This window comes from Notolabrus celidotus, chromosome 23 (genome assembly GCF_009762535.1).
Source record: "Notolabrus celidotus isolate fNotCel1 chromosome 23, fNotCel1.pri, whole genome shotgun sequence".
Classification (NCBI taxonomy): domain Eukaryota; kingdom Metazoa; phylum Chordata; class Actinopteri; order Labriformes; family Labridae; genus Notolabrus; species Notolabrus celidotus.
Window position 1 is genome coordinate 3564208 of NC_048294.1, and position 109386 is coordinate 3673593.

Sequence of the window (109386 nt, forward strand, 5' to 3'; positions counted from 1 at the left end):
AAAGACATGTACGATGTACCAAGCTTTTGTAATCGGTAAGAGGCCAAGAGAGAGAGAGAGAGAGAGAGAGAGAGAGGGAAAAAAAGGGCGGAGGAGGTTTAGGGGAGGTCTAGCTGAGGTTGTTACCTGGCTGCCTGGATTAGCCGGCTGGCACAGAGAGGGATGAGTGTGAGACAAAGAGGTGGAAAAACAGCAGAGGTATTCTTAATTACAGGGACAGGTAGGGACATAGTGAGTCGGTAATAGTACACAATAACTGACACATCTGATGTGCCAATGATAGTGTTCCCTATCGCACCGAGACATCAGTAGTATGCAACCGCAGAGTTAATCTCAACACTGGCTCAGTAACCTCAGGAGTACGGACATCCGAGGATGTCAGACGTACAAAAATGTTGGAAATAAAAAAGTCTGATCAAAAAGACTTTGTAGTTTGTCCAAGAGACATCAGAGTTGATTTCTTAGCCAGTGGAATTTTGGAGATATACGGCTCTCAAGGGACAGCAATGGTGATTTATTTAGTTTCACTGCTGAAGTGAACTAAGAGCTGAGAATCTAATTCTCTGGTTGTGAAGAAATGCCATGTTGTGTCTTCCTGCTGTTTATCACAAGTGGACACATCTGTCTTCACACTGGACTTTTTTGCACCCTTGCTTGTGGCTTTTATTTGGTTTCTGAAGTGGCTGCTTGAAAACTGTAACATAAGTGGTTTAATTTTTTTTTTTCAAAGCAAATTCCAGACCTACCTTTTTAGTCTTGCTTTTAACTGAGGTTTATTTTTATTCTTATTAGTTTTATTTATTTATTTATTTATTATCTATTTCAAATTTAAGTCAAGTTTATTCTACTTTATTTATTTATGTACTTATTTATTTATTTATTTTAAGTATAGCATCTTAAGTTCTTTTAATGGTTTAATATTTCAGGTTTTCATTATCTTATTAATTTATTCAATTTCATTTATTTATTTATCTATTTATTATTTTTTTAAGTACAGTATTTTAATTTCTTTACAATGGTTTAATATTTAAGTGTTTTATTATTTTATTGTTTTTTTATTTATTTATTTTCATTTATTTATCTATTTATTATTTTTTAAGTACAGCGTTTTATTTTCTTTACAATGGTTTGATATGTAAGTGTTTCATTATCTTATTGATTTGTTTTATTTTATTTATTTGTCTATTTATTATTTTTTTAAGTACAGCATTTCAATATTTAAGAGTGTTATCTTAGAAATGTATTTTATTTTGGTGATTTTATCTTCCTGTGTTGAGTTTTAACATCTTATTTTACCTCCAGTGTTTCCTCATTAAGATATCATGAGAGTGTTTCCACAGTTCGTTCAGCAACTTCTTTTTTTTTTTAATTTATTTATTTTATTTGTATTGTTTTTATTATTATGTTGTATATATTGTGTTCTTAACCTTAGGATTGTGGGGTGGAATCTTTTTCTTAATTTATTCTATTTGAAGTTGTTTTTATGTACAGCACTTTGTGTTACAATGTCATTGTATGAAAAGCACTTTATAAATAAAGTCTGATTGATTGAATTGTTCTTTCCAAAATGGGAACATGCTAACTGAGGACAACAGTAGTCTAAGGCGTGTTCACACTTTGCAAAGTTGATTAAAAAACCTTATATGCATTGACTCCAGGGTCTGCAGAACTAGAGGAAGACCTTCCACTGCGTTTTTTCCACAAACAGTTCAAGCTAGCGCCGCCATGCTAAAGGTAAAGTTAAACAGGATATTAGCCCTGTGCACACATTTGTTTTCCTTTGGTTTACACTAGCTGCCGGCCACATGTTTTAGACTCCTCCACAATGAGCAGACAATTGCACCTCCATCTTTATTACCAACCACAATGGCATTAATGTGGATTGAAGTGTGTAATTAATGCCATAATTAAAGAGCACTTATGTTGATTAGACAGTCACTCAAACTGACGGTCACATACACACACCTTGTCCTCACAGGAGGGTCGCTACAGACCACCACCACCACCACCACAGTGAACCGACAAACAAAAGGAGATGTGTTCCCCCTTGCACAGGCATGCATACATGATAATTGCAGTGAAGGGAAAAATGTTTCACTTAAAGGGCTGATGTTGGTTTCTAATGCCAAAGTAATGATGTTGCAGGGGGGAAAGCGGCGCATCAAAGCAGAGCGGGAATTGAACCTGTCAGACTTCCTGACTTCAAAACACAGCGAGAATTCCCCATGGCGGTTTAGTTTCCATGGTTTGTGTTTAAATTAAACATCAGGAATAAAAAGATGTCTGGAGTATCTGGTTTGATCATTTGATGCTTATTTAAACAACAAGAAGAGAAGGAGAAAAAAAGAGAAGTGTTTCCGTCCAAATGACACATTTTAATCGCTTTCTTTAAGCTCTGTTTTTGGTCTCCTCCACCCTTCTTGCAAAACATCTGTCAAACTGAAACGCCTTAAACTGAGGGACAGGTTCATACTCTCTTGTATCGCTCTCAAACTACTGGAATCTGGGATCAAACTTTTAATGCAACCAACAAAAATGACATTTTTTCTACCTTGAACCGTTTCCTGTAAGTCACGCGACGTCAAATTTAGGTACCTAAGAATCTGGTGTTTAACCCTCCTGTTATGTTGCGGGGCAAATTCACCAATTTTCAAGTTAAAAAATCAAAGAGAAAAAAATATGTTAAAAGCATTTTTTCACTATGAAACTTCTTCTGCTTGGCTTAATTGGCATGAACAACATATAAAATCCAAAAGACACATTTTAATCTCTTTCTTTAAGCTCTGTTTTTGGTCTCCTCCACCACCTTCTTGCAAAACATCTTTAAAACTAAAACGCCTTGTTGAAATGAGGGACAGGTTCATACTCTCTTGTACCGCTCTCAAACTACTGGAATCTGGGACAAAACTCTTAATGCAACCAACAAAATGAATTTTTTTCTACCTTGATGGAAGAAAAAAAAAATGTTAATAGTATTTTTTCACAATGAAACTTCTTCTGCTTGGCTTAATTAGCGTGAACAACATAGAAAATGAAAATGGTTCATTTCACACATTTGCAACCCCCCCTGCATGTTTATATGACATAGATACTGTCTGTGGGTCAATTTGACCCTGCAGTCAAAGTGGAGGCTAAAAGTGGTCAGAAGTGTTAAATATTAAATGTTTCTTTGCAACTGTGTGACATATTTCACCGAAATCACTTTCAAATGTACATAAAAAAAGATTTAACATGAATTTCCATTAAAAAAAAAAGTGAGTTATCCTCATTGAACTATGATCTGAGAATTAAAGAACACCAATGCACTACATATTGATTTAAATGGTTAGTAATGGAGTTAAAAATGAGATTAATTAATGTAAATTGGGATTTTTTTTTTCATTAAATATGTCCTGGATCAAGTTGACCCAGGAAGATTATTGCTGTGCAAAAGAAACGAACATAACAGGAGGGTTAAGGACAGATAGAAAGTTATCTTTGGGTAACAGTCCTGCAACAGAGGCTGTTCAAATGTGTACAATCCTCAACCATGCATATTGCACAAACATTGAATCTATTGTTGCAGCTGCAGGTTGCAAAATCTTCCATTCTTACTCTCTGATAAGAGGCCTTTTTTGGGAAATGGGATCAGCTTTGAGGCCTGACATGAAAAGTAAAGAAAGGAAATGTGAATAGGAGGTTACAAAAGTACAAGTTAAACAAAACCAAGCGAGATAAGGAAGAGTGAAAGACAGACAGAAGAAAAACCCAACAAATGGGGAGAAGTAGATTGGAGGTCTAATCCGTCTGAAGTGCAAACAGCCCCGAGGGGAGAAATGGCATTAAGGAGAAGGGACCGGGCACGTCGAACAAGCTAAGACAGCACTCCCACCGAGCACACAGCCAGCCTAACACTGCCCCACCTCAGCTCCTTCTCTGACAAGCCTAAAGACCTTCACAAACACAACCCTGGGGCCTGAACACAGATGGAATAAACCCCCCTTTCTTCTTCTTCTTCTCTCCTCCGCGCTCTATCTGTGCTGTTTTAGCCGTCTTCCTTTCATGAGAGGCAGAAAACCAAAAGACAAAGTGCGATAAACAAATCTGGAGAGCGGGTGATTGGAATGTTAAGCCATCACCACGGCTGCGAGCCCCTGCTGGCTTTGTGCTCGGTCGACCTCTGACCTCGGGAGTTCACCGCGACCAATCTGGGGACAAACGGACAGCGTGTGCTTCGTAGGAGGGGAAGAGAGGGGGGAGATGTGAAAGTGGCCATGCCAAGGCTTGGCAAGACAGAGTGATGATGCGGTGACATGTTGCTGTTTCCTGTCGTTTGTTGGCGTTGTTGCCACAACCTTCGAACTGGCGCTTCATATCCCAACACAAAATGACGAATTTAATGGTTTGGCAAAAACACAAGCCGGCGTCAGGGGCCAAAACTCACAAAAACCCCAATCCCAGACTTGATAACGCCGTATCATCACACAAATAAAGTCTGATTGAAACACAGATAGAGGGCGCCCATGGCGAGTCCATCATATTCAAAGTCAGACTGATTACAGTAAATCAAAAAAATTCCATCATCCTTATCAATCGTTCAAAACAAGCCGCAGCACATCTGCACCGAACACAGCAGACGCTACGTGCCGCTTAACCATACCTGGAATTACTAGAAAGACTTCCACGCAATGTTTGTCAGGAGGAACGAACTGAAAGATGGATGAATGCAAAGGAATGATGAAGGGGGGATTTTGAGTTGGATTCAAACTGCAGTTCCTGAGTCAAAGACAAACACAAGGAGAAGGTAACCAGAGGGCACGAAGACACATCTGTCAGCGGTAACACCAACACACCTTCTTCACTCTTGTTGTCTTTGGATGTTTTAACAAACTCTTATTAGGACTTTACACAGATTGCGTATTAAGTCTTGGAGTTATAGACTTGAATGAATTCCACAAAGGTCATTGTCAGTCATCGTTTGAATTCATGGGTGGCTCTTTGGAAACATTTGTAACTCCAAAGAGAGAAAGTCCAGAGAAAGAGAGGATGGTGTTCAACAAAAGCTTGATACAAAGTTCTTCTCCACAACTTCTAAATACTTTGAATAAAAGTAAGCATGCACTAAAACAAGGCATAACAAGTCAAGGAAGAACTTGCAGAATTAAGAGTTGTGCTTCCATCTGATTGTCCATGTAGTCTTGTCCAATAAGGAACATTTCTATCATCTGGTTTGGCTTGAATGTATCAGGCAGACTGCAAAGCATGGTTTCTGTAGCCCTCAAAGACCTAAACACCCGCTGGCGGCTACTTCTTCTTTAATGTTTGATAACTTTGGAACCGCTATCGGGGCGCTGGTTGCCTAGCGGTCTAAGCGCCCCACATACAGAGGCTACAGTCCTCGTCGTAGGGGTTGCCGGTTCAATTCCAGGCCAGTCGACCATTTCCTGCATGTCTTCCCCCTCTCTCTACTCCCCACATTTCCTGTCTGTCTTCAGCTGTCCTATCAAATAAAGGCAAAAAGGCCAAAAATATAACTTAAAAAACAACAACTTTGGAACCGCTATCAACAAGCTTTAAATACTCAGTTACAGCGTACATTCTCAGCATTCCATTGATACCACATTTGCCTCATTCAACATATTCAAAATGAATTCAGGAGAGTCTGGCGCCCCCAAAGATGGTCTAGGTCTTTAAAGGGTTAAGGTAGAAGAAGTAGAGGTTGCACAAAGAGTTGGAACAAGTCACCTTTCCCATCCAAAAATGGTGCAGTTGGGGAAGTAACTGTTCGTCCTTGTTTTGGCCAAATATGCATTTTTCAAGCTGTCCACCTTTATTATTGGAGCATGCATGAAAACAGTCAGCTTCAAACGATGGCAATATGGGCTTTAAGAGAAGGTGTTTCAAAATCCCACCCAGTGCATCCACCTTACTTCAATTATGAACAAGATCCCCTCCTAAAGCTTAAAGGGTTTTGTGAGCCTAGCTAATACAGCTGCCAAGAAATGCATTGCATCTAAGTGGAATCATGTAGACCCTCCAAACATTATTCAATGGATTAACGAGGAAAAATAACCTATTCCATCAGAGGTAGCCCACAGCTGTTTCACAAGACCTGGGACCCCTGGATGGCCTATCTAGAGTCCAGTCAATACAATATTTAACTTATACTCGTACTTCATCTGGATTTAAATGTCAGCCACCTGTAGATGTGTGAGTAAGGTGTAAGGGGAAGATGTGCATGTTACATTGAAGATGGTTCAGTTTGTACGCTTTTTCTATCCAGCTCTTCCAATGTGCACCAAAGTAAGTTAATGGAAACACAACCATTGACTCATCCTCATGAATATATTCAGAAAGCATCAAAAAGTTCTGCAATGTCTTCAAATACTTAAAGATCCTGACATGACATTTCACCCGAACATGTCTGTCTACGAAGATGACATTCAGTTCTTATACATTCACTGAGGGTATTTCCCAGTGAATGAAAGACCTTGATCCCACCTGCATCGGCAAACACATATACATATGATTTACAAGGATTGGGAAACATGCGTGAATGCATGGAGGAACCACACAGGTTGCAGAGTCTTTACTGTGGGCGTGAGCAGAATAACAGCAGGGGCTTTTCAGCAGTACGTTAAACCTGCTGTACGCGGTTTATTGGTTTCCTAATGCACTTACTCTGAAAGTATTTGAGCATTCCTCAGGAGAGAGAAGTATGGTGAAAGTGGTGGGCGGTAAAAGGAGCACAGCTTTTCAGAAACATGAAAATAAATGAGGGGGGGAGAGAAAAGGCTGAGTGTGCAAAGTGACAAAAAAGCTGAATGAAGAAAGAGAATCTGTATCCAGCCTGACCCCGGTCACATCACTCTTTTCTCTCTCTCTCCGGATCTACCTGTCGCCTCTTTACCTTATCACGTTTCAGAACAGCCTCAGACGTCTTCATAAACTTAACTCTAATCCCATCCTGACCCAAATCATCAGGGTCTAAAGCCTTCGGGGAATGTAAACCACAGCAGAGACTCTTCTTATCATACAGAAACTTACTTAATGTATATCCTGAAATATGTTTAACCCTGACAGTGAAGCCATAAATCACCCTTGATGAGGTCTGATGGGTCTCTTCACTCTGCAATTATGTGGTTCAGATGCTTGTCACCTTCTTCTTAAATTGGAGAAGGGAGGCTTGAGGGTTCGGATAACTTAGATTGCTTTCATTGAATCTAATCAAGGAAGAAAGACTTTGGCTGTGATGCTGCAGGGTTGGTGAGAAGATGGGGAACCACCGCTCGCAAATCACACCACAAATCAACCGGTAATGTGGTGCCTGACTTGGGGGAAGCAACGAGGGCAAAAAGTGATAGGAAAGAGGGGTGTGAGGGGTAATAATGATCGGGTGATGGAGGGAGGAGGGAGGGCAGAAAGAAGGGAAAGGAAGGAGGAGGAGGTGGAAAGGGGGCAGAGAGTTGGGGAGGGTCTAGAAACCACAAATCAAGCAGTGATCAGTCGCCTCACTTAGTGTTTCTGGAATGTTCCAGCCTATAGCACCTGCAGGGAGCGGGAGACAGCCTGACAAGTCCTGCCAAGCTCTGGCGGAATTCAACAGAGAGGGGGGGAGAGAGGGAGGGAGGGAAGGAGGGAGGGAGGGACAGGAGAGGGGGAGCGGATGGTTGTCCCTACACCATTTGTCAGATTGCTTCTCAGCAGCTTTATCACATCAATTTATCTGCAGAGTTACAGACTGTAAAGCAAGGTGACAACGGGTCACGGGTGTTCAAATTTATTTGGGAAGGTCTCTCCGTCTGCTCAGAAATCTCTGAACAGATTTGTGATAGTATTCCTCACATGCACTGGTGTTATTTTATATGACTAAAGCAGTGCTTTTGCATGTTTTAAGCCCACATTTCAAAACCCTGCAAAGACAATCTAATATGGATGCATGTCAGTGTCAGATTGCCCCGAATGTGCATTCAAGGATGATGTACCAGCAGGGGGCTACACCGATGTGACTTAAGGATTGAATTTGCTATAAAGTGCATAAAACTCAACATATAGAAGAAGCCAGGGTCGTCAGATGGTCAAATACAACAAACTGGACCTTCAACAAGCAGACCATGATATAAGTCTGACGTTAAACCGACTGTAGGCGAGTCACGTAACATGTAACGTGACTTTAAGGCGGGATAAGAGTCATAAGGTTAATATATATATATATAATAATATGTTACAAGCTTTGGGTATTATCAATCAATTGAAGTTGGGTGGCTTTGACTCATTCAAAATGACATTACCAATAAGAGGTATCTTAAATATGTAACTTTATTAAAAAAAATCTATATTACAGAAAAATATGTTTTTTGAAAATGTATAAAAAAGGAGATAGTGCCTAACCTTAGCTATTCTACGTTTATGCTTTTTTTAAGTGTGTACATTGAGATGGGTCCATTACAAGCTTTGGTGCAAATCCATGTAGGCTTGTAGAGGCTTTATCAAATAGAGCTTGTAACAACAACACCAAGTAAACCTCTTGATTTTCCCCAAACCATGTTTTTCTGCCAAACATGATTCAGTGGATTTGTGCCTAAACCGAACCATTCCTAAATCTCAGTTCCTCTTGTTTGTAGCTGGCACTGGAGAGCGAACAACTTTTGTTCCAAATTGTGACTCAAGCTAACTCCTGTCTTTGAGATCTGTGATGTGGAGAAATTACATTTCCATGCAAAAAGGTTAAAATTGCACAATTGCACAACCCATCGACAGTCGTCTAACAACCGTTAAACTGGAAGTAATGTCTTTAAAAAGATGTATGCAGGGGCGTTGGTGGCCTAGTGGTCTAAGCGCCCCATGTACAGAGGCTACAGTCCTTTGTCGCAGGGGTCGCCGGTTCGATTCCTGGCCGGTTGTCCATTTCCTGCATGTCCTCCCCCACTCTCTACTCCCCACATTTCCTGTCTCTCTTCAGCTGTCCTATCAAATAAAGGCAAAAAGGCCAAAAATATAACTTCAAAAAAAGGAGATGTATGCATTCAAGTGCAGCTAACAATCCCTTTGGACTGCAAAAGTCTTGGTAAGGCATCCTTCTCACTACACCGGTGTCCCTACAAGTGTGCCGTCTCTTCCAGATGCAATGCCGATGATTCAAAGTTTGTAAAATAATGTGCAACCATTTGGTTCAACACTTGTTTGTAAGACTTGTAAAAATCAGGAGTCATCTCCTGAGCAGAGAGTGTCAAATATTTCACAGCGCCCCTCTTTTCTGACTCTGTATGCATGATTTGTACAAGAGGGAGGGATTAAAGTGGAGGATAAAACTTACAGAAACACTGGTGTAATCCTTTAAGTCTAAAAAAAGGTTGTATATACCCGCCGCAAGAGATTCATCAAGACTTCATTTACAAAAATATCAACTTCCGCCATGAAATACGCCCGTACGACATATCTAACGGTGCCAAACTTGTTCCTAAAACCCTCATTTGTCATCACAGATTACACAGTTTGAACAAATGTGTACAAGCCATCCATCATGCATTCCAGCTAGGTCAGTGCAAACACAAAGAGTTCATTTCTGTCCAGGTAGAACAGAAACACTGACTACAAACGTCCACTCCCTCCTCTCCTTCCCGTCATGCCTCGACCCCTTCTCCTGCCTCGCCATTCTTCCTCACACCCGTGTGTGATGTTTTCCCTGTGCCAACAGCTGTGTGAGCGCTAACAGGCACTTTGGAGAGGATCCTAAAAGGTTTCCCTCTCTCTCCCTGCATGTTCCCTGACACATCATTTTAAAAAACACCATCATGGGCGTTGTTTGGCGAGTGCTTGACTAATCTATTAATAAAACAGCCAAGATAGAAAGGAGAGAGGGTTGCCTTTGAAAGATGTCAAACAGGTTTGTGTTTGGTTGGAATAATGGAAAAAATAAGCTTCCTATTCCAATTGTCCAAATTTCCTTAAAGCACACAACATAGTCAAGACAAGAGCGACTTAAGCTAGCTTCAACAACTGCTGGATCTAGCTAGCAAACTGGCCAAGCAGTCCTTCTGTGTTATGCAAAGCCTCTGCTAAAGCTAGCTTCTTCAAGACATGCTAACTACTCAAAGAGATAGCCTATACATTCTTTAGCCATGTCCCAATTCAGGAGTAGGATCCTTTGAAGGATCTAGCCTTCATAGCTGGCATAGTCGTAGTCTCATTTAAGGATGGGCTGAAATGTGACAGTCTGGTCTGCAGAAGACTTCCTGTACCCTCACCCTTACACTTGTGTCACATAGAACAGCCCCTATAGCTTAGTGACAGGTAGCTAACATAGTCAAGGTCACATAACTTAACCACAAAAGGTGATTTCAAGTTTCAAGGTGTCTGTTTTTTCAACATTCGTAGCTGTCTTGCTGTTCCACTGAGTTAAAACCAAGTACTGATATTTAACGGTGTATTACTGGGCCGGTCTGGGGTATACTAGGGTGCAATGCTAATGCTGTGCAGTCCTGCTAACTATCAAATTCTCACTAAGAAATAAGAATGTTTTTGATCTAGTCTAAAGACACTGACACCTGATGTATGTCCTTTCTTTTACTGGTGGTGTACAGTAGAACAAAAGGTCAGTGAACCCCACTCTCTGCTGGATGCAAACTACCAAACTTAAGACCACCCAATGAAGTCACATCTGTCAGTCACTAAAACCCACACCCACACACACATGTATGCATCCACTCAGTCTTCCAGTCACCCACACACACACACATATACAACACAATACAACAGGGAGGTGGGAAGTGGGCGGAGGAGTCAATTCAAAGTCAATGCGGCTCCATCAGCTGAGTCCTTTTCAGACGCAGGAAGCTTAAGGCGCTGATTCGCTTTAATGTTCCTACGTCAGCGTCAGCATCTCTTTGCACTGAGCAGCTACAGCAAGGTAGTAACGCTGACAGGGTCCACGGTTTGATTCTCCATGTCAGACAATGATAAAGAGTGAAAGTTGATTTTGCATTGTAGTGAGGCTCACTTTCCAGCTCCCTGTACTTCAAAATAAACCTCAAGTCCTGCAGAACTGAAAAGAAGGAGTCACGTTGGCTTCTGTCAGTGTGAATGACACCATCAAACAGCCCTGCTGCTCTTTCTTAATCTAATTTTGGGGAAGGTGGATGTGCTGCATTGACCCTTCACCTCACAACCTAACCTGACCCTTGTCTTGTCGTCACAGATGTCCTGTCCTGTGTCTCAATAAAGTTTAATTTTAACTTCTTTGTGTTCTCGCCTCTGGACGCCATCCTTTCACCAACTACACTAAACAAACAGAGAACATAGCAGAACCAAGCAGCAACCTCTGGTCTTAAAATAGGAAGCCAATGCGGAAGTGTTAAAAACTGCAGTTCATCGAGTGTCCACTTGAGGCTTGCTGCAGAAACACAGGAAACCACATACACACCCATTCAAAAGAAGACGATCTTTACAGCAGAAATAAACATGTTTACTGCCTGGTTCAAAAAGTGAATGTAGTCTGAATAGCTAATTTCTCTATCGGCACACACTGTACAGGGTAAGACATTTTCATAACTGTATTTTTTAAGGTATTCAACTTACGACTTTTGCCCATATAAGGGCATAGCTTGACTTGGCGGTAACACTGTAGCTGTTAGCAACAAGTCTAAAGACCCGCCTCTTTACCTCACACTAGCTAAACAGAAGTTAAGTTGAGTTCAGCATTTTCAATATGCCACCCACTGACAAAGATACTATGTCCATTTATTATACAGTCTATGAGCGGGACACCAAACTGCTGATATGACTAGCATAGATATCGTACTGCCAGCTAGTGTTTGGGTGGGGTATTGCAGACCCCAATTGCCAAGTATTCACTACAGTGTAGATATAGTCAACCTAGGAGTCTAAACCAGGCTTCAGAGTGAACAGCCATGCTAGCAGCTCTATTCGGTTGAACTGAATGCTAGCATAAGCATGCTAAATGCTAAGACGCTGATGTTAAGCTGGTTACTTTTACCTTGTTCATCACTTTAGCTCACTTAAGTTATGGTTACAAGTATTTTGGTGTTACAGAATGAACTGGGCTTTATGCTACATCACCTCACTTTGACGGTGCACCAAAATGTTAAACAAGGAGACAGCAGTTCTTACTATTTAGGAAGGGTAGTACATCGTAAGAGTTTGGAGTAGGGCCCAGAAAAAGCTAAGGATGAATGAAGGGTAAGAGTTAAGTGTTCACAGAATTTGAGTTTCACTGCAACAAATTGTTTCTGATTTCAGAAGCTTGCACATTGGAGTGTTTCTGGAGGTTCAGATGTAGACGTATTGAAAATATATATTTTTTAAAAGGCTAAAAAATGTTAAATAAAGAGGAATAAAATTAAATATGAAGATATAAGTCATAACAATAAGAAAATAAGTTGAAATAAAAATGAGATATTCACAGAACTTTAAAAAAAAAAAAAAGGCAGAAACCAAACTGTGACGTCATCAAGGCTGAAATCTAATAAGCAGTCACTTGCAGAAAGTCTTGCAGGCCCAAAGGTGTGGCGTCTGAAAAAGCATATCTCCCTAATGTTCTCCTTAACCTACATATTCATCAGTGGGCGGTGCTTCACTTGCAAATGTCTGTGAGCGGGTCCACTCAAAATTGAGCAGCTCTTCTCTTCTCTGTCCCTCAGGCTACATTTAAATACAAACTTCAGAGTCGAAGCTGTGGAGCATTACTCCTGAGTCTGTCATGGATTTAAATCCACCAAGAAGTTTAATTTTAACTCAATGTATGAAACATAATCACATAAAAGAGTGACGGATGTGTGCGTAAATTCTGCACTGTTGTAAAAAAAGATATTCAGAAATGTGAGGCAGGCTGCTGCAGACACCCACAGAGTGACGCGTGGAGGAATCACTGCATGTAGGAGAGCTGCAGGTATTCTGCACGAGCATGAAAAAAAGTCTTCTTAAATGTGCAACTAATGCATCAAACTGCACCTGCTGCGTTAAATACGCAGCTTGGAGCATATTCAGTCACCTCTGCGGTGCAGCTGTTTGCAGCAGAGTCTCCAGCTCCAGCAAATACTCAGTCCCAATTGCAAAAACACACAAACCCAGATTGAGCTTCATTCAGTTTTGTCTCGACCCCTCTAAATAAACCCAGAGGAGCCCACTTCACCTGAAGAGGAGTGTAATAGTAAACAAACAGGACTTACTCCGTGCGCAGATCTCACCACCACGGCGACTGTTATCACATAAATCCTGCAGGAGGAACAAACATTTTGGTTAGGGTGTTTGTTTCCAGAGGTATAAAGTGCGCCTGAGCCGGACTACAGCAGCTCCTCACAGCCTGCTCCTGCTGCCTGCTGCTGCAGTGCCCCAAAAACCCGACCCTGAAAAACATTCTGAGCGAGATTTGAAAAGGAGAAGAAGCTTACAGGAATTTCATTTTGATCCGACTGGCTGAGAGGGAACCACACTTCGACTCTCGACTCCCCTTGTCTTCACCAGCAAGCCTCTTCAAACGCGCTCATCGACGGCTCCAAAAAACCCTGTCATCTACCCGGAGACACACAAGAAGAGAGAGATAAAGTAGTCCCACCGCACCGGCACACACACACACACACACACAACCCACCCCTTGTTCACACACACTCACACTGTAAAGCGTTCAAACTCACTCAGGACAGAAAAGCCTCATTGTGTTTGATTTCTGTCATAAAATAATCAGAGCTTCTCCAACTCACCAAAGTTGCAGCGGTGAAGTCGCTGCTGCGCTCTCCGGGCTGTTGCGCTTCAACTCAGCAGCGCACCACAGCAGCAGGAGAGGAGGGGCCAACAACACATGTCATTCATGCCTCCATACCTTTGGCTACAACAGATTTTTTACCCACGCAGACTGAGCAGGGAGCTCTTCAAACAGTCCGGGGCTGCGAAGGGGGACTCATGTGTCTCCAGAGAGTCTGGATTTAAGTTTCAATCATTTTAAAAAACACACAAAGAATAAAATATATCAAAGTTTGTGTCATAATGAACAAGTTTGTCAGTTTTATTCTCTGAATCACTTATCACATCTTTAAAATACCCATAAAAGTTAGTTTGCAACACTAACTTCATTTTAAAGTCATCTTACAACACTTTATTTGACTTTATCTCACTTTTTTTGCATATTTATGTCAAAGTAAGTCCTTTTATATATATTACCAAAGAATAGGTCTCATGTTTATATCATCTTAAACACTTTTCATGATTCTTTCATTCATAATTTAGCAAAAAAAATGACACATATTTTGTTTCTAACCTCAAAATATGTCCCTAAATATTAAAAATGACAGTATAACCTCATATCTGAGTTTTGTATCTATCTCAACTTTAGGATGAAGTTAAGAGCAGAAACTTTGTCTGAGCCTCTTCTGCTCCAAAAGTGGTGCTCATACCAAGCTTCTCAGGTGGAAAAATGTCCTCTTTTAGAGTTTAACAGATCTATAAGTTTGAGTTTGACTTATTGAACCTTTAAAAACAACATGTTTGTGTATCTCATGTATCTATGGGCAGATTTTGTTGTGAGTGAGCTCATTTTCCTGGTCATGATTTCTCTGAATTAAATAATCTTTGCGCCCTTTGCAGTGTGTCTTTAGTGGTGATGTACCGCAGGGATCTTTACTGGGTCCTGTTTGATAATATTTCATTGCAAAATATGTCCCTAAATATTATAAATGACAAAATTATCTCATATCTGACATGTGAGGCATGGATCTATGCCAATTTTTTGGACCAAGTTAAGAGCAGAAACTTTGTCTGAACCTCTTCTGTACAGATCTCTGCTCCAAAAGTGGAGCTCATACCCAGCTGCTCGGGTTGAAAAATGTCCTCTTTTAGAATTTACAGGTTCTATAAGTTTGAGTTTGACTTATTGAACCTTTAAAAGCAACATGTTCCTGTATCTATGGACAGATTTTTCCACGAGTGAGCTAATTTTCCTGGTCGCTTTATATGATTTCTCTGAATTAAAGTAATCTTTGCCTCCTTACCAGAGTGTCTTTAGCGGTGGTGTGTACCCCAGGGATCTTTACTGAGTCCTGTTTGATTTATACTTTTCATGATATTTTCGTTCAAAATTTTTTGTTTCTACCCTCAAAATAAGTCCCTAAATATAAGAAATGACATAATAACCTCATATCTGAGATGTGAGGCGTGTATCTATCCCAACTTTGGGATGAAGTTAAGAGCAGAAAATTTGTGAGAACCTCTTCTGTACAGATCTCTGCTCCAAAAGTGGAGCTCATACCGAGCTGCTCGGGTTGAAAAATGTCCTCTTTTAGAATTTAACAGATCTATAAGTTTTAGTTTGACTTATTGAAACTTTAAAAACAGTAATATATGTTCATGTATCTCATATATCTAGAGACAGATTTTGCCATGAGTTTGTTCATTTTCCTGGTTGATTTTTATGATTTCTCTGAATTAAAGTAATCTTTGAGCCCTTTGCAATGCGTCTTTAGCAGTGGTGTACCGCAGGGATCTTTACTGGGTCCTGTTTGATTTATACTTTTCACGATATTTTCGTTCCAAATTTTTAGTTTCTACCCTCAAAGTATGGCCCTAAATATTAAAAATGACATAATAACCTCATATCTGAGTTGTAAGGCGTGTATCTATCTCAACTTTGGGATGAAGTTAAGAGAAGAAACTTTGTCTGAACCTCTTCTGTACAGATCTCTGCTCCAAAAGTGGAGCTCATACCGAGCTGCTCGGATTGAATAAATGTCCTCTTTTAGAATTTAACAGATCTATAAGTTTGAGCTTGACTTACTGAGCCTTTAAGAACAACAACTCATTAATCTACAGCCTGTATCTCACAGGTTTTGCTGTGAGCGAGCTCATTTTCCTGGTAGATTTTTATGATTTCTCTGAATTAAAGTCAACTTTGCCCCCTTTGCAGTGCGTCTTTAGCAGTGGTGTACCACAGGGATCTTTACTGGGTCCTGTTTGATTTATACTTTTCATGATATTTTCATTGTAAATGATGCAAAAGTAGAAGCACACATATTTTTTTCTACCCTTGAAATTTGTCCCTAAATATCAATAATAACATAATAACCTCACATCTGAGTTGTGAGGCGTGTATCTATCTCAACTTTGGGATGAAGTTAAGTGCAGAAACTTTGTCTGAACCTCTTCTGCTCTGAAACTGGCACCTAGCTGCCTGGTTTGAAAAAGGTCTTCTTTTAGAATTTGAATGAAATATAAATCTGAGTTTGACTTACTGAGCCTTTAAAAACAACATTTTCATGTATCCCATGTATCTACAGACAGGTTTAGCTGTGAGTTTGCTAATTTTCCTGGTCGGATTGTGTCATATCCCTAAATTAAAGTCATCTTTGCGCAGTTTGCAGACTGTCTTTAGCAGTGGTTTGTATCACCTGTCGTCATTGCTGGCATTAACGAGCTTACTATATCCTCATATCTTGACCCTATAAGTCCAGCCTGATGTCACCAAGATGACTTGATGATATAACAATATCTTAAAGGGTTAATGTAACGCATTTTTACTTCTTGCAGGTGATTTCATGACCTAAAGTTTCAGACTGTCTTTGTTCAGGTTAATGTCATAAAGTAAAAGTGCAAGGAGATGATGGGCCGGTTGACTTGCTAAAACAAAGACTTTATACAAGTGTCAAAGTCCTACGAAAAACATAGACAAAACTCAATATTGAAGAAGAAGAATGTCTTTATTGTCATTGTACATGTACAACGAAACTGAAGTGCAACCCATTCCCCAGTGCAAAAGATGCATAAAAAGATCTTTGAATCATCTAACATGTCCAATGTACCTGTTTTCACCCAAACACGATCCCTTCCCTCACTATCATCTCTCTCCCTTCATCTCCCTCTATCCCTCTTTCCAACCCTAACTCAATCTCAGCAGATGTGTGTCTAACATGAGTCTGGTCCTGCTGGAGGTTTCTGCCTGTTAAAGGAAGTTTGTCCTTGCCACTGTAACTTGCTAAATGCTGCAAAGTGCTCTGCTCATGGTGGATTAAGATGAGATCAGACTGAGTCCTGTCTGTAAGATAGGACTGGATCTGATCCTGTCTTGATGTTGGGTCTTTGTTAATAATAGAACATAGAGGACATTCAAGACATGTTAACCCGGTCCAGTAAGAAATCCCACATCGCCCCCATTCTACTTTCCTTACATTAGCGTCCAATCAAATTCAGAGTACAGTTTAAGATCCTCATATTAACATATACAGCTCTCCATGATCAAGCACCCTCATATATCTCTGACCTGCAACATCCTTACATCCCCGGTAGACCCCTCAGATCCTCAGATCAGGGTCTTCTTACTGTGCTCGTGTTATAGCTTTTGACCATCTGTTGTAATCGACTTTTGAAATCAGACTTTATATAAAGTGGACTACATGTGTCAACTTTCTTAGTGATGAAATGATCACATTGGGGCTTAAAGGTAGAGTGCTTAAGTGTCCTTGGGCCAGCTGCTGAACCCCAAAACCGCCCCCAGTGACTGTGCCAGCACGCTTTACATGGCAGCCTCGACTATCAGTGTATGAATGTGGCGTGTAATGTAAACGTGCTTCGAGGAAGAGCTATAAAATACGCTTCATTTACCTTTAACATGTGAACCACCTGTCGCAGCCTGCGGAGGTACAAGACAACTCAGCGCCAACAGTTCCACAGCAATCCACATCAGAATCAGAAGTGGCATCAGAGTGGAAATTGGAGGTTGTTGCATGATGATCCAAGTGTTTATAGTTGAGTCTTCTTTATTTGATGCAACAAGAAGCAGTACATCAGATCACTCAGAGTCAAACTTTCCTAAAAGGTCAATTATGGATGGACTTTGTAAACGGAAATCAAGTTTCCTTAAAATTCAAAATTGGACCTTTTTGGTCATGAAATCTGATTTGTTGTCCCACAAAGTCTGAAAGAAACTCTTCAGGTATTTTAACTTGCAAAATGACACGTGGACTTTACTAAAATAGTCACAGTCTGTGAAGACTGTAACGCTTCAAACACATCCGTTTGGTCTGTCTAACATGAGTCTGGTCCTGCTGGAGGTTTCTGCCTGTTAAAGGAAGTTTGTCCTTGACGCTGCAACTTGCTCAATGCTGCAAAGTGCTCTGCTCATGGTGGATTAATTAATCTATTTATTGTCCTTTCTTTCAATGAAGGCATCATATACTTAAGGTCTTTCTGTCCCACTAAAGTTACTAACCATAGACCTTTCTGGAGTCCCTGAGCTCCCTTGTCTCGTGGACGTTCCAGACTCCAGCTGCTACAACTACTACTATCTCATCACTACCATCTCTATCTCTTATTCTCCTCTATCCCTCTTTTCAACCCCAACTCGGTCTCAGCAGATGTGTGTCTAACATGAGTCTGGTCCTGCTGGAGGTTTCTGCCTGTTAAAGGAAGTTTGTCCTTGCCACTGTAACTTGCTAAATTCTGCAAAGTGTTCTGCTCATGGTGGATTAATTAATCTATTTACTGTCCTGTCTTTCAATAAAGGCATCATATACTTTAACTCTTCCTGTCCCATTAAAGTTACTAACCATAGACCTTTCTGGAGTCCCTGAGCTCCCTTGTCTCGTAGGTTCCTCTGGATCTCTGCAGTAGACATGCCAGACTCCGGCTGCTACAACTACAACTATCCGTCTCACCACTACCATCTCTATCTCTTATTCTCCTTTATCCTTCTTTTCAACCCCAACTCGGTCTCAGCAGATGTGTGTCTAACATGAGTCTGGTCCTGCTGGAGGTTTCTGCCTGTTAAAGGAAGTTTGTCCTTGCCACTGTAACTTGCTAAATGCTGCAAAGTGCTCTGCTCATGGTGGATTAATGAATCTATTTATTGTCTTTTCTTTCAATGAAGGCATCAGATACTTTAGGTCTTTCTGTCCCACTAAAGTTACTAACCATAGACCTTTCTGGAGTCCCTGAGCTCCCTTGTCTCGTGGACGTTCCAGACTCCAGTTGCTACAACTACTACTATCTGTCTCACAATTACCATCTCTATCTCTTATTCTCCTCTATCCCTCTTTTCAACCCCAACTCGGTCTCAGCAGATGTGTGTCTAACATGAGTCTGGTCCTGCTGGAGGTTTCTGCCTGTTAAAGGAAGTTTGTCCTTGCCACTGTAACTTGCTAAATGCTGCAAAGTGTTCTGCTCATGGTGGATTAATTCATCTATTTACTGTCCTGTCTTTCAATAAAGGCATCATATACTTTAACTTTTCCTGTCCCATTAAAGTTACTAACCATAGACCTTTCTGGAGCCCCTGAGCTCCCTTGTCTCAGAGGTTCCTCTGGATCTCTGCTGTAGACCTTCCAGACTCCAGCAGCAACAACTACTACTACTATCCATCTCATCACTACCATCTCTATCTCTTATTCTCCTTTATCCTTCTTTTCAACCCCAACTCGGTCTCAGCAGATGTGTGTCTAACATGAGTCTGGTCCTGCTGGAGGTTTCTGCCTGTTAAAGGAAGTTTGTCCTTGCCACTGTAACTTGCTAAATCCTGCAAAGTGTTCTGCTCATGGTGGATTAAGATGAGATCAGACTGAGTCCTGTCTGTAAGATGGGACTGGATCTTATCCGGTCTTGATGTTGGGTCTTTGTTGATGATATGACATAGAGTACGGTCTAGACCTGCTCAGTTTGGAAAGAGTATTCAGATAACGTTTGTTGTGATTTGGCACTGTGTAAATAAAGATTGATTGATGAATACTTGGGCACTTTGTGGATAATTCTACACTTGAATAATACTACATCATAATAAAACTTAATTTTTATAGCACTTTTTAATTCAGGTAACAAAGAGCTTCACAGTGGGCAATAAAAACAAAAAGAAATACGCTTAAAGGCATACAGACTTATAAAAAAAAACACAGAGTAATGACTCTGCTAGTCTGATCTTTGTCTTTAAGTCTTTAAAGGACTTGTGAGTTAAGAAAAGTTTCATAATCAGAATAAAGTCTGCAGCTGAAGTGTAAGAAAAGCACATTTTATGATCTCATCTTTAACAACCCTCTCGCTTCATTGAGAAGAATGTAACCCTAAATTGTGAAGGAATGAGAGGATGATGTGTTTTTTTACTTTCCCCCACAAATAAGCATAATTTCACCCTCTTCCATTCCGCCAGCAGCATCTCTCTGTCAGGAGTCAACCCTGAGTATTTGACCTTTAATAATCTGTCAGGAATGCAACGTGCCCAGGCCTATAGAAAATATCTAAAAAGGTTTAATGTCAAAGCTTTTTCTGCAGCCTCAGGCGCTGGGTAGGATTGGATAGACAAGCAGGAAGAAGGCACCACTAGTGATCCATCCGCCTCCTGCGAGGTCCTAACATTCTTGTGAAGTGAAGGCGAATTAAAAGCAGGAGGAACAAAGTGTTAGAGGGAGTGAAGTGTGACTTATACATGGTCTCTTGAGGGGGAACTTTTAACGCGCAACTCCTCCTCAAACTTTATTTTCGATGAGCTGTGACTCTTGGTGCAAGGCGCATGTAGCTCATATCACTGCGCACTGGGTTTTGGGAAGTAGTTCCGGCTGGGGCAGGTTTTGCAAAGTTGAGGAGAGAAAAAGTTAGAGAGGGGGGACTGCAGAGGCGCACGGTGCCAGAGCCAGGACCACTAGGGAGCCTCTGCAAGCGCAACACGCCGAGAAGAAAGAAGAAGAAGAAGAAGAAGAGTTTTCCTCTCTATTTGATTCCACTGAGGGCGCGCGTGGCTGGGTGGGAAAGCAGGGCTATGACACGCGATTAAGAGCCATTCCAGTTTTGTGAGTGTTAACGCAGTGGCGGATTCTTGTGTTATTCCTCCTTCCCCCCCAAGATGAATAAAGACTTGAAGAGCCTGCGACAGCTCGCCGTGCCTCTGCTCTTCCTCGCCCTGTGCGTCGCGGTGCAGCAATCCGACTCTGCGGTAAGTCCACCTTACAGTTTTTCCTTCCTTTTGCAGGAGAGTCCTAACAGGGGGGGGAGAAACCCCGCGTGAGGAACCCGAGAGACCTGCTGCTCTCACTCAGCTCAGCCGGCGCCGGGACACCACTGGCTCTCCCAGCAAGCCGGACTGAGGTTTATAAATAGAGAGAGGCTGCTTTATTCTAACAAGTGCTTTTCCTTCTGCTCTAATAACACTCCTGATGCTGTTTCTTATTTGTTGCATTCAAAATAACAACTCTGAGGGAGTGTTTAGGACTCTTTTACGCAAAGGGTGCTCCCTTCACGAGCTCTGCTTTGTAGTTTTTCCCATGGGAGTCCGGACTGAGTTCCAGTCCTTCAGTCCTGCACCCTTGCGCATCACATTTCTCCTTCCCTGTTCCCTGCAACCTGTAGCAACACGCCGCACGCGCACTGCTCCACAGCTTTCCTGCATGCGCCTATAAGTCTTATTCTACTTATTCTACACAAAAATCACACGACTTAAGCTTAAAGTGTGTGTGTGTGAGTCTTTCCCTCCTCCACTACTAGAGCTAATTAAAATGTTACATGCACCAAGCCTCTGCTCTGTCTGTCAGTGACAACACGCTCTGCTGCCTCAGAGCACCCAAATGCGTAAAAATGACCCCTAAAGCGTCATTATTTCACGACCTAGGGTGAAAATGTGTCGGAATTCAGCAGGTTTTAATTCCTTTCACGTGTGTAACATGTTGACAGTCCTTGTTAGTCACTCTTATGGGCGTAAAGGTGAATAAATGCACCTTTATTTGCTGCTTTTGCGCACGCAGAACACGAATATGCAGGCAGGACAGCCAGAGACATGAGAGTTAGAGAGTCAGGAAAGTGGAATTCCTCTTTGCACTTGAGATGTTTAGGAACACAGATCCAGGAGAGCCCAGTGTGTGTGTGTGTGTGTGTGTGTTTGGGTGTTTGTGCATACCTCACTCTGCATTTGTTTGCATCAGCAGCTCTGCGTTCCAGCTCTCCAACATCTCTAAATCAAACAGTGCAAAAAAAAAAGACTCCTCATGTAATATTCCAACAGGCTGTGTGGTGTTGCACATGATGAATATTCACACTTCATTAATAATTCATGAGGGGACACTTGCATTGCTGATGGCCCCGCCCACACACACACACTCACAAGCACACACACACACACACACACACACAGCAGGCCATGTCCAATCAGGCCTGCACACTTCCTGCACATCAGTGTGTGGGACATGAGCTCGAAGACTTTCACAATCCTAGGTGTTTGAGGTTTTTATTGCTAACCTAACCAGCCACAAAGTCAGGACTACAGACTGTAAATGCAGAATTGAAGACACATTAATAAGCTGAAAGTCAGGCATAAGTCAGTTCTAAAGAGGACAGAGTCTACTTAAAGTTCTGCTTCAAGTCTTTCCTGTAAATTCACATCATCTGGAGACCTTTTTTGTGTTTACATGTGCTGCATTCAAGAGCTTAAATCAATGTCAGGTCTTTCTGAAAGCTGATCTACAGGAGACTGGTGGTAGTTCTTCTTAAAGGGGGTTTAATCTGCAGGGAAATTAAAGTGTGAGCGCTCAAATAAACTGTATCTGTAGCTAAAGTTGATCATTTACCCCCATGCATACCTGCAGTCAGTGTTTGAAGACCTACAGGTCAGCATCAGGGCGAGTCTGCCCCTTTTAAGAAAGTCACGTCCCAGGGTTTTGTTCGTTGAAGTCAGAAATAAAGACATAAAGTCGTGTTTCTAGGTGTTGCACGTGTGATTGTGTTGTGGCCTCTTGTGTGTCTGTTATGGTTCCATGGTGATGTGAAGTCAAAGGTGGAGTGGGGTCCATAGGAATGTGGATGACCCCGCCCCTCTTTTGGAGGATGAGTAGAGAGAGGTTTAAGGTGGGCTGATGAGACAGAGTCATGAAGGTGGACAGAGGGTGGATAGTTTGACCTTTAGAGCTTCTACTTCATCTCAACCCGTCTGTCAGGGTCCAAGATCTGAGAGAGAAGCGGGCAGAGTTTGACTTAAGATAGCGGGAAGTTTGATGGAAGGATGAAGCAGGTGTGACTTTCTCTCTTGTCAGTGTTCCTGGTCAGCTGTAGCTCTGCTCTCACTGAGGCCCCCTAGTGGAAGCCTGGTGTATTACACCTAACCCTCCAAATACATAAGATAAGAGATATAAGATATACTTTATTGGTCCCTCATTGGGGGAAATTCTTTTGTTACAGCAGCTTACAAACATAGTTAAAAAATATAATAACAATAATAATAGCAATGATAAAGGTAAAATAGAATAAAATAGAATCAATTAAAATAAAATAAAATAAAATAAAATAGAATAAAATAGAATAAGATAAATTAAAATAAAATAGAATAAAATAAAATAGAATAAAATAAAATAGAATAAAATAAAATAGAATAAAATAAAATAAAATAAATTAAAATAAAATAAAATAGAATAAAATATGGCAGCTATTACAGATGTATACACACTATGTACACTTCTATCTGATAAATAGATAGGTATGTTATTGCATGGATAAAACTGCACCAGGTTATTTAAACAACATCCTTAGGAATCCAACTTGCTTGTGTCATCCCTTGATTTTGAAAGATCTTCAAACATGACAAAGTTTTCTTTACTCAACAATATTTGTATTAGTTTTTAACACAGATTAATACAGTACAGTGAGCGAGAGTTACAGACAAGAATCAGTGACCCCCTCCCTCGTTCCCACAAGTCCCTGCTGGATGTTCATGTCACTGAGCTTAAATATCAAATTCTGGAGTTAAAGGAGAAATAAGTGCTGGAATTCAGGTTTCATTAAGCCTGAAATACAGAGAACAAAATACAAAAAGGAAATAACATTAAATAGCCTACTGTGTGTTGGGAAAAATACAAAAGTGGATGCATATTTAAAAAAGAAAAGGACTAGAAGAGGAGAGTGCTAATTTAAAATGATGGATGTTTTCCAGTTTTGGACATTTTGCTGCAAAACTGTGCAACTTCAGAGGACACCTGCACCTTTAAGAGTCCGTTTAACAACTTCAAATCTCCATTTTTAAAATCTCCACGATGCATTTTCTCCTCATGCTTCAGATGAAGTTTGCAAATATGACATGCATGGTTTAACCAGGACAGTGAGGAGGAGAGTGTCACGTCTGAATCTGCACATAAAGTCAACACCGGCTCCTTATACGCACAATCACATAACTTGAGCGTCATATAGATCTCAGTCTTCTGGGCTCATGTGTGTGTGTGTGTGTGTGGGTGGGTGTGTGTGTGTGTGTGTGTGTGTGTGTGTGCAGATTAATCCTCAGATATGAATCTCCTCTCTGCAGGTGAGCGAGTTCAGCAGTAATGTATACCCGGAGCTTTCCCTTTGAACCCGTCATGCAGCACGACCGCAAACACACATTTCAGTCGATGTATGCTTCCTGCATACGTTTACACACACACATACACACACACACACACACACACACACACACACACACACTGGCGCGCAGACATACGTGCATACAAGCCACACAGATTCCCTCACCTTTCACATGACCCACATCCCAGGTGGAGGTGGGAGCGGGGGATATCTGTCTGCGGCCTGTAGCCAAAACATCCTCAGATTGTGAAGATGTGTGTGCGTGTGTGTGTGTGTGTGTGTGTGTGTGTGTGTGTGTGTGTGTGTGTGTGTGTGTGTGTGACTCTGAGGAGCTGCATGAGGAGGAGGGACTCACATCTTTCTGATTCCAAGCTCTTATCATGCTCTTTTCTTTCCTTGCTGCTCAAACTTTCAACTTCTCTGACTTTCCCAACCTGCTCTGCTGCTCTGCTGCTCTGCCTCTTCCTCGTGAGGATGAGGAGGATGAGTGAGGCGTTAACCGGAGAGCAGAAAGAGAGGCGTGTACGTTCAGGATCGGGGGTATTTGCTGTCCAAACATTCCCCTGTTAGCTCTCATTGACTTTTTGTCCTCCTGTTAATCCTAATGGCATCTTCAGCTCATTGACGCCACTGTGTGAGATCCTCACACACAAACACACACACACACACACGCACACATACACACAGAGTCCATACTGTCTAATGAGTAGCTACAGGTGACGGGATGTACATGCTGGTGTGCATTGGGAGATGCTTGGCCGTGTTGTTGCCTGTTTAAGGAGCCGCAGGTGAGATAAAGATGGAATTTGCCTTCGAGAGCAGACACACAGAGGCTCCTCCTACTTTGTGCCTTTGTTTAGTTTCTGAACCAAATATCTCATTACACCCGACAGAAGCCACACTGACCTGACAAGCCCAGATGTAACATCTTATTCACGACACTACAAGCAGAATACAGACTTGAGGCACTTGTTTGACTTTGTGGTTAAATCCTGAAACAAGATTAATATCTGGACTCGTCAGGTCGGTGTGGCTTGAATGAAGTGTAATGAGGTATTTTGACAGGAAATGACATAAAAACACTTTGAAGTATTTGAGTTTTTTTTGCAGTGTGGTGGTAAAAAATGAAAGATTAGAGGGAAGAAACAGGGGGAAGTCACAACAGATGACCACCAAGACAGGTTAATTTTAGAGCTTTTCAAGAAACAGTGTTGTAGTAAAATAACATTTAAAGAACACATATGTCATGAGTTGATCTTGTGTTGTATCCATCTTTGTTTCCTGCTTCATGCCTAAGTTCCTCCCCGTGTTTAAATGTATCCTATGTCCTATCTCTGTTTTATTTTGTAGTTCTTCATCCCTGTGTTTCTACTTTAGCTTCACTTCCTGCCTTTGTGTGTTTCCCTGCTATTTTGATTACCCTCATTAGTTCCACCTGTGTGAATCACTCTGTGTATTTAGTTCCTCTGCTTCCCCTGTCCTGTGTTGGATCCTACGTCTCCCCTGTGTTCCCTGTGTTTCAGTAAGCTTTGTAAGTCTTCCTTATAGGGATGGGACATGATTTTCAAATGTTGGAATATTAGTGCACTTGTTAAAAATGACTATTACCTCATTTTAAAAGTACAATTTTATGAATATTCGCAGAATAGATGCCAGTGATTATCAGATAGTACTTTGGCTTGAAATGCCCATCCCTTCTTTCTTGTGTTTCCTTTTGAATTTAGTTTCTTAGACATTTCAATAAGTTTTGTTTGCAATTTTTGTTCTTTTATAAGTAAAACCTTTTATTTTTTCTCCACCATTTGTCCCCATTGTCACAACAAATTATATATTTATAAATAAAATACTTAAAAATAAAATTAATTGAGTAAAATTAATAAAATAAGTAAGAGTAGAAAGAAAAGTTGAAAATCAGTTGAAGTTAAAAAGATGAGAAAATACAACAAATAATAAATAAATAATAAATGTTGTTAAGAAATGAATAGATTAATAAAAAGAAAAATAATTCATAATTAATTAAATATAAAAATACAAAATAAGAAAATAAATGTTAAGAAATAAAATGATACATGAATAAATAAATACATTAAATTTAAAAAAAATAAAAATAGGAAAATAAATGTTAAAACAATGAATATGATAATGCAGTCCAAGGCTAAAAAATAAAATACTTTAATCTTTAGTTTACTTTAAAAAACTTGCAGAGACCCCACCGTTTTAATGTCCAGAAGCAGAGAGTTGCAGTTTTGGTGCATACTTAACAAGATTACATACTTAACTAGTTATGGTAAACACATAAGGATGTAAGGAATACTCTATGAATAACAGTAGAGAAGAAGAAAAAGTAGAAGGAGTAAAAGTAGTTGCAGCAGAAGAACTGTAGTCAAAGTTTCACAGCAGTAGATGTTGAGTAGCAGAAACACCAGCTGAAGTATATTTAAGAAAATAATTCACAAACTCTTTTTTCCTCCAATGCTCTAATCTCCATCCTCTGTTAGTTCTCAGGTTATAATCTTATTTAATCTCTTTACACAACATATCTCTTTCTGTCACCCCGTTCTCACCCCTTCCTCTCTTTCACCCTCCGTCCAGCGCTAAGAGGAGAGTAAACACGGCGTGTTTGTCCGAGACCTTTTTATTTACTCCATCCATCACAGTGTTGTTTGAGGCTTTAAAGGTCAAACCTCTCTCTCTCTTTCTCTCTCTCCTCAAAATATCTATCAATTCATGTTTCTATGTTTCCGTGTGTAGTCCACGATTCACAACATCAGTCTGTTTTTCATGTGACAGATTTAAAGTTTCTTGAACTCACTCTGGGGTCAGAGGTTTGTCGTCTGAAGGGTTACGTTGCGGTCACTTAAGGTTTGAGCGAGCTTTCTTTGAAGACCAGTGAGGGTATCCAGATTAAAGCAGAGGCCTCTGTGGATTTGGGCTGAATTAGGTTACAGATTAAGGTTAAAAAGACTTTGCTGGAATCTCTGAACGTATGCAAACTGACCCCTTACACCCCATTGTTCTTAAAGCAACAGTGTGCGACTTTATTTGGGCTGTTTGTCTGACTTCATGTTAGATTCCTGGAGGTAAACCTTGGAACTAATAGAGCTTCTCTGTCAGAGTAGATTAAAGACGTGATAGCCTGTTTTGACAGCATGTTTTATAGATTTTTTTTCATGTCTAAGTGAACAACAAGTACAAGTTCTATCCCAGAGTGTCCAGGTTGGCTTGTGGAACAGTGTTGTGACGTTGGAAGCATCCTGGTTTCCATTCGTGGGCTGAGTAGAATATTGATCCAGTACGAGTGGGCTTTGTTTGTAAGTAGAGTCGCCAAAGAAGTGGAACAAACTCAATGAAAAGGCAGTTCAATAACACATCTGTTGTCTCTAATAGCAGATGTCTGCAGGTAAATGCAAAAACATCATCTTACTCACTTCCCGTGACTCAGTTTGCGGTCAAAGAATAGAGGAAGACTCCCAGAGGTCCCAAATTTGGGTAGTATTGGTAACCACCAACTCCCCTTCCCAAATACCACTGAGCCCCTTCTCCCGGCCTCAGTGTTTTTTAAAGAGAATAACTTCTTATAATGGTAAAACCTCACATTTCTTTCATTCATCCAAGGTTTGTCTCAGAGTGCTGATTACCTGCTTTGTTCCCCCTCTAGTGGCCAAACTTTGGAACCGTAACCTTAAAAACCTTAAAGCTCCAGTGAGGAGTTTTTAGCTGCTAATGAAATGGACTGAAATTAATAGTGAGGCTTCTTTATGAGTTACAAAAGCCAAAAACTATCAGAGGAAGTGGTGCACCATCAGTACTTTCAGATATTTCTGGGTGGCGATGCTCGCAGTAAGGCTCAATCAAGAAGAATTAGGAACCAGAGGAGTAGAAAAAGTTTGTTGACTTCCGCCAAGGTCTGATTCTTGAGTTTTTGACCGATCTTCTTCAAACTTTAACAGATTCTTCTTCGGACCAAGCTGAACCAATCCAACAAATTTCACAAAAATCGGTCAAGTAGTTTTTCAGTAGTCCTGAGGACAAAAAGACGGATAAATCAGAAATAATTGTTCTTGGTGGAGGTGCAAATATTTAATCGTAAGAGTATTTTCAGCTCAAGAAGAGTTAAAACTTCAACAATAACAACTAGGGATGTGTGTGCTACGTGGAATAAATGATTTAACATCATCACCCTCACTAGGTGGCACCAGAATTACCCGTCTGTTAAACGTATTACCAAAATACTCCACCGAAAGGCTTTTAAATTTGCAGCTTCCTTAATTGTAAAGAATTAGGAGTTCTGCCTGTTTTATTTGGACACTCATTTTGTTGTTTTATTCTGTTATGACATGTAGTTAAATGTCCTCATAATATCTTACATTATGTTTGTATATGCTGCTAGTCTGTCAGAAACTCTGTGAACTGTCCTGCTGCCTATCGTGGCCAGGACGCTCTGGAAAAATAGATTTTTAATCTCACTGAGGTTTTATTTCCTGGTTAAATAAAGGTCAGATAAAAAAGTTAATAAAATAGAAATATTTCCATCAATGTAGTCCCTAAATTCTGATCATATGATTGAGATTCCAATTCAAATAACTTGGGAATAAGCCGATGAATATCCTTAATAAAGAGTAATTCATCATTATCTACTTGTGGGGTTCCTCAGGGCTCTGTTTTAGAGCCTCTTTTCTTCCCACCGTTTTGGAAAGCACGCCATAATTTGTCTTTTTCTTTTCCAAATTTCACCACCAACCAATTTGATTTGAAAATTGTACCTTAGATTAGTTCCCCCCTCTCAACAAAGAGCACTTTACAGATTATTCTCTGAGTTTATCAATGGAAACTATCCAAAAGACTGTCTCCCAAACCAATCTTAAAAATGTACTTTTGACGCCTTTGCAGCTTAAAGTGTTTTATCTAATGTTGGATTATCCTCCATCCTACACTCTTCTATCTCCAAATACTGAAGAAAGTTGTGCTGGTGATGATTCCTCGAAATGTAAAGTAACACTCTGTATAAATAAACTTTGTTAGAAATCATAAACTGGATGTAAGCTGCCCTCATACAGGTATCCGTATCTCTTTTATCTTGTCTGACATTTTATACAACATTTCCTTTGATCTGTTCGCACTTAAAGAGTGTTTTAACATCGGTAAAACCAGCATAAACTTTTAGAGAGATTTAAGAGATTGAAGGAAGGCGTAGCTTCATACCAGTTACGTTATCTTCCAGTAGAGAGCTGCTCATCTGTTCCCAAGATTCAGCCCAGTGATCAGATTTTTGGTGACCTGGATTTTCTGCCATTTCACAATATGTTTTATGATTTTGGGGTCAGTTCAGCCAGATATGATTTTGTGTTTATGAGCTGAGGGGCAAGTCAGACATCTGGAGTTTCACCTTTGAGCATGTGACATGTTCTATTAGTCAGATTACCCAAAGTTAGAATTGGTCTAAGCTTTCGGACAGCTTTTTTAATCCTAGGAACGGCTGTATCAGAATTTCCTTGTAGTCCCGGTGTGTCAGTGAGTGAGTAAGTGAGTGTGTGTGTGTGGCTACGATCCAGCGGGCTACCTGTCAAGTCCACCTACACAGAGCAGTCACAAGACATGCTGTCCTCCCCTCCCTCTTTCTTCTTATGTTTTCCTGACCTCCTTTTTCCTGAAAGAACATCATCCCTGCCTCTCATTCTCTCAGGAAAGAGGAAGTTTTACAACCCAAATGACAAACTCTGAGACACTTAAAAACTTGGACTTATGAAGGGTTAGCTGGCAGATAAAGAGTAGATGTGGGAGTATAAGGTTGAAATGGATTCTCCTCCAAACAGGAGCATTTATTGTTTTGCATTCTTTCAGAAGAAAAGGCAGGGAGGAGAAAGAGGGAACAGAGTTTTAATCTGAGATCAGCGGGTGAACTTGATCTACAGATGTCTGCTTCTTTTCTTTCCTACCTGCTCAAAGTACACGAAGAGAACACTGCTGTGTGTCGTACAAGCTTCCCTGACACAAGGTTAGAGCTAACGTCACATGTTTGAAGTTTCCCTTTTTGTGTGTGTTGTGGTCAATCAAACTACTATAGTTAAAGAATTCCTCCATTTTTCTTTTTGCAGATGAGATGTGAAGCGTTTGTCAGAAGTTACATTTTCCACTCAGGCTTTCAAACCACATGTTGTAAAATGTTACATTGAAGCACAGAGGGGGAAAAAACTCAGGCTGCATCCACATGTATGAAACAGATTTTTTTTATCTACGTTTAAAAAAAATATTTATTCAACACATAACCTCTACCTCTACTTATTTACTTTATTTATTATGATTTTTTTGCACTTTCTGTAAAGTGACTTTGAGTACCCAGAAAAGTGCTCTATAAATCTTATCAATTATATTTTTATTATTACTTAAAGAGATGTTTTAGAATATTTCTTTGTCCACAAGACATTGCAGAAATAATAAAAAGTGCCTGCAGAAGCATGCCAGGCCAGTAGGTGGCGATATGTGGAATCAGTCCGTCATAGTAGCCCTTAAAGACCCAGACGGCTGATGGCGGCTACTTGTTCTTAAATGTTTGATAACTTTTGAACCACTAATCCTATCAACAAGCTTTAAAAACACAGTTACAGCCAACATTCTCATTCTCACATTGATACCACATTTATCTCATTTAACACATTCAAAATAAATTCAGGAGAGTATGGCGCCCCCAAAGATGGTCAGAAGATCATTGTGCGAACACATATTGAGCGTCTTCTGCAGCGAGTGATGATTGCAGATAGTATTCTTCAAACCTTGCACGAAGCGGCAAATTAAACACTATTGAGTGTGGTATATTTATTCACCTTGGTTGTGCAGCATGGTTTCCTTCTTAACATACAATTCACTAGCAAGGACCAAACCATCAACAGGATGTAATTTAACAATGATTTATTGATTTAATTGGAATAGTGATTCTGAATTTGACGTTGAACTTCTTGCCGTTACTGGCATGGGGAAGCTTACGTAATAGGGGATCCGCTGTAGCTCCCAGGCACAATGAACCCACCTTTAAGAGCTCTATGTATCGTAGGAAAGAGGGAAGTAGGAAGAAAAGGGAAGAGAGGGTTGGGTGTGGAATCTGAGAACGAAGGGGAGGAAAGGGATAGGTTTGGATTCATAAGAGAGCCGGAAGAGGCGTGGTTGATGTGTGGTCCTGCTTCTGAAACTCCACTTAAACGTAACCATACCTAACAGATGTAAAAAAAAACAGTAGCTAGTCATCTTGGCGCAAGCACAAAACATGTTAACAACAATCGCCATGCACAAGTAGGTCGGCGTTTCCTCAAATGCTGTTTTTGCCAAAACCTCTGTTTTCAAGAACTATATACACTATAATTAACATCAGCAAAAATGTGTATTACTGCAAATAGATGTAACTGCTAACAGTTGGCTACGGGAAAAATTGAATACAAAACAGTCATACAAATGTGTTAGCTTTGTTCTGTTTTATGGTACTGTAGATTAAGCAAGTGACCACCTTTTTGAAGCGTAAGAAAGACACCAGTCACCAAATGTCCAAAATGCATTTGAGTGCTGCAACAAAGCATGTGACATGGAGGTCAACTGCTCGACCACAACTTCTAGTTCAGCACAGTTTGTATGTAATCTGAACCGGCGTGTAGTTCGTTGTGGTCTGGCTTAGATTAGCAGAAAACCAAAGCTTTCCAAATCAACCAAAGTCGGCCATCTTGGTTGTTTATGGTGCCTTAAAGCGATACAAACAAATATAGCAACTTAGTTTATTCATAAGGAACAAGATCGGCTGAAATTGTCCACCTTTCAGTTTTTCATGTCAAAGCAGGAGCCAAGAAATCAGCTTTCTCAAATCGTTCAATCAGTCTCCCAACTTTTATCATCCCTCGATCCTTTATCTGCTCGTCTCACATGAGCCACCACAGCGGGTCCGATGGCAGGGGGCGATAAACTCACAACGCACACACACACACACACACACACACACACACACAAACAGCAAGTTAATGTGCTTAACATGTCGTCTCTGGCTGCCCATAGACGAAAGAATGAGCTTTTCATAAAAGCTGTTTTGACTGTCTCGTTCCACGAAGAAACGCACAACACTCACTGGAGCCCGGGTCGAGCTCACCGAGTGTGGGAGGGCGTCTGCTTCTCTCTTCTTCTCTGTTTTCTCTCTCTCTCTCTCTCTCTCTCTGTTGTTTCCCTCGCTACTTTTAACACACTCTCGCTCTCTCATTTTCTGGCACCTGTTTCTTTCATCACACTACTGAAGAGGAAACAGGGCTTCCCCGAAAACCACATGGGAAAAATATGAGCCAATGGTTTGACCTTGTGTGTGTTTATGTGTGTGTGTGTGTGTGTGTGTGTGTGTGGCTACTTCTTCTTTGCACACTTCAGTTTAGAGCTTTTTAACCTTTAATAAACTCGTGCAGACCGATTCATTTCAAAGTGCAGGACCAGCCGTACGACTTTATTTGACACTTTCGGAGTATTTTTACTCTTTCCTCTTCTCCCTGTGAGAGTTATGACTCCTGTCTCTGAGGAGCACAAAGGATAATAGAGAGATGTTTCTGCAGCTCTGTTAACGACCACCTCTCAGTGTTGATCTCATTTACCCATGACCACCTCTGCTTCCTATCTGTTATCCTGCATTAACTCACTCTGATGACACTTTAGGACAGTTTAATTGCAAAACGACGCTTGATCAGCTTCAGGATATGAGACTCTAGAGCTCTGAGGTCAAGTTGGTGATAGTAAATATGGAATATCTGCAAAAGGGGGGCATGTTTCTCAGATTTATGAAGCAAAATCTGGTAAGAACTTGAAAAAGAAGCTCAATTTGGAAGTTTTACAATATTTGAGTCAATTTTTAAATGTGCAAATGAAACAGAAGTTTGTCTTTTTGCCCTCCCGAGTTCACCAGTCCATTTTGCACGCTGTAATTTTTTTTGCTCTAGTTAATGCAATAAAATCTTGATGATTTCATTTTTTAATTAAGGTTTTAAAATATTGATTAGTGCCGCTGTAATCAAGGAAGTTTTAGAATCAATGCACATGAGATGCAAACACAAACTTCCTGTTTTTGTGGGTAGGTTTAATAATAATAATAATAATAATAATAATAATAATACATTTTATTTATAAAAGCGCTTTAAAAGATTCTCCAAGCGCTTTACAGGAAAATCAGATAAAATTATACAATAGAAAAGCAAAGGAAAACAGTGCAAAAAAAAGCAAAGAAAAGCAAGGCAGCAAAATAAAACAAAACAAGAAAAAAAACAATCAATTCTAGTTTAAAAGCCTTTGTAAAAAGGTGTGTTTTGAGTCCGGATTTGAATTTGGTGAGTGAGGGAGAGAATCTGAGGTGTTGGGGGAGAGAGTTCCAGAGGGTGGGGGCAGCGACAGAGAAGGCCCTGTCCCCCCAGGTTCGGTGCTTGGGTTTGGTGAGAGGGGTGGGAGTTTGGCGTTGGTGGAGCAGAGGTTTAGGTCAGTCCTGTTCTCCTAAAGCCACAAATGTCAAATTTCCTTCATCATTTTTTTAACATTTGGCCTTTCAGAATCAACTTAGTCAAAGTTTTTTTCTCTTTTCTAAGTTTTCATATTTTAGAGTAATCTTTCTCTTTCAGCAAGTCCCATCCCTCCATCCTCTAAATCACACAAAAGAACAGAGACAGAAAATATCAGCAATAGGTGAAATGATTGCTGAATGAAGGCTTAAACAAGATAGAGGAAAGTAATATGAAGTACTAAAAAATGTAATTAAATATCAACAATTAAAAGAAATAAGAAAATAAAAAATCAGATAAATGTCAGGAAAAATAAAATAAATTAAGATAAATATTAGAAAAATAATAATACAATAAATAAAATGAAATTGGATAAATAGAATAAAATAAAAACAAATAAAATAAGATCATCAAAATAAAATCAGGAACATCAATAAATTAAAATCAGATAAATACCATAAAAATAAAACAAATCACTAGAATAAAATAAAAAAATAAATATCATAAAAATTAAATCAATAAAATTAAATCAGGTAAACGAAATAAAATTAAAATTACAATAGAATAACAAAATAAGATACAATAGAATTAAAATAAATACTGAATACTGTTTTTACTTTACACTTAGACGCACATTGCTGTCTATATGTGTGTGTGAGTGTTTCAGGTGGAGCCTGGTCTTAGTTAATCCCAGGTCAGTGTGGCGGCTGGTATGCAGCTAAGCCGTTAGCATGCAGAGGAAGGATAATGTGGAGCAAGGTGCATGAGTGTATGTGTGAGAGGGTGAGGTCTCTGTTGGGTGCAGAAGGAGGAGGGAGATGAAGTCATAGAGCTAACCTTTCATTCAGTATGATTAGTATTAGATTTTCTTCTTCTTGCATCCCTCGTTCAGTCACAGTAACATCTGTAGTGTCCTCTCCATCTTTAGGGACTTTGTGGCCTGTTTCATCTCTGATCATTGATTACAGCACACATAGAGGAGAACAATTAAAGGAGCAATCCACTGTTTCTTCATTGAGGCGTCTACATCAGCTTCAGTGCACATTTTTTAAGGATTCTGCAGGACAGGGAGACTTATAGAAGATATAAAGACACATTTTTGTGAAGCATGCATATGTATGAATACGAGTCAGATCCAGTGTTCTTTCTCTTCCTTTATCATCAGTGTGGTGCAACACTGAGTGAAATGTAGAACATTGAGACACAGCATGCCTTACGTTAGCCTGCCTGCGTCTGTATGGGTGTGTGTGTGTGTGTTTGTGCATGTCAGCACTGAATGCACGACATTCCTGCTCTCCTCCAGACAAACAGAACCCCCGCCTCTCAGAACAACGGGAAATATCAGACATCTGTCACAGCGCAGTGCAGAGAGAGAGAGAGATGCAGCGTGTGTTCACTCTTTCCTCCTCTCTCTTTTTTTTTTTTAAAGACAGCTGCTCAGATGAAATGCACAGTAACACCTGGTGCACTCAGATGTGTCTCTGCTCTCATTAGAGGCGGTTTAGGATTTGGATATTTAAGTGAAATGTGGGCAGGGCTGGAACCTGCTGAGACCTGTCTTCTTCAGCAGATCAGATCAGACACTGAGGAGGGTTTAGAGAGAGCGAGAGAGAGCATGTTGAGGATCTGAATCAAAGTGCTGATGGAAACAGTCTGAGGCTTTAAGGGCAGATTTACATCATTACAGTCAGACAACTCGGATGTTTGAGTTTGTGGAAAAGTTATTAAAGTTTGATTCATCAATGTTCAACCTGAAGTCTTTATGAGGATAAGATGCTTTCCATCATTTTACCTGCTCCCTCTCTCGCTCTCCACTGCCCTCATGTGGTGAAGACATAGAACTACACCTTGCACCTTTCAAAGTGTGCTGACACTTCTGCCCTCATACTTTTGCATGCTTTTCCCTTCTTTGGCGTTAGCTTTCATGCTTTTTATTTCTCAGTGGAAACTCAATGCTTTGACAGACGACACTCTGCTGTCTTAAATACGTTTTTCTCCATGCCTTAAAAACAAAAAGAGAAATATGTACCTTTAAGTGCCAAACCCTGGAAATCCAAGAATCAAAAACCTCTCAGTAGCATACTCATTTACTTGTTTTAAAACTTAAAAGCAGTCCCCAACTCACACTCTTCCACAGAGAGGAGCTGCTGGTGGAGATTTATCTGTAAAATCTTACTTTATGCAAAAGCAGCTGTGACTTTTAGTTCCAGGAACTACTTCTGAAAGGTTCCTTTAGCCTGTTGTGATCTGCAATCCCCTCTAACTGAATATACCAGAAAGTTAGCTAGCGTGTGACAAAAGGTTATGCTGTTTCTACTAGTGAGGGCATTTCATATGGGAGTAAATCAGTCTCATTGGATATTGAATTTTTTAAGCCTTTGAATTCCTAGCACTGAATTTTTTTTGCATTGAAATTATGTATCTGAAATTTTTTTGCATTGAGTTTAAGTCTTCAAATTTGAGTATTTTTCACTTTTATTTTTCAATATTCACAAATTCAGTCAAAAATTCAATGCATAAAAAATGAAATGCTTAAAACTTAAATGCATAAAAATTCAAGTGCTCATTTTCAACGTCCAAAATTCAGTGTTAAAAAATTAAATGTAGGGGCGCTGGTGGCCTAGCGGTCTAAGCGCCCCACATACAGAGGCTACAGTCCTCGTCACAGGGGTCGCCAGTTCGATTCCCGGCTGGTCGACCATTTCCTGCATGTCTCCCCCCGCTCTCCACATTTCCTGTCTCTCTTCAGCTGTCCTATACAATAAAGGCAAAAAAGGCCAAAAATATAACTTAAAAAAAATTAAAATTAAAATAAAAAATTAAATGTAAACAGCTGATTTACCGAGGGAAAGGCAATCGATCGTCAAACATCGAACCCAACCTCCTTATTCGAATAATCTTTAGCTTTTGCAGTTAGAATTCTTCTTCTTCTGTTATTTAATGCGGTTACTAAACAGCTTTAAGACGCTCTGTAGCCACCGTCTGGCGGCAATAGCGTATTACAACCAGGCACCGATAAAAAAAGATGAAAAGTTGTACTTTTAAGATGAGAAAATATTCAAAGTAACTGTTTGATTTTTACAAAGTGAATGACTATTCGAAATTCATTGCCCATCCCTAGTTTCTGCGTGTCATTTTGGTGCCACATGAAGCAAATATGGGGCTGAGACTCTGCAACAAAGTGTTGCAAGTTCCTCCTGCACCCCTGAACCCAAAGATACTGTACAAACCCTAAGGCAGGAACTTTTTTGGGGGGGGGGTGAAAAATGCAGAACTTAATAAGCTTATAGTCCCTACAGCTTTGAAAAGGTTCCTCATGCTTTGGGTCCTTTCCTGCTGTCATAACGCAGCTTTATAATATGATGTAAGTGAGCTTTAACTTTGTAGAGGAAGTCCTTTCCTCTTTGAGAATGAAAGTGCCATCCTGTATGAGACCCAGGACCTTGAGGCCATCCCATCCTGATTACCAACCGTGATCCGAACATAAATCTCGACTGTTATTAAACCCTCTATCAGCCCAAATCCCAAAAGCGGGCTCCCCACTCTGCGTTCTCATAGATACAGTATCAGCACGTCCTCTCCTATCTTGTTGTGTCTACAGCAGAGGCCTCTGGGTAAATATTAAGATAAGACAGTGGCTCATCCAAACAGCTATACGCCTCCAGTCTGCAGGTTTCCCTTGATTGATTTATGGAAGCATGGAGGAGTTTACTGTTAGCTTAAAGGTTTATACTCACATCTAAACATCCTAACACTTTAATGTCTCATGTCTGATACGCTTACAGCAAACTGGGGTCATTCATTTTCTTGAATTACCTCACTTGAGTCGATGTTTGGGCTGAGGTTTCCTTCAGGTTGTGTACGTTAGGATGTAAGTGGTTTTAGGGACGCAGCTGGGCATATTTTCAGGTCCTTATGAGACGAGGACTGAGACGTATGTCCTGATTCAGAGTCTGAGCTGGAGGACACTTGGAAACTTCTTTTGCAGCATCCCATCTTGACTGTTTGAGATCCTCAAGTTCATGGATGTTTGATTAAGGCACACGTTTCTGTCCTTTAAGGAAGTTTGAGTTTCAGACATCCTTTAATCATCCTCAAAATCTCTTCCTCTTTCTTTCTCTTTCACTGATTTAACTTATAACTTCCCTCCCTGCCATCCTCCCTCCTTCTCCCCCGTGTGTGTCCCCCCCAGGCTACACATATCCAGGTATTCAGCTGGCACGCCGCCGCTCCCTCTCTAATTTCTCGTTGCCCGTAGCTACGACACTCTGCGCCAAGTGGTGATGTATGTGGAGCGTTGAGGAAAAAAAGGTAGAGGGGGGGCATGTTTGAACCTGTGGAAAGCAGGCTTGGCGGGGCTAGGCGAGGCAAGGCGAGGCAAGGCTAGACCAGACCTAGGTGGGTTTTACATTATCTCCCTGTGGAAGGAATTCAACCCCCTCTTACAAGAGCCACGTGAGGAAGCTTCTGGAACAGACGCTGACGGATCAGGAGGATATTTGCACGTTCTGCAGAGTTTAGGGCTGCAAGCATGCAAACTCCAGCATCATTCAGAAGCAGCATGAGCATGCAATTTAACTTTTAAACTCCTGAATTTCCTGAACATCTTAGTTCTTATCACACACACACTGGAGGGATGAGACGGGAGATGCATGGGAAGTGATCGGGTTCCCATAACATGCAGAACCTGTGTGGTTCAAACACCTGGTGTGTGTGTGTGTGCTCATGTGTTCACCTCCCCTCAGGGCTTGTTTAGATGAAGCCTCCTCTGGGTGGAAGTCTGAGGAATTTCAAACACTCCTGAGAAAGTGTGTTTGACCTTACTTTCTGTTGGTTGGACGTCAAGCTGAGGGACTGTTGAAAGGGGGCCAGTGCAAGACTTGAAGAGTGCGGCAACTCCATGTGTTCTCTCAAACCCAATGGGTGCATGGTTTCGGTTCTGGTTCAGTGAAAGTTGGAGGGGATGAGAGGGTGTTGTTACAGATGTGAGGAAGCAGGTTTCAGAGGTTCCTTCCTTTATGGTTCAGCTCTGCAGGTGTGGTTCAGATCATCTGAGTAAAACCAAGTATGCTGTAAAGAATAAAGTTCTCCATCTAAATTCCTTTCTCTATAAATGAAGTCTGGAGGTGGTGCAGAGATGTGGGTCAGCCTGGAACCCTTAAGTGCTCTCCCTGCAGGTATCTCTTAGTGGGAGGTCACAGGGGTCAACATTCATTAGACCGAATGAAAAGAGAAGAAAGGAGAGAAAATTACTTGAGAAAAATCAATGGAATTCCTCTGTGGCACGATGGCATGTGTGTGTGTGTGTGTGTGTGTGTGTGTGTGTGTGTGTGTGAGAGAGAGAGAGACATGGGGTCTTCCTTTTCCAAAGAGCCGGTTTGTCAAAACACACATGGTTGGATTTTTGTGCAAAGTGAAAATATTTGGTTTGGTTGTCGCTCTCGGGGTGTCAGCACCTTGAAGTAGTCAAAGTCCAGCCGCGATGAAAGGGATCAGCGGTTTTGGGGCAGCGGCTTGGAGCCTGGAGTGCCACTCTCCACAGCAGGATAAACACACACACACACACACACGCTTAACACAGAAAGAAGGGGGACCCACACGCAGATGCTGAGCTGTAAAATAAAACCTTTACATTGAACAAATCTGCAGTAACGTATTACCTTGAAAAGTGCTCTTATCATCATATTTAAAATAGAAAGCAGCCCTTTAATCTCTCAGTCTACTTTTCATCATTTTCATCACCTTTGTGGTTTGGTGTTGAAAATTTGTTAAAGGTTAGAAAAAACTTCTGTTCATTTGTGCAGAAGTTTCGTACGAAAGTTACTTTGGTTATAATGTGATGCTTTAAAGTAACATTCAAACTTCACTTTCATAGTGTAGTATTAGTGAAAAAATCTAGTTTGTGGGTTGAAGAGTCTGTTCATTTTATGAGTTAGTTTCGTACAAAAGTCACTGTCATTAACAATGTTGTGCACTCAAGTTAAATCAAGCACATGACACGAGTTAAATTAGAACTAATGTGATAAATTTGATTATCATTCATACTTGACTTTAATAATCTTACACAAGTGACAGTTCTTTGTTTACTTTTGGGGAACAAAACAATGATTTGGTCGAAAAAGAGTCTTGTTAATTTTGCACACAAGTTTCATATGAAAGTAACTTTAATTAAGAATGTTGTGTGCTTAGTGATAACTAATTGAAATAAATCGTTTAGTCACAAATATGCAGAAAATAAATCACAAACATATAGTCTATTTAATGCTCAAACGGCTCAAGTACTCTACCTGAGTTTAACACCCAGGTAAGAAGTGTGAATGTGGTGAACACGGCATTTATTACCTCAGTAAAAGAAAGAGAAAAAAAAAGAATGTTGTGTGGTTAAATTGGATTACACACATGATGCAAGTTAAATTAGTTATAATGTAATGCATTCAAGTTACATTCATAATTGACTTTCATAGTCTGATAAAAAGGACAGCTCTTGGTTTGTTTTTGGGAAAAAAATAATGAGGTAGTGGAAAAATGGTCTGTCCATTTTGCACTTAAGTTTCGTACAAAAGTAACTTTCATTAACAATGCTGCACGCTTAAGTTGTATTACACACATTCAAGTAACATTCTTACCTGATTTTCATATGCTAATGAAAGTTACAGCTCTTGGTTTGCATTTGGGAAAAAACAATGATTTGGTCGAGAAAGAGTCTGTTCATTTTGCACAGAAGTTTCGTACGAAAGTAACATTCATTAATAAAGTTATGCACTTCAGTTGTATTACACACGTGATGCAAGTTAAATTAGTTATAATGTGATGCATTTAAGTAACATTCATACTTGATTTTCATAGATTTAAATAAGGGACAGCTCTTGGTTTGTTTTTTTGGGGAAAAAAATGAGTTAGTTAAAAAATGGTCTGTCCATTTTGCACGCAAGTTTTGTACGAAAGTAACTTTCATTAACAATGCTGCACACTTAAATTGTATTACACACATTCAAGTAACATTCTAACCTGATTTTCATATACTTTTGAAAGTGACAGCTCTTGGTTTGCATTTGGGGAAAAAAACAATGATTTGGTCGAAAAAGAGTCTGTTCATTTTGCACAGAAGTTTCGTACGAAAGTAACATTCATTAAGAATGTTATGCACTTCAGTTGTATTACACACGTGATGCAAGTTAAATTAGTTATAATGTGATGCATTTAAGTAACATTCATAATTGACTTTCATAGTTTGATATAAGGGACAGCTCTTGGTTTGTTTTTGGGAAAAAAATAATGAGGTAGTGGAAAAATGGTCTGTCCATTTTGCACGTAAGTTTCGTACGAAAGTAACTTTCATTGACAATGCTGCACACTGAAGTTGTATTACACACATTCAAGTAACATTCTTACCTGATTTTCATAGACTTATATCAGTTACAGCTCTTGGTTTGCATTTGGGAAAAAACAATGATTTGGTTGAAAAAGAGTCTGTTCATTTTGCACAGAAGTTTTGTATGAAAATAACATTCATTAATAATGTTATGCACTTCAGTTGTATTACACACGTGATGCAAGTTAAATTAGTTATAATGTGATGCATTTAAGTAACATTCATAATTGATTTTCATAGATTTAAATAAGGGACAGCTCTTGGTTTGTTTTTGGGAAAAAAATAATGAGGTAGTGGAAAAATGGTCTGTCCATTTTGCACTTAAGTTTCGTACGAAAGTAACTTTCATTGACAATGCTGCACACTTAAGTTGTATTACACACATTCAAGTAACATTCATACTTGATTTTCATAGACTTATGAAAGTTACAGCTCTTGGTTTGCTTCTGGGGAAAAAAAATATGATTTGGTTGAAAAAGAGTCTGTTCATTTTGCACACGTTTCGTACGAAAGTAACATTAAGAATGTTATGCACTTCAGTTGTATTGCACACGTGATGCAAGTTAAATTAGTTATAATGTGATGCATTTAAGTAACATTCATACTTGATTTTCATAGATTTAAATAAGGGACAGCTCTTGGTTTGTTTTTTGGGGGAAAAAAATGAGTTAGTTAAAAAATGGTCTGTCCATTTTGCACGTAAGTTTCGAACAAAAGTAACTTTCATTGACAATGCTGCACACTTAAGTTGTATTACACACATTCAAGTAACATTCATACTTGACTTCCATAGACTTATATCAGTTACAGCTCTTGGTTTGCTTCTGGGGGAAAAAAAATAATGATTTGGTTGAAAAAATTGTCTTTTCATTTTGCACAGAAGTTTCGTACGAAAGTAACATTCATTAAGAATGTTATGCACTTCAGTTACACACATGATGCAAGTTGAATTAGTTATAATGTGATGCATTTTAGTAACATTCATACTGTACTTTCATAGATTTAGTTAAGTGACGGTTCTTTGTTTGCCTTTGGGGGAAAAATTATGTTTTTGGTTGAAAATAGTCCTTTCAATTTGCACGCAAGTTTCGCACTGAAGTAACTTTCATGAACAGTGCTGCACACTTAAGTTGTAGTACACACATGACGCAAGTTAAATTTGTTATAATGTCATGCTTTTAAGTAACAGTCACACTTTACTTTCATAGTCTTACACACAGTAAGTGACAGCTTTTGGGGAAACATTTTTGCACGTAAGTTTCGTACGAAAGTAACTTTCATTAACAATGCAGCACACTTACGTAAGTTGTAGTACACACATGTCAGTAAGTAGATGATATAAGTGATGTTAATAATGTTTAATGCATAAGTTACGATTGGTTTGTAATCTGCAAATAATGACATGCATAATGTTTCTTGGTTTTGTGTCAGAAAAAACAGGTTTTGGGGTTTAAAGAAATCTGTAGATTTTGTGCGTCAGTTTCGTACGAAAACAACCTTCCCCTTACAATGTTCCATGCTTAAGTAACACACTTGAATAACATGTTAATAACATGCCTTACATAAGTGACCTAAATCATGTCACATGCATAAGTTACATAAAGTTTGTGATATGCAACATTTGTAAGGCAACTATAACGCTTAATTATCCCTAATGAATAAATAGTTTTCATCATCCGTCCAATTAATCATGATACTGATGAATCTGAGTCCACAGAGATATTATCACTGGAAATGTATGTTTCATGTAATTACCTTTGTTGATGTGTGTGTCTCAGTAACCCAGGAAATGTCGTGAGCCTGTTTGTTGTCGTCTCTTCAGATTGTGGTTAAAGGTGGAGTAGGACATGTTATTTTGATGCATTTTTCTCAATCACGAGCAAAAAGCGATGTATACATCGATAGGGAGTAATACACAAAGTGATCTAACACTGAGATGAGAAATCTCAGTTGTCTGTGTCAGCAGCTAGACTGCAATAAGTTCGTCCAATCATTCATTCGCCACCGAGCGCAATGATTGGCTGACCGGCCGGATGACCTGTGACCTGCCGAAAGACACACCTCCTGTTTACAGGAGTGCGCGTGACCTGACCTATTTTATACAGTCTATGGACCTGACTGAGATCGTCATCAACAGGCTGTTCACTAACGCAGAACATCTGATAAATATGTCAGAGAGAGAGTAACCAACGATTTAGCTCAAGTTCTGCCGCTAAACAGAGCAAGAAGAGGGAGACTGTGATGGAAAAGGAGACGACTTAAAAACACTGGATGAAGATACAAACACGAGTCAATATTCGGGATGCATTTCTGCGACGGCTGAAGGATTTGAAGGGTCTCTAAAGCGACGCCATGGTTGCTGATTTTCTACTGGACAGGTAATCATGTCATTTCATTTGTCTTTGTGTTCATGGTTTAGTTCATCTATGAGACAGCTAGCGATAACTTCGGCTAATGCTAGCGGCCGGCTAACGGCTTGTAGCTCTGTTTATAGATACCTGTACACAGTCTGTTAGCTTGTAGCTCTGTTTATAGAGACCAGTATACAGTCTGTTAGCTGGTAGCTCTGTTTATAGAGACCTGTACACTGTCTGTTAACTTGTAGCTCTTTATAGAGACTTGTATACAGTCTGTTAGCTTGTAGCTCTGTTTATAGAGACCTGTACACAGTCTGTTAGCTGCTAGCTCTGTTTATAGAGACCTGTATACAGTCTGTTAGCTGGTAGCTCCTCGGTTGCTCTTTATCAGCATGAATGGGGTGTTGTACTAAGTCTAAATGCCGTCTTGTCTGTGTTTTCATAGCTACGAGAAGGAAACATCGACGTCCACACCGTTAAAACACGGGACGCAGAGGCCTCCACCCCAGCTGTTTCATGTGTTCGTAGTCCCCCTCTGACCGGTGAGTTTCAGGCCCGATAAGAACTCCATGAACATGAACGTTGCTTTGACCACTGCCTGCGTGGAGGTATAAATACTGCTCTCTTTTTTTATTGTGAGCTATTTTTGATTTACGTACGCAGAAGGTTTTTTTTAATGTCCGCACAAAATAAAATCCAAACCATTCTCTTTCACTTCACGTGATCTGCATGCTAAATCGCAATCTGAGACCACACCATACAGACTAAAGAGATGAGAGACAAAAAGTTTGGCTGATAAAAAATCCTGTGAATGTTAGCTGCTTCTCTAAAAGCTTGGTTTGGTGAAGGAAAGCATGAATAAAAGTGTTCAACGAGGAATCAAATACACAGAATAATTGTATTAATAATCTGTGGGCACAGTCTTCCTCTCCAAAGAGGGAGAGAGCACATTTTGACATCACTTACTCTGAAAATATTAGATAATATTCAAGATATCAATAAGAAATACAGTATATGTACCATATGTGCACAATACACACTGCAGTACGCACTAAGCACACACTAGTGATAGTGGTGTCAACTCCTTGCATGGCTAGAAGAAATAACTGTTTACATATGGGGCTGAAGGAAGGGTTATTATGATCGAAATCAAATGCACAGTGCTGTACGATAATGAGAACCTTTGACTAAACTTCTGATTCTTTCTTCTGTCAGGTATTGCACAATATTTAACAAGAAGTCAAAAAAGTGGAGCCTGTACACAATGAAGGTGGGTAAGGACTACAAGTACATCACAGACCTCCAGAGCACAATCCTGCACAGAAAGCTGACAGCAACTGGGGGGATGCCAAAGAAGAGAACAAGGACGCCGGATGATCCACGCCAACATGTTTACCTTCAACAGCCATTATTTTTATTTCTGTAATAAATACATTTTCTAATAAAAGTAAATGTAAAACAACTCTTTGATATTGCAATTATTTGTTTATAATGTTGTATGTTACTTGATATGGATTTAAATTATTTTGTGATTTGAAGAGAGAAGGCCAGTGTAAATTTAAAGATTTATTTAACAAATGTATACACAGCACACTCAAGTATTCTTTTACATGAAGATAAAATATATACAAAGGAACTAAAGGGTCACCATACAAGTATTGTATGTAATCATGTCATAGTTTCATTCACTCTCCACTGAAACCTTTATACTGTCCATGTGGAAGGGTCACAGATTTTCCAGATACAGCAACAAGGTATTACTCCTCTATGACCTGCACCAAGTGCTCCATGCTGCCAGACAACAACCTGTCAGTGCAGCATGGCGGAACTTTCTGTTGCTGTCCCCAGGATCTGGAGCTCGTCCCCGGTCGTTGCTCTCCCTCTCGCTCGTATGGCTCTGCCTTGCACTCGACCCCGGTCTCGTCCTCTCCGACCTGAGGTGCTTGGCTCAGGATCGTAATCAGCAGTCATCATGAGAGCTCTAACAAGCACAAAAAACAGTCAATATGTTGTAGTTCCAACACGAAAATGAAGACTGTCAAATATGGTGAACGCTAATAAATATATAGGCACTGTAGCCGTCTAGTAACTAAACATCATGACATGCTAAATCAAAATAAACATGGCTAGCCGGAGTTATTAGCCCGACAGCAACAACTTGCTCTAGCTGTATTTCAGATGATAAAAAACAAACACACATAAAGCTAACATGCAGGCTATGCTGTGCATTCTAACTAATTACATTATTTTTTAATGTGGTAATATAATCGGTTTACTTACATGGGAGATAGACGTGTTTTTCCTCCGATGAAAATAAAGTCAATCGCTCGCCGCTCCACAGCTAGCTATCGTGACGTCATCCTCCAGCTGGAGTCTGCCACAGCGCGTTCATGTGTTTGGAGGCGTGTCCCTCCCCTCTCCCTACAGGCTGCTCTGAATGGAGGGGGAGGGCTCTGTTCGGCTGTGTGCTTTCAAAATCAAGCTAACTGCTGCGGCTTTCTCAGGATCTCCTACTCCACCTTTAATGTCTGTTTGCTGCCATCACCGTTGAAAGCAGGAGTTATTAGTTGTGGTCAAATCCGGGAGTTTCACACAGCCTCAGTGTGTTTCTGTCTGTTAATGATGTTCAGTTTATGAGAGTGTTTGTCTATTTACAGTATACATTGGTGTTGCCATACCGTACGAGTGTGTGTATTTGTGTTATTCAGGGCAGGGCGGTGTGTATAGGTGTCTAATCATCAGTCTTTGATGAGCGGGGGAATTCCAGTCTCGCCAGTCTAATCCCTGGTTGCATGCCTTCCGTTCACTCCCCCCCCCCTTCCTCCTCTTCCTCCCCCTTCTCACTCCACCCACTCTCACCTGGTTCACCTCTACATCAGTCTGTACACACCTAGCTTGTTTATGTACTGAAATAACCCCGAGAGGTACTGTTGTAGTGACTTTTAGAACACTAAATGATAGTGGTGCAACGGATCATCGTTGATCCGTGATCCGTACGGATGCCTCTCCACGGTTCGGCACGGACGTGGTCCGCTGATCGGTTGATGAAAAAAAAAGGTTGCGCGTCAACTCACTCGTCAAGCGCAGTGGTAGTCATGGCAAGTGAAGGAGCAGAGGAACATTATAACCCTCCTGCATCTTGTAAGTCACATGTATGGGAGCATTTTGGTTTCCCTGTGAAATACAGTGAATGCTGAATGTGCTTGAGCTACATTATGAAATTCCGTCGCGCACCCACTAGACCAGAGGCCGTCGCGAGCCGAGGCACATCCACTTCCTGAGGGGGCGTGGTCAGAGAGAAAACAGAGGCTGTTTCCGAAACGGCCTGCTACATACTACTTACTAATGTAGTAGGCAGTAGGTATTGCCTCCTACATACTGCATTTGAATTTAGTATGTAGTATGACTGTTCTGTCCGATCTGTCATGCAGCATGCTGAGCCAGACTTCGCTGGATTTCCTGTTTCGGAAAGCGGAAGTAAACAACGGCCAAGCCGATAAATAAAAAGCTTATTTAGCATCCATTTATGATTTAAAAAGTTAGGAAGTGGTTTATATGTAATTTGATAACTTTCACAGCACCCAAAAACAGATTTCCTCCCGTCAAAAAATGAGGAAAAAGAAAAAGCAGAACGAGCGCTGTGCATTATGGGAAACAGTACGCGAGGCAGACTGGTCCGATGCACACTGAGATATTTTCCCGAATCAGTAGACATCCGGGGAGTTTTGGCATACTGCAGATTTTGCTCTTGTTCACATACTACATACTACATACTGAATTTTGGACATATCAGTACGTACTGCTAGTATAGTAGGCGATTTCGGAAACAGCCAGAGTGTTCTGAGGAGGACTGAAGAAGAGGGTTTTTCAGGCAGACCAAAATCTGATTTCAAAGTGTTTTTTTGAGCATAAACTTTAAAGACATGTTTTGGGGACCTCTTAGACCAATATATATTGATGAAAAAAGCGTGATATGTCACCTTTAACTTCTGCAGCATCTTTTCTACCTTTGTCCACAGAATTAGCTTTCTGTGCTAGCTGTAGAATAGAAAAGAATAGCCTTTATTTGTCATTGTCAGGTGTACAATGAAATTAGAAGCGCTGCTCCTGAAGGTGCATGCTATAAATACAAATAAAATCAAAACAGGTAGAAAATATGTATAAAAGACAATATAAATATAGTAATAATATAAAACAGGTGTTAAATATATGCAATCCGGTCGGGAGAAGAGGTATTTGGGTTTAAGATATTGCACATAGTTTTCACAGTTCCTGGTATCATTCATTCTGTGCCTTTCTTGGTCATGCACTGCCTCCTCTTAACCTCACACTGTACGTTGAACTTTCGCTCCTCAGCGTCAGGTGTGTATCCCCTCTGATCAGACTGTATCGCCGGGGTTGGCGTGATGCAGGGAAAGTGGGACGGAGGTGAGGAGGAAGGGTAGAGAGAGGGTGAAAAGACACAGAGAGGGAGACACTGACAGAGAGAGAGAGAGAGAGAGAGAGAGAGAGAGAGAGAGAGAGAGAGAGAGAGAGAGAGAGAGAGAGAGAGAGAGAGAGAGAGAGAGAGAGAGAGAGAGAGAGAGAGAGAGAGAGAGAGAGAGAGAGAGAGAGTGGAGCAAATATCTGCAGCTCACTGACCTTTCTAAGTGGATTACATGCCCCGACAGTGCAGTGAGGGTAAGAGAGAGGGTACAAGAGAGGGACTGAGCTGCACTGAGAGAGATAGAGAGATGCGTTTAACACACACTGATTTTTATTACGTGATCAGTTCATTTCGTCTCTGTTCATCTTACTCCAAAGGGCAACTGGCAGGTGATCAAATACCTCAGTGTGCTGTGCAACACCTCAGCCTGCAGCGAAAATTAGAACTTAATAAAACACGCCGTTAGATTCCTCCAAATCAACCAGACATTACACATGCACGCTGTGGAACATGTTCAATATCAACACCACTGATTGACAATGTTATAGAGCCGATCTTTTATATAATATCATGAGTTTTATGAACATTCAGCCTTCAACATCACGTCTACCAGCACCTGATTGATGATCATGGCAGAGCGATGTGAAAATGGGAGGTAGTTGTTCCAAATCTATGACAAGAAGGAGATAACTGATTGGTGTAATTATCGTAGGATGATCAAATTTTCATATATATGGTACGACAAGGGTTCCCAAGCTGGGGTCAGGACCCTAACGAGTGGTCACAAGATAGAAAGGTGCAATGAAATATAAAGCAAAGAGTAAAACAAAGTGTGTAAAAGTGTATTTCAATCACATTAATTGTGATTTAGTGCTAGACAAAGAAAGATTGATTGATCCTCAATCATTTGTTATGAACGCTGTTTGGCTGTATGGCTAAAGGCTGATTTATACTTCTGTGTTGCCCTACGCAGCAGGGGCTGACGCGGACATGAGCCCCTCATACTTCTGCGTCGGTGTGTCTGTGTCGCGCAGCAATTCTCCGCCGAAACACCTGAGGGCAGTGCGGTCTCTCTGATAGCCGGTCGCCTGCTTCCGGTCCCGCTACGATCTCTGTTTACTTTTCCACATCGATTCAGAGTGTGTTATGTTAATCTACAGCTGATACATGTTGCTGTTTATCATACAGACATGATTACATGAAGAATAGAGAGGAGGAGATGAAATACACGGCCGATGTGTGGCCGATGTCCGGGACCCCGGAAGTGCTGTGAATGCGGGAAAGACAAAGCTGTCGAGCGGACCAATCACAGAGCTTGCGGTCCGCGTCGGCTCTACGCGTAGTTACATTTTGGAGGAGGTGCACGTCAGCTACGTGCGTAGGCCTCTGCGTAGGTACGGGAGCTACGCGGACCTACGGCGTAGGTTACGCCGTCGATTCGACGCAGAAGTATAAATCAGCCTTAACTCTGGCATATTTACATGGATGCTACGCTGAAATGTTCATTAATATGCACTGTCCCTTTAAATAAATAAGATTGTTAGCCTGAAACTCAAAACTTGACAATAAGTTGATTGAATATCAAAGAAGAAAAGATGGTTTGTTGTTATTATTCAGTTGTTTTAAAGTTATTTTAGTGGTTTAATCAAAATTTGGAGTTACAACAGAACAACCAAAACAAGAACTGTGAAATTTACTAGAGATGCACGATATTGGAATTTTGCCGATGTTCGATATGCCGATATTTCTAAGCTAATCTTCGCTGATGCCGATACAGACGTCAATATATGCACACCTTTGTTCATTTTAAAGAACATCAAGCCTCTCCTGTTCTTTTCAGTTACTTCTAAGACAAGACAAACAACATTTTCTTCCACCATGAATGATACATTTTTTCATTTTCAAACAGAGATGTTCAGCGATGAGTCCGCTGTCTGTTACAGACTCCAATTAACCTCCAAGCTCATTGTTGGTGAACGTAATCTATCATATTGAATGCATGACTTTGTTGGCCATACACATGAGCAGAAATGTTCATATCTGCCTGTATTGATAGTTCATTTTTTAAGCTGTTATCAGCCAGCATGGATATTACCAATCAATCAAGCTGTTTGTATATAGCACCTTTCATACAAATCAAAGGCAATAAAAAGTGCTTTACAGTGACTGAAAACAAGAAAAAAGCAGAATTAAAAAATGATAAAAAATAATAAAAAAAATACAAATAAATAAATGAAAACAAAAATGGATTTTAAAGTAGGGATGAATGCACACAAACAACAATAACATATATGTAATTAATAATAAGTTAAAGCATCAAAATAGATTTAGCAGGTTAATAGAGAGCAAAAGCATTACATTGTGCATCCCTAAAGTTAACAGGTTTTAACCACACTTTAAACCCCAACACATACTACCTCCATTTATTACACAGTCTATGGTGTGAACAAACTTTGAGATTTGATCTACTTCATTGGTGCTTGTAGTCCGTCCTCTTAAAATGCCTCTTAAATATGCCTTTCAAACCAAAAGCAAAGCATTGGCTGAGACCTCCAGGGTTATAAAGCCATATGAGAGTAATTTAATTCTGCCATAAAAATATCTAAAAGTGGGTAAAAGAGGGATGAGTGTGTGGATGACAGAAAAGCAGATGGATGTAGAGAAAGAGAGAGAGAGAGGGCAGAGGAGAGAGAGAGAGAGAGAGAGAGGGCAGAGGAGAGAGAGAGAGAGAGAGAGGAGCTGCAGGCCTGGGCGTGGGAGAGCAGACTGCATTGAGCTGAAGCAGACCAGAGACTAATCTGGAGATTCAGGGCTTGTAAAAACACCTCCACACACACATAGACACAGACACACACTTGACTACCCATGTGCAAATGTATTCAGACATGTATGCGTGTGTGTGTGTCTGATGGAGCCCCCCCCACCCCCACTCCACCCTGCAGTCCAGTTTGCACACGTTTTGTGTTTACTGCAAACATGCTGACTTTAATCCACAGCTTCTTTGACGTGTTCACGGCGGGAATTGAACCCCCCAACCCGGGCTGTGAGAGTGCCTTGCTTTTAGAGGCTGTGTGCAGACAGCTGTGACTCTATCAGAGCGGAGATCAGTGTGGTGAGAGAGGATTCCACAGTCTGACAGTGTGTGGTTAACACCGGCTTTATGAATCACAGGAATGTGATACACATGTATACATACATAAATGTAACCTCTGTATATATGCAGCATATGTGTGTGTACAAACAGAGGCTACATGTGGAGATAAACTGTGTGGCAGCTCCTCTAAACAGTTTACAACGTCACATCTCGTCTACTTGCAGCTTTATGGAGGGTAAAGGATTAAGTTCTCACATAGACTGCACCAGGCTAGACCAGGGGTTCCCAAACTTTTCAGACCACGACCCCCAAAATATAGATGCCCAAGACTTATGACCCCCACTGTCCTTCAAAGTGATTTAATGTGGCTTCATTTAGCTGGTCTGCAGAAAAAGACCTTACCTATATGAGCATGTGTCTGTGTTTCCTGTGCCAATTTGAATGAACCTGCTGCTACTGATGCTTTTGATAATGAACTGTTCACTAACCCTAAACTTAGGAGTCATCTGGAGAAAAAGAAAGGTAGAAAACTCATTACATTTTATATTTTCAAGGTTTTGGCTAGACATAGAAAAACGCATGTATTCCTTACGGCGGCGTAGGCCACTAAAGGTGCATTTCAACCAAGATTTCTGGGGTCTTTTAGCCCCCAGAACTAAAAGGTTCCTGTGCCCCCATTGTTGTCTGCGTTAGATAATATTTTGAAATCTTAATAAAAAACTAAACTAGTTTGCATTCCCAGGAACTCCCTCTGTGTTTCAACAGCTGTGTAAACTCCACAAACATCGTCAAGTTCAACCGAAAGTCCCAGGACCTTTGAAAAGTACTACCCACCAAGCAGGGGCTTTTTAAGGGGGAGATTATCTACGCCTCAACTAAATTTAGACCTTGGTTCCTCCGGTCAAAATGCACATAGTTCTGGGGTAAAGTTCCTGTGGTCGAAAAACACCTTAAGTGTTTCCCACAGAGTGATGCTGTACCTAGGGAAGAGGGGGTCATCTTTCAGTCCTGTTATCCCTCCCCCCACACACACACCACCTCCTCTCTTCAAACACACTGCAGCTTGTCCCGCCCCGCCTCCTATTGTTTCTCTCTGTGTCTAATCTTCAACACGATTCATCCGCAGCACGTTTGATGAAGGCGCCCAAATCAATCCATCTTTATTTGTATAGCGCCAAATCACAACAAACGTTATCTCAACACGCTTTTAAAAACACAGCAGGTCTAGACCACTCTGTGTCAGATTATGAACAGAGACCCAACACCAAGACAGGATAAGACCCAGTCTTACCCCACCTTAATCCACCATGAGCATTGCACCTGGCAGTATTTAGCTAGTTACAGCGGCGAGGACAAACTTCCTTTAAGGCAGAAACCTCCAGCAGGACCAGACTCCTGTTAGACACACATCTGCTGAGACCGAGTTGGGTCTTGAAAGAGGGATAGAGGAGAATAAGAGAGAGAGAGGTGATAGTGATGAGGACATCTTCGACAGCTCAGAGGAACCTACGAGACAAGGGAGCTCAGGGACTCCAGAAAGGTCTATGGTTAGTAACTTTAATAGGACAGGAAGAGTTAAAGTAAGTGACGAGGGAAGACAGGATCCCAGTGTGCCAGTCTAAGCCAATAGCAGCATAACTGGTCTGGTCCAAGCCTGATCCAGCTCTAACTATAAGCTTTATCAAAAAGGAAAGTTTGAAGCCTACTCTTAAAAGTAGAGAGGGTGTCTGCCTCCCGGACCCTGACTGGTACATGATTCCAAAGGAGAGGGGCCAAATAAGACAACTAGTGTTTCATCAGGTGATCCACGTAGGAACAAGACTTGTTAGTCCATGTCAGATTTGAGGATGTGGTTGAAACTTCTGGAGCTCCACTTTGACTTTATAAAACTCTGAATCATCCACGTATGATCTTATATCACCCTGTAATACGCGGCACTGACGGAGGAACTTTGAGTCATAATTGAAGTGCAGGAGTTGAACTTGTAATCATGTTTCTTAGTGTTGCAGTGTCACCTCTTTGACTCTCCTTCATGGGTTGATTTAACCTCTATGCAGATGATGTCACTTTGTTTTTGGAGTCCCCCCCCCCCCCCCCCGTAAGGATCTCACTGTGCCAAAAAAAGGCGCCAGCAATGTCACCGATCTGACTGTGACACATTAACTCCGTTACACCCCTGCTTTCAGGGCCTTTCTGCAGAGCTTTAACACTCTATTAGTCCGTCTTCACGCAGGTTTGAGCTGCTAGAATAAGAGGATTTGCTGCTTCAGTTGGGCTGTTTATCCCGCTAAAGAAGACATCTGAAGAAGCCACTTTTCATTTTCTGACATTTTCTGGGAATTAGCCATCTTTCTGTAAAACCACGAGCCCAAACATGGACACACAAAGGGTTTTTTTGCAGACACACAAGAATGCTGACTTGTCCATCCCTCTCTCTCTCTCTCTCTCTTTCTCTCTCTTATGCACTCACGGCCTCTCCGTCTTTCTCACAACCTGGCTGCCCGGCATGCGTGCAATCGATGCCCGTCTGGCATCCGCTGTGTCAACAAGCCTGGGAAAAGTTAATCAGCAGGCTGGCACTCCCATCCCTGCCATCCCTTCACTGTCCTCTCTGCTCTCTCAGTTAACCCTCTCAAACACAGATCTCTCAATCTTTTGGCCTCCAAAAAAACCCAATTCCTTGTGTGAAAACTTGAGATAAAAAGGTTTTTGACCTTGTTCACATCTTCTCATCATCAAACAAACCTCTAGGGAAAATCCAAATATCCTTCTCCTCCTCTGTGGGAAGAAATGCTACCTGTTGCATGCTGTGGTGTTGGAGAGTAGTGCTGGAGCGCCCTCTGGTGGTGAGGATGGATTTCTGCATGAACTATAGGTTCAGCTGATGCACTGTCTGCATTGAACACCAACTCTTTTAATCAATCTTGATCCGTTCTAGTGAAACATGCACATTCACGGTCATCTCTCTGTGTTTGATGTTGATATTTCTGTCGCCAAATATGCTGTACGATTCCAAAAAAGCGATTATAAATCACGTGAATCCAAAATTTGAAGACAAACATCCTCATTTCTCTGTTTCTTGTCATCCAACAGGCATGCCAAGGCTGTGTGGGATCCAAATGTGACTGCAGCGGACAAAAAGGACTCAAGGTGAGCAAAATGACACGCAGAACACACACTTACGTAAACAGGAAGTAGATTATTTGACATGGAACTACTGAAGACGGCGGCGGAGGTAACAGAGGCAGTAATTTAAAGTCATCAAAGTGTGAATGAATGGATTCTGACACATGATATTGTTATTATTTGCAGATAGGAGGTTATATCCAGGATGGAGACATATTTTATATTGTTGTTTACTTCACACGTTTTACTGCCTTTAACATTAAAGAGTGTTTAAGACCATTTATGATAACTCAACAGAGATGTTTTTGCATGTTGAGTGAAGCTCTTAGTGTGAGTGTAAGTTTTTAGCATGCAGCAGTGGTTCCCAAACTCTTTCTGCAGGGCCTCTCTTTGGTTGATATTTTCCAGCTCCTGCTTCCCCCTCATCACAAACACACAAACACATAACCATACATCCATCGAGGTCAGACTACCTCAGGGTTCCCACACGTCCTGGAAAACCTGGAAAACCTGGAAAACAGTTGACCAGTTTTCCAGTACTGGAAAAAAACACCTGGAAAATGGGAAAAAAAGTCAAATGTCCTGGAAAATCACAGATTGTCCTGGAAAATTATTCCAACATGACTGCGTGTGATCTAACAAGGTTAAAAACACACATCCCCATTCAACATTTGTGGCCATTTTTGTCATTCAGATCTATTTAGGTCATTAATGCACTGATCCTCTGATTATTATTATTATTTATTTATTTCAGTAAGGCAGCTTCCAGAGTCCTTTGCTGGTTCTTTTGTTTTTTACTTAGCTCATTTTATATTTTTTCAGAAAAGAGAAAGCTGAGATGTTACCCATCATTGTTACTTAGTTGCACCAATAAAGTGAAGTGCTGTACATCTGTGGTTGCATTATTCTATAATCAATTTGCCATCATTTTTAAGCATGTAAGAGATGATTTCATGGATAGCCATAGACTGCACGTCTTTCAATGTAGACTTCCACTGAGAGGAACATATTAGACTATTAAGGAACTAAATTTAGACTGTTATACCAGCTTGATCATCACTGAACATGTCCTGGAAAATGATCTCTGGAATAGAGTGGGAACCCTGCTACCTGATTGTTTGTCTGTCACGATGGTCACTGTGTCAGATTAGGCACCCAACCAAGATTTGGTACCCTTCAAATCAGGGGGGTGTGATGATTGTCTTCAGACAGTTCAAAATGCAGCAGCCCGGCTTTTAACTGGAACTTAAATACTTTCCCACATCACCCTAATTTTAACATCCCTACACTGGCTCCCTGTTGTTTTTAGGATCGATTTTAAGACACTTTTAATCTCATTTAAAGCACAACATGGGCTCGCCCCTCGATACATCTCTGAGCTCTTATCCCCCCCCATAAATCAGGACGCAGTCTGAGATCCTCTGGCAGTGCTCTGCTTGCTGTTCCACAGTCTAGACTAAAAAACTAAAGGGGACAGGGCCTTTGCTGTCAAAGCCCCCTGACTGTGGAACGGCCTGCCAGAGGAAATCAGACTTGCAGAGTCAGTCCCTCATTTTATTTCATTACTCAAGACACACTTTTATTGTAAAGCTTTTATTTTGTTTTATTGCTTCTCTGCTTTTAGTGTGTTTTTATTGTTTTTGTGAAGCACTTGTTACTTGTTACTTGTATTGAAAAGTGCTATACAAATAAAGGTATTATTATTATTATTATGATGCTGGAAGGAAAAGGGGCTAGGGTAGACGACACCTTGAAATGCTAACTTCAGTTACTCACAAAGCTGCTGAAGTTCGTCTGCTTTTGTACTCCAACTTTTATTCTTGTTAAATAAGTTAAGCTGTCCCTTGACGATGCATAGTTCTCATAGTTCCCACCAGATTGCTCTGTGATCTCATTGGTCAACCTCGCTGATTCGATGGAACACATCATGCTAGACCTTTTATCTTGAGGTCATGAGACCTTCCAGATGTGGCCTTATTTGTCGTTCACTATGACACCCTACATGGGGTTGAACGGCCAGTTTCTGGGGCTGACTGGTCCTGGCACCTTATGTCTGCTGGACTAGGCCAAAATCATACCAAAATGTAGTCTGACCTTGGCATAAATCACAATGTAGACCAGGGGTTCCCAAACTTTTCAGCCTGCGACCCCCAAAATAAAGGTGCCAAAGATTCGTGACCCCCACTGTCCCTCAAAGTGATTTAAAGTGGCTTCATTTAGCTGGTCTGCAGAAAATGACCCTACCTATATGAGCATGTGTGTGTGTTTCCTGTGCTGTTATGAATTAACCTGCTGCTACTGATGCTTTTGATGATTAACTGTTCACTAACTCTAAACTTAGGAGTCATCTGGGAACAAAGAAAGGCAGAAAACTTATTGAATTTTCTATTTCAAGGTTTTATTTCAAGTTTAGCTACTATATTTGGTGATTTTTTTTTACTATAATGGGTAAAATGTACTATTTTTAGATAACTTAAAAAAAAAAAAACATTCTGGAAGACCGCCTATTTGTGTCTCCCAACCCACACTTTGGGAACCCCCTGCTGTAGACCAGTCCTTTCCTGTATCTAACAAATTCTTATATCTTTAGAATCATTTGGAATCGGGATTTTCACCTCAGGATCATCCTGTCCAAAAATGATTCACTGTACCGATATTAACACAATAGGAAATGTAAGACAACACATCACTTTATAAACTTTACTTATAAAGACAACTGACTTACTGACAAGTCATCATCTATTTCTAATCATGTTCAAACCTCTGTTTCATCCACATCACCAGCCTTGTGACAAAAACTTCTAATTAAATGAAAAACTCCCGTCTTCTTCTTCAAGTGATTCTGTGTTTCACATCATCCATAAACATCCTGTTCTTTATAAGAAATCCAAAGAACTCCCAAACTAGAGAGGAAATCTGTCACCTCCTCTGACATGATTCGCACACTAACGTAAAGGCTAGCTAGCTGATTACTGAGTCTTCTTCTTCTGCTGCTTCTTCTTGTTCTTCCCTCTGTTTTATGGTGAGTTGCAACCAGCGTAAAGAACCACTACTGCCCCCTAGTGCAAACATCAATGCTGGTTTATTGCAACAGCACTGATTTGGACCATTGCCTGCAAGAAGTGGAACATCAGTGTGTGGCATCAAGCTGCAAAACCAAGCAGCTATAAGTCACACTGCAACATGTGGCAGTGTAGGAAGTGTTGGTGGAAGTCAAGTTGACCTTTCACAACTTCTTGTCTTTGCTTCAGTAGTTGTTCATTGTTTCCCTTCATAACTCCGGACCCTCCAGTTTAGGAATCACTGATTACAACATGAAACACTAAGCTCTGTGTCTGTGTCCCTGTGTGCAGGGTGAACGGGGTTTCCCCGGCCTTACCGGACAGCCAGGAGTCCCAGGATTCCCCGGACCTGAGGGACCCATTGGACCCAGAGGAGAAAAGGTGGGTTACTGGAGGTCAACTTGAAATCAACGCTACATTTTAAGAAGTCTTACTTTTTTTTTTAATTCAAGGTAGGTTTGAAGAATTAAGAGAGGGTTGGGAATCAGGAAGAGAAGAGAAGCTTTACCATCAGGGGGAGGAGAAACATGAGAATGTTTTGTAGTCCTGATGAGTTCAGGTTTTAGGCCGACTTCAGGTCAACATTTGGGTAGAAATTGCAGATTTAACACACTCTTTAAAACAAGGCTTAGTTGTATTTAATGTGAGTCATGTACCATCAAAATCAGCTGAGTTCCAGTGGTACCAAAAAACAACTTTCTGAATTTAACCCAATTTTTTCCATGAAATAAGTCAGTTATGAATTTCACCTTTTTTTTAATAAGAAGAAAAATAACTGTGTCAACAAATTTCTAAGTCTAAGGATTGTCTAAGTGTTTGATTTTTTTAATTTAAGGTATAATCTGTTTCAAATCCTTTATGCTGCCGGTGTTATAAATGTACTTTTATTTGATATAATCTCATTTAAATGTCTGTGTGTGTTTTCCCTCTCAGGGTAGCGATGGACCTGGAGGACTGGGCGGTCCCAAAGGAATAAGAGTGAGTTCAAACTTCACATTAAGACGATCTTAAACTGAGAAAACAACTCTTTTTAAATTCAGGTTTATTAGTAGAGTGGTCAGAGTTTGTCTGTACTTCACAGTTAAGGTTTTTCTACACTGAAGGATATGTTGTTGTAGTACCTCATCTGGCCAGCAGATGTCCTCAGTATCTCAAACAGAGTCTCAAACTTCTATCATTTTCCTCCTGACAGGGACCTTCTGGGTTACCAGGATTTCCAGGAACTCCAGGACTTCCTGTAAGTTTTCATAATAATCTAAAATCTTTCATCAGGTCGTCAAAAATAAGCTGCAATGTGTGACGTTTGATGCGTTCACCTTTGTGTCCCACCCAGGGTCTTCCCGGACAGGATGGACCACCAGGCCCGAGAGGAGTGCCAGGATGTAACGGGACAAAGGTGAGTAATTCAGAATTAGTCGTTTTGAATAGGTAACAGTGGAGGAGTCTTCCTGAGTGCTTAAAGTGGGTCTTAAAGGGACAGTAGTGAAAATATTTGATCTATAAATCATGTAAGGCTACTGAAAAGCTTTCTTCTTCTTCTTCTGTGCAGGGTGACAGAGGTTACCCAGGAAGTGGAGGAATCCCTGGACAGCAGGGAATACCCGTGAGTTTACACCAACGAAGAAGAAGTCTTTCCAAAATTTAACAACAATACATTTTCTTTTTTTAATACTCTCCTCTTTCTCCTCCTCCTTTTTCTACTTCTCCTACCTCCCAGGGTCCACCTGGTCTGCCAGGATCAAAGGTACGTGTCAGCGGCTCCACTCAGAGCATCACTTTACATTTCATCGTTCTTATTTGTACATAAACTTTTATATAATGAGTTTTAATTATTTAGATTAAACCTCCTGTTATGTTTGTTTCTTAGGGACAGCATGAATGTTCCAGGGTCAATTTGACCCGGAGCATATTTAATGATCCAAAAGTGTCAGAACCACAAAAAATCCCAATAAATATATTTTTTTAAATCTTAATATTAACTCCATTACTAACCATTTAAATCAATATTTAGTGCTATGGTGTTTTTTAATTCTCACAGATCATGGTTCAATGAGGATAACTCACTCGTTTTTTTTATGAAAATTCATGTTAAAACTTTTTTTTTAATGTACATTTGAAAGCCCAAAATATAATTACAATAGTTTTACATGACTTCAATTTTTGTTGATTTTATTTTGCATTTTATTAGTATTTGTTTTTATGAAGTTGCATTGATAAATTATTCTATATGTTGATTGCGCTAATTAAGCCAAGCTGAAGAGGTTTCATACCGAAAAAAATACTTTAAACATTTTTCTTAAGATTTTTTTATCTTTTTTAAAATGGGTCAAATTGACCCGCAACATAACAGGAGGGTTAAAGATTTGATTGATTAGGTTTATTTTGGTCTGCGTCAGCAACCAACACGTCCCTCCACAACATAGGAGCCATGTGAAAATTACAAATAAAAGTAGAATCCAGTATATACATACACACATATATCTATCTGTACATGCACACGTACACATACACATACATACATACATCATGCATACATATAAACATATAAACATATAAACATGCATACACATCCACATATATTTTGGCCAATTCCATGCCGACCAAAAAAGGTGTAAAAGAGTGCAGACAAATCAGATGCTGTGATACAGATTTGCCACGTAGAGCTGGTTTTAAGGCGTAATGTGTAGTGAGCGTGTGTTTATGCAAACTAGAATCTCTGCAGGGTGAGCAGGACTTCGATGTGAAGCAGGAATATTTAAAGCTGCTGTGAGGAACTTTTGTTTTGTATCGATTCTGGCGCCCCCTTGTGGACAAAGTGATACCTCTTATCTCTTGTCCTATACATGCAAAAGTAGTGTTTTCAACAAAAACAGTGAAATAAAGGCTGTTTCTGAAGCAAGATGTCCATCATCTGGTCTGACACCTACCCCCTCAGGGCGGTTTCAGGCATTAAAAATGACAACAGAGAAGGTGTCAGTGTTGCTGCTGATGGTCTTGTTTGCTATTGAAGGTCATAAGAGGCATCAGTATCATTTTCAGTCTGTTTCTCAGCCAGTTCAAAACTCCTCATAGTGCCTTTAAGTTAACATATCTGTCCTTCTTGTTTTCACCACATGATGGCGCTGTTTGCAATGTTTTTACATCTGCATACTTCTCTAAAGGATGTAATATCAGACGTGAGACGTGGTTAAATATTCTGAGTTACAAATCTCAGAGATTCAGCAGACATCTCTACTTCACATTGATCTGGTTTTTGCGTCTGACACTGTCTTGTTCCTTTGTCTTCGTGCTTAGGGAGACCCAGGCGATGTGATCTCCACCAACCGTTTTGGAGAGAAAGGATCAGTTGGATATCCAGGATTACCCGGAGGCCCTGTGAGTTTTCTTTTCTTTAGCCCAGTTTCATCTTCATTTTGACTTCTCGTTAAGATCCCAAACTTAACGACGATACCAAACGAAGGCGGGAAAAGTGTCAAATATATGAACTTGTACTAAAAGAAATCTGCTCTTAGTTTTCATCATCTATCATTCAAACATTTAAGCAGTTTTGGAATCTGCTCAACATGTTTATAGAACCTCTGTTTGTGTTCACTTCACAGGGCTCTCCTGGACCCCCAGGTTTACAAGGACCAAGCGGCCCACCGGGATCCAGAGGATATGATGTAAAGAAGCCTCCTCTCACTGTCGCAGCTTGTTCTCTGATGTGTTTACTCACTTCATGAAATGTACAACTCAAGAGAACTAGTTAACTCCAACGATGTTGTGTTCTGTTGTTGTTTTCTAGGGTCGTCCAGGACCTCCTGGTACCCCAGGACCAAAGGTGAGTCTAAACATCAACGTTTCTAAAAAGACGTTCAATCAATCTTTATTTCTGTAGCGTCAAATCACAACCAACGTTACCTGAAGACTCTTTCCAAACAGGGCAGGTCTAGACCGTACTCTATGTTCTATTATTAACAAAGACCCAACATCAAGACAGGATCAGATCCAGTCCCATCTTACAGACAGGACTCAGTCTGATCTCATCTTAATCCACCATGAGCAGAGCACTTTGCAGAATTTAGCAAGTTACAGTGGCAAGGACAAACTTCCTTTAACAGGCAGAAACCTCCAGCAGGACCAGACTCATGTTAGACACACATCTGCTCAGACCGTGTTGGAGAGAGGGATAGAGGGAGATGAAGAGAGAGAGAGATGATAGTGGGGAGAAGGATAGTAGTAGATGTAGCAGCTGGAGTCTGGCACGTCCACAGCAGCAGAGATCCAGAGGAACCTACGAGACAAGGGAGCTCAGGGACTCCAGAAAGATCTAAGAAAAGAGAAAAGAGAGGAAGACCAGAAGAAAGAAAAGGAGTAGAATAAATGGTGAAGGAATGACAGAAGGAAAGGACGGGATAAGAAATTGAGACAGAGAAAGAAAGAAAGAAAGAGAGAAAGAAAGAAAGAAAGAAAGAAAGAAAGAAAGAAAGAAAGAAGAGAATAAATGGTGAAAGAATGACAAGGAAAGGAGAGGATAAGAAAAGGAGACAAAGACAGAAAACAAAGGAAATAAAGAGAAAGACAAAGGAAAAAAAGAAAGAAAGAAAGGACAGAAAGGAAAGGGGAAAGGGAAAGAATGACAGAGAGAAAGAAAGAAAGAAAGAAAGAAAGAAAGAAAGAAAGAAAGAAAGAAAGAAAGAAAGAAAGAAAGAGGAATGGAATGTAAGGGAAAGGGAAAGAATGAAAGACAGAAAGAAAGAAAGAAAGTAGGAAGGAATATAAAAAAAGAAAGAAAGAAAGGATGAATGACAGACCCCAAAAAAGGAATCTACGGCAGAGATCCAGAGGAACCTACGAGACAAGGGAGCTCAGGGACTCCAGAAAGGTCTATGGTTAGTAACTTTAATGGAACAGGGAGAGTTAAAGTAAGTGATTGGAGGGGAGAGAGGGAAAGACAGGATCCCAGTGTGTCAGTCTAGGCCTATAGCAGCATAACTAAGACCTGGTCCAAGCCTGATCCAGCTCTAACTATAAGCTTTATCAAAAAGGAAAGTTTGAAGCCTACTCTTAAAAGTAGAGAGGGTGTCTGCCTCCCGGACCCTGACCCTAATAAACCTTTTTCCGTGTCTTTCATTTTGAAACTTTCTAAATGTATTTAAATCTTCCCGCCTCTTTTGATTCCACTTCGTCTTTCTGCTTCCTCCAACAGGGAAACATGGGACTGAACTTCCAAGGACCCAAAGGAGAGAAGGTATCTATCTTCCCTTTCGTTCCTGCAGTTTGGTTGTCATCAGCTTCTCGTTACGCGGTAACTTGAACTATATATAATCCTCTCTGGTTTGTGTGAACGCAGGGTAACCCCGGTTTGGCAGGACCTCCCGGTCCTCCCGGACAGGTGGGAGAGCAGAAGAGACCACCTGAGACAGAGATCCAGAGAGGAGACAAGGTAAGACCACACACACAGCTCCCGGAGTCACGCCCATTCTGCTTTAGATATGACAAGAATTCAACCTTCAGTAATGGTCATTTTTGAAGTCCAGGCGTCAAGCTAAAGGCAGGAACTAAAGCCAGATCTAAACTAACATAATAGACCACAGTCCCAAGGCGGCCATTAGCAAGCTGGAGTATTGTTTTCAGGTCTTGACATCAACAATCTGATGAAGTGTTAACATGCGGCCATATTTTAACACAAGAAACATATTTAAAACCTGTATGCTAACATCAGAGCACAGCTAACGTTAGCATTCAACCATTTCCTGTTTAACAATTTTGTTTGAAAATCACCGATTCGGCAGGAAAGTTAACATGATTTTTTATAGCTAGCTGCTTTTGTAGCGCTAACATTTGTTTTGCTAGTTTTGCTGAACGTTAGCTCTCCTACAATATATTAGCATCGGCTGAAAATCAAATTAGCTTGTTTACTCATTTGCTGTTAACGTTCAGTAGCTTGTTCCACATGTTGGCGCCAGAGTTTCACAACCTGGCTTTCAACGTTAGTGTGATTAGCTGCAGTTTTAGACTATGGTAGTGTAACCTCCTCCCACAGCTCCACAGTAATCATATATTTCATATACTCTTCTATCTGTCATTGTATCTCAGTAAACAGGTAACAGGTTTAGATACTTTCATTGCATGTATTACAGGGAAATGGTACCAACATATTCACACATTTTCAAACCGCTATAAGTTCCTCTGCATCACTCTGTCTGGTGTCTCCTTTGTCCACGCTGTCACTTCTGTGTAATGTTAATGCAGCCTTGAAAAAAGTAGCATTTTTATTAAACATGGATGTATCAATAGTGCCTGCAACCCTTTACCACATGTTTTGGGGATGCTCAGAACTAGATCAATTTTGGTCCTCCTTCTTTAATTTGTTCTCTAAAATATTTAAGAAAAATATTCCCCTCTGCCCCCTCACTGCTATCTCTGGTGTACCCCCAGCAAACATAACCACAACTACCAAACAGAGAAAAGCTCTTGTGTTCTCTTCCCTATTGGCACGACGGTTGATATTGCTGAACTGGAAGAACGCTGCTCCACCCACCCACACTCATCTCGTCCGTAATATAATGTCTAGTCTTCAGTTGGAAAAGATCTGATACAGTGTAAATGGCGCCCTCCAGAACTTCCATAGCACTTGGGATGGTTTTATGAACTTTGTCAAGGACCTTGATGGCCTGCAGTTGGACTGATTAACATCCAGCAGATTTGGTACACTGTTAAAATACTTTGACTGGCAACACTTAACCTATGTGTGCAACTGGAGCCCCCCCAGTTGCTTTTGTTATTTTTTTCTAACATTTTAAGGTTTCTGTTGTTGGTTTAATGGTGCCTGGTAGTTCCACCAGCACCCTTGATGTTCCTTTCTAGGCTAATTTTGACTATATTATATTTGTGTCTATATTTAACATCTTATCCTCGATTTTTATGAATGTATGTCCATGTAAAATCAATAAAAATATATTTAAAAAAAAACAAAAAACATGGATGTATCAGATGGATTGAGACTTTTATCCCCAATGTTGAATGTAAGACCTCTGTACAGATCTTCAACGTGAAGAAAAAAGAGTCAGAAAAGGTCCATATTAGTATAAAAAAGACATAAAGAAATAGAAATAAATAGTAATAAATAAAATACAGGACCAGTAGAAACAAAGATAAAATGCTAAAGTAGTCAGCTATAAAAATAATAATTTTCTTGTGCAAACATTTCACATTTCTCATCGTATCTGTCATTTTAAAACGTACGTTGTGAAATAATAAGAGGCCGAATTTTTTTCTGATGTTAGCCAATGGGCTGTCAAAGGTATTATTTAACAAAAAAATTAACTCCAACTTCTCTCTGGCTTTTCCCAATCTTTTATTTTTGTAGCCGCTCCAAAATCAGGGAGCGATGACATTACTGCTCACAACCTGAGACCGAGTGTGAACACATGATTACAATATTTTATTTTCACACCCTGAACGTGACCTGGTAAGAATAGGGATGGGTACCTTTCACATTTGAACCGATACGGTACCGATACCCGGTACCTGGGAATCAACTATTCATCCTGTTTTCTTTAAAATGTTACAACCAGGCCTTTTTATGTAACAGATTTTAAAGGTGACATATCATGCAAAATCGACTTTTTATTGGTTCTCTACCTGAAATATGTTTCCCTGTTATGTCTACAAACCCCCCGAGAATGAAAAAAATCCATTCTGCCCCTGTTCTGATTTCTCCACCTTTCTGTAAATGTGTGTAAAACGAGCCGTTTCAGACTTCCGTGTTTTTGTTACGTCACAACAATATCCGGTCTGTCACGGAGTCAGAGCTCGGAGCTTGTTCAGCCCATAGACTGTATAAAATACAACTCAACTCTCCTCCGTTTTTCATTACCTGCACAAATGTGTGCTAACAAGGAGCTTAGGAAGGAGGCATGCTAGTTGTAGGCTGTCTTAATAAACACAAAGGTCGGTTTTACTCCCCACGTCTGCAGATTTTAAGATCTAGTGGATGATTTTTATTTATCATGGATAAGTGCTAGCGCTAGTTAGCATAGCCACATAGCTACATGTTTGTAGCTGTGTACCAAGACACACGTCGACATACTGACAAATAAAACAACAAGAAACACTAAATCTGTGACCAATCCTTCAGAAAGGTCCTGCTACAGGCGCCTCTCCGTCAGGATCAGATTCTGGATCAAATTCAGAGGGTTGAAGTAACGCGATCTGTGAGCAGCCGTGTATATTCAGCCAACATGTAAACATTAGATCAACGTGCTGGACAGTCGAGGCACATCCACTTCCTGAGGGGGCGTGGTCAGAGGGAAAACAGAGTGTTCTGATGAGGAATGAAGAAGAGGACTTTTCAGGCAGACCAAAATCTGATTTCAAAGTGTTTTTTTGAGCATAAATTTTAAAGACATGTTTTGGGGACCTCTTAGACCAATATATATTGATGAAAAAAGCGTGATATGTCACCTTTAACAAAAAAATTAACTCCAACTTCTCTCTGGCTTTTCCAAATCTTTTATATCTGTAGCCGCTCCAAAATCAGGGAGCGATGACATTACTGCTCACAACCTGAGACCGAGTGTGAACACATGATTACAATATTTTATTTTCACACCCTGAACGTGACCTGGTAAGAATAGGGATGGGTACCTTTCACATTTGAACCGATACGGTACCGATACCCGGTACCTGGGAATCAACTATTCATCCTGTTTTCTTTAAAATGTTACAACCAGGCCTTTTTATGTTACAGATTTTAAAACAGACTGACTTGTAGTCAAAGTTGGATGCTGCAACTTTCACTCCCGCCTCTTGATGGCAGCAAAAAACGTCTTCAACTTAGTCCATCCACAGAGTTATCAGACACTCAACCTCTCTGCTTTTACATCACTGCTTTGTTTTGCATATTTCCACCAGCGTCCTGAGCACTGTATATTTAAATTCATAACATAACAGTTAGATGCACAATTGACACTTCAATATTGTTTAATTTCTGATTTAATTTCAGGCAGTAATCTTCAAATATCCGCCGCTCTTCCATCGTTTGAACATTTGAATGTTTCTTCACAGGGTGATCCAGGTTTCCCAGGTCCTCCAGGTGATCCCGGCTACCCCGGACCCACTGTGAGTGTCCACACCCAGCTTCAAACATCATTATTTCATGATGACTACGACCATGTTGTTGTTGACTGTTGAGTGTTGTTGTCACTTTAGGGACCCTCTGGTGGCCAAAAAGGAGACAAGGGAGAAGCAGGAGAAGCAGGAAAACGCGTAAGCAGAGTTCAAACACAAACACACCAACACAGTTACACCTGAAATCTTACCTCTGACCAAAACTCGACCATCAGTGCAACACGTTTAATCATTTAACAGGGTTAGGGTTAGGTCTAAAGGCCCTAAATGAACCGTCTAAGGAAAACAAGAAGCCCTCTTCCATTTTAGCCGCCCTAACCAAAATATCCATAATCCATAAACTCCTTCAAAAAGCATCACAAGCTCTGCAGCATTGTTTTAATTTTGCATGACAATCACTGAGTTTGAGACAAAGGCCGATGGACTCTTAGAATAAACTGGACTCAGCAGGGAAAAGCTATGATGGTCCACTTTTTGTCCCACCTTGGAACATGGAAAATCTAGAGTTTCATGAAAGTCCGTTTGACGTGTTATCCCTATTTATTTGAAGGGATGCCTAAACAGTTATCCCAAAACCAAGACTGAGCAGCTTTACCACACACTTTTTGATGTACATACATTCCTGTCAAGACTGGTGATCATTTCCTTTTCCTACAGGGTAAACCAGGCAAAGATGGCGACCCAGGTCCTCCAGGCTTCCCTGTAAGTTCTGCCACTTTAACAGTTAATTGAAGATCTGCACAAGTCTTTCTCTTCCTGTGTCTAACTTTCTTTCCTCTCTTGTCTCTTTGAAACCATCAGGGAATCAAAGGAGAGTCAGGTCTTCCGGGTCCAGCTGGCAGGGATGGAGAGAGAGTAGGTTTTCAACAACTTCTCACGAGTTTGAGGAATATTGTCTTCTGTCTTGGATTGTTTGTACGACTAAGCCCTGTCTTTCTGTTTTATAGGGACTGAAAGGTGAATCTGGATACCCAGGACCTCCAGGAGTGGTGTGTATTCAGAACTGTTATAATGACTCCCCTCCTATTGGTGTTGATTTCATTCTCTGTTAAGCTTGATTTGTCTTGTATGTCTGTAAGCATCTCTTTTTGAGGTCTAACCAATGAAGGTAGTTTGTCTTCTTGACCACTAGGTGGTGACATTTACCTGGATTTACTCAATCATTCATTTTGCCTTTAGGTGATTGGCGGGCAGACAGGAGGTCGGGTCGGTTCTAAGGGTGAGCCTGGATATCCTGGAAGTCCTGGAACCAAAGGAGACAGAGGTCCACAAGGTAAGCAAAGCTGTGCAAGCGTAAAATCATCCTGAAGTGACTTCCACTACAGAGTCATGTCTGTTCTTAATGCAGTGACTTCCACTACAGAGTCATGTCTGTTTTTAATGCAGTGACTTCCACTACAGAGTCATGTCTGTTTTTAATGCAGTGACTTCCACTACAGAGTCATGTCTGTTTTTAATGCAGTGACTTTCACTACAGGGTCATGTCTGATTTTAATGCAGTGACTTCCACTACAGAGTCATGTCTGTTTTTAATGCAGTGACTTTCACTGCAGAGTCATGTCTGTTTTTAATGCAGTGACTTTCACTGCAGAGTCATGTCTGTTTTTAATGCAGTGACTTTCACTGCAGAGTCATGTCTGTGTTTAATGCAGTGACTTCCACTACAGAGTCATATCTGTTCTTAATGCAGTGACTTCCACTACAGAGTCATGTCTGTGTTTAATGCAGTGACTTCCACTACAGAGACATGTCTGTTTTTAATGCAGTGACTTCCACTACAGAGTCATGTCTGTTTTTAATGCAGTGACTTCCACTACAGAGTCATGTCTGTTTTTAATGCAGTGACTTTCACTACAGGGTCATGTCTGATTTTAATGCAGTGACTTCCACTACAGAGTCATGTCTGTTTTTAATGCAGTGACTTTCACTGCAGAGTCATGTCTGTTTTTAATGCAGTGACTTTCACTGCAGAGTCATGTCTGTTTTTAATGCAGTGACTTCCACTACAGAGTCATGTCTGTGTTTAATGCAGTGACTTCCACTACAGAGTCATGTCTGTTTTTAATGCAGTGACTTCCACTACAGAGTCATGTCTTTTTTTAATGCAGTGACTGCCACTACAGAGTCATGTCTGTTTCTAATGCAGTGACTTCCACTACAGAGTCATGTCTGTGTTTAATGCAGTGACTTCCACTACAGTCATGTCTGTGTTTAATGCAGTGACTTCAACTACAGAGTCATGTCTGTTTTTAATGCAGTGACTTCCACTACAGAGTCATGTCTTTTTTTAATGCAGTGACTTCCACTACAGTCATGTCTGTTTTTAATGCAGTGACTTCCACTACAGAGTCATGTCTGTTTTTAATGCAGTGACTTCCACTACAGAGTCATGTCTGTTTTTAATGCAGTGACTTCCACTACAGAGTCATGTCTGTTTTTAATGAAGTGCCCAAAGGTCATGGCAAATCAGTCCTGGTTTTGGTCCTTGTCCCTTTTGTACCCAGTCCCTGTGTTCTCAGTTTGAATTGGAGTTTTAGAACCGGTTTTTATTTTTGAAAGGGTAGCCATCTTTATCAGATAAATGTAAGCTAGCCTTTTTTGGTCCATTTTAATTTGAACTCTGCTTTCCTGTCTTCCCCCAGGTATATCAGGCCCTCCAGGAAATCCAGGACTTCCAGCTATCGGTGGAGGTGGTCAGAACGGACCTCCAGGCTTCCCCGGAGAGAGAGGTCAGAAGGGAGAACTCGGCTCCCCAGGTCTGTCTTTGCCAGGTCCTCCAGGACGTTCAGGAGCTCCTGGTTCCGTGGGTCAGCCAGGTCTTCCAGGACCGCCAGGATTTTCTACAGGGGGACAAAACTGTGTCGCTGGAGATCCTGGGCGTCCTGGTGTTCAGGGAGAGAGAGGTTATCCGGGAGAGACGGGACAGAAAGGTGGGACAATAATAATGCGTGTGATCACTAAATATGAAGTTTAAAAGTTAGACCGTGAAAGGTCTTCAGTTTTGTTGGTCAAAATTTCAACACGAAACAGAAAAACATGATATATTTTTGTCTCAGGTGACAAGGGTGACACCTGCGTGAACTGCTTTGGTGGTGGCAGTGCCATTCCAGGACCCCAAGGACCTCCAGGACAGCCCGGATTCCCAGGTAAAGACACTTTATGGTCAAAAAATGAACACCTTCTGATTGTGGTGCCCATATTCGCGAATATGTTCTTAACTATTAAAACTTGTCAGAGAGGGAAGTACTAAGTTTTGGAACAATTGCTGTGTTTCTAATTCCTTCCCTCACCCCTGTCAGGATCTCCTGGTGGTCCAGGTATCAAAGGTGACAGAGGATTTTCAGGAGGTCCCGGTTCTTCTGGAGCTCCTGTGAGTACTTGTTGCTCTCCTGTAACAGCACACATCACCTTGAAAGAGACTTCAATATTGTCATGAGTTCCATTTTCCCACAGTTCCTTGAATAATCCTCTTCTAACAGTGAGGTTTGCCTCTTCCCCTTCCAGGGCTCCCCTGGTCCTCAAGGTGCTCCAGGATTCCCAGGAGAGAAAGGAGACCCAGGTGATGCTGTCACAGTCAGCGGTGTGAGAGGAGACAAGGGTGACAGTGGCTTCCCTGGACCACCTGGTCTTCCTGGTCTTGATGGTCGACCTGGTCGTGATGGACTGCCTGGAGGTCCTGGAGCCAAAGGAACTCCCGTAAGTGGCTTTCTTGAGGTCTCTTCCAAATTTAAACCTGTCTATCCATCCAGAATCCTTTTCCTAACTCATATGTTTTGGGCAGGGTTCTTTGCTGGTGAAAGGAGAACGAGGGCTCCCTGGTGAGCCAGGTTCCTCAGGTATTCCAGGTGACAGAGGTTCTCCAGGATTGCCTGGATTTGGACCTCAGGGTCCTTCAGGAGAGAAAGGTATCCCAGGAGTCCCAGGAAGACCTGGAGGTCCTGGTGCACCTGGTAAGAAGATGATGCTTGGTTTATTAATTGATGGGATGAAGAACAGGTTTTGATTAAATGGAAGTCAATGAGAAAATAGCAATACTTCTAACCTGATGTAATACCTCGGTTCAACCGATCTGGATTAGTCTGTGGTCTGGATCACTACATTCAAGTTTATTATTGCGCCACATATTCAGATTTGCTGATTTTCTTACCTCACAGGTTCTAAAGGTGAACCGGGCCTGGCAGTGGCTGAGAAGGGTTTACCAGGATCAAGAGGACTGGATGGCGAGCCAGGATTGCCGGGTTCTCCAGGTACACATTTATGACTTTAGAGGATGAAGGCCCTTTTATTCCATGCAGCGCTCTCTTCAGATATTGAGGTCAGAAATGTGTGTTTTCTAATCGGCTTTACTGTAACTTTCATGTCATCAGGAAACCCAGGTGGGCCCGGACAGAACGGTTTCCCTGGCTTACCAGGAGCAAAGGGTGATCCTGGACTTCCAGGAATTGGACTTCCAGGATCCCCGGGAGTTAAAGGTCAAGACACCAACAAACACTCTATCTCCATGTCTATCCACCTCTCTCTTTCTCCCTGACTCTTGCATCCCTTTCCAAGGACCTCCTCTGTACACGTTCATCTTTGACCTCACATTTCTGCCACAACTGTCTCCTCTTGCACAACACTAAATCTTGCTCTCTCCTACAGGATTCCCAGGTATCCCTGGCCAGCCAGGACCCCCTGCAGGACCAGGCAGACCTGGTGTAGATGGACTCCCTGGCCAGCCTGGATTTCCTGGACCCAAGGTTGGTAGCTTCATAGGGGATGAAGTACCCTCACAACAATCAGTGCTGGCGTAGGCTGAGCTTAACTATGGTACCAGGGGCTAGCAGGGTTTCAAACTTGATGTCATGGTGAAAGCACATGGTACTGGAGTGAGCTGCACATTGTGGATTATGTTAAATGCAGTCACTCTGGGAGACCCCCCAAAAGAGACTGTCTAATAAACTGGGGCAGTACCGTACATAGAATAGCTGCCTGCCTCAGTGATCTGAACTGACCATTCGCCACCATCGCTGTTTGACAGGGTGAACCCGGCTTCGGCCTCCCTGGCCCTGCAGGCTTACCAGGAGTACCTGGAGGTAAAGGTTTCCCCGGACCGAAGGGAGATCCTGGATTCCCTGGCGGCCCTGGTACACCTGGACGATCTGGATTTGATGGCACTCCGGGCAGTAAAGGTATTCTTCAGTACTGTCACTCAGACTTCCATACAAATACACATGAACTGAAAATACCCACAAGCACACCGTCTTTGCCTAGGTGAGCCCGGTGTACCTGGTATTCCTGGAGCTCGTGGCCCACCTGGAACCCTCACCGCTGGTTCACTTGGTCCACCAGGCCCACCTGGACCCCCTGGCCAAATGGGATCACCAGGTGAGACTCTTTTCTCCATGGAAGTCTCCCTGGACTTTGCATGATTCCTCACTTGCCATTGTTTTGAACTTTTAAAATGTTTGGATATCACATTGGTATAAGGGTTCGACCTCTTCATCGTGCACTCTCCATATGAGCACTCCGAAAGCACCTGAGCACCAGACTGAGGGTTGAGGGTTTGGTTTCTGGTTGAATGATAAACACAGTCATTGTTTCGTTTGGTGATCAGGGTCTGAATCACAGTTACAGAACTACCTTGACCTGGGGAGCCTTTCCTGAAACTTCACATTGTGTCTGTTTTCACCTAAGTCCCAACTTTTCTTTTCAAGCCCACCCTTTCTTGGCTGTATCACCACCCTCCACCTTGCCTGTATCAGAAAAACAAAAGACATCACGCCTCACCATTTTAACATCACGCAGGACTTTTTCCTCACGAACACACCAATTTTTAACGAACTGTATCCGATCACAGGTATTTGCGTTTCCCCTTTTGTCACTTCAACCTCACTCTTCTTGTCACGAGAATGCCCACAGACCCACAAACTAACCCATTTCCAATATTTCAAACACTCTGAGCATGCTTTGGTGAATGCTACTGAAGGACATGCTCTGTGTCCTGTTTGCCATTAGAGCTTCAGCGCATGTTCAGAGTGTTTGAGACCCGGCTTTCATTTGTGCGGTTTAATGCATTTAATGCATTATAATCTGTTCTCATCTCATCTCCGATTTTATGCAACGCTCCGCCCTCTGCGTTTTGAAACACGCCCCCTTCCTTACCCGTGACGCTCTGACACCAAGGCGAGAAAGGTATTGTAACCCAATACTGGTGCTGGTTGGGATGGATTTGTTCTGTGTTTCGTTTTTCCTTTGTTCACTGCAAACGCACAAATACCTGGACTGTCATTTTGTCACATTGCTCATCAGAAGGGGAGTAAGACCCAGACCCCCCTCAGAGAAACACTGAGTTATCCTGAGCTGGAATTTTAACTGTATTTCCTTTATCTGGAGACTAAAGTCTTGATATCACCATTGCAGGATTCCCTGGAGGAAACGGAGGAAAGGGAGACCCTGGCCCTCCAGGTCTAGACATTCCAGGTCTGCCAGGAGACAGAGGAAGTTCTGGTTTCCCAGGATCTCCTGGACCAGCTGGTACCCCAGGACCTCCTGGAGGACCTGGAAGGGATGGCCTGCCTGGACTGCCAGGTAACTGATAATGCTTATATCTTTATTTTTAGCCATTCAAAATTAAGTACCTGTTATATGTGTAACAGTAACAGTGTTGACTCTGTATTTGGTACAGAGTCATACACAGTCCTAAAACCCAGAAATCTGGAGGTTTTCTAGCTCTCCTGCTAGCTAGCTTACTGAATACTAAGGTGAAGAACTTGCTTTCTGGATATCAAGCGGGCTAACTGTCTTACGGCCGGCTAGCTAGCTGGCTACCTGACAGCAAATCAGGGTTAACCTTGAAAATATGACTGACCTTGCCACCATATTGTTATGGTGTTGTAGTTATATTCAAGACATTGAAATGGTATCCTTTAATCATTGTATATTTTTTTCACCAATGTCTGGCTGGCCGCAGGTGTCAAAGGAGACATGGGTCCCATGGGATCTCCAGGACCTTCTGGAGGGCCAGGAGGACCAGGAGGACCAGGTGGCCCTGGAGCTAAAGGTATTTACATAAACACACACATCATAACTCCCTTATATCTTCCACATGGCGCCATGAAGTCATCCAGAGCTCGGCTTAAGACCATAGTATGTCAAAGTTACAAGTTACAAAGGATTTCGCAGTTTAACATGCTCATTTCTTTCCTCCAGGTGAACCCGGATTCTCAGGCAGAGACGGCTCCCCTGGTGGTCCTGGTGGAAAGGGAGAAAGAGGCGAGCCTGGTCTCCAGGGACCCCCAGGAGCCACCCTACCACCATCAGTCACAAAGGGAGCCAAAGGAGACCCTGGATTCCCAGGTACACCTGAATGCCCCATTAAAAGAGTATCACCATTTTCCAAGTGGTAAATTACTGCCCTCTGGATTATTAGATAAACATTTTGTGATTGTGTGTGTTCTACAGGTTCACCAGGTATTCCAGGTCAGAAAGGTATCCCCGGTCTCTCTGGTGAGCCTGGACTGTCAGGCGGAGATGGACGCCCTGGACTCCCTGGACCACAAGGTAAGGGTTTGCCTCAGCATTCATAAATGCATACTTACCTGTGCTTGTAAATACAATGAACTGTATCGATTGTGCTGCAGGTCCCAAGGGAGATCCTGGTATCCCAGGAGGCTCAGGTGGTCCTGGAGGTCCAGGTGCTAAAGGCAGCATGGGTGAAATGGGATTCCCAGGTAAATTTTGATAATGGTGCCATTTACTAAAGTTAAAGAGCTGAAACAAAACCTGATGTCTTGATTATTAACGCTGACTTTACGCTTGTTACAGGCCCGTCAGGGCAGAAGGGTCTATCAGGTCAGCCAGGTAGGCCTGGATCTCCAGGAGGGCCAGGAGGGCCTGGTTTCCCTGGATCCAAAGGTGAACCAGGTTCTGCTGGAGTTGGGCCACCTGGACCAGCTGGACTCAAGGTATGGGACATAACCATTCAACATCATAACACTTCACTAGAGTAAATGAAGGGTCACACTTACTGGTTTTATTTGTATTATAGGGTGAACCTGGCCAGCCAGGGTTCCCAGGAAGTCCAGGACTTAAAGGGTCTCCAGGAGGACCAGGCGGCCCAGGCCAACCAGGAGGTCCTGGTTTCAAAGGAGACCCTGGCCTCCCAGGATTCCAAGGTACGTCTTAAGTTTTGTTAAAACCCCATGTGCCTCTTCCAAATATTAAAAAAACTCCAAGTGTTCCACTGGTAACATGTTTCGATCAGACACTTCAAGGATTTGAATTAGTACCAGGAATAAAACCTGGTTTCAAAGATATCTATGCCACTGGCTTCGATTGGATCAAGGGGCGTAGCAAGACCTCAATAGTTGGAGCTCCGAACATCTAACGCTTTCAATTACTCAAAAACTGTTCTTCCTCTCAGGTTCACCTGGTATCCCCGGTCCAAAGGGTCTTGATGGTGGACCTGGTGGCCCAGGTCTCACAGGAGCCCCTGGTAGACCAGGAGAGTCTGGACGACCAGGACAATCAGGGCTTCCAGGAGAGAAGGGTCAGGCAGGTCGGGACGGGATCCCAGGACCGGCTGGAGTCAAAGGAGAACCAGGTACGTCACTGGTCAAGCAGTGTGCTTCACTACTCCTGGTCACAAATAATGTTCCTTTGGTTCCCTGCTGATCTACTTTCTCTGCAGGACTACCTGGTTATGGAGGTCCTGGTTCCAATGGTCTTCCAGGATTGCCAGGTAGGTGACCCTCTGCGTTATGCAACAGTTCTATTTTTGTAATTATATTTCCTGCGATGACAATCTCTACATTACTTTCTTCATGTTCAGGTTCAAAGGGTGACCCAGGTCTCCCTGGCCCATCTGGCAGTTCTGGTTTCCCTGGCACTAAAGGAGAGTCTGGTTTCCCTGGTTCTCCTGGTAATCCTGGCAACAGCGGTCCTCCTGGGCCTCCTGGGCAGGCTCTGCAGGGCCCCAAAGGACTCCAAGGACCCCCTGGACCACCAGGAAGAGGAGGTAAAGCACCTGAGTTTGATATTTATCACCACACATGATGCCAGAATCACTGCCTGGTTTTCTGACGGACTCTGACAGACCTAGGTTCAGTGATGGTTGGTTTTACTCACCTTAAGTCACAAGTAGGTTTATAGAGTGGATTATTCAACCCAGTGTTAGGATAGACTAATCATCTCTGAAGGATAAAGAGCAATGCTGGTATTTTGTACGTCTTAATTTATTGCCAGCAGTTCAAAGAAACTTTACAATTCTGGTTCCAAGTTCTGACAAAACTTGAAAGCAAGGTAAAAATGATCTGATTTGGGGGCACCATTAAATCAGACACAAGTCATTCAAAGTCTAACCTTGTTGGTAAAGATCTAAGTTTGCACCAAAAACATTCTAAAGTTCTATTTCTTGGGCCTTTTTGCCTTTATTCCATAGGACAGCTGAAGAGAGACAGGAAATTTGGGGAGTAGAGAGTGGGGGAAGACATGCAGGAAATGGTCAACCGGTTGGGGAATTGAACCGGCGAACCTCTGTATGTGGGGCGCTTAGACCGCTAAGCCACCAAGGCCCCACCACAAACATGTTAAAGAAAACACAGTACTGATGTGAACGTTCTGAAAGAGTCCAGAAAACCAGGCAGCAAACGGCAGCTTCACCTCTCTCGAAGATGAATGCTTTCATCACCATGTTAAGTGATTTGCATGGAAAGAGCCACATCACCGTTTGAGCACCACCTGTCCAGTCATTGTCCAGATCACTGAGCACTGAAGATAAAAAGTTTGTGATGCTGCCAAACCTTTCTCACCAGGAACCTTCAGGGTGCTCCTCATGCACCAATCACCCAAAAGAGCTGCATGTGTTTACAGCACTGTGATGTCTGATTCATTAAAACGTCTCCACACACCCTTCCCCCTCTTTAATCCAACAGTTTGGGAAGTTGTTATCGATCAATCTCTCCACAGCAGCAGAGATGTTGTGTATGTGTACATGATCTCTGCTTTGGTCATTGTGATTAATGTGTGTGTCTAGTGTTTGTGGATGAAGAGATGTTGGTGAGAGACAGCAGAGCCTGAAACAAACTCACAACAACTCACAAGTGCACCTTAAAAATCAAGTCCGTATGCACGTCAAGCCATTAGCGATGAAAACAGGACGTTTGGTATGCATGATCCAGGTTAACGCCCCAACAAAGCATTACATTTAATGGCGGTAGACCCCACCATTACAGGTGCTAACGGCAGGATTACCTCACCTGTTAGGCTGTTTAAAGGATGGCGGACATCGTGTTTATGCGTTACCGTTTAAGACGAAATATGCGAAGACAACGGATATTTAGGGATCCAACGAATCCTTTGGAAAAGTATGATCTTTGACGATTGACTTGCTGATAATAGCCGTTTGTTTTCAAGTGTGTACAGGCCAAGATCAGCAGCAGCACAGTCCAATAAAGTTACAGACAAACAACACAGAATTCTAAAACATTACAACACATCATGGGTTTCAGAACAATAGTCATCAGTCAAAGCATCTACCAACCGAAGCATCTTCCTCAAGAGCCTTCAGTCTGCTTTTAAAGACATTTAAAGAGACAAGCTCACTCAAACCCAGGCTCTCCTGCAACAGGTTCCAGGCTGCAGGAGCAGCGTATCTAAAACTCCTTTTACACATTTCAAGACGCACTCTGGGGGACCGTTTTGTGACTGGGTCACAGAGCAGAGACTGAAGCTTCCAGTATTTTTTAAATGAATGAAATTGTGAGGGAAGCAAGTTAAGAATTGCCTTATAAACAAGGACATGCCAGTGATGTAGCCTACGGGTAGACAATGCAGTCAAGCCAACTCGAGCACACAGGGAGCAGTGATGGGTTAGAGATTTAAAAACCTGTAATGAACCTCAGAGCTCCATGAAAGACGATGTCCAGGGAGTGAAGGCATTGAGTGGATGCATGCATATATAAAACATCACCATAATCAATCAAAGGCGTGAAGGTAGCATCAACAAGTCTTTGCGGCAAAAGATCTTCTCTCAGTCACACCGGTACCGCTCGCCATGTTTATTGTTGTTTATGCATAGTAGGCATGCACAGTTTGAATTTGTTGGACATATGACGGTTTGTACCACCCTCGCTTTCATGCCGCAATTAGTCAATCGGCCGATTATTTGCAGTCGTGCATGCAGCTAATGCTACATCCAAATGGGCCGTTCCATAACTGTATGTTAAGACTAAAGGTCCCGTTTGTGTAACGGCTGGACGTGAGGATAGTTCTGCTTTTTGACCCCACAACAAGACTTCTCTAAATCTTGCAGAAGTTTAACAGAAGTATTATGTGTTAAAAGTGAAATGTGACATGTGCACATGTTTCCCTAAGTGTGGTTGGGGTTGTTAAGATTTGAATCTGGCTCTGCTGTTTTGTATTTTGTGTATTTCATTCCATCAATCAGTCATATGCATGGACACAGTTCATCCCTACATGAGCACACGTGTTATCATGAACACGCCGAACACAGCGCTGGAAAAAGTGGACAATGCTGACACAAAATATTGATTATTATCCAATCACAAGGCGGACAATATAGTTTGACAGGACACTCAACATGCACAAAATTACAACATTTAACTCTATCTCCAACTTGGTGTTTGGAAATGTAATTCTAAAACAAGTTTGACCACTCACCAGCACTGTGTTAGGCTGTTTTGGGTGTCAGGGTGCCAAAAAACAACTATGACATTCCCCCCCCTCCCTGTTTCCTGTGGCCTGGCCCCACCCACTGTGGTGTGGCCCCGCCTCCTCATGTGATGGAACGCACATCCGGCTGCCGCAGGTCCTGCAGGTCAGATCATCTGGAGTCCAGACTTCTACTGCACGCTCCTCACAGAACCACTGACTGAGTTTAACCCCCACTCTGTGATCTAGCAGGAACAAATTTCACCTTGAACTCTGTCGGGTTAATCACTTTGTCGCCGTCGTCGTCTCATTTCTGACTCTGTTTCTCGCTAACGACTGTCTTCTTTCACTTTCTACGCACACTGATGGTAGAATAGAATAACTCCTTTTCACAAGTGAGCACTTTCTTATTTTGAAGCAGATCTATAATGAAACAATAACACACTGGTGATTTTTTTTTAATGAAGTCATTTTTTCGGGCATTAGCATGTCATTAGAATTAGCATCAGCATGTCATCCTGTTCACTTTTAGAATATAAATCTAACAACCTGATGTGCCAAAAACACACAACGTAACTAACACACCAAGTGAAATACTAGTTTTTAGCAAGTTTCACGGTGTCATTACATTTCTGTTCAATTTGACCAAAACTTAAAACGTTAGCAAAAAATATTTGAAGATTTCTATCTTAAGTTAAACTTAAAGATTTTGTTAAAGTAGCTAAAAGTATTTTCAACAGTCTTGTCTCTGCCCCCTGGTGGTCAAATGGTAAAAATACAAGCCTAAAAGTCTTAAGATAAGATAAGATAAGATACTCCTTTATTCGTCCCACAACGGGGAAATTCATGGAGTTACAGCAGCAAACAAAAAGGTGTACAGAACAAGAATTTCAACAAGAATATATATATAAGGAAAAGTCCATCAGAGACGACAGCTTGGTCATAATTCTCCTGTCAGCCACCACCTCCACAGGGTCCAGGACTGAGCTAGCCTTCTTCACCAGTTAGTTCAGTCTTGCTCTCCTGTATCCTGTCCGCCCACAGCAGGTGAAATCCTTCCAATGTGGCGTTCGTGTCCGGTGTTATCTCTGTTAGCATGATGCTACTCTGCCAGTATTCCCTCTGGTGCTGGGTTAGCTCGTCCACCTTATCGTAGATAGATCTTACATTCCCCATAACGGTGGGTGGAAGGACGGGTCGATGTCGTCTTTAATAAAGTACCAGCATGTCGTCCTTGCCTCCTTCTCCTCGGCTCGCAGGGAACATCGAGCCTAGCATCGTTTAGCATCAACATGCTACGGGCTGCTAACAGCTGATCTTGTATGTAAACAATGTTACCATAGATACACGCAGGATCTCCGGACACACACAGGAACAAAAATAGTAACAACACCACTGCAAACGTAGCCAGTTTGGTGTCTATGGCCAACAGATGAGTCATTAAAAGACATGACAGGCTCCAAATACAAAGAGAACTAAACAGATATGAAAAGAGAACAACAAAGAGAGAGCTGCTGCAACAAGCAGCCACTCGAACGGCGCTAAGCAACGATGCCATGCTAGCAATATTTACGCTTAATGCTGTTATGCTAGCTGCTTAACACTAAAACCAACTAATAGGGACGTAACAGTATCAAAATCTCACGGCACAGTAATGGTTATTACGTACGTCTTCCTCTTGAATCGTAATCAAATACGCAAATCTGTAACCCCTCAGTAGTTATGTCCTTATATGGTTAGCTTCCTCATTTGACATCACAAATTTGTTCAAATTAGCCAATTGGAAAGTTCCATCTTTATGCCATATGACCACTAGGGGGCGTTGTATACATTTGAAAGAGCTTTGTTAGATACACCAGCTACTCGTATATTAACATTGATGAGTTACCTCATATTTTAAACATGTAGCAGTGTGCATTGGAGCTTGTCTCTGCAGGTGTTCAGTCTGACTTTGTCTCTGTGCTGATGCTGTCCGCTGTCTTAACTCCTCTTCTTCTTTTTTTGCACTGCGCCGTCAACCGGGCTCCACTGTACTCTGGAATTCTGGGAACACTAGGTCCTCCAGGTTAGACTTGAGTGGTTTGATGGTGAAGATATTTGAAGTTGTGTTTTATAACCTCTCTGAACGCCACAGGCTCTGCTGGACTCAGGATTTCACACATGAAGAAAAAATCTTACATTAACAATGCTCCAGTTGTGCTACCGTTGGACAATTGGTCTTAACTTTCTTTCCATGTTCAGTCAAATTTGGTTCTAGCTTTTCTGTCACAACGAATAATGTGTCTGGTTTACTTCAACTTTACTTGTATCAAAAAATTTGAAATGAAATGATATTTGAAATGCACTTATGCAGGGCTCAGAATGGCTTTAAATAATCGTACAATATGCAGATGACTGACTTCTTTACTTTGCTTACTTTTTTTTCAATGGCTGTATTATAAAAAAAAAAAGCTTGGGTTCATTTGGTTCTTCTATTTATTTTAACAAATAAAACAAGGGTTTGTTTTTTCTGTTTTTAAATTAAAACTTAGAAGCCTCAATGTCCACCACTAGGGGGCGACAGTATCTGATGAAGACCTTTTATTGTGCTCAAAATGTCTTATCCATGAATTAAAGTAAACCGTGTGGAAACGTGGCCTCTGCCTTTCTGTACCTGACCTCTCACTCTTGGTATCTTAAGGAACACCTGGCCCACAGGGTCCCCGCGGGCCCCCAGGAACTGGAGGCATCAGAGGAGAGAAGGGTATTGCCGGCACTCCAGGTCAGCCAGGATTCCCTGGACAGAAAGGAGACTCTGGTACTCCTGGTTTCCCGGTGAGATACCTTTGTGATTATTTTATGGGTGCCGGATTATCATGCCTTTTTTAAAGGGGTAGTTGATAGAGTTGGAAACAGGGGACTAACTCCAAGCCTCTGTACATGGGGTGTATGGTTCAACAGATGCCCCATGTGTTTTTTGTTTTTATTTGTTTTGTGGGACTGGAAGGATCTTCAAAATAATTAATTCTACTATTTCTTCTCTTCTTTATAGGGTTCTTCCGGTCTTCCTGGTGGTACTGGTGTGAAGGGAGACATTGGTCTGCCTGGCGTTCCTGGATTCCCTGGTTAGTCCAAGTTATCATAACGTTTTTTTATGTCTCTTTCTCCTTTAAAAAAAGTGTTACAGCATTGTTTGAAGTCACTGTAGGCTCAGTCTAAAGAGTTCTTTCATTTATTTTCTCCAGGACCCAAAGGCGAGTCAGGTATCCCTGGTGGCGGTGGGCTTCCTGGAGATCCTGGAGACATCGGATCCCCGGGTAAGTGAAGATGTTATGCCTACTATTTTAGTCTATTTGCTTGGTAGAGTACCTTGCTGGCGTCTGTCATTTCCTCTGACATGATACGGCATGCACACACTGTGGTAAAGACTAGCTAGCTGTCTTCTTCTTCTGCTGCGGCTTCTTTGTTTTTATGATCTAACTTCAAGCTGATGATTTTCCTTTGAAACGTGTTTCCCTCTAGGTCTTCCTGGTGACCCCGGTGTGCCTCCGACTCCCATCGTGGTGAAAGGAGAGAGGGGACCCCCTGGTCCTCAGGGACAGAATGGTCTTCGAGGACCACCTGGTAATCCTGGGAGTGGTGGAATTCCAGGTGGGTAAACACGGACTAATCATCATTGCTCAGTTTCATGAGTGATAGAGGGGATGTCAGGAAAATTCAACATTTTTGAAGGAAGATGATTTTTGTAGTGTTGTGATCACAATATTTAATATTAAATCAGTAGGAAGCACATTTTTGAATGTCCTGTTTCAGAGGGATGCTAACATGCAACATACAATCTACCTGTGTTGTAGCCACTAAATGGCAAAAACATACATATTGCATTGCAGCGAGACAAGCAGTGATATAATTAGCATAATTCAACTTAAATGCAGCACAAAAATATCTGAAGTGTGAACCCTGTTAGCTTGGATTACCCTTCATAGGGTAATTAATCTTCTTGTATTGATTTTAAAATAATTTAACTAGTTTTTAAGGCCCTGCACGGCCTCCCACCAGACTACATCTCAGAGATGCTTTTAGTGCATAAACCAGGAAGGCCTTTTATGTAGGGTTTTACAATTTTATAACTTACTTTTTACTATTATATCAATTTAAATGTTGCTTTATTATTTTCTTAACTTTAACTTTTTATCTTATTTTATTTTTATTTATTTATTTTTATTTATCTACTCAGTTTTATTCACATTTTTAGCCTTCATTTTATCTTCAACTCTTATCCTTACCCTTTTTTTTATTTATGTATTTAAAGGCACTATGAGGAGTTTTTTAACTGGCTGAGAAACAGACTGAACCTGATACTGATGCCTCTTTATGACCATCAAAAGCAAACAAAACCATCTACAACACTGATACCTTCTCTGTTGTCATTTTTAATGCCTGACACTGATCTGAGGGGGGTAGGTGTCAGAACAGATGACTGGCTACGTTTACATGAGACTTTTAATTCCGAATTAAGATTAAATCCTCTTTAAAAAGATTTAAAATGACCATGTAAACACCTAATTCCGAATGAAAATGATAACTCCAAATTAAACTTAAATCCGAAGTAAGTGGCTGGTTTATTCTGATTTTAAATCTGAATTGAATAATTCCTCTATCATGTATACGTTCATTCCGCTTTAAATTAATTCCGGTCGTTCTGCACATGCTCTTTCCCTTGTCCTGTCGCGATGACGCTCATATTCCAGGCTGAGGTAGAGCAGCCGTTGCACTAACCGCTTTGATTCGCCGAAGTACAGTCATCCGCCTCCTTTCTCCTGTCCTCTATCTCTCTTCTCCTCCTCAGCTGACAAAAGTGAAGCAGTACGTTTGTGCTTTTTAAAAACTATAGTCAAAATCAAAGCGAAATTCGAACTTATTGTGTGGTCTTCCATGTTGTAACCGAAAATGAAAGAAGCAGGAACTGGAGTCTGTTTTCTTCCGGTAAACGTAATTACGCCACGCCCGCCCCTGTCCAATCAGAACCCTTCCCAACCCCCAGACCTTAAGAGGAATTGAATAAAAACAATTAAACGTGTTTTCCATGTAAACCTCAATTCGGAATTACTAATTCCATGTAAACACGAAGGAGAAAACTTTAATTCAGAATTATTTAATTCAGAATTATTAATTCAGAATTAAAAAACATCATGTAACCGTGGCCATTGACATCTCGCTTTAGAAACACCCTTTTTTGGCTGTTTTCATTGCAAATAATCACATTGTGCGATACATCTAAATGTTAAAAGACAACAGGATGAGGTTATTGTCTGAAGACACTTATTTTGCATGTACAGGACAAGAGATAAGAGGTATCACTTTGACCACAAGGGGGGGCCAGAAACGATACAAGCTAAAAGCTCCTCACAGCAGCTTTAACTATTTATATTCTTAATATTAATTTGATGCTTTAACTTATTTTAATTCCACATTTTATTGTTGTTGGTCTGCATTTGTCTCTATTTTAAAATCCATTTTTGGTTTTTAATATGTCTTGCCATTATTTTACTTTTTTCCAATCGCTGCAAAGCTCTTTGGGTTGCATTTGATTTGTACCAAAGGTGCTTTATAAATAAAGCTTGATTGATTGATAGTTCAGTTTCAGGTTTATCACTTCCTCATTTTATAATCTAAGTTGAAATGTCAGATTTTTCCTGTCAACATCTTACAAAGACTACTCATCTCCATCCTCCCTCAGGCGCATCTGGTTTGCCTGGAGATCCCGGTCTTGAGGGTCCTCCTGGCTTTAGCGGCCCAGCCGGCAGGAAGGGAGACACCGGACCTGCTGGTCAGCCTGGTGAGTGAAAACGGCACCAAATGTTGGAGAAGTTGATCCTTGACATCATACCTTTCATAATCAAAGACCCTCATAGCTTCTTGCGTTTAAAGAAATGTGAATAAAGAGTCCTCTCCATCCTTACAAACTCCTTTCCCCTGATCATAGGTCAGCGTGGATATTCTGGTCCTCCTGGTTCTGATGGTCCACAAGGTCCTCCTGGTCTTCCAGGATCTGTTTCTGCATCTCATGGCTTCCTCATCACCAGACACAGTCAGGGTCAGGACGTCCCCTTCTGTCCTGAAGGAACCAGTGTCATCTATGATGGATACTCTCTGCTGTACGTGCAGGGCAACGAGAGGGCTCACGGACAGGATCTTGGTATGAAAAACTTCTGCTTCACTTCTTTTTACCGCAAAGTTCAAGGACAAAGCTCTTCGTGTATTTGACCCTCTTCCTCCTGCGCTCAGGCACGGCCGGCAGCTGTCTGCGCCGGTTCAGCACCATGCCCTTCATGTTCTGCAACATCAACAACGTGTGCAACTTCGCTTCAAGAAACGACTACTCCTACTGGCTGTCTACACCCGAGCCCATGCCGATGAGCATGGCCCCCATCACCGGAGAGGGCATCAAGCCTTACATCAGCAGGTAGGCAGAGAGGGGGGATGAAGACGGAGGAAAGACAGGCGTGATAAAGGAAGGTCATGGTGCTTAATGTGATGTTTCTATGTGTGTGTGTATTTTCAGGTGTGCGGTGTGTGAAGCTCCAGCCATGGTGATCGCAGTCCACAGTCAGACCATCCAGATTCCAACCTGCCCGGCAAACTGGGAGGCCCTGTGGATCGGATACTCCTTCATGATGGTAGGACATGAAACATGCACACACACACACACACATGCTTTACTTCAGCATGAAGTGAACATTAAAGGTGACATATCATGCAAAATGGACTTTTTAATGGTTCTCTACCTGAAATATGTGTCCCTGTCATGTCTACAAACCCCCCAAGAATGAAAAAAATCCATTCTGCCCCTGTTCTGATTTCTCCACCTTTCTGTAAATGTGTGCTGAAACGAGCCGTTTCAGACTTCCGTGTTTTTGTTACGTAACAACAATATCCGGTCTGTCACGGAGTCAGAGCTCGGAGCTTGTTCAGCCCATAGACTGTATAAAATACAACTCAACCCCTCCTCCGTTTTTCATTCCCTGCACACATGTGTGGTAACAAGGAGCTTAGGAGGGAGGCATGCTAGTTGTAGGCTGTCTTAATAAACACAAAGGTCGGTTTTACTCCCCACGTCTTCCGATTTGACGATCTAGTGGATGATTTTTATTTATCATGGATAAGTGCTAGCGCTAGTTAGCATAGCTACATAGCTACAAGTCGTAGCTGTAGCTATGTACCAAGACACACGTCTACATACTGACAAATAAAACAACAAGAAACACAGAATCTGTGACCAATCCTTCAGAAAAGGTCCTGCTGCCTTTCTGGTAGAGGTCGGTTTTACTCCCCACGTCTGCAGATTTGAAAATCTAGTGGATGATTTTTATTTGTCATGTATAAGTGCTAGCGCTAATTAGCATAGCCACATAGCTACATGTTCATAGCTGTAGCTGTAGATGTGTACCAAGACACACGTCGACATACTGACAAATAAAACAACAAGAAACACTAAATCTGTGACCAATCCTTCAGAAAGGTCCTGCTACAGGCGCCTCTCTGTCAGGATCAGATTGTGGATCAGATTCAGAGGGTTGAAGTAACGCGATCTCTGAGCAGCCGTGTATATTCAGCCAACATGTAAACATTAGATCAACGTGCTGGAGAGCCGAGGCCACATCCACTTCCTGAGGGGGTGTGGTCAGAGAAAAAACAGACTGTTCTGAGGAGGACTGAAGAAGAGGGTTTTTCAGGCATGCCAAAATCTGATTTCAAAGTGTTTTTTTGAGCATAAACTTTGAAGACATATTTTGGGGACCTCTTAGACCAATATATATTGATGAAAAAAGCGTGATATGTCCCCTTTAAAGCTTGCATAGCCATCATGTCATCACCACGTGGTCAAACCAAAAGGAGGTGAATTTTGGCGAGTCTTTTGCAAACTCTAAAAGATACTAGTTCTGTATCCCTTCGTTTAATTCACTGGGATTGACCATAAGAAAAAAAATTGTGGTGTAATTTTAACTTCCTTTTGACCCATGACTTCGTTATGAGCCCAGACATGACCCGGTTTGGTCTCTCAGTTGTTTCTGGACAAACAAATGTTTAAAGATTTGGTCCAACAAAATGTAGAAACACAAAAATCTTGCAGTAAAATCACTGACTGTATATGAGGACACTACTTCCTGTTGTATTGAACTGAAGTGATACCAAAACCAAGCCAGGAGCTCTGGATGTCCCGCCCCTTTCGCTAACAAGAACACACACACCAATAAATGGCTAAGACGCTTCAGGTTGGTTAAATCCACAGCATAATACATGACTCCTTGTGATCGTTTGAAGCAGACACATTGAAAGTTGAGTGCAAAAAGCACCGCAAGAGCCTCATTGGCCAACAGAGCTGTCAATCATGCCATTAAACTACCTTAAATAATGAATTAAAAACCAGACTTCTTAGAGAAATGAATATTTAGACATAACTCAGCAAGATGAGAAGCTGTTATAAGGAGAGGAAAGATGTTTAAGACAAGTTTCTAGTTTTAAAGTTTGACCCATGTTCCATCTGTTAACATGGAGGAGGCGGGCTTTATGACCTGTACTGCAGCCAGCCAGCAGGGGGAGCTCCAAATGTTCTTGCTTCACTTTTGGGATCTTTAAAAGTGTCTATAGTTTGAATTTGAGCGATCAATTCACTTCCCTCAAACCATCCACATCAATTCTAAGACCAAGCGCTTACCACCTTACTATGCTTCCTTAACTCAACCCCTCTTCCCTCTTCTCTCTTCCTCCACAGCACACTAGTGCCGGTGCCGAGGGCTCCGGTCAGGCTCTGGCCTCACCTGGTTCCTGTCTGGAGGAGTTCCGCAGCGCCCCCTTCATCGAGTGCCACGGCAGAGGGACATGCAACTACTACGGCAACTCCTACAGCTTCTGGCTGGCCACTGTGGAGCCCTCTGAGATGTTCAGGTATGGAAACGTGTTAGGGGAAGCTAAGAGGTCAGGTTCCTACAACAGAGACAAGACTCCAGATGTTGTTGGATTAGCTGATATGAACTCTGGTTTCAAATGGAGGAAGTTGAATTTTGAGACATAAAAAAGGAGAAATGTTTTAAATAAAACTTTATTACTATTGAGTGAGTCCCAAAATGACAGAAACCCCAGGCGGACATGCATCCAAACATTTTGTTTATTCACTTCAGATCATCCTTTAGAGATAAAGGGTTATATAAAAATTCTGGGCCGTCCACACATTTTTTTCTCTGTTTTGGCCTCCTCCACAAAAAACAGAGTTGAAGGTCACTGAAAACAAAGAATAAAAAAACAAAAAACAAAGTATCATTTTTAAAAAGCCCGTTTTGACGTTTTTGGTGTGGACGAAATGAAAGTTTTGAGAAACGCTAACGTACCTGCAGGAGGTTGCCACTTGCGCTCAACACACGTGCACAATGTTCCTCTTTGGTGTTTCATGTAATGTACTGATAACACATTACCGCCACCTACAGGCCTGGCATGCTTATGCAGGCATTATCCTGTAGACAGAGAAATATTTAAAAACACCTCTTGTGTGGACAGGATCTGTTTTTAGAAATAATCTTACATGTGAAAGTGTAACCGGAGCTGTGCTATCCCAAGAAAATGCAAAATATACACTAACAGTCAAAAGTATGGACACACCTTCTCATTTTTTATTTATTTTAATTATTTTCAACATTGTAGATTAATACTGAAGACATCAAAACTATGAAATAATCTGGTTTGGCCATAATCTGGATTACAACAGTCGTCAAATACTGTGTACTAACCCTACCTCTGAACAACACAACTGATGGTCTCAAACTCATTAAGAAGGCAAGTCATTCTACAAATGAACTCTTGACAAGGCTCATGTTAATTAGAAACCATTCCAGGAGACCACTTCATGAAGCAGACTGAGAGAATACCAAGAGTGTGCAAAGCTGTCATGATGGGAAAAGGGGTCTACTTTACAGAATCTAAAATATAAAACATATTCTGCTTTGTTTAACACTTTTTTAAAAATTAAATAATTCCATATATGTTCTTTCATAGTTTTGATGTCTTCAGTATTAATCTACAGTGTTTACAATAATTAAAATAAATACAAACCCTTGAATGAGAAGGTGAGTCCAAACTTTTGACTGGTAGTGTATGTTAAAATCTTGATAGAACAACCAGGAATTCACTTATCATGGGGAAAAGGATGTAAATAAAACGTAATGATGCAAGTGCTGAGAGCTTCCAAAAAATTATTGAAATAAATGTTAAATATTAGTTGGAAATAACCAAGATATGAAGGGAAATAGGTTGAGATGGAGAGAAAACTGCCAGGTATCAAATTGTTGTCACAGGAAAAGGGTGGAAAGAAAAGTTATGGATGTGAGGCTGCATAGAGCTTCCATTCAAAATTATTAAATAATGTCTAAAATATTTTTTAAAAAATTAGGGGGCGCTGGTGGCCTAGCGGTCTAAGCGCCCCACATACAGAGGCTACAGTCCTCGTCGCAGGGGTCGCCAGTTCAATTCCCGGCCTGCATGTCTTCCCCCACTCTCTACTCCCCACACTTCCTGTCTCTCTTCAGCTTTCCTATAAAATCAATTATAAAAAATAAAATATTACAATTTTTAATATTTTTTTAATGACTTTTTTTTTTACGTATCCTGCCTTTCTTAACCTCCTTGACCCTCTCTCCCCCCCTACAGGAAGCCGCAGTCCGAGACCCTCAAAGCAGGTAACCTACGAACCCGCGTCAGCCGCTGCGTCGTCTGCATGAAGAGGACGTAACGGCAACCAGCGAACGCGCGGTTTGCCTAGGACGCCTGGTCGATTAAACAAGAGACGTGATTGGATGACGGGGAGGGGGACAAGTAAAGGGGGTGGTGGTCACACAGCGATGATTAGGCCATCGCCGTGACGACAAAGTGGAATTCCAATGGTGCATTGTCTTCCGGATAAAAAAAAAAACAAACAAACACAAAAACAAAACAATGGTGCTACTGTGCAACACAGCTTAAAAAAAAAAAAAAAAACAAGACAAAAAGTAACTGACGTAAACACATCTTACAATTTAGTCTTTGTTTTTCTTCAGACGTACCTCAAAAAACGAAAGCAGAAAAATATCCACTAATGGTGCCATGATGGATGTGCGACAACTAAAGTGCATTTTTCATTTCTTTTTCCCCAAAAAAGGATTCCCTTGTTTCCTTTCCTCTGTCCTTTCTTTTCAATCACTTTTGACGTTTGGTGCAAGAAAGAATGTGATCCTGTTCATCCCTTTTTTTTTTAGACAGAAGTGATCTTTTATTTTTATTTTTTTTGGCCTTAACTGATGAGGAGTGGATGGTCTCCAATGTTACCAAAATCGGCACTTTGACTTCGGAACATCCAAGATGAGAGATGCACTGACGATGAGCTTTCCTTTAGTGAGACTGACTGCCTTTTTTATAACTAGCTCTTCATTCACTCTCTCTCTCTCTCTCTCTCTCTCTCTCTCTCTCTCTCTCTCTCTCTCTCTCTCTCTCTGTCTGTCATTTCTCTGTCGTTTTAACGTTACATTTGGTGGTACTAACCCTGCTGTAGCCTGCCCTCTAACCCCTCAGCCTACACCTCCTTTTTTTCTCTTACTTTTTTTTTTTGTAAGTAATAAAATGTGTATATTGTGTAAAACACTTTGTTTTTAGTGTATTAGGTCCTGAATCGGTTCCAGCTGTTCAACCATTTTCCAGGTTCTTTTTTTTTTTTTAGCTTGCACACACTCACACGCATTTACACACTCACACACACACACACACACATTCAACGCTCACTCACACACACCACTCAGATATTGTACAAAGTAAGGCTTTTATGAATGAAACAGTATTTTATATATTATAAATATATATTTGAAAAAAAAAGAGGATAAAAGGTATATAAACTTTATTTGGCTGTGGGGAGATCGTTCTCTGTTTTCTACTAAACAAAGGTCAGGCATTTTCAATATACAGCTAACTACTGAGCACAGGCGGTGGAGCCATGTTCCCGCGGCAACAACAACAACAACAACAACAACAACAAACTTGTATGATATCAACGATGCTTCAAATTTTTGTATTGGATTAGTAGAATGAATAAATGATGAACTGAATAAAGGGGATTTGCTTTTAGCTAGTCTGTTGATCGGGGAGTGTCACAGATATTTGTGCAAAAAAAAAAAAAAAGGATTTGAATTCAATTTTGGCTCCTTGTTAAGAAAACGATGATATTTGTTTTGTGTTTTTTAACATTTCCAGGTGCTGGGCTTCGCTGTAAAAAGAGGGCCTTTGTTTTTTTGTTTTATATGGGGAGTGCATTGAGCAAATTTTGCGCCTCTGTAACTTTTAAAATCCACCTTCTCTGGCTTGAATCTGTATCCAAAATTGGTTAAAGTGTTCACGCTCGACCTTCCCTGTGGAATCGCAGGTGAGGGTGTGTGTGTGTGTGCATTTAAATCAGGTGTGACGGTCTCTGATGTGACGCGTCTCTCACGTCAGGTGCTCCGACTCCTGACGTGCTGTAAGTCTACAAGAGCTGTTCTTAGGGGGGAAGAAATGTTTTATTTCCTGTGATTTTTATTGTTATTTTTATTTTTTCAAACCTGCTTTTAAGAATTCTAATTTTGTCAACCTGGGGTGCGATTAAAAAATGTGTATTTGTTTTTTTTTTTTCTTTTGTTTATTTTTCATGTTATGTTATCCAGAAGTTGTTATAAACTTTTAAGACTGAAATAAATACTATGTCCAAAGTGTTGTCTTCTGAAGTGTGTTCATAAAAAACTAGAGTCAAGGTCCTTTTTAACTTTTCTGTGGTTCATTTCAAATTCAGCCTACGATCCCTTAATCACATTGCTTTTCCTTTTTTTCACTCCTTTAATAGAATCCAATAATCTAAAAGTTATTGGAGTCAACACTCTTTCAATCTAGATAAGTTTAAATTTGGCACATCTTTGATCTGAGGGTTCATTCCTAAATCAATATTTTTGTATCTGTTTTTAAGTCAAACAAAGTTTTTATGTCCTTCTGGGGACCTATTTTTTAGGGGGACACAACTGTTCTTGTTTACCTATTGGCTCACAACAAGGGACATGCTCATACAGAACTAATTCCTTTATATTGTTTTTCCATTGTTTTGGGAACACTAGGACATTTTTTCTATTTAGTGGGGAAACACACAAACAGTTTTTTCTGTCTTCGTGGGGACTAATTTTTATTCTATTTTTGGGGGGACACAACTGTTCTTGTATACCCGTTAGCTCACAACAAGGGACTCACTCACATACTGTTAAAATAACCAATTCTTCCCTTTTTTGAACACTAGGAAACTCTTTATATTTAGTGGGGACACAAACTGTTTTTCTGTCCTTGTGGGGACTTATTTTTGGGGGGGACACTACTGATTTTGTACACCCGTTAGTTCACAACAGGGGACAATTTCATACAGAACTAAGTCTTTTATATTTTCTTAAATAAATAACTTGTATTTCCACCTTTTTGGGAACACTAGGAAAGTATTTTTTCTATTTAGTGGGGACACACACACAATCAGTTTTTCTGTCCTTGTGGGGATGTATTTTTTGGGGGAAACAAATGTTCTGGGACTCACGTAAATACAGGCCTGACTTATTTTCTGTTACAATGTCTAATTCTACTTTTTGGGAACACTAGGAAACTCTTTATATTTAGTGGGGACACATAAACTGTTTTTCTGTCCTTGTGGGGACCTACTTTTTGGGGACACAATTGTTCTTGTATACCTTGGGGCTCACAACAATGGACTCGTGCATTAACAGAACTTATTATTTTATATATTCCTTTGTGTTCCTTTTTTGGGAACACAAGGAAACTACTTTTTCAATTTAGTGGGGACACAAACAAACAGGTTTTTTTCTTTCCTTTGGGGACCTATTTTTGGGAGGGACACACAACTGTTCTTGTATTCCTGTCAGCTCACAATAAGGGATTCACTCACATACAGACCTCATTTTAAATTTTCTGTTAAAATAACGTGTTTTTCTACCGTTTGGGAACACGAGGAAACAATTTTTTCTATTTAGTGGTGACACACAAAAACTGTTCTTTCTGTCCTTGTGGGGACCCTTTTATCGGGGGGACACGTGTTGTATACCTCTCAGCTCACAATAAGGGATTCACTCACATACAGACCTCATTTTTTATTTTCTGTTAAAATAAAAAATTTTTCTACCTTTTGGGGAACTCTAGGAAACTCTTTATATTTATTGCTGACACACACATCCTGTTTTTTCTGTCCTTGTGGGGACCTATTTTTGGGGGGACACAATTGTTCTTGTATACCTGTCGGCTCACAGCAAGAGACTCACACACATACAGAAGTGATAATTATTATTATATATGTCTTTTCTGCTAAAATAACATATTTGACTACCTTTTAGGGAACACGAGGAAACTCTTCATACTTAGTGGGGACACACCACCATTTTTTATGTCCTTGTGTGGACCGATTTTTTGGGGGGACTAAACCGTTGAATACCTGTCGGCTGACAAGAAGAGACTCAAGCACATACAGAGACTGATTAATTTTAATTTTCTGTTAAAATAAAAAATGTTTTCTACCTATTTGGGAACACTAGGAAGCTATTTTTTCTATTTAGTGGGGACCAATTTTTGGGGCAACACAAGTGTTCTTGTATACCTATCGGCTCACAACAAGGGACTCACACACAGAAATGATCATTATACATATTCTTTTCTGTTAAAAGAAGTAAATCTACCTTTTTGGGAACACTAGGAAACAATTTTTTTGATTTAGTTGGGACACAAACTGTTTTCTGTCCTTGTGGGGACTTATATCACTTTTTATTCTATTTTTGGGGGGACACAACTGTTCTTGTATACCTGTGGGTTCACAATAAGGGACCAACACATATACAGAACTAAATCTTTTTTATTTTCTGTTAAAATAACGTGTTTTTCTACCTTTTTGGAACACTAGGAAGCTATTTTTCTATTTAGTGGGGACACACAAACAGTTTTTTCTGTCCTTGAACACAACTCTTCTTGTATACCTGTCAGCTCACAAGAAGAGACTCACACACATACAGAAACTGATTATTATATTTAGTGGGGACACACACAAACTTGTTCAACTTGTTTTTCTGCATATGTGGAGACATGCCCACTGTTTCATGTAATCTTTTTTGGGTCAGACACAAACTCAAGGTGACAAAAACGCAAACACGTTTCTATCTCTAGAGAGAGATAAGAGGTCAAGATAAGACTACCTAAACAAACTCCTGTAACACAGCTGCTCTAAACTAAATTATATGACCAAAATATTACATATACATACACGAAACATCTAGCAAACACACCCCAGTGCTGAAGCCGCTCCTATTCCTGGAAATGTTACAGCTGAAATAACTCCTCCCTCCCTTCTTCCTGCTTTCAAACACAACCAACCAGAGTCCTGCCTCCTTTCTAGATCTAATAGTGAACGGATGGGTGTGACCAACATGCTGTAACATGCAGCAGCTGACAATCCCCATTTAATGCAGATCAGCAACTGCTCATAAAAGGGAAATTGCTCTGTTTTTGTTTTGATCGGGGGGGTTGCACGGATCTGGAAGCCTTTTATTTGACTTTAACTGTTTCTGAGGAATGACACGGCGCAACGGAGTACAGGAAGAACCACTGCTCAGTCTGTTTGAAACCACTAAAGGACTGTGTGATCGCTGTGCTGAAAGTCCTACTACTGAAGAAGAGACAGAGGGGAAACCTAGAGTTCTCCAGTCCTGATAAAAACCTCGGATGGATCAGTCAAAGGAGACAGGATGTGAAACTCCTCCAGGACCTGGGGATACGGCCTGTGGTGTGAAATCTAATAACCAGGGGGGTCTTGATGAGGATCGATCCAAGGTGTCGCAAGAAAACGAAGAGCCAAAAACCAGAGCTGAGTTCTTGAAATACTCCTGTGATATCACCCTAGATCCAAACACGGTGAACAAAACCCTGTTACTATCTGAGGGGAACCGGAAAGCAGAGCGAACAGAAGAAGATCAGGTGTATCCAAGCCACCCGGACAGATTCGTGGACGGGTCTCTGGTCATGAGCAAAGAGAGCCTCACGGGTCGTCACTACTTTGAGGTGGAGAGAAGCGGGGGAGCTCTTTCTGTCGCCGTCTCCTACAGGGACGTCGGCAGAACAGGAACCGAGAGTACTTTTGGATTCAATGAAGGGTCGTGGGCTTTAGAATGTTTCCCCGGTCGGTTCTTAGTCAGGCATGTTTACATCACAGTCACCAAGCTCTACCCTCTGTCCTCGAGAGTGGGAGTGTACCTGGACCACAGCGCGGGGATCCTGTCCTTCTACAGCGTCTCGGACACAATGAGTCTTCTCCACAGAGTCCAGACGACGTTCACGAAGCCGCTCTACGTTGGACTTTGGGTTCATGGGGGCAATTCTGTTGCTGTGATGTGTTATGAGCCTCAGGTGGACTGACGACCGGACATTCATGTGAGGGACGATGTATAGGGGGCGGGTTGTTGTACGATCGGAGCCACGACAGAGTGAGCAGGACGCTAACACGAAAAACCAAGCTAGCTGTGAAGCTAAGTGCTAACTTCATGTTCCATCCTTAGCTCTGTAGATTTTGTCTTAAACCTCTCCTGACTTTTGTCTCTTTTTTCGGTTTCCTCACAGTAAACATCGGACGTCATATTACGGACGTCTTTTTGGGCGTTAGTTGGTGCTCCAGAGTCTAAGATCAAAACCACATTCAGGGAACGTGTGTCAGTTATTTCTTGACGGCGGAATGTTGCCTAGACGAACATTCCGCCATCAAGAAATAACTGACTGTTGCTATGAACTGTTGCTAGGTATTAACCAATCAGAATCAGGTACTTATTACAGCCATGTTAGAACTTGAGGTATAGCTACGTTAGCATCATGACGATTTCTGTTCTTGTTCCTATTCTGGTCTCGTGAACTTCTTTTTGTGGATTTTATTAGGGATGGGCATTTCAAGCCAAATTTACTATTCCATAATCATCGGCATTTCTTCGACGATTATTCGAATAATCACGTGTGTTTACATTTTACAGCCATGTTCAGTCTCTGGAAATACGTGTGTAGTAGCGTGAGATTCAGAAATGGAGTAAACGCCGCGACTGCCGCGAATGTTTTCTTCTTCTTTCTGCAATTTAATGCAGTTAGCATTCTTCTTCTTCTTCTGTTTGCTAATGCTAAGCTTTGTTTTGTTGTTGTTTTTTTATTAGCAATCACAGGATGATACAATAATGGTAACAGATACATATATGAGCACCTTATGTATAGTGTAAAAGTACAAACATCCTGTTAACCTAAGATAATGTTAAACAAATACAAGTAGAGATATTAGAGACAATAATAGCTGCATTAACATATTTGTTGATGTCGAACAGACAACATTACAAATAACAATAACCACACTTGTGACTCCAGATTTAACATAAAACATAAGGAAAAAATTTAAATTAAAAAAAAGGTAGCAAACAGCTTTAAGTCGCTCTGTCGCCACCGTCTGGTGGGAATACGGTATTACAACCAGGCAACAGTGAAAACAATGAAAAATTGTACTTTTAAAAATGAGAAAATATTCAAAGTAACTCTTCAATTTTTACAAAGTGAAAATCATTGCCCATCCCTAGATTTTATAACTTGCTAAACAAAGTTGCACAAACAAAAATCAAGTTAGCTCCCAACTTTTACCAAAGTAGCTAGCTAGCTTCTTAAAGCTACAGCATCCACAATCCAAAGTGAACAAAAGTCATCAGAGGTGTCAATTTATTATTTAGCTTAGCTGAGGCTACTACACATGCTACCCAGCTATCTGGCTAATTAGCAAAGCAAGGTTACAAGTCAAAACCATGTGAGCTCTGTTAGCTAGCACTTGTTTACTTGACTTTTTGAACACACGTCTTTGTCGGTGCATTTTTTAAATCTCTCTCTGAGGTAAAACCCAACCTTTTCAGGTGTTTCATGTTGGTGTTTTCAAAGGTTAGATGATTTCTTGCAGGATTTTGACTGTTGTGTGTTTGTAGTATACAATATAGGAAATATTCAGGTCTGACTGTTACTTGTTTTTCAAACAAACGCTGAAAACACACTTGGACAGGCAACACACGTGTTATTGAGTGAATCACAGATGGCATACAAATGAAATTATAAGGACTGCTGTTTTTAACTTGACATGTAATAAACTGTTGCTGTTAAAACTGTGCTGTTTGTGATGTTTCTTCTTTGATATGAAGATGTTTCAGAAATAAAATGTTATTTTTATCTCAACTCAACTTTATTTATAAAGCACCTTTCATACATATAAACATGCAGCCCAAAGTGCTTCACAAAATAACAGACAGAAGCAACATTGATGGTTAAATTATAAAAGGCATGTTTATAAATAAAATACTTAAAAATAAAATAAAATCAATGCAGTAAAATTAATAAAATGAGTAATAGTGGGAAGAAAAGTTAAAAATAAGGTAGACTTAACCATATTAGATGAATATAAGAAATAAATAGATAAATAATCAAATAAGATAAATAAATGTTAAAGCAATGATTATAATAATAATGCAGTCCAGGGTTAAAAATGAATTATTCCAAATTAAAAGCTAGATTACAGATAAATATCTATAATGAAAAAATGTGTATAGACACATTAATAAATCATTACTGATTGAAAGCAAAATTTGATAACCTGTAATTATTGCAAACTGATGTCTTACAGAAGAAATCAATTTATTGTGACTGTTTTTTACAGAAGACACTTTGAACCATTTGCAGATTATCTCAGTTATCTGGTTCATTGCTTCCTCTAAATAATCCAAATGTTACCTCTTAAAACTTTTAAATGATTAGAATTGATAATATCTAGAAATGCAAATATCAGTGAAACATCAAACCATGTTAAGCAAATCAATATATCAACCCAAAGATGCCACAAAAACAACGCCAAAGAAAAGTTAAGATGAAAGAACACAAGAGTCAAACTTTAAATTGAGCTCAGTGGAGTGTGAGTGTTCTGCTGAATTGTCAGTTTGTCAGAGGAAACACGTGGCTGTACATGACTGTGTTGTGTCTTTGTTTGTTTTTAGTTGTCATGTTGATGTACAGAGGTTTGAATTTACACTCAGACACCAGCAGATGGCAGCAGAACAGCACAGAGTGGGAGGACTCGCTCTTACCAACAAAGAAAACACTCAGTGTGTGATGGTGAGTGGATGAAGAGGTACTTCCTCAAGAGTAAAACCATTTAAGAATTTCAGGACAACTCCAAAAGATTATTCATCTCTAGGTTTAGCAAAGAGTTGAATTAATGAAGACTCAGTGAAGATTTAAAAAAATTAAAAGTCATGATAATGGGATTAAAAGTCAAATAAGATAAAATGTTGAAATTAAAGATCAGTAAGTCAATGCGATGAGATAGAAAAAAAATCCTAATTATGACAAAGTCAAGCTTTTGAAATGGTGAGTCATAACAACCAGATTTAATATAGAATGTTGAAATTAGAAGACGAAAAGCGAAAATTACGCAAAATTTGGTCATAAATGAGACAAAAAGTCAAGGTTTTAAAATAAAAAAATCATGATTTTGCAATAAATGTTAAAATTATTATATAATATTATTTATATATATTATTGTATGTAATAAAACAACATATATAATAATAATATTATGTATATTATATTATTTAATTACATACAATAATATAAGTGGAAAGTATGAGCTAAGAAGTAAAAATTATAAGAGAGAGATTTCATAATTTTTTTAATTAAATGTTAAAATTATATATATAATATATAATGAAAAAATAATATTATATATAATAATGTAATATTTGGAAAGAACAAGATAAGAAGAAATAATTATGAGATAGAAATGTCATAATTAATATTTAGATGAAATGTTAAAATTATGAGATGAAATGTCAAAATGATGGGATAAAATGTTAAATTGATGAGATCCAATAAGCAACCCTATACAGTATATGTACGTCTACTTATCATGAAAATAACCAGAAAAATATTATTCCAAAATTAGTGTTCAAAATTCAAACAAACAATGAGAGCAACTGTTCGTGGATTTAAAGTTTTAAGTTAAAAGCTGAAAAATGAAATTACAAGACATTTTGAAAATGCCAAGCTGAATTTTAGAGAATGAAAACATTAAACAAGCATGTAGAAATACAAATAAAACTAAAATTTCTATTAAAAAAAAGGAATAATAGCTTCAGAAATTGTAACTTCCATGAAGACATCATCACATCACATTTTATAGAAGTTGCTCTTGAGTCAATTAGTGGATTAGTAGATTTATTCCTTTAAAAACGAGCTTTGACTTTTGTTTTTGTCATTTCTTTGTTCTGTGTTTTGTTTGTGTTCTATTTTCCTTCAAGTGAACACCTGACAGATTCATAGTTTGATACTGAGCACATTTGAATCAAGCGGGCAGACACTCTGTGCTTTAAAAACATTATAAAAGAGGAAATAAACCCTTAGAAATGAAATCCAGCAAGTCAAAGGGGTACTTCTTCCCTCTCTTTTCTCCTCCTCCTCCTCAGCGAGGGAGCCGAAGCTATTGTTATGTTTCCTAAGCCATTAGAGGCGAGTGGCTTTCTTGACTAATCTACTTCCGGATTCGTATCGGCTGAGCTATAGAGACAAGAGAGGATCGGAGGTGAAGTGGTCTGTGTATGTGCGTGTGTATATCCTGGCCTGTTGTCTCAGTTCTCTAAGCTGTTTAATGCTACTACTGCCTGCTGGCTCTGAGAAAGACATGCTAATCTTTTGTCTGAGTGTATCCCGCCCCCCCCTGCCTCCCCATCCCCATCCCGGGCTGCAGCTCAGGACACAAAGGTAAGTTTGGGACGCACAACAAAACACAAAGGCAATACATCGCACAGCTGGGGGCGGCTGGGAGGTTCCCTGGTTTTAAGAGAGTCCATCCCATTACAAAAAAAAAAACGGATTACACCTTCCCCTGGACACAAAGGCGGAGGTGTCCTGCCAGAGTGTCCCGAAGCAAGAATCACTTCATCACAGTAAGACCGTTGGGATTAAAGCTGGAGCGAAACGTGCCTGCACATGACCCTTAAATATGAGCACACCTTTCCCCAATTTGAGTTGAATGAAACTGGCATGACGCAGCTTCTGTTAGCTCCTAAGAGGACTTCCACCATCCTGACGAGGTCCCGATCTCTTACTGTCTTTCTCACACTCATTTCATCCTTGGTTCTGTTTCCCCTCCTTGTCAGAATGAAAAACAGGTGACTTGGAAAGAACCCACCATAAATATTTCAAGTGAAGTTCAGGAGATTAGTATGTAGTCCATGGATGTTTTCACGTATCACCTCTGGACATTGTCCTGAGAACCAGGTCAGGAAATTATCCTGACTTGCCCTTCACACATGTAGCTCGTCTGCCTGAGACACAGAAGATCTCAGCCACTGGAGAAAGTCTACTGGAGCTGATATCACTGAGACAAAAGCATCCACCACACCAGGAAGGAGGACCCAAATACAGATTTCAAATTAAAGGATTTGATTAACAAAAGAACAAAAGGTTCAAACGAAACTTACTGAAATGTCTAAGAAGGTAAATCCAAAATAAAATAAAGGGAACGCAGGAGAGACGTACAATGATCCAATACAGGAAACAGAGGAACTAAAAATGGAATCATCTACCAGTCAGGGTCCGGGAGGCAGACACCCTCTCAACTTTTAAGAGTAGGCTTCAAACTTTCCTTTTTGACAAAGCTTATAGTTAGAGCTGGATCAGGCTTGGACCAGCTTTTGTCATGCTGCTATAGGCCTAGACTGCCGGGGGAACTGGCACACTGACACACTGGGATCCTAGCTCACCCCCTTCCCCCCAACCCCCTCATCTCTTACTTTAACTCTGCCTGTCCCATTAAAGTTACTAACCATAGATCTTTCTGGAGTCCCTGAGCTCCATTGTCTCGTAGATTCCTCCAAGCTGCCGTAGACGTCCTCTTGCTGCGGACGATCTGGACTCCAGTTGATACGGACGTACTGGACTCCAGCGGCAACAGCTTCAACGACTCGTCTCATCACTATCACCTCTCTCTCTTACTCCCCTCTATCCCTCTTTCCAGACCCTACTCGGTCGAGGCATGATGGCTGTCTAACATGAGTCTGGTTCTGCTGGAGGTTTCTGCCTGTTAAAAGGAAGTTTTTCCTCACCACTGTAACTAGCTAAATACTGCCAGGTGCAATGCTCATGGTGGATTAAGGTGGGGTCAGACTGAGTCTTACCCTGTCTTGAAGTTGGGTCTCTGTTCATAATTTGACATAGAGTGGTCTAGACCTCCTATGTTTGTAAAAGCGTCTTGAGATAACGTTTGTTGTGATTTGGCGCTATACAAATAAAGATTGATTGATTGAAAAACACAGAGTAATTAACAAAAGTGGAACTAATGAGGGAAACCATAAAAGGAGGGAAACACCATAGACTGTATAAGTAATGGACGTAGTATCCGTGATGTCACCCATCTGTTCCTGAGAGCTGTTTTGAAGCCAATCCATGGCGGCAGCCATATTGGAAATGCGGAACTCAACCAGGCAGAGTGTGACGTAAAGGGGCGGAGCTTGAGCCTCTCAGTCATGTCCTTATTTGGGCAAAAACTCGTAATCTTAATATCTTCTGAACCGTCGCTGTTTTTTGAACCAGGCTGTAAACATGTTTATTAATGCTGCAAAGATCGTCTTTTTTGAATTGCTGTCTATGTGGTTTCCTGTGTTTCTGCAGCCAGCCTCTAGTGGATTCTCAATGAACTACAATTTATAACACTTCCACATGGGCTTCATAGTTTGAGACCAGAGGTTGTTGCTTGGGAGACACGCAAGGGCAGGAAGTAAAACTAAGCTAGACACACAGGGATAAAGAAGTACAAAATAAAACAGGAAACACAAGAAAATACACAATAATATGAAACAAGGGAATCTACAACATAAAACAGGAAACAAAGACAGATAAATATGAAGGTAAATATGTTGCAAAATGCACAAGCATGTAGACTTAATGTGAGAAATTGTGGATCAAAAATGTGAACTTGTATGTTTCATTTTTCACTTGTAAAAAGAATTCACACACACGTGAGCTGAATTTGAAGTTACAGAAAAAAAATGACTACAAGGGAGCTTGTGGAAAAAATCTGAACTTGTATTTTGAAAATTTTCACTTGTACAAAATATATTTATACAACTGTGTTCTAAATGTGAAGTCACACAAAAAATATTCACACGTGTGTAGATTGATATTTACAACCACAACTCGCTAGTTACAGCGGTGAGGAAAAACTTCCTTTAACAGGCAGAAACCTCCAGCAGGACCAGACTCATGTTAGACACACATCTGCTGAGACAGAGTTGGAAAGAGGGATAGAGGAGAATAAGAGAGAGAGGGAGCGGTGATAGTGATTAAACGAGTAGTAAAAGCTGTTGCTGCTGGAGTCCAGAACGTCCAAGAGGAACCTACGAGACAAGGGAGCTCAGGGACTCCAGAAAGGTCTATGGTTAGTAACTTTAATGGAACAGGGAGAGTTAAAGTAAGTGATGAGGGGGTTCTGGGGGAAGGGGGTGAGATGGGATCCCAGTGTCTGGAACGTCCACAGCAGGAGGACGTCTACAGCAGCTCAGAGGAACCTACAACACAAGGGAGCTCAGGGACTCCAGAAAGGTCTATGGTTAGTAACTTTAATGGGACAGGAAGAGTTAAAGTAAGTGATGAGGGGGGTTGGGTGTTCGGGGGTGAGATAGGATCCCAGTTTGTCAGTGTGCCAGTTCCCCCAGCAGTCTAAGCCTATAGCAGCATAACTAAGAGCTGGTCCAAGCCTGATCCAGCTCTAACTATAAGCTTCATCAAAAGTGGTGATAATAGCAACACTTCAGGAGCAGGGCCACAGCTCAACCGCGCCTCTTCCGTTTTCCCATAAATTCAAATCTGGCCATTTCCTCCATTCTCCCGCATCCCTCCCTCCCTCTCTCCCTTCCCTTTCTTCTTTCTGCTCCTCTCCTCCTCTCCTCCTTCTCCATAGGTCCCTGAGGGGGACTGTCGTGCCTGGGTGCTACGGCGAATCCCCTTATGAAGCTCAAAAATCGATCAACACAGTAATCCGTAATCAATAAACTATCTTTCAAATCTCATTCTGTTGTTGGTGTGGTCCTTGCTAGTGAAAGGAAAGTTTGAATCCTACTCTTAAAAGCAGAGAGGGTGTCTGCCTCCTGGACCCTGACTGGTAGATGATTCCAAAGGAGAGGGGCCTGATAACTGAAGGCTTGACCTCCCATACTACTTTTAGAGACTTTAGGTACGACGGGCAGGCTGCATGTTTGGAGCGTAGTGTTCTAGAGGGGTAATAGGACACTATGAGCTCTTTAAGATACAAAGGTGCCTGATCATTAAGAGTTTTGTAGGTCAGAAGATTAAGAGATGGCCCACTTTACCCCTGAGCCACAGCCGCCAATAATGGAGGCAATAAGTTGCAACAACTGGACATTCGGGACAACTTTCGGGACATGATCAGTTATTGTGTTGATCTGGTAACAACACCTCTGCTGTGGTTTTTATAGAAGTAGAACATTAAAGGGAGAAAACACTGGATAGACTAGAATCAGATCTGAAGCAGGAGGAGAGGAGAGGAGTCCAAACGTCAGCCTCTATTTTGCCTGAGCTGGCACTTTTTCTTCCAATACATATCAGATTATAAGATGTCAATAGCATCTGCACCCGGTGAACCCTCCTCGCTCGCTCGCTCCCTCGCTCGCTGCCTAAATAGGAAACTTTCCAGGATGTGAGGCGGAGGCGGGGCGGCGTCCTGTCGACGGAGTTCTCGCTCTTGAAGACAGATGCTGTTGTTGAACGTCAATGAGGTCAGGCCTCCCGCTGGGTGACGCGCAAACGAGATGCGAGATCAGGTGAAACCCTTACGCATCCTCTCTCATTAGAGAAACCATCTGTGAGAGTGTTGGTGTGTGTGTGTGTGTGTGTGTGTGTGTGTGTGTGTGTGTGTGTGTGTGTGTGTGTGTGTGGATTCCAGGGCTTTCGGATTCCCTCACTGACGAAGATGCTAATAGCTGCACTAATAGTTGAAAAGCCGCGTACATCAGATCTGTACAGTGGACTCCCAACACACACCCGGAGTTGTTTTGAAACTCTAGCACCAGTATACATCCCCACTGGGCCCACTGGTTGGTCCGTCAGTAATGAAACTCTAGCGGGTCACATGCTGGTGTTGAAATGCCCCCCGCTTGGTCTAGCCGGACAGCCCCTCATCAGCCACACACGCACTCACACAAACACTTGTATACATCATCATATCTCTCTCCAGACCTTCACTGTGGATGTCTGTCAGTCAGCAGGCACAGGGTAACCACCACCCCCTCCTCCCCTCAGGGCTGCAGAGGGTGTCACTGGGTAAAAACATCCAGGGCCTCCTTCGTGGGATTGGAGGTGACGTTAGAGAAGGTCACAGTTTTGGTCCCAAACCTGCTTAATCAACTCTTGAACTTTCTCCTGTTCAATCACTGAATGTTATGAATGGGAATTTGTCAGCCTCATGTAACGGCTTGTTGTGACTAACCCTTATTGGGAGACCTAGACCGGGTTGGGTCAATGTTTGCAGAGCTAGAACCACCAAGTTAAGACTTGGAAGTCGTGTAGTCAGTTTGTTTCCTTGTTTGACTAATAGATAAAGTAGGACATCATACCACACAGTATGATTCAATATGCAATATATTACAACATGACACTGTACAATAAGATAAGATGATAACTGAGTCAGTGATATTTTTTAAATCCCTTCTGAAAACAAACTTTTATCACAGAGCCTTTCCTGATTTTACCTGGACTTTATATATATATATTTTTTTAACCATTTAAAAAAATGTCTTTAAAATATTATTTTCCTTTAGAGTTCTTTAAGAGAAATTAATGCATTTTAAAATATGTATTTATTTCTTGATCTTGCCTTGTGTGATTTTATGACCTGCTTGTTTTATTTTTCTGTGCATGTAAAGCACTTTAATTTCACCTGTTTTTTTCATATTATTATTATCATTATTTTATTTATTTATTTATTATTATTATTATTATTATTCTAATTATTATTATTATTATTATTATTATTATTATTATTATTATTATTAATAAAATAAGTATCATTCCTATAATTAACATATATATCATTATTATTATTTTTGTTATTATCATTAGTATTATTAATATTATCAGCATTAGTAGCATTAGCATTAGTATTATTCATATTATTAGCATTATTGTTTTATTATATATTATTATTGTTTTAAGTATGATGACTATAATAATAATAATAATGGTACTAATAATATTTATTATTATTATAGTAATAAAACTGATGGTAATAATAATAATAATAATAATAATAATGCTACTAATAAAAAAGTACAACTATTAATATTGCTATAATTATCATTATTACAACTATTTTTGATATAAAATATTAATAATAATAATTAGACCTACTATTATTGTAACCATTATTATAACTTAACTAAACTATAACTATAACTAATTAGTTTAATAGCTATACTAATATATATATATGTTTATTTATATATACCATAATGCTCTATTTACATATATATACAGTTGTGCTCATAAGGTTACATACCCTGGCAGAATTTATGATTTCTTGGGTAGTTTCTGTTGTCTTTATGATATAAAAAGAGTAAACTAAAAAAGTAAATAAAAATTTTGCTTCACCCAACCACTAACCATGAGTGATTTTTTTTTTCTCTCATCATTCATATCTTCTGAAAAATGGTCAAAAAAATCACAAATTCTGCCAGGTTATTTAAACTTATGAGCACAACTGTATATGTATGTATCTATATATATTATATTATTATTATTATAATAAGAAACAATATGATGCACTGTTTTGTCCCCTACTGGAGGTTTGTCCAAGTACTCCTCTCACCTCTATCTCTGTTAACTCTCGAGGAAAACATTTAACCCTTCAGCTGCTCTAAGCTTTGAAATATTTGTGCCTGTCTAATATTTGTGTTGTGATGAAGAGCTCTCTTTGACGTGCTGTATCTCTTATCTCTGTGCCGCGGCTTTAACATTTACTCTGCGGCTGAGTTACTGCAAGTGGTTTTGAAGAAGTGCGTCACAAAAATGAAAACGTAATTCAAACAGAAAGGTTACAATATTTCAAAATCACTCATGCTGACACGTTTAGATGCCCAGATGTCGTCAGAGAGGGTTCATAAACGGTCATCTCAGTGCAATCAGAGGGCAGTGGTAGAAAGAGTCCTAAATCATGGTCTGGGCTTTATAGCAAAGAAACATATGTTTCATTAAGATCTCAGAAAACGTGCAGGGATCAGATGTGGCATTCAAACCCTTCAGTCTGACCACCACTTAACCTTTGTGCTTCCCAGTAATGAGTCCAACAAATCTGCCGTTTCTCCAAAGTTAGTCAGAGCTAATCATGTTAGATGATCTGATTTTGTATAACTTTATTGGTCGGTATCATGAACCCTGGAGCCAAACCTCAGTCCTTCATGAGTTTATAGAAGACACGCACGCAGACGGATGAATTCCCTGGAAAGACATTTAAGTTGTTATTTTGTAAGAAGTGAAGTTCCTGATGGTTTGGCAGAATGTTCAGAAATACCACAACAGAAACAAGTGAAGGTCAGGAGTAATCTCACAAGTTCCTGAAGAGGAAGAGTGATACAAGTCGGGGTGCATATGTAACTAAAATACCTGAACTTCATTGTTTGCAGATGATATAATGAAGTTTTCTTATTGTACCAGCATCAAACTAATGACCCCTTTATCTCCTCGCTAACCAATGATACATCTGTTGCTTTTTGATTGTTTTACTGAAACCAGTTGGCCACCATTGTTGATGTTTGTTAAATAAAGGAGGACCAAGTGCCAGGATAATGCTTTTTTTTTAAGTTGTGTTTTATATTTTTGCCTTTAATGATAGGAAAGCTGAAGAGAAACAGGAAATGTGGGGAGTAGAGGGTGGGGGGAAGACATGAAGGAAATGGTTGACCTGCCGGGAGTCGAACCAGCGACCTCTGCGATGAGGACTGTAGCCTCTGTACGTGGGGTGCTTATACCGCTAGGCCACCAGGCGCCCTAATGTCGGGTTAATCTTTAAATGGATTAAACATCCATTGAGTTATTTTTTTAAAGGAAATTTGGGGAGCAGAGAGTGGGGGAAGACTTGCAGAATATGATCAAGGCTGGGAGTCGAACCCACCGTGGCAAGGACTATAGCCTCTGTATATGGGGCGCACGCTTAAACCGCTAGGCCAATGGCACCCTATGTCTTACCCATGTCTAGATTTAACAGAGCAGGTCTAGACCGTCCTATATGTTCTATTATTAACAAAGACCCAACATCAAGACAGGATCAGATCCAGTCCCATCTTACAGACAGGACTCAGTCTGATCTCATCTTAATCCACCATGAGCAGAGCACTTTGCAGCATTTAGCAAGTTACAGTGGCAAGGACAAACTTCCTTTAACAGGCAGAAACCTCCAGCAGGACCAGACTCATGTTAGACACACATCTGCTGAGACCGTGTTGGGGTTGGAAAGAGGGATATGAAGAGAGAGAGAGATGATAGTGCAGAGCCGGATAAAGCCGGAGTCCAGTGTTGGAGGTTGATTCCAATCAGTCAGGATTACAAGATTTTGAATTGCTTCAAATCTGAGAAAGGTTATATAAGGTTAAAAGAATGTTGAAGAAATAGGTCTCATGTAAAAAAACCCCATCTTTTTATACCAGCTGTGACATGAAACTGAATCTATCAAGCATTAAGCTGTTGAAACACAGAACTTGTGTGTAGTAATATTAAGTTTCGTTGACCCTGTTGATGTCAATTACGTCGTGGAAGAATTTTAAAAAGTGTTTATTTATTGACTTACAAGTCCAAACCTAAAAAAGACGGCGTTGGACACCAGCCTGCCGCTTTGTATCAGATCAAGACTCTCCTCTCAGCTGACCTCAGCCTCTCATGACCAAAGTGGACTTTGGCTTGTTTTGACAGTTGGACTTTGAGATGTTGGGCCGGTCACCTGAGCTGGATAAACACCGCGTGTCATCGCCCGAAAAACCTCTAATCTGTAAGAAAAGAGCGCTTCAGGAATGAGGAAACGAGGGCTTGTTTTCTTGTTGACACCCGCCTACTATCACCTTAAGAATATATCAAGGATTAAAGGACTCATGTCTCAGCAGGATGCAGAAAAACTCATCCTTTATCTTTAGCAGACTAGACTACTGTAACGGGGTCTTTACAGGACTCCCTAAAAAGTCCATCAGACGGCTGCAGCTCATACAGAATGCTGCTGCTCGAGTCCTAACAAGGACCAACAAAGTAGACCACATCACTCCAGTTCTTAGATCTCTACACTGGCTTCCTGTCTGTCAGAGAATAGACTTTAAAATCCTGCTGATGGTTTATAAAGCACTGAATGGTTTAGGCTGATCTGCTACTACTTTATGAACCATGTGGACCTCTGAGGTCATCAGGTACTGGTCTGCTTTCAGTCCCTAGAGTCAGAAGGAAACATGGTGAAGCAGCGTTTAGTCATTATGCTCCACATATCTGGAACACACTCCCTGAAAGCTGCAGGTCTGCTCCAACTCTCACCTCTTTTAAATCAAAGATTAAGACTTTTCTATTTGCCACTGCCTTCCTATCTTAGCTCATTTTAACTCACTTTAAATTAAAATTTTAGTGTAATTTTTAATATATTTCTAATTTTCCTTTTCTTTTCTGTTTTATCATATTTGTCATTTTAATTGTGTTCTTTTATTCTTGTCTGAATGTCTCCAATGCTTTTAATCTTTTAATGTAAAGCACATTGAGTTGCCCTCGTGTATGAAATGCGCTATACAAATAAAGCTGCCTTGCCTTGCCTTGCCTAGAAGGTCAAAGGGTCAAACAGACCGAGTCAGACACAGAATGATCAATCCAGTCCGGCAAAACAAGCCGTGTCATGTGGTTCCATGACAACAAGTGTTTACTCCCTGGTTCATTCATTCATAATGTAATCAGGTTTTATCTGGAGGTGGTTTTATATGGCTGAGTTAATCTGTACCGGAGAGGTGAGGGATCAGAGTTTTTATAACGGGGGCAATAAAACAATCACAATAAAATACTCTGGAGTGTTTGAGAAAACTTCCTGCTTCTTCATCCATGTGAACACTTAACAAAACAACATTTGAGGTCAATTTTTTCCTTTTAAATGTCAAGATCCACAAACTGCCTCAAAAACAGGAATTAAAACTTGTTACATAAAGAGAAATCTTACCGTTTGTTGCTCAATCACTTGTTGGTGTTTTCAGGAACTTCTTTTGAGGATTGACTCTTTGTAGTTTCTGTCTCTTTCTGGTAGATTTTTATGTCTTTGAGGTTATTTGGTGTCTCTATCTTTGTGGTTATGTGTCTTTTTTGAGATTGGTACTTTTTGTTTGTCACACTGTGGTTGATCTTTGTATCTTTAAGGTTGCTAGTATCCCTGTTCGGCAGTTTATTGTTACTTTTTGGATTCTTTGGGGTTGTTTTTGGGTCTTTTTGACTGGCTCAATCACTTTGTCTCATGGTCTTTTTGAAGTTATTTTTTTCTGTCTCTTTGTGGTAGATGTTTATATCTTGGAGGTTATTTGGTGTCACTTTCTGTTGAATTCTTAAAGTGGACATATCACGCTTTTTTCATCAATATATATAGGTCTAAGAGGTCCCCAAAACATGTCTTTAAAGTTTATGCTCAAAAAAACACTTTGAAATCAGATTTTGGTCTGCCTGAAAAGTCCTCTTCTTCATTCCTCATCAGAACACTCTGTTTTCTCTCTGACCACGCCCCCTCCGGAAGTGGATGTGCCTCGGCTCTCCAGCACGTTGATCTAATGTTTACATGTTGGCTGAATATACACGGCTGCTCAGAGATCGCGTTACTTCAACCCTCTGAATCTGATCCTGACGGAGAGGCGCCTGTAGCAGGACCTTTCTGAACGATTGGTCACAGATTTAGTGTTTCTTGTTGTTTTATTTATCAGTATGTAGACGTGTGTCTTGGTACACAGCTACAAACATGTTGCTATGTAGCTATGCTAACTAGTGCTAGCACTTATCCATGATAAATAAAAATCATCCACTAGATCTTCAAATCTGCAGACGTGGGGAGTAAAACCGACCTCTGCCAGAAAGGCAGCAGGACCTTTTATGAAGGATTGGTCACAGATTCTGTGTTTCTTGTTGTTTTATTTGTCAGTATGTCGACGTGTGTCTTGGTACACAGCTACAGCTACAGCTATGAACATATAGCTATGTGGCTATGCTAATTAGCGCTAGCACTTATCCATG

The 109386-nt window shown here is 40.8% G+C and overlaps 2 protein-coding genes across 5 annotated transcripts in view; one reads left to right on the forward strand and one right to left on the reverse strand.

Annotated features, from left to right (window-relative positions):
• The window catches only part of col4a6 (collagen, type IV, alpha 6), a 169921-nt gene extending 156146 nt beyond the window's left edge, over positions 1-13775 (reverse strand). The window contains exons 1-3 of the mRNA XM_034677072.1: positions 13698-13775; positions 13389-13509; positions 13167-13212 (exon numbers count right to left, since the gene is read on the reverse strand). Coding sequence (XP_034532963.1) covers positions 13167-13212; positions 13389-13399 — 57 coding nt within the window. The 5' untranslated portion in view covers positions 13400-13509; positions 13698-13775. The remainder of the gene's footprint in view (positions 1-13166; positions 13213-13388; positions 13510-13697) is intronic.
• A 6507-nt stretch (positions 13776-20282) lies between these two features.
• col4a5 (collagen, type IV, alpha 5 (Alport syndrome)) lies at positions 20283-90195 on the forward strand. Of its 4 annotated transcripts, XM_034676497.1 has the most exons (52): positions 20519-20896; positions 54122-54178; positions 57508-57597; positions 58150-58194; positions 58409-58453; positions 58550-58612; positions 58766-58819; positions 58934-58960; positions 60511-60591; positions 60816-60878; positions 61001-61036; positions 62405-62446; positions 62549-62641; positions 66268-66321; positions 66412-66468; positions 66988-67032; positions 67132-67185; positions 67278-67319; positions 67510-67603; positions 68973-69260; positions 69387-69476; positions 69630-69700; positions 69835-70026; positions 70112-70280; positions 70485-70577; positions 70698-70802; positions 70972-71069; positions 71351-71501; positions 71584-71697; positions 72496-72504; positions 72733-72900; positions 73283-73372; positions 73522-73668; positions 73774-73872; positions 73953-74042; positions 74137-74276; positions 74360-74486; positions 74735-74914; positions 75002-75052; positions 75143-75328; positions 78140-78148; positions 80039-80047; positions 80663-80796; positions 81014-81086; positions 81207-81278; positions 81484-81612; positions 83702-83800; positions 83948-84160; positions 84250-84427; positions 84527-84641; positions 86738-86910; positions 88663-90195. In XM_034676497.1, exons 1-52 carry the CDS (start codon positions 20807-20809, stop codon positions 88742-88744), a joined length of 5076 nt encoding a protein of 1691 aa, XP_034532388.1. In that variant the 5' UTR covers positions 20519-20806; the 3' UTR covers positions 88745-90195. The 4 variants fall into 4 exon arrangements, with proteins under 4 accessions (XP_034532391.1, XP_034532388.1, XP_034532389.1 ...); XM_034676498.1 differs by lacking the exon at positions 72496-72504 and having other exon boundaries at positions 20520-20896; XM_034676499.1 differs by lacking the exons at positions 78140-78148; positions 80039-80047 and having other exon boundaries at positions 20520-20896.
• The last annotated feature ends 19191 nt before the right edge of the window (positions 90196-109386 follow it).

Coding starts and splice junctions, on each gene's coding strand:
- col4a5 (XM_034676497.1), top strand. CDS start 20,807: ATGAATAAAGACTTGAAGAGCCTGCGACAGCTCGCCGTGCCTCTGCTC. Junction 57,598..58,149: donor TTGGACCCAGAGGAGAAAAG/GTGGGTTACTGG, acceptor TTTCCCTCTCAG/GGTAGCGATGGACCTGGAGG. Junction 84,161..84,249: donor GGCTCACGGACAGGATCTTG/GTATGAAAAACT, acceptor TCCTGCGCTCAG/GCACGGCCGGCAGCTGTCTG.